Below are 144,179 nucleotides of genomic sequence, written 5' to 3'. Positions count from 1 at the left end.
CTTCTTGCCCTCAAGCCAGTAAGGTGATTTAATTCGGAGTCCAGATATTACCTGCAGGAAGCCAATTTGTGTAAGATAGTTTACTTTCGCAAACCAACTGTAATCACATTGACCAATCCATTTAGTATTTGTTTGGGCAATTCTGTGAACAAGTTGGCTCCCATAATCCTCTATTTAATTAGGTTAACTGCGTCTTTCAGTTATGCAACCCCCCCCCCCCTTCCCCTTTTTTTTTCTGAAGAGTGAAAACAAGCTGTGTAACAATGGAACAGATTTTCAAGATGGATGCATCGATGCATATGATATGTTTTTTTTCTTGTAAAGGTTGATTAAGACAATAAGAAGCTTTCCATAATTATGTATGTATCAGGTAGGTATTTGAACCAGAGCCTAGCACAACTCCTTAACATTTCAACGTCAATTTCTTCAACATCAAACATCAAAAGTTTGTCAAGCAACCTTTTAATATACTTCTTTGCATATGTACACACAAACAGATCACCATTTGTTATACATCTCCATTGATGACCGAAAATCAACATAGTTTCATTCTTCTTTTATGTTTTAAGACTTTCTTCTAAGTTATAAATAATAGCATCTGCCATATAGAAATGGTAAAGATGCTTGTGACAGTGCCATTTTGATCGACAACCTTTTGCTATGTTTCATCCTGTAGAATTGCCACAACCCTCGTCCACCAATACACCCGGCTCCTCGGCGCTGCCTCTGCCTTTGCTTCCCTCCGCGCCCTCCTCCCCATCCATGCCCGTGCTGTTGTGCTCGGCATCTCCGCCAACCCAGCCTTCGCCACCAGCCTCCTTGCTGCTGCTGCCCCCTCTTGCCTCGCCTACGCCCGCAGGGTGTTCGACGTTACACCCAGCCGGGATACCTACATGTGGAACACCCTGCTCCGCGCCCACACCCACTCCCACACGCACTTCACTGAGGACACCCTCATGCTTTACGTGCGGATGCGCGCCGCAGGCGTGGTGCCCGACCACTACACGTACCCCATCGTGCTACCCACATGTGCGGCGACGTGCGCGCGGTGGCTCGGTCGGGCGGCGCACGGGGATGCCGTGCGGTTCGCACTGGTAGGGGATGGGTTCGTGAGCAGCGCCCTTATCGCGATGTACTGCCAGGAGGGCGAGGTGGCCGACGCGGAGTGCGTGTTTGCGGATAGCGGGGATGCCCGCACTGTCTTCTCATGGACGGCCATGGTTGCTGGGTATGTGCAGAATTGCTTCTTTGGCGAGGCGGTGTCATTGTTTGGCACCATGGTTGCTAGAGGCGTGCTTCCGAATGAGATCACTCTGATCAGTTTTCTACCCTGCTTACTAGGGCAAGAATGGCTACCTATTGGGGAGATGCTTCATGGATTCATTGTCAAACTGGGGTTTGATGCAAACATTCCCATGGTGAATGCACTCATTTCGATGTATGGGAAATGTGGAAATGCTCCTGTTGCAAAAGCTCTATTCAATGGGATGAGTATACGCACTCTGGTTTCTTGGAATACTATGGTTGCAATGTATGAGCAGCAAGGTGATGGGGTTCAGGCAATCAAGTTCTTCCGTAGGATGCTTACTGAAAAGGTGGGGTTTGACTGTGTGACTTTGGTTAGTGTACTGTCTGCTTGTGCATGTTCGGGAGCCCTTGAGACTGGGAAGTGGGTGCATGAGCTAGCCAGGAGTCATGGACATGACACTGATGCAAGGATTCACAATGTTCTTGTAGATATGTATGCAAAGTGTGGTGAGATTGATTATGCAAGGGAGGTTTTTGATGGTTTCCGCAGTCGCAGTGTTGTGTCCTGGAGTGCAATGATCAATGCATATGCCAACCATGGGGAGCCAGAAGAGGCTCTCAAGCTTTTCTCCCTGATGAAAGATGAAATGGTGAGGCCTAATTCATTCACATTTACAGCAGTTTTAATGGCATGTTGCCACTCAGGTCTTGTCAATGAAGGACTGAAGTATTTCAACAGCATTGCCACAGACTACCAGATGTCACCGACACTTGAACACTATGCTTGCATGGTTGACATGCTAGGACGTGCTGGTAGACTTGTTGAAGCATATGGAATCATTAGGAGAATGCCAATTCGGCCTGACAAGTGTGTGTGGGGTGCCTTCCTTGGTGGTTGTAGGCTTCACGGTATGGTGGAGCTAGCTGAATATGTTGCCAAGGAGCTTTTGGACTCAGGCTCTAATGATGCAACATTTTATGTTCTGATGGCAAACATGTACTTTGAAGCTGGAATGCTGAAAGATGCTGAGAGGATAAGGGTGGCCATGAAAGAGATGGAGCTAAAGAAGACAGCTGGGCATAGCTTAGTTAGTACTGATAGAGAAAGAATAGCTGTCATAAGCTCCTCTGTGCCTGCTTGAGAAATTTTGTTCCTCGGTTCAGTTTGGTTTGGGGTTCAGGCCATTAAGGAGCAGGGAAATGGGATCTCCCTCCCTCCCTTTTGATGGAGCTCTCGTATCTGGTTTGACCTGATTTTGAATGGGTAGGACTGATCTTATCTTTATTTCTCCTGGTCTGTTGTCACTGTATCGGATCGATTTTACTAATACGTCGTCAAGTCAAATTTGAGATTTAGTATTATCTTGTCAAATATGAAATGGTTAGCGCTGTGGAATCATTTTTGTAGGCCCCGAGCATAAGAATTGACCTGGATTACAATCATTTTCCAAATCAAGCATTGGTTCTTGCCTGTAAACCTGTATGGTGACTTTGTAAGATAGTTTAGTTTCACGAACCAACTGTAATCAATTGAGCAATCCCTTTGGTATTTGTTTGGGTAATGTCAGTGAACAAGTTGCCTCCTACAATCCTCTATCGAATTAGATTAACAGTGTTTTTCAGTTATGCAACCCTTTTGTTCCTGCAGAGTGAATACTAGTTGCGTAACAGTGGAACAAATTTTCAAAATGGATGCATCGATGTGTATAATATGTTTTTTTTCTGTTAAGGTTGATTTAGACAATACGAAGCTTTCCATAATTATGCATGTGTCATGTAGATATTTGAACCAGACTCTAGCACAACTACTTAGCATTTTGATGTCGATTTGTTCAACATCAAACACCAAAAGTTTCTCAGCAACCTTTTTAATATACTTCTTTGCATATGTATACACAAAGAGATCACCATTTGTTATACATCTCCATTCATGATTGCAAATAGCACAGTTTTATATTTCTTTTATGTTTTAAGACTTATAAATAATAGCATCTTCCATATAGAAGTGGTAAAGATGCCTGTGACAGTCCTATTTTGATGTACAACCTTTTGTTATGTTTCATCCTGTAGAATCATAAAGCGTCATACGCTATCAGTTTTTGTTGGGGATGAAAGTGGGATGATTAATCGAATTGCCGGAGTTTTTGCTAGAAGAGGATACAACATTGAGTCATTGGCAGTTGGGCTGAACAAGGATAAGGCATTATTTACAATAGTAGTATCTGGAACTGAGAAAATACTGAAACAAGTTGTAGAGCAACTAAACAAACTTGTTAATGTTATACAGGTCAGTATTACCCCCACCCCCCTCTCCTTCCTTACCATGTTTCTTTAATATATATCTGATCTTCATAGCCTAATGTATGGATGAAAATAGGTTGACGATCTGTCGAAGGAACCACAAGTTGAAAGAGAGCTAATGCTTATAAAACTAAATGTTGAGCCAGATAAGCGACCTGAGGTATGACTGTATAATCTTATGAGAAAACCATCAGATTTATATTTGTGCTGTGCTATTGATTTTACAACTATCAGAATGTATGGATTTCTCTAATCTATCTGCAATTTCTGGACTTGCCTTGAAAATTAGTACTGAATACTGATTGCTGAGTAGGTTCAAACTTTAAAGAATTTAGTTGATAATAGCCGAAGCACAAAATTTTGCATGTTTATAAATTAAAAAAGCCAACCGTTTTTGCAACACTGCAAAGCTACATACTAAACCTTGCTTATATACTTATCTTCTTTTACTTGGAGGTGATGGGTTTGGTTGACATCTTCAGAGCAAAGGTGGTTGATCTTTCTGACCACACACTAACTATTGAGGTAATCCTTTATACTTGTACAGAAGATATTACCTCGCAGATGACATCAGCTATGTTTTTTTTGTTTTTGTTAAATAAAAATATTTTTCTGTTTCTTTTTCATCATGTCGAAGGTAACTGGAGATCCTGGAAAAATTGTTGCTGTACAGAGGAACCTGAGCAAATTTGGAATCAAAGAAATTGCCAGAACTGGCAAGGTTATACTCTCCAGAAGAGGCTAGGAAATATGCTCTTCTCTCTCTAATTTTATCTAATAAAACTTATTAATGCAATAGATAGCTTTGCGGCGTGAGAAAATGGGAGAAAATGCTCCTTTTTGGCGGTTCTCTGCAGCTTCCTATCCTGATCTTGAGGTGGCAATGCTATCAAAATCTCATGTCAGCACTGGAGTGAAAACAGCCAGCCAGAATTCTGAAGAATCTTCACAAGTAAGAAACATCAAATTTCCTCATCTATATCTATACTGGTGGCAGTGAATCTGCCATCTACTCTCATTGTGAACTTTACAGATTACCTCTTAAACTTCTTAATATTAAGAAACAATCAAATCCAAAAGGTTAGCTACATATAAAATCAAGTTAGGTTGAAGATTGCCTAAAGAAAAAAGATGGGTAACACATTTCATGGAAAATATTTTTTTATTTATTTTAGAGAATATTATAATATATTTTCTTTTATCCATAGCAAAACACGGGCATTAAGCTAGTTTAATGTAAATTCGTTGATGTTCCATCTTAGTTCCTCAGAATTGTAAGAATATTGTTTCTAGATATATTGCTTTATGGTGGTGTTGTATCTTTCCCATGCATGCTAAACTGTCCCGTGGTCAACGCTCATAATATCTCCTTGTGTATTTTCTTGTCATATAACTTATTCTTTTTTAAGTTGGTCTTTTTGATTTTTTCTGCTTCTCACTCCATGAAGTTTGCTACTAAAAATCATTTTATTCTTTCCGATGTGTTACTATGAATAAGTGTTATTCACCATCTGCATTTTTTTCTATTTATGCATGTCTGGTTCTCTTTTCTTTTGGAAATCATTTTTGCATGCCTGTTATGAACTCAACTATGATCAGATGAGTTTAGTTAATTTGTAATTCCTGACTAATGTCAGCATTGTGATGAAAATTATTACCTTGATTTAAATATTTAAAGAGTTATGCTATTTTAACATAAGTTCATAGTAGACTGATATTTCAAAATTTGTGTCACTGAATATCTCTGTTTAGGAAATGAATCATGGGTACTCATGCACAAATATAGCCTGTTATCGTGATCATAATACTCATTTTTATTTTGCATGAGTTCATATGTGATTATCTTCTTACTCCTAGGGTGATGTCTATCCAGTGGAGTCTTACAAAAGCTTCACGACAAATCAAATTCTTGATGCTCATTGGGGTGTCATGGCTGATGGTGATGTAAGTTCTTGTGTTCTTGTTATTCTGAGTTGTTACATAAACCTAACCTCTCTAGTTCTTTCTGTACTAATATTTTTCTTTCACACAATTGTTTTCTTAGAATTTAAAAAGAAAGAGTCCCTAAAACCCTAATTGATCACATTATTATTATTATTATTATTATTATTATTATTATTATTAATCCTGACTGACTTGTAATAGTGAATATAAGTATACACCCAATGCTGAACTAAGCTAGGATATTTTTGCTGCTTCAGCCAACAGGTTTTTGTTCACATACTTTGTCCATTTTGGTGAATGATTTCCCTGGAGTTCTCAATGTCGTAACTGGTGTTTTCTCCCGAAGGGGCTACAATATTCAGGTTCTTTTCCCTTTATCTATTTTATGGTGTCTCAGTTAGATAACTGAGGTTTCTAGGTTCCAGTGCATGCTAAACAATATCCATCACCTGACAGAGTCTGGCCGTTGGTCCAGCTGAAAAAGAAGGCACTTCTCGGATCACTACTGTTGTCCCTGGAACTGATGAGTCTATTGCCAAGCTAGTACATCAATTGTACAAGCTCATTGATGTTTATGAGGTCAAATCTATTCATCCTTTGTGTTTTGCATGATTTTTGATGCAGGCGTAAACTAACTCAGATTTTGTTTGTGTTTGCAGGTCCAGGATCTCACTCATTTACCATTTGCTGCTAGAGAGTTAATGATTATAAAGATTGCTGTAAACACCACAGCCCGCAGAGCTATCCTAGATATTGCTGATATTTTCCGGGCCAAAACAGTTGATGTATCAGACCACACAGTAACTCTTCAGGTAATAGTTATTGTGCTGCTTTTACATTCACCTACTTTACTAGCAGTTATATTTAGCTGATTTTTAAAACTCTGATAATTTATCAGCTTTGATAACTTGTACGATGTTGAGGTACACTACAGACTACCACTAGTGTATTTTCCAATCGGCTGACAGTAATATCAATATAGAGCCTTGTACATAAACTTTATTTCATTTGAAATATATGCATTGGGAACCTCTCCCACAGTTTTGATTAAAAAAAAATCAAATAGATACATGCTATTAGGAAATGATGTTATTTGCTGATATTGAGTTAAGATGCACTTTTGCTGACCTTTTCAAGTACAAGTCTGATCTGAACGGTATAAGACTTCATGCTTTTGTACACCAATGAACAAGATACCTGATTGCTGAATCATCTCTTTTTAGTTTGTGCATGATGTAGTTTCGAGGGAAATATATTCATATTATCATCAATTGTTTTTCTGTGAAGTATTTGTTCTTAATAATTTGTTTGCATGCAACAGTTGTTATATTATGCAGAAAACTTTGAAGTTCAAGGCTGACCTGAATGTCATTGTTTTTGCACACTAGTGAACAACGTATCTAATTACTGCATCATCTCTTATTAGTAATTTTTATGAACCAGTTTGAAAAGCTTAGTACTCGTATTGGCACCGATTTCTTTTGAGTCAAATAGTTTTCTTTAATAATCTGCTTGACAAATAACTTTGTTTTGGCATACAGCTTACTGGAGACCTTGACAAAATGGTCGCATTACAAAGAATGCTCGAGCCCTATGGCATTTGTGAGGTTTGTGTTGATCTTCCACTTTGCACCTTACAGCAAGTTTTTCAAATGTACATTAGTTCAGATGCTTGCAATTTATTGTTTCTTCGGGTTAATTTGTTCCTCTTCTTGCGCATGTGTTTTCCAGGTTGCACGAACTGGCAGGGTTGCATTGCGCCGTGAGTCAGGAGTTGATTCCAAGTACTTGCGTGGGTTTTCCCTTCCTCTATAGTTTGTCAGTTGGCAATACATCATCCTCAAAGGGATTTCAGTTCAACCTTCAAGTGATAGAATCAATCGAAAGTCATACAGTAAGAAAATAGGGGTCACATGCAGTTTGTCAGTTGCATTAGCAAAGATTCAATATAAGTGTTCGAGTTGGCTCAGAATTGTTGTATCTGACCATTAAATCTGTATTTTGTTTTGAAAAAAGGTGGTGTTAAATTTATAATTTTGTGATCGCTTTTGTGAAATTTACTTTTTTTTTTCTCTTTTGCATATAGATCTCACACAGGAGGCAACGGGTTCTGAGTCATCAGTGAAAACCTTATCTTTGGTTCTACAAATGTATGATGAAAAGGACTAGCACATATGTGCTGGCAACCAAACAATCCCGCGTAGGCCGGGAAAAGGCTAGGAGGGAGGACTGACTGTCATTGGAGAGGGGGTGGTGAGGATGCTATCGCCACTGGGTCACTGTCGCTGCGTGGTTGCCGTTGTGCTGCGTCACCTCATCGCCGCGTGGGCCGAGTGCCGTCGGCCGACGTCGAGAGGGAGAGTGAGGAAAGGGCGAACGGGGGCGCGCCGGCTAGGTTACTGCTGCGATGCCACTCGATGGCGGCGCGCTTTCCTTGGGAGAATGTGCGCGCCGACGAGGAGCCGTGTGACGGCGCTGCCATGCCGTGCCATAGCTTGCGAAAGAAGCGTGGCTGAGCAGCGTTGTGTCGCCGGCGAACGATGGCCGACAAGAGGAAGGAGGAATGGAAGGGGACGGGCGTGGTCACAGGCCGGCCGCAGCACGCGCGCTGGCGTTGCCGTGCCGTGACGCAGTCACCCGAGGAAGGAGGAGAGAGGAGGGAGCCAAGGCCGGCTAGGGTTAGGGTTAGGGTTTCGGTTGATGGTGGTGGCTGGGTCAGGTTTTGCCACCCTGATCTTGCCGACCAACCGTCGGATCGGTTGCCCTGCAATCAGACTGTGGAGATAACTCCTTCGGTGAGGAGATTGCATGTTGATTATTCCGCACTAAACGATGATAGAAGTATAAGGTATATATACACACGAGACCTAGGATTGCTAGAGTCCTATTTACATGTGATAACAACCTTATCTAGCTAACTACCGGCTTCTTTATGTCATGTGCATATAGTTATAATAGATAACTCTAACACTCCCCCTCAATCTATACCTGTAAGGTTTAGATTGTTTCTAAACATTTCTAACTGTCTGACTGCTAATGTCTTGGTAAAACTATCTGCAACTTGATCTTTAGTAGAAATATACTTTACTTCCAATAATTTCCGCGCAACCCGTTCTCGAATAAAGTGATAATCTACTTCAATGTGTTTTGTGCGAGCATGAAACACATGATTAGATGTTAAATACTTCGTACCAATGTTGTCACACCATATCTTAGCTGCTCTTAGTACTTGAACTCCAATTTTATGAAGCAGTGTTTGTATCCACATAATTTTAGCAGTAGCATTAGCTAAAGCTTTACTCTTCTATGCTGGATCATGACACAATAGCCTGTTTACGTGCACTCCATGATATGAGATTAGGCGCTATGAAGATAGCAAAACCTCATGTGGAACGTCGATCATCTAAGCATCCTGTCCAATCTGCATCAGAGAAAGCACTAAGAAGTAGAGAATTTGATTTACTGATTTTTAAACCAAGCTTAACTATGTACTTTAAATATCTCAAAATTCTCTTGACTGCTGCCCAATGTTCTTTAGTTGGAGCATGTAGATACTGACATACTTTATTTACTGAGAAGGACAGATCCGATCTGGTCAAAGTCATATACTGCAAAGCTCCAACCAAACTTCTGTATTTGGTACTGTCATCTGACCCTAGAGGCGTACCTCCATGTGCACTTAGTTTCTCCCGGATAGACAAAGGGGTGTTAATTGCCTTGCAGTCACTCATATTTACCCTTCTTAACACATCCTTAGCATATTCTCCCGTGTTAAAGATTATACCATCATGTACCTTCTTAGCTTCTATTCCTTGAAAATAATACAATTCACCTAGGTCCTTTCGAGCAAACTCTCGATTAAGGTTCTTTAGCAAAGCATTAGTAGCATCATGGGACGAGCTAGCTACTATAATGTCATCCACATACACTAGTATGAACATCGTGATACCCCCGTTTATTGTAAAAGAATAATGAGGTATCTGACTTTGAGGATGTGAACCCCAACTCATGCAATTTTGTGCTCAATCTGGAGTACCATGCTCTAGGGGCTTGTTTTAACCCATATAAGGCTTTGTCTAGCTTGCACATATACCCATCTTTCTGCTCATATCTTGGTGGTTGTTTCATATAAACATCCTCCTATAGAAACCCATGGAGAAAAGCATTATGAACATCTAATTGACGCAACGACCATCCTTTGGAGACAAAAATAGATAGGATAATTCTAATGGTAGCAGCTTTGACAACTGGACTAAAAAGTATCTTCATAATCTATGCCATACCTTTGTTTAAATCCCTTCGCTACAAGCCTGACCTTGTATCTATTTAGACTACCATTAGATTTTCTTTTAATTTTATAGACCCACTTAAAGTTTATTATATTTAGCCCTTTCCTAGGAGGACCTAGATGCTAGGTATTATTTTTCATGAGAGCCTAATACTCGCTGTGGATACCCCGAGTATTATATCATCCAATGTTCAACGTGACCACCACATATTATTGGAGGAGTGGGATCCATACACGCATAAATAGACACTTATCCTCAATGTATCCATGATCACGGTTGACAACCTTCTGTTATAATAACCGGAATACCGAGTAGTAAGCGTAAGACATAACTGTAATTTGCTAGTCTACTCCGTCATATGCCCATCAAAGGTGGCGATCAAAAGCATACCCCAGTGACTCGATCCAAAGCACTATCCCTGATTATCTCAAGCGATGAAAACCCGTTACTCATGCTTAGCTAGTCCCTAGGAATGCGATTAGCCTCACATGTTTATCGTAAGCAATTAATAGTCATAACAAGTACCATATCATGGATAATAAGTGGCAAGGTACATGACACAACATAGGGTCCGAGGTCCCAATATACAACACATAAATAGCAGCAGAAGTCTCAAAAAATCAGCACACTTTCTTCTTGTCCATACCACTAATAGGATGACTAAATTGGCGGAGTTATACCTCTCGCGCATCGTTTGTCTCCATTGTGTGCCCACAAAATTATTTCAGACCACGGACCACAATTTACCTCTCATTTTTGGAAGTGTCTCCACAAGGCAATGGGAACAAAACTCTCTTTTAGCACCGCATACCACCCAAGAACTGGAGGCCAAACTGAAAGGGTAAATCAAATCTTGAAGGATATGTTGAGAGCTTGTGTGCTAGATTATGGAGCAAAATGGGAGCAATGCCGCCCGTACGCCGAATTCTCCTACAACAATAGCTATCAAGCTAGCCTCCAAATGTCTCCAAATGTCTCCTTTTGAAGCTTTGTATGGAATGAGATGTAGAACACCTCTCAACTGGTCCGAGTCCGATGAAAGACCATTCTTTGGTCTAGACTTAGTCATGGAAGCCGAGGAACAAGTACGGTTAATTCGGAAGCGTTTACAAACCGCTCAATTTAGGCAAAAGAGTTACGCTGACCGTCATCGACGTGAGCTAGCCTTCGATGTTGGTGATCATGTTTACCTCAAAGTCACTCCATTCAAGTCCATAAACCGGTTTGGAGTGAGAGGAAAATTAGCGCCTCGCTATATTGGACCATTCCAAATTCTTGCAAAGCGTGGGACAGTTGCTTACAAGCTGGACCTTCCACCATCACTCTCAGTTTTTTACAATGTTTTCCATGTCTCATAACTGAAGCAATGCCTTCGGGTTCCGACCGAATAAACCAAGTTGGAAAATCTTCATCTCCAACCCGATCTTTCCTACCATGAGTACCCGATTCGCATCCTCGATAGACCAAATGGAGCGTGTCACTCGCAATCGCTCCATATAATTTCTCAAAGTTTAGTGAAGCAACCACACTGAGGATGAAGTGACATAGGAACGTGAGGATCACCTCCGAAGTACCTATTCTTCCCTCTTCACCGACACGCTGCAATCTCAAGAATGAGATTGTTCTTAAAGGGGGGAGAGCTGTAACGACCCTAGCATAATTCCTAGGTATTATAAATGCATTTGATTTCTCTTAGGTGGCATATTTATATTATTGCATATTAATCACATGCGATAACCATTTTAACTTTAATCGGCAAAAATAATGCAACTTCCAAATGAGTATAAACTTGAACAGAAGTATATGCGTTTAATATTTTATTCAAATACTAGTTTATTTATATGTTACAGCCTAGCATAATTCCCAGGTATTATAAATGCATTTGATTTCTCTTAGGTGGCATATTTATATTATTGCATATTGATCACGTGCGATAACCAATTTAACTTTAATCAGTAAAAATAATGCAACTTCCAAATGAGTATCAACTTGAACAGAAGTATATGGTTTAATATTTTATTCAAATACTAGTTTATTTATCATCATCAAATATAAATTTTGTGGAATATTTCTAATCTATTTTGACCATCTAAAAATTCAAACAAACTTTCAGATTAACCAATTTCACTTTTTCGCTAGAATTAATTTACTCAATATTTTTGAGTGGAACTGGTTGGGTTTGAAAACTTGTTCCAAATTCTATCTCTGGTCCAGAGGCCAATTTTTGTTTTCCCTCCTAACCATTTCGAATTAGCAGGTCATGAGTGAGTGAAGGAATAAATATAGTTTTGTCTTTTCTTCTTGTCTCTTCCTCTTCCCCTCTCTCTATGACTTGTGGGTCCCACTAGTGACAAAGGGCCTACATGGCAGTGACTTAACCCTCTCACGCTCCCTGAGCCAGTAGGAAACTCTATGCCACGTTTTGGCCATGCAAGGAAAGGGAGAGGCAAGGTGGCACCCTTCTTCTCTGCCGCTTCACCACATCCACGCCCTTGCCCAGCTTCTTCACTCTCCCCACTACCTCCCAGAGCTGAGAGAACACTAAGAGAGCACCCATTTCCTCCTCAGATCCACTCTCCTTCTCTGCCGGCCGTATGGATCTCGTCGTCGCTGCCATGTTTGTGGTTCTTTTCTTAACCGTCCAACCCACGTTCCCTGCTCTCCTATGCATGCCCTAACTCCCCTCAAATTTTCACTGATTTCCATGCAGTGAATCTCCGGGAACGCACGCCTCTTTTTGGAGCCCCGGAGCGTCACCCAAGCATCCAGCGTTCCCGACGTTCCAGGCCGAGATAGAGGGTCGTGCTGCCCGTGCTAGTTCACCTTCCTCCCAGATGTAACACCACCAAGAGTCAGCCCAAGCCGAGCTCCAGGTGTGGAGAACGCTCGTCTTCTTCCTAAGCCCTGATCTAGACCCGTTGGCTTTGTTCCTCCCTGTCCGGCCAGTGAGCACCAGATTATTTCCCTTGACTAAAAAGACTGTGCAAGCAATGTTCTAGCTCATTCAAACATTTGTTTGGGGTTTTTATGGCCAGATCTAGGCGTTCTTGGGTCGCCACCGCGTTCGTTGTGTTGCCGGGCATCTCCAACGCCGACGCTGCGTCCTGGACCTCTCTAACTCCTTTCAGCTGCACGGTGAGACACTAGGGATCCCTGAACACCTCCTGCTTGCACCCATATAGCCCATTCCGAGCTGTAACTCAACATGCATGCACATCCTGAGAACCACCGCCGTTGTACCTCGTGTTTCGCAAGCTACAGACCACCTTTCACCCCATATTCACCACCCACAGGTCCGTAACGACGAGGGACACCTTTTTCCTTCAGATGTCGACCCAAGTAGCCGCTTGGTTTCTCGCTGGCGAGCCCTAGATCGAGCCAGCCACGGCTGCCCTCTCTCAGCTCGAACCAGGGACTTCCTTGCGAGAATTCGACTAGTTCCAGGGTTTCCTTTGCAAAGCGAGCATGACTCATTTTGCTGTATACTGGACCTACCTGTTAATACAACAAACTTTGAGGACTCTTAATAAAGTTTACTATCCACACGTGCTGATTTGGCTGAAAAATGAGTAAACTTTGAAAAATCATATCTAATTCATTTCTACTCCGTTTTTAGTGAAACAAATTTCTCTAGATCCATACAAATATGATCTACATTTTATAAAATAAAAAGACCAACTTCTGTACTGGAATTACACTTATAGATATAATAGTGACTTTATGTATACTTTTAAGTACCTAGATCTTGTAAAATGCATAAGTAAGTGTTGGAAAATGATAAAAAATATGAAACCACCTCTGTTAATCTTGTAAAATGACCCTCTTCATTTCTGTATAAAATATTTTTGTCAAACATACCTTTTAATATCATGTTTATGAATTTACTTACCCTCTTGCTGTTTAACCTCGTAAAATCTATAAATAATTATTGCCATCACCTCTGGTTGTGTGAAATGAATTTTCTTGGAACCTGAGAGTTGTATACTTCCACCTAAAAATAATCACTTGTATAAAAAAAACTTGCTTAGAAATGCATGTTGCTTGTAATACCTAAAAGAAACTTAATTATTTACAGAATCTGCCATTATAAGATCCTAGAGCTTGTTTATTTTGTATCTCGCAAAACCAAAAGTGATAATCTTATGATTTTTTCACCTAAATTCACTTTAGAACTCTTAGAACCCTCTGTAATTTTTGTTGTGATTTATTGACTATTTTGCATATACACGTTTATTTGGCTCTTATTCACATATTGCTTTTTTTGATAGATTTTGGAGATCCCGGAGTGTGACAGGTCTATTCCAGAGGTTCAGAGTGATCTCCTACAGCAGCAAGGTGAGCACCTAAGCATATAGGACCTACGGTTTACTCAAATACTAAGTTGTAATTTTAGCTTAGTCTACCAAGTACAAGGGTGCTAACTTTTCGATCATGGCTATTCTTTAGTTTTTCATCACTAACTATCATCGATCTTCTTGATCTATAGGATGTCTCGTCCCCACACTCGCTCCCAGGATCCTAACTCTTCGGAGGGTTCTCGGCATAATACCAAAGGGACCCACCACCTCCTCCTCTGACCATGGCCAAAGTTCTCATGGCCGTGGAGCGCAACCGTGAGGCCTAGAACGCGATCCTCCAACAAATCGCCGCTAGTGCAGCTGCTACTGCCGCTCACTTGACTCAAGGTGTGGACGGTAGTGGGCATCATGCCTCCGAGGGGCTTGCTGAATTTCAGTGCACTCAGCCCCTAGTGTTCACTCGCTTCGACGATCTGCTTGACGCCGATGATTGGTTCGTACCGTCAAGCGGAAGCTAAAACTTATCCATTGCCTCGACGTTGAGAAGACCAACTTGGCGGCCGAACAACTCCAAGGCGCAATCAGTGATTAGTGAGATATTTTACTCACCATGCAACCTGCCGGCCGTGCCGTCACTTGGACGGAATTTCGCAATGCTTTTGGGGCTGTCCATGTGCCGAAAGGTATTATGGACCTCAAGCAACGCGAGTTCCTATTTCTCACTCAAGGCAACAAGTTCGTCACAGAGTATCTCAGCGAGTTCAACCACTTGGCTCGCTACGGACGATATCAATACCGATGCCCGTAAGCAAAATCGGTTTATGAATGGGTTGTTGGTGGAGATGCAACTTGAGCTCACTACCCACTTTTTTCTGGACTTCCAGGACCGTCAATAGGTCCGTGGTTGTGGAGAGCAAGATGAAGAACCTTGAGAATGAGAGCAAGCGCAAGCAGGCCACGCAGATTTCAGCCACGGGTGGTTAGCAAAAACCACGTGGTCAGCAGCGGCCTCCTCCGCGCAATCAAGCTCCACCACCTCCTCATCGGTAGGGATTTGTGCTACGCCCACCTCAGTAGCGTGTCGCACTTCCTTTTAGCAGAAATCAACAAGTCGTTCGCCCAACAGTTCGCACCAACAACTGCTACAATTGCGGGCAATATGGGCACTTCCTCAACCAATGCTCGTATCCTCGTCGTGCACAACAACAGGGGCCTAGACCAGCAGCACCGTGTCCCAATCCACCTCCGAGGACAGCACCTCAAGGTCAGCAAACTCAGAAGTGGGGCCATGTGAATCACGTCACCACCGAGGAGTTAAACGAGGCAAGTATTGTGCCACATGGCGATGACGTGATTCACACGGGTCCTCTTCTGAGTTTGCTGACCTTGAAGTGTTGTCATGTGAGGTCGATTGGGGCGCAGTGCTGCTGGTCTAAGCCCCTGTGGTGGTGCATGATGAGGATACATGCATTGGTTGAGGAAATGCCCATATTGCCCGCAATTGTAGCAGTTGTGGGTACGGACTGTCGGGCGAACGACTTACTGATTTCTGCCAACAGGAAGTGCGACACACTGCTGAGGTGGGTGTGCACAAATCCCTGCTGAAGAGGAGGTGGTAGAGCTTGATTGCGTAGAGGGGGCGACAGCCAACCATGTTGTTTTTGTGAACCACCCGCGACTGAAATCTGCGCAACCCGCTTGTGCTTGTGCTCATTCTCAAGGTTCTTCATCTTGCTCTCCACAACCACGGACCTATTGACGAGGTCCTGGAAGTCTAGAAAAGAGTGGGCAGCGAGTTCAAGCTGCATATCCGCAGACAACCTATTCATAAACCGATTTTGCTTGCGGGCATCGGTATTGACATCGTCGTAGCGAGCCAAGTGGTTGAACTCACGGAGATACTCCCTGAAGGACTTTTTGCCTTGAGTGAGAGATAGGAACTCGCATTGCTAGAGGTCCATAATACCTTGTGGCACATGGGCAGCCCAAAAAGCATTGCGAAATTTCGTCCAAGTGACGTCATGGCCGACAGGTCGCATGACGAGGAAAGTATCCTACTAATCACCGGCTACGCCTTGGAGTTATTCAGCCGCCAAGTTGGTCTTCTCAGCGTTGGGGCAGCGGATAAGGTTCAGCTTCCACTTGATGGTACGAAGCCAATCATCGGTGTCAAACGGAGCGAGTGAACAACAGGGGTTGAGTGTGCTGAAATTCAGCAAGTCTCCCGGCGGCATTATGCCCACCACCGCCGGCACCTTGAGTCAAGTGGGCGGCAGTAGCAGCTGCACTAGCGGCGATTTGTTGGAGGACCGTGGTCTGGGCCTCACGGTTGCGCTCCACAACCATGATAACTAAAGCTCGAGTAAAAAGCAATAACCAACTTAGTTTTTCACATGTGACCAACATAGCGGGCTAAAAGTGTATTTAATCTCAAGGAACGGGAAAAATCCAAATAAACCAACAATACAATTTGGCCACTAAAGTTATTTAACACCAAGCTATCGAGCGTCTCTCAGCTGGGAGTACCCCTTATCGATTTATTTGGTCAACTTTGAGTTGGTGAATTTTAAATTCTTCCAAAACACGGTTCTGAAATTTTCCCATGTTGTCGAACAGCATCCACAGCATCCACTTACAGAGTTTTACAGAGAGCTACACAGGAGATAAAATTCTTAAAATTTTTGTGGTGATTCCTAGACTAGTTACCCAGCTCCAAAAAAAATTTTCAAATTAAAACAATAAGTTTTCCTGTAGAATTTTTCGAATACAAATTGTTCTAGAATTCTAGATTTAGCCATTTCGTAGTTTGAGGTTCTAAAACAAGTTTGTAATTTTTCAAAATTTATGGGGAGGCTAGGAATACCATGAGGAACAGCGAGGCACCATTTAAAAGTAATTTTCACATATTTTACTTGAATTTACAACTGAGAGTGAATTTTATTTGACTAAACTTTTCGAGTTGCATAATCGGGCTAGTATTTGAATGGGATAAGTAATAGACTTATTTTCACAACCAACTCGGATATTAGATGAGGAAAATCTGAGAATAAGCTAGGTAAGAGGGAATACTAGAATGAGATGAGAAGTAAAAAGATTCACACATCCTCGAGTTTTCATAAATGACTAAAGTTGAAGTTTTGCAAATAGTTTTCATATCGCCAACTTAGCTCTAGACTACGGTCTGCATTGCTCTGATATCAACCGCTGTGGACACCCCAAGTATTATATCATCCAATGTCCAACGTGACCATCATAAACTATTAGAGGAGTAGGATCCATACACGCATAAATAGCTACTCGTCATCAATGTATCCACAATCATGGTTGACAATCTTCTGTTATAATATCCGGAATACCGAGTAATGAGCCCAAGACATAACCATAAGATAGCTTGCCAGTCTATTCCATCATATGCCATCAACCACTCAAAGATGGTGACCAAAAGCATACCCCAGTAACTCGATCCAAAGCGCTATTTCCGATTATATCAAGCGATCAACACCTGTTACTCATGCTTAGCTAGTCCCCAGGAATGCAACTAGCCTCACACTTTTATCGTAAACAATTAATAGTCATAACAAGTACCATATCATGGATAATAAGTGGCAAGGTACATGACACAACATAGGGCCCGAAGTCCCAACATACAACACATAAATAGCAGCGGAAGTTTCACAAAATAACCATAAGCATAACACAAAACCTAGTGGCGCCAAAATCCACTAGGGCAACCGACTTGGCAAGAGCCAAGCTGTAAGAGAGAGATCACTCACTGCCCTCACCGCCCTTGGCGGAGCAATGACCACACAAAAAACAAAGCTCAACATCGCCGTTCTCGTCTAAAAGCAGCGGAGCCAGATTAAGTACAAGATTGTACTCACGAGTCATACCCAAAATTATATATACATAAGGGGAGAGAGGAGTACGCTTGGTTTGCCTTAACCTAGAGCAATCTAAGTTCATAAATTGCATAAAGCCAATTTTATTGAGCAAATATAACTGAAAATAAGTTGATTAGCATCATTTTAATTTCTGTACAACAAGCATAATAAATGAAATGTATATGTAAAGGAGCCCAAATGGAACTCATATCAACAACCATGGACTACCCAAGTCCAAACCAACATGGCACAATATGCCAATATCACAATTTATCACAAACCCACCATATTAACTCAAATTGGATGTTAACCTAACTGAGGAACACATCAAGCATTGTCCGTAACCGTTGATATGGCTATTCGAATAAATTATACTCTGATCAGAGGTGTATAACTGTACCCACACGAGATGAACAAGGATCAAATGCTATACACCCCGTCGAGTGCGATATGCGAGTGATACACGCTCATCACATGTCCTTTCCTAGCCCCACCCCAACCATTTAAACCACACCGGGGCCCTTGAAAACTTAGTCACGTGCATGTGATCAATGTGACTAAGGCGGGCTCACCACGCGGGAGATACCTCCTGCCACAAACAACTCGGCCAACCGGACACTCCGCGGATCCCAAATCCTCACGCTTCTCCGATGGGCGTAAATGATCACAGTAGGTCTAGTACTCAAACAATTCGGTCCCATATACGACATGTGGTAAGTACGTAGGGTGATTGAATAGACGTCAAAATGTTCAGTCCTTAACGACCTAGACCGGGCTACTGCATCAGGAGAAACATACCTCCCATCATCACCCTACCACCCGTCCAAGTCAATCATATTTTATCATCCATATTTTAGTGTAAGCGGTCAAAATTTTATACCCAACAACCCCAAGTTGTTCATATATCAAAATTAAATGGCATTATCCATCTCTATAGTTGTATTATCACTAAGCATGGCTAAGCATCAATGAATACAACATCCCAACCATTCCCAACCAGTAGGAGAGTAGGTATATGGTAGCTATATGACTAGGGTAAATGAATCAATTAAATATCTACCATATCACCAAAATACCATTATCTAAGCACATGCACATATATATATATATATATAAATAGATTCGCAAACAAAAGGATTTGAGTAAATCGTAGGTGCTATATGCTTAGGTGCTCACCTTGCTGCTGCAGGAGATCACTCTCAACCTCTGGAATAGGCTCGTCACACTCTAGGATCTCCGAATCTATCAAAAAGAAGTAATATGCGAATAAGAGCCAAATAAACGTGCATATGCAAAATGGTCAATAAATCACAACAAAAATTACAGAGGGTTCTACAAGTCCTAAAGTGAATTTAGGTGAAAAAACACAAGATTATCACTTATGGTTTTGCGAGATACATAAACAAGCTCTCGGGTCTTATAATGACAGATTCTGTAAATAATTAAATTTCTTTTAGGTATTACAAGCAATATGCATTTCCAAGCAAGTTTTTTTATACAAGTGATTATTTTTAGGTGGAAGTATACAACTCTAAGTTCTAATTTGTGTATAAGAACCACATATTTAAAATAAAATGAAGCTATAATGCATTAACTTATAAATTATCATACGAATGGTACTCCATATAAATCACAATACTTATAAATCATCTTTTGCGCGGCGTACAACACTGAACACTGAGTATGGCGAGGGGTTCTGCCGGTGGCCAGGTATAGCGGCTGCCATAGCTCGCCATATAGGTGGCTCTGCCACTGCCTGGAACTAGTCGAATTCTGACAAGAAAGTCTCTGGTTCGAGCTGAGAGAGGGCAGCCATAGCTGGCTCAATCTAGGGCTCGCCGGCGAGAAACCAAGCGGCGACTTGGGTCAACATCTGAAGGAAGAATTCCATGGAAAGAAAGTTGAGATCTTTGACACTTAGATCCGTAGGCATACACACAAAAATCAAGATTGTTGCAGATAGCCTTTTATTAAAATAGTCTTTAATGATCCAATAAAAATCGGGGTATTACAACAGTCGTGCACCAATGTTCCTCCTAAATTGCCATGATGTCTTCATAATTATCTTCGTCAGCAACTACATGAACAAAAAAACAGTAGCAATGGCATTATTGGTCGCAAAGCCGGACTTCACCATACCCCCATCAGCTCCACCGCCCGATGAATAAGACCTAGGCCGTGTTCGGCTGGTGGAAGAGAGGGGTTAAGTTATTCGATGCGGAAAACGTAGTAATAGATTAGTACATGATTAATTAATTATTGATTATTAAAAAATATAAAATAAATTAATATAATTTTTAAAGCAACTTTTCTATAGAAAAGTTTTATAAAAAATACACTGTTTAGCAGTTCGGGAAGCGTGCGCACGGTAAATGAGGCGAACTAGATATCTAAGCTGCCTTGCCGAACAGGGCCCTAGTGTTGTACCCAACGGATCAAGCATCCTTGCTGCCTTTCCATTTACACCCATTGTAAGTGGAGAAGAGCTTGGCAAGAGAATGGAGCAATGGAGTCAACGTAGGTGAAGCCGATGCCATTGGCGCACGTAAACTCAACGCTTGTGACATGACCCACAGAGGCGAACAGAGGCGTCAGCACCATCAGAGCAACATCCGCTTCTATCATGTGACCTTATCATGGCTAAGACACACGAAGCCATAGGCCAACGAGAGGTGTGTATCCCAAGCCGCACTCACCATGGCTGCTGCATTCAAACACCAAGGCAGACACCGCAAGCAAAAGACCGGAGTCACCCCCATATTGCTAGTTGCATGCTCTGCCCCTCGCCATCCTCTATTGCTGCTCCGGGAACTAAGGGGGTGTTTGGTTCCTCCCAACTTTTTTTTAAGTCCCTGTCACATCGAATGTTTAGACACTAATTAGAAGTATTAAATATAGACTATTAATAAAACCCACCTCATACTCTAGACTACTTCGCGAGATGAATCTATTGAGCTTAATTAGTCCATGATTAGCGAATATGATGCTACAGTAAACATATGCTAATCATGGCTTAATTAGGTTTTAAAAATTTGTCTAATGAAATAGCATTTATTTATGCAATTATTTTTGTTATCAGTCTATATTTAATACTTGTAATTAACGTCCAAACATCCAATGTGAAAGGGACTTAAAAAAAGTCCATGAATCCAAACAGCCACTAAAATAGTATCATGACAACACTTTCACTAGAAGGAAACCCTTAATCGGTGATGGACCCTATGACAAACTTATAGAATACTTTAATAATTGCCCAATTATAAAGTAGTGCTTATTATTACAACACTTCCACTAGAAGGGAACACTTTGGCCCTGTTTAGTTCCTAAAAACATCACATCAAATCTTTGACACAAAAATAAAGCTTTAGAGCATCTCCAACAGCCTCTCCAAATCTCTCTCCAAACACCTATTTGGCAACTCTCTATTTCATTTATCAAGTCAAATTCATATTTCACTCCAACAGCCTCTCCATTCATCCTCTCTATTCTAAGACAATGACATCGGGGTCCCACTTGTCAGCCTATGTACTCTCTTTTCTCTCCCTCTTCCTCTCTTTCCTCCTCTCTCCCCTTCTCTCTCCCTCTTCCTCTTTCTCCCCCCTTACGCAGATGGAGATGGCGGCGACGGCGACGGCGATAACGGCGGCGACATCCCCGGGCAGCGACGACGGCGGCGGCGTCCCCGGGCGGCGACGGTGACAAATGAGATTTGGAGAGGGGAGGATGGAGATGGCAGCAGCGGCGGTGGTCTCAGCCGGTGGCGACGGTCTCGGCGGCGGTGTCCCCGGGCGACGACAGTGCTGCTCCTCGGTGGAGACTCGGGGGAGAGAACAATATGGTAGGCCTATGTGTGGGGCTCACGTTTGGCAAGTGTAGTGGACTGGACAAATTTCGCCAGTGAGGAGAGGGATTTGGCCATCCAAATGGCTTGGACAATGAGATGGAGAGACTGTCGGAGCATGTTTTTTAGCCAGAATGGCTAAAAAAATTTAGCTTGGAGAGGGGATGAGGCATCTGTTGAAGATGCTCTTAAATATATATTTGCAAGAGTTGTTTTACCTAACCCTCCAAGCCCAAGAATAGACACCACTCTCAAGCCTTGCACCGATGCTCCCTCCTCTTCTGACACCAACTTAGTAACCTCTTCTTTTGGGCTCTCCAAGCCAACGATGCTGGCTGCTTCCATGTAGAGTGCAGTCACCCGTGGGTCGACAGACACAGCGTACCTTTTATGGCGTTCGCTAATTAACCTCTTCCACCCGAGTCTTGAGCTGCTGGATTCGCTGTGCGAACTTATAGCTCGCCCTCAACTCATCGACGTACTGCACCACTAGTGATCCTCTCATTTGTGACGTTCGTTACATGCCTGGGCTATTCGGCCGTCAGAATGAATTCATCTCAATCGGACCTAAAATGAGCCTGTCATAGATATAGTCGCACAACCGAATCTAGGTGCATATGGTTAGGGCCTGTCAGAGATGATACTCATCTGTGACGGGTACAAATGTATGCCCGATTAAGATTGTCTCAATTATCTCAATCGGGCCAAACTATTAAGCCCGTCAGAGATGACACTCATCTCAATCGGGCATAGATTATGGCCCGTCATAGATGACTCTCATCTTTGATGGGCCATGATTATAGCCCGTCACTGATGACCCTCATCTCTGACGGACCTAAATTATGGCCTGTCACTGATGACCCTCATCTCTGATGGGCCTAAATTATGGCCCGTCACAGATGACTATTTTTAAATATAACAACTTCAAATGATATTTTTAAATACTAAATGATTTTAAATAAAAAAATTATTAACAACAAAGTTGTATAACTTTTGAAGATTTATAACTTTTATTTTGGTCATTTTTCTATATAATGTTTTCAGAACAATTTGAATTTGAATTTGAAAATATGACAACTTCAAAAAAACATTTTCAAATACTAAATGATTTCAACTAAAAAAGTTATCAGCAACAAAGTTTTATAACTCATCAAGATCTATAACTTTTATTTTGGTATTTTTTATATATCTTTTTTTAAAACAGTTTGAATTTGAATTTGAAAATACGACAACTTTAAACAACATTTTCAAATACTAAATGATTTCAACTAAAAGGCCATCAACAACAAAGATGTATAACTTATCAAGATCTATAACTTTTATTTTGGTCATTTTTTTATCCGATAAAGTGTTAGTAACATTGTTCATAAAATTGAAATATCTATGTTATAGTTTATAAACCAGATATGTTATAGTTTATAAACCAGATAAGAGATATGTGAATTTTATGAACAATGTCACTATCACTTTAACGGATGAAGAAATGATCAAAATAAAAGTTTTAGATCTTGATGAGTTATACATCTTTGTTGTTGATAACTTTTCAATTAAAATCATTTAGTATTTCAAAATGTTGTTTGAAGTTGTCATATTTTTAAATTCAAATTCAAACTATTCAAAAACATGTTGTATAGAAAAGTAAAAAAATAAGAGTTATATATATTGATGAGTTATACAACTTTGTTGTTGATGACTTTTTTAGTTGAAATCATTTAGTATTTGAAAAATATTGTTTAAAGTTGTCATATTTTTAAATTCAAATTCAAATTATTCAAAAAATGTTATATAGCAAAAATACCAAAGTAAAAGTTGTATATCTTTATGAGTTATACGTCTTTGTTGTTGATGACTTTTTTAGTTGAAATCATTTAGTATTTCAAAATATTGTTTGAAGTTGTCATATTTTTAAATTCAAACTATTCAAAAAAATGTTGTATAGAAAAATGAACAAAATAAAAGTTATAGATAATGATGAGTTATACAACTTTATTGTTGATGACTTTTTCAGTTGAAATCATTAGTATTTGAAAATATTGTTTGAAGTTGTTTTTTTAAAATTCAAATTCAAATTGTTCAAAAAATGTTATCTAGCAAAAATGGCAAAGTAAAATTTGTATGAATGTGGTTGTGTTAAATATATTGATGATTGTGTTTGTCAATGAAAATATACGAATCGGGGAGGATGTGACATCCTGGCCCAGAGGTTAATAGGATTAATAGAATATTCATGCTAACAAATTACAATTGCTTTCTCGGAAAGAGATGACTAGAGAGGCACGCTTGATGGGTGACCTACTAGGAAGACACACGGCTAACCAAATGCCTGTCAGAGATGACCAGAGAGGCACACATATGACAAAGCCCGTTAGAGATGACCACCAAAGAGGCACAGGCACACATGAAAAAAAAATTTTTGGATTATACTCATCTGTGATGGGCCTAGAATCTAGGCCCGTCAGAGAAGAGAGTCATCTGTGATGGGTCTTAATTTTGGCCCGTCAAGATGAGAGTCAATAGTGACGAGCCATAATCTAGACCCGATCGAGATGAGTGTCATCTGTGACAGTTGGATGCCCGATTGAGATATTTTCTCACATAACTGACCTTAGTTTAGTGACGGAAGCCATGTCCGATAGAGATGGCACTTTAAGCCCGTTAAGCCCGTTAGAGATAACCGATTCCGTTCTAGTGCACGATCCTGCTAACAAACCCACCAAGATCACTAGGAACTGAATTTATTCCAATTCGTTGGGTGAATTTGTTGATGCAGTACTTGATATCGAACGCCACGTCCACCATTTGGTTTCTCCACTCCTTTGTCTGAGCGTCGAGCTGTTCGTCTTCCATGCCCAAACAAACTAAAACCATCTAATCTTCACCTTCAGTTGGTGATGATGGCTCCACACCACAGGCATTCTCAACGATAGATTGAACCTCACTTCAACCTTGGAAACAACCTTCTTCAGACTCACACATTGGCTCTTTCTCTGGTGGGGGAAAACTTAAGCAAGACTAAGCACAAACCATCGTACTTAATAAGTAACACCCAAGAGAGCAAGAATAATTAATGCAATAGGACACAAGGATAGGCTAAGGTTAACTTGCATAAAAGCAGCAGTAATTTAGTAAAATAGTAAATACAATAGACAGAATAAAAAGTAAAGTGCTTGAAAAATAACCATTCACTGATCAACGTTACACCACGTTGCAACAGGCCCAAACCACTGTCTAGTGTTACACCACACTGCAACAGGTTCAACCCTCTGTCCAACGTTACACCACGTTGCGACAGACCCAAACCACTGCCAACGTTACACCACATTGCGCAGGGTCAAACCAGTTCCAAAATTACTCAGATTATTAAAGGTTCGACTAATCCCAGCGAACCTATCAGTTCACCCAATAACCGCGGGTTCGGCTATTCGAATAATTTTACTATGATCAGAGATGTACAATTTTATCCACAAGACACAACCCACCGACATGTCACCGAGCCTGCGTAGACACGTCACCATGCCAAGTTGCTGTGATAAGACCCTCCACCTAACCCTCCCTAGACAATCGCACCACACTTCAGATTTTACCCCCTCCTTTACACCAAGTCGGGCAGCCCCCTCTTGTGCCTAGGTGAATCCGGAAGCAGCATAGGCCATCGTTACACCACGACTCCCATCCATACTCGATCACGCTCACCCTTGCCTAGGTACGTCGAATAGGGACAAGCTAGACTACAAGTCTCACCGTTGCAACTTTCAGGGTTTTCTGAGAACCGGTCCTTAATTTTTATGAGCACGACTCTCGAAACCATGCACCCACAGCCCACCATAAGCAATATTTTAGTTCTCATTAATCCACATAAGGAAATTAATAATTATCACAACCATTAAAGGTCTATCAAAGTCTAACAATAATTAAATAATAATTGGTGAGCTAGTTGAACTAAGCATGGCTAAACATTGCTTAAGCCTATTTCTAGTCAAATTAACCCCGGAGTTGTTAATAATAACAAGTGGGAATCAACGGATGTAAAGGTAATTGCCCAATAGATAAATAAAGTAAATAGATCAAAACAATGTATGTTTGAATGTAAATTGGGGGAATTTTGCAATCATCGAATCAATTGTTCAAAGAAGGGTGTCACTTGCCTTGCTCAGACCCACGAGAAACTTCGGTGACGACTTCGAGAACAATCGGCGCTGCAACAGGGTCAAAACCTACGATAAACAAGACAAACAAGCAAAAACAGACAATAAAACTACTGAAACAGAGAAAGAAACTATTTTTAATGGATTCTTGTCATTTTTTGGATTTAATGGAACTTGAATGGACTAAAACGGAGACTAGGTGAATTAGTTACGAATTTTAGAAGGTTAACTGTATTTTTAAACTAAATTGAAAATCTTAATGATTTATTACGCAATTAATCGGGGGCGAAGACGTCAGCATAGGAGAGAGGGAATGCTGACATCTGGGTCCCACTAAACAGTTAAACAAGAGGGGAAAAGGGGCCAACAAGGGGGCCCACAAGGAGAGAGGTGACAAGCTAGTAAGTGGGGTCCACAGGTCATAGACTCAGAAGAGAGAGGGGAGAGGGGACACTGGCGGATGGCTGGGACTCACGGGGAGAGAGAGAAAGTGAGGGGAGATTTGACACACGGGACTCACGGGGAGAGAGAGAAAGTGAGGGGAGATTTGACACACGGGACCCGTGTGACAGAGAGAGAAAACAAAGAGGGAGAGGGGACGGTCGGGCCGAGCGACTGGCGGCGAGCGAGAGGCGGCAGCGGTGGTGCAAAGCGACGGCGGGCGATGACCGGCGATGGACGGTGGCGACCAGCGGCGCTAGGCGGAGGGCGTGCTCGTGCGGCGGCGACTAAGCAACGGGTGAGCGGCACGAAGCGGCGAGGGGCGGCGGCACACGACCGCGAGCCATGGGTAGCTCAGCAAGGCAAGGCGAGGAGCGCGACGACGCGACAAGCGACGCAGACGGACGGCGAAGGCCAACCGGCGAGCGGTGGCGCAAGGTAGTGGCTAAGCGACGCATGCATGCGTGCGGTGGTGGCGTGCTAGCAGCGAGCAGAGCTAGGCAGCGGCAAGCCGCAACTCGGTGACGGACGACCGAACGTTGGAGACGACCGACGGCGTTAGGCGGTGAGCGGCGGCGAAGTTTGGTGGCGACGTAGCAAGCGGCGGTGCTAGGTGCGGCGGCGGCACGGGCGGCACGATGACGACCCGAGAGGGCCGGCTGCGATGATGCAACAGCGGTGGCCAGAGAGCGGCTATGCGGTAGCGAGCGGTGGCGGCATGCGGCGGCTCGGCGTGACGCAGGGAGTGGAGTGGCTTGTAGCCGACGGCTCAACGGCGCGGCGTGCGTGAGGAGGAGGAAGGGGAACGAGGCCGAGGGATAGGCCGAGCGGTGTCACGGCGAGCACCAGTAGAGAGAGAAGGGAGGAAAGGGGGAGGCGCGGCGTGGCGGCGCACGACGGGGACGGGACGACACCATGGCGTCGACAGCCAAGGAGCGGCGACGACGGGCAGCGGAAGCCCGATGGGAAGAAGAGGGAGATGGGATCAGGTGGAGGAAGATGGCCAACGACGAGCGGTGGGACGTGCTTGCGGCGGTAGATGATAATGACAGTGGATCGGCGGCGATGAGAGGTCGACGACGACGGCATGAGATCAGTAAGGGGCGGTGCTCGAAGGAGATTGAACAAGGGACGGCGAGGGACGAGCGCAAGAGAGGCGACAGAGGGCATCGGTGGCTCAAGGGGGCAAAGGGGGAGTAGCAGCAGCCGCGGAGGGGATTTAAAGGGGAGGCGAGTGCGGCGGCGACGTGCTTAGGGCAGAGGAGCGGTTAGCGGTGGCCAGGAAAAGTGGCGCGGCCATTGGGCCGGCGCGGGCGAAGCAGTGGCGATGCGGCACGTGCGTGTAGTGGTGACGCGGGCATGCATGGCGGGCACACGGGTGTAGCAGGCAAGGCGGCACGATGTGGCGCAACGGCATGCTGGCGAGATAGGTGCAGGATGTGACGGTACACCCACGGCGGGACCCGGCACGGCGGAGCGTTTCTGGTGCAACGCGATGGCGAGGGAGGCACGGAGGAGGCGAGCGGCAGCTGTGCACGGCTGCGGCGGAGGTGAGGCGCGACAGCGGCACGGGCCGGGACACGGTGGCGACGCACGGCGGGATGCGCGGCTCAGCGTGAGCACAGACGATGCGGGGGAGGCAGCGAGGCAGCTAGGTCGCGGCGGCGAGCGGACGTGACGCGACCGATGGCACGGCACGACGGCGCGGGCGAGGCACGAACGTGCAGCGCATGCGGGCAAGGTTGTGAGGCGAGGGAGAGGAGACTGGCGGCGCAGCAACGCGTGCACGACGCGACGGCTTTGCAGCGAGGCATGGGCGGGATCTGCGGCACGCGGCCGATGGGAGCGACACACGCGTGCAGAGGTGATGGGGTCTTCAAGCACGGGTTGGGCCGTGGCTCGGAAAATTGCGAATAGAATGTGCACTCGCAAAAAGAACTAAAACGTGCACGAATCAGAGATTTGTATGACGAAAACATGTGCTCGCCAAAAGAACTAAAACGTGCACGAATCAGAGATTTGCACGATGAATAAGATCTAAAACACGAAACCGTGAACTGTTAGCGGAACAACGGCAGAAGCTAACGGCCCGTTAAATTGAGATTTAACGACTCGCTAAACTGGAAACCAAACGATTTTAACGTAAAACCAATCTACGTGTACAAAATTGAACTCCGTACTGTAGATCAATCTCACACTAGCTAATTAGACCAAAATAGAAAATCTAAGCAATTACACGGTAGATCAAAATAGATTGATTCGCATGAGTAAAACATATGCGAACCTGACATTTGGTGGAGAGATCAGTGACGAATTGCTGCTGTTCCTCACTGTTCGGCTAGAAAACCCAAACAATTAGACGATCTATAAATTTAGATTGATTCGCAAGGAAAACAACATGCGAACCTGAAGATCGGCGACAAATTAGATCGGCTTTGGCTGTTGCGAACAGGGATGTAGCAGGGAGACGGCGTGGTGGCGTGGGGAGGACGGGGAAGGCGATGGCCAGCAGCATCACGGCGTGGCTGGCGCGACGGACGCGGTGGGCGTGCTGGCGCAGGCGTGGCACAGGTGGCGCAAGCGCGAGGTTGCACGCGGCGGTGGCGCAGCAGCAACGCTGGGCACATGGGCGAGCGCGAGGGCGATGGCGAGCAGGCGCGGGCAGAGGGGACAGCGGCTAGGACACGGGTGCGGCAGGGTGTGGGCGCTGGGAGACAGAAACGGGAGGGGAAAAGGGGACTGTGGGGGTCTATTTATAGCAGAAAATCTAGAGATAGATCTAGAAATCCATCCACTATAAGAAAGGAATACATAAAGTTTCAAAGGGATAAGAAATAGATTAGGAATTGGTTTTACCATGAGAGTGGTGGAGGTGGGGGCTGACTCACGGCTGATAGGGAGGAGTTGTGCGCACAAAGGGTAGGGGGAAGAGAGGGAGTACGACAAGGGGAGGTGGAGGTGGAGTTCGGCCAGGAGGAGAGGGAGAGGGCACAGGTGGAGAGAGGGGAAGGTGGGCCTGTGGCCTTTTGGGCCCAAAATATGAGCGAAACTCATATTTCGGCCTGAAAACGAAGACCTACGGCGAAACAAAGAATGGAAGGATGATCGGCAAAAGGATGGAAAGGAAAGAAAAAAAGGAAAGAGGAAAAGAAAGAAATTGGCTCCAATTTTGCCGATTTTTATCAAATTCATTTAAGCAAATTTTATTGACTGCAATTCAAATTTAAATCCTGTTAATAATTTAAAATGCTTTTGGGACATTTTAGAACATTCCGAAAAGCTTCCAATTAAATGAATTAATTTATACACTGTTTTTTCCTGAACTTTAAATTTATTTTTAATGCGTTATTTAATTGAGTTTTAGGTTAGGTAAAACTCAGGACGTGACATTGACCGCTTTTGCAGGAGTCATCGGAAATCCCAAATCGTCCACCTCTATTATGGTGTAGACTTCCTTAGGAATCTTATTCTAGCTTCTACGAGCGTTGTCCCTGCCCACTACTAGTTGACGATTCTTGCTGTGTCATTTTCTGTATAACTGTTGTACGACACGAAAGTTAAAAAAACCACTAGACCGTTGTATGAAAAGACATATATCGAACTTAATAGGCCATGTAAATATATGCTTCATGGTAGTTATTACTTATGTACAATCAATTTAATCGAAATAAAGATTGCCTTTCCAAAAATCTTTATTCAATGGTGTTAAGTTGATAGTACGTAAGTAAGTACTAACTCACATGATACACATACACCCTTAATCTAAAGCGATTTGTATACATTGGTTAACACAGCTATTACAGGGTAACTAATGATGTCTCCGGGATAAAAATTTAGACTGTTCGCTACTAAGACGTAAATATCTCATCATGCCTAGGTGGTAGGTTTAGACACGTCATGAGATATGTATTTCCCTCAAGACGTGTGCAAACCTTTCACCTGAGCTTGATGAGATATTTACGTACTACCAGCGAAAGGTCATATTTTCCATCACGAAGTATAGATTAACTAGCCTATAGTAACTGCCTATCCAATAATCTTTATTTCAAATGTCTTATGTGACATAATACGTAAGTACTAACTCACGTGATACACATAAACCCTTAATCTAAAACAATTCTTATACATTGTGTAAGGCAGTTATTACAGAGTAATTAATGATATCTCCATGATAAAAATTTAGACGTAAATATCCCATCCAACCCAGGTGGTAGGTTTGCACACGTATTGAGATATTTCTTTCCCATAAGAGTATGCAAACCTACAACCGGAGCTGGATGAGATATTTACATAGTACCAGTGAAAGGTCATATTTTCCATCACGGAGTGTACAGTAACTAGCCTATAGTAACTGCCGTTACAGTGCTCTCTACTTGACATCTCCACATAAAACTTGTAGTGAGCAAATGTAAGATTTTTCTTCGGCCTTAGCATGCCAGTCAACTTCAGCCTAAGACGTGCCCGTCAAACCGCATGATGGCGGTGACCAAATGTGTTACGCATCTCAAGAGACTAGACAAAATGAGCTAAAGGCCGACCAAAAATCGTGATTGCTCACCACATCATCAATTTGACACTTCTTTTTTATATTTATATAACAACAATCATTCCTATATATATAAATTTGACACAAGCATACCTATATATATCAATTCGACAACAATTCATATATATATATATATATATATATATATATATCAATTTGAGAACAACCATTCATATTTATATCAATTTGACACCAAGTAATATGTATATCAATTCGATTCGGATTCATATATATGAATTTGAGAATAGACGCGGGGAGGGGATCATGTGGGATAGACGCGCGGGGGAAGTCACCGGCGTTGGGGAGGGGAGGGGGTTACCGGTATCGGGCGGGAGGGGGTCGCCAACGTTGAGACAAAGGAGGAGGATGTACTTGGGGAGGAGGTCGTCGGCTCGGGGAGGGCACAGCTTGGGGAGGGTGGCACTGGCTTCGGGCAGGGCCTCACTAGCATCGGGAAGGGTAGCAGCGTCGGGCTCGGGGATGCGGTCGGCGGCTTGGGGAGGGCACACCTCGGGGAGGGCGACGCCGGTGTCTAGGAGGGCCTCGCCAGCGTCGGGAAGGGCGGCGGCGTCAGCCTCGGGGAGGGGCTCGCCGGCATCGGGGAGGGTGGCTGCTTAAAGAAGGGCATCAGCGGTGTGCGGGGGGGTCAGGTCGGGGTTGGGGAGGGCGTGCCTGTGTCGAGAAGGCCGTCAGCGGCCAGGGGAGTGTGTTGGCGGAGTAGATCTGGATCAGGCAGAGTGACAATGAGTGGGAGAGTGCGAGAAAGGAGGGCTGGTACCCTAAACCCTAAACCAGACTATCTCTGACGGGCATATTAGTGAAGCCTGTTAGGAGAATAAAAACCAACGGTAACATGTGGAGCAAGAAAAAAAAAACCAGGAGGCTCTCTTGGTGACGATTTTGGCAATGAATGACGAAGCATAAAGTCAGGCTTAGAAAATACTGTATTCTTTACTTGATTCAAACAAAGTGTCAAAACTTTCTCCTGGACGTTGTCTGAGACTTGAACCCTAGCTTGGAGATCAATCGATAATTTAGTATATTACAGCAAAAAGAAAAGGAGGCTAGGTTTGATGCATTGCAAAGTTAAGTCTTTGTGTTAAGATATAGATGATGTCTCTGTCTATATGTACAAGTGGATAGCCTAGACTTAGGGAATAGGTGCTTTGAGACCACAATAGTTCTAGACTTAGGGAATAGGTGCTTTGGCAACTTGAGATGTCACTGCCAATACCAGCCAGATATCTAAAATCAGTAACAATTCAAACAAATTTCGTCAAACATTTTGAATTTTGGTTCGAACGAAATCAACTAACTTGGCAATTTTTCTTGTGTCGCTGGTTGTGTGAAATGTGAACCTGTTCAGGTACAATTTAGATTTTAATTTTAATTTTAGGAGAACAAAAAACCAACGGTAACATCTGGAGCAAGAAGAAATAAAGCCAGGAGGCCGTCTTGGTGACGATTTTGGCAATCAATGGTGAAGCATAAAGTCAGTTTTAGAAAATACCGTATTCTTTACTTGATTCAAACAAAGTGTCAAAACTTTCTCCTGGACGTTGTCCGAGACTTGAACCCTAGCTTGGAGATCAATCGATAATTTACTATATTACAGCAAAAAGAAACGGAGGCTAGGTTTGACGCACTGCAATGTTAAGTCTTTGTGTTAAGATATAGATGATGTCTCTGTCTATATGTACAAGTGGATAGCCTAGATTTAGGGAATAGGTGCTTTGAGACCACAATAGTTCTAGGCTTAGGGAATAGGTGCTTTGGCAACTGGAGATGTCGCTGCCTATACCAGCAAGATATCTAAAATCAGTAACAATTCAAACAAATTTCGTCAAACATTTTGAATTTTGGTTCGAACGTAATCAAATAACTTAGCCAATTTTCTTTTGTCGCTGGTTATGTGAATTGTGAACCTGTTAAGGTACAATCTAGATTTTAATTTTAGTGTTAGAAGAACAAAAAACCAACGGTAACATGTGAAGCAAGAAGAAATAAAGCCGGGAGGCCCACTTTGTTTTATCAAAAGACAGTGAGTGAGGTCCCACAGTATATTAAAAAAAACATACAAAGTGCAAAGTGTTTACAAAGCGTCAATCCATGATTATATCATACAAGAGCCTTTTTGCCAGGAGGCCCTCATGGACGTTGTATGCGCCTTGAATTATATTACAGCAAAAAGAAAAGGAGGCTAGGTTTGACGCATTGCAAAGTTCAGTTTTTTTGTTAAGATATAGGCCCCGTTCGGCACCCATGTTAGATATCTAAGCGCCCTCATTTTTCGTGCGCACACTTCCCTAATTGCTAAACGGTGTATTTTTTGCGAAAATTTTCTATAGAAAAGTTGTTTCAAAAAATCATATTAATCTATTTTATATTTTTTAATAATTAATAATTAATTAATCATATACTAATTTATTACTACGTTTTCCGCACCGGATAACTTACCCTCTTCCCCCCTCTAGCTGAACACAGCCATAGATGATGTCACTGTAAATATGTGCAAGTGGATAGCCTATCTGACAATAGTTCTAGTCTTTTTTTTTTGAGACCACAATAGTTCTTGTGACAAGTACTAACCAGTGGAAATGGAAATTGTTGTGACAAGTACTAACCACACAACATTGTTGTTTTTAACTTCTAGTTCAGATACAGAGCAATGTAGAACTTCCCTTGATATGCAGCACTCGCACTCTTGGTATATCCAGATTCCAGAACGTTCGCATTTAGAATTCTACATGGTAAATTAATACTAGAGGTGTACAATTTAGATTAATCATGTGAAGAATTATTGTCTTAAGTTTCACCATTATAGTTTCTGAGTTTTGTTTTGTTAACCTATTTCAAATATCTCATGACATCGGGGTTCCCGGGGCAGGGGGTGGATCAATTTTTTCCTGATGTTTCCAAGTTATGTTGTACTCCCTCCATATAAAAATATAAGGTTTTCTTTGTTTATATATTTGAAATGCTTTCATATGATGTTAATTTTGTAGCTGTTGATACTATATCGTAGTGTAATTAATAATTGAAATATACAATACAGACAATGTCAATAACACCCACACATTAGATTTTTGCTTCCGTTTCTTTCCCCAATCTCTCTTTTAACAAATCATTGTATAATCTTATTTTATTGTATTTTTCTTGTGAGACATCGAGGTATTAATTTTAAGCAATCTATATGATTTAATCTTATTCCCTGTAAAATTCGGTAAGTCATGGTATCTAACCCTACGTTTTTCTTAGTCCGATATTTTTGTAAATGTTTTTTTACCATTCTTAAAAAATACCTTCAGATACCAAAAATTTTATTATAAATTAAATTCTAGAATCTTAACTAACGTAAATTGTATCTCAAGGTGCTAAACTTTTACACTGAAAAATATGTTACCTCTAGATACTTTTCAAGAACAGTAAAAAACTATTTTTTTATAATCATGCATTCCAAAGTAGTCAACACTTACTTCCATTTCACATGCATGAAGCCTAATTCGTATTCCATCAAATCAGATCATGGAGTAGTGCTCACTAACAGATGACCCAATAGCCTGTGAGGCCCACCTGAGAGTGATGCAGTACTGCAGAGAATCCTAGTTACATCAAATCCAGCTGCCTGAACACCAAACAGCACGTGAGAAATTAGGCAGGCATAACAAGTTGTACCATTCCCAACCCCCAAACAGTCAACTGGTTGGCTTTACAAGTTGTAAACCATGTACTGTACTAAACCAAGTAGCAATGATTGCCGATCGAGGACAATGTGCCCCGACCGCAGAATTAAGGTGCTGTTTGCATAACTTGAAGAATAAGACTAAAAATTAGTCTTAGGACTAAAACATTAGTCACTTTTAATCCTACCATATTTGTTTGGAGAGACTAAAAGAGACTAAAATCTCATTAAATAACTGACTTAACGGTACACATCACACACACATAGCTATAAGCATAGAGTAGTAGAGTAGGTGTACTATAGGTCTTTAGGGGTGAAAACGGGACGGATATTACCCGTCCGCTCGCCCGACCGAATTAATTCGGGACAAATTTGGGTCACCAAATCAGGTATCCGGAAGATAATATGGTTTCGGAGCCGGGTTCGGGTATTTTTTTCTCGGATACAAGTACGGGTTTAGGAATATGGTATCCAACGGATACGGGTTACCCGGCAAAAAAACGGATATTACCCGGTTAAATATCCGGATATGACCCGGATAGTTATAGTTCATCAAAAGCCCATGTTGTATTCACATACTATTAAAGCCCAGTAACAAAAAAATATTATTCTAAGTGTTCCATATACATGGACATTAACTTTATTTATACTTCTTGTTCATATATACTAACATGCTAATAATATAATTTAATGAATCAATTATGTTTCCTTAGAAGCTTTACTAACGCTAGCTGTTACTTCCATGATATAGATGTATTTAAGATTTATGGAATAGTTGAATAGCTATTATATATGTGGTATATATAGTTGTTTTGATTTGATATCCAAATAATTATTCGTAACCGAGATCATTCGCATCCGTCTTAACATGTATCCTTTCCGTATTTGTGCCGGGTATTATCCGCCTTGTATTCATATTCGACAATATCCGTATTCGACCTGATTCCGAAAAGAAAATATAGATTAGGATTCGGGAAGGATGCTCTTAGACCGTATCAAACCCAGTTTTACCCCTATAGGTCTTTAGTCTTTTTAGCATCTCTCCAAGTGACTTATGGACTTATATAGTTTTAGTCTCTTTTAGACCCTACTGTTTGGTATTTTAGACTAAAAAAGACTAAAGTGGATAAGTCCCTCCAAACAAACAGCCGCTAAGCTCCCAGATTTAGAATGGATAACTATCATTCATATATACAGTTTCATACAGTGATTGAGTTTGTCTATAAAAGGTAAAGATGTCTGTGAGCTCTCGTACTCCACATAACGCTGTTGTTGATGCAAGGGATTTAGTGTTTTTTAAGCCATGAATTGAAGATCAAGGGCGATTTCCATATGATGAATGGGGACAACGAGTTCAGCTATGCCATGAATTCCTTAATACAAGTTTGTACTAACTTTACTGCTCTTCCATTCGCGTGCTTATTAGATATTATTGTTTCTGATTGTTTTTATGAAAATTGCATTCCCGATCAATTCATACGGAACTATTTTACGCGAACAAACTAGTTACCGATATGAAACAATTTACCCTAAAAAAACAAATTGCTTAGACACATGCCGGCATGTATGTATGAAATACTAAATCGATTTTGGTGTATATCAATGGTCTGATTTTTCTTTCACTAAAATCACACGAATATTACACATGTAACTTGCACTAGTTTGACACTAGAGAATATTATCGAATACGTTGATTATGTGCGTGAAGGAGATCAATTCTCTGGCATTACCTACTTGCGCAGAAGCACTGTAACACCCGCATCTTTTCGCTTATTCTTATATTTATAGTCAATATTTGAATTTTTGACTTTAAATTTATAGTTAATTTTTGATCTTTACACCAATGTTTATTTTTTAGCTAGTATTAGCTTCTAGATCGCTAAGAATACATTATAAATTTTTTTATTCACCGATAATTTTTTATGAGAATATGTAATTTGGTTTTTTTATATAAAACATCCAATCAATTAATCACCCTCGTCTTGTGTGCTTTTTGCGTGGGTCACGCCAAACTATACTGGCGCCGATTCGATTCCATCGGATCGATTCACCTCCCAAGAGATTCGGGAGCGCAGCAGCAAGCTAGCGATCTCGCTCATCTTTCCCAACGCATCGATCCATGCAAATATATTATTCGTGGCCATGCCTAGAGAAGGACCACGACACTAAACCTAATAATAGCTGGTACATGTATAAATTAAATATATTATTCGTGGATAGTAATCGGATAAATAGATTCATCCGATAGATATACGGGTATGAAAATATTCTTATGAACCCCGTAACGTTTACCAATGGATAATAACTACTCGTAGGTTTAAATGCATGTTATGACCTAATATCAAATTAGCCTAGCCCAATTAACCAAAACTCTAGGTATTTAAACCATCCATACCCTGTCCATCACACTATATGAACGTGTGATGTATTAAGTATCTAGTGTCTACTGTAATACACTATAAGAAAGCTACACAATTTAGATTGTTTTAAACTGTTGCGGGTATATAGGTGATCTAACGGGTAAGGTTTACCCAAGCGGGTATGGGTCTAGAAAATTTTTTCTATCTGTGATAGGTATGGGTATTTTAATGACACAGAATTTTGTTGGTCGGTATGGGTCTTGGGTATTAATATCCGATGGGTATTTATCTATTACCATCCCTAACCATGCATGTGCGCAGCAACGGCGCCGATCGATCGATCGAGCTCTCTGTCGGAGCGAGGAAGACGAACGAAGCTCCGCTTCGCCTAAGGAGCTATGGCCGCCCGCCGCGCCGGGCCGGCCGTCGCTATAAAAGCCATTTGCATCATCGCGTTCTCGTTAGCCAGCTCAAAACCGACAAAAAACATCGATCGTGTCTCACCTGCCCGGCCGGCCTCTTCTAGAGAGCTAGGTGAGAAACATGCAGCCCAAGATTAATTTACTGCGGTTGCCTGTTCCAAAATATAATTAATTAATTTTAGGATGGTTTAGCAAGGTTGACAAGATGTTATAAAAATTATTTTTAGTTGCTTCATGGTTCATTTTTTGAATTTTAGATTAATTAGATTTTTCTTTTTAAGGATCTTATTAGCTCTGGAATCACGGGATTAATTCTTGAAATCACAGCAATCGTTTTACAAATATTTATATTATGGTACGAATTTTGAATACTACAAACGTTTATATTTTTAAATGAGGAGAGAGAGAGAGTACTTATTAGTCCAATGATATTCTGTATTCAATATACGCAAGTGCTGGCGTTCCCTTTCTCCGTAGTGGACACAGACGTGCCTGGCGCACTTCCTTACCAATTCCTGCGCATTTGTGACGACGATTGGCCAGAAAAATCCTTGCGTGTACGCCTTTCCAACAAGTGTCTTAGCTGAGGCGTCAACTCTTAGCTGAGGCGTGGTTGACGCAGAGACCGGAGTGGATCGACTGGAGGATTTGTTTGCCCTCATCAGCGAACACGCAGCGCATAATGATGCCCGATGCGCTTCGTCAAAGGAGCTCTCTATTCGACACAATGTAGCAGTAGCTTCGTCGACACACGCGCTCGGCTTTTGCCTTATCAGTCGGGAGGACTTCCTCCGTGAGGAACTTGATGAATGGGTTTCTCCAGTCATCGTCGATGACTGCTACCATGCGTTCATCGGGGTTCGGCAGTTCATCATTGCTCTCTTCGTCTGCTACTTTGCTCGGGTCAGCTTGGGTTTGGCCTTTTTGCTGACTGTTGGCTCCGCGAGGTATTCGACGAATATGTCGGTTGGCACCTACAGGCGCTTCGAGCCGAGGTTGGCTAATTCGTCGGTGGCTTCGTTATTGTGCCATAGGACGTGGACTAGCTCGAGCCCGTTGAGCTTGTCTTCAAGCTTGCATAGCTCCTATCGGTAGGCTTCCATGTTTTTGTCAGCATAGGTCCACTCGTTCATGACCTAGTTGACCACTAGCTGGGAATCCCCACGGACGAGCAGCCGCCTAATCCCGAGGGATATAGCCAACAGTAGCCCCTGGAGGAGCGCTTTGTACTCGGCTACGTTATGCAAGGCCGGGAAGTGGATCTGGAGCACGTACTTGAACTTCTCGCCATTGGGCGATATAAGCACCACTCCGGCGCCAACCCCCGACATGCGTAAGGAGTCATCGAAAGACATTGTCCAGTGAGGCAGTTCTTCTTGCGCTATTTTCAGCTGTACGTCGGTCCATACGGCTACGATGTCGGGGAGTGTATGTGACTTGATCGCGGTGCGAGACTTGAAGGGGATGTCGTATGGCATCATCTCCAGTGCCCACTTTGCGTTGCGGCTTTGCACCTCCTTGTTGTGTATGATGTCGCCGGGTGGATAGGACGTAACGACTGAAACCTGGTGGGCTTGGTAGTAGTGAACAAGCTTCCATACCGTGATCAGGACGCCGTAGAGTAGTTTCTGGACTTGGGGGTATTTTAAATTGGACTCCCTGAGTACTTCGCTGATGAAGTAGACTAGTCGCCACACCAATTGGGCGTGTCCATCTTCCCGCTCGACCACAAGGATCGTGTTGATGACTTGTTCTATGGTCGAGACGTAGAGCAGGAGTAGCTCGCTCGGGTTAGGCGAAGCTAGCACAGGGGGAGAGGTCAAGTATTTCTCAAAGTCCTCAAAGGCTTCTTGGGCTTCCGGGGTCCACGTGAAGTGGTCGGTATTCTTTAGTAGCTTGAAGAAGGGCATCCCTCATAGGCCGAGTCTTGAGACGAATCGGCTAAGGACCGCCATGCATTTGGGACAATTTTGGGTCACCAAATCTGGTATCCGGAAGATAATACGGTTTCGGAGCCGGGTTCAGGTATTTTTTTCTCAGATACAAATACGGGTTCAGGAATATGGTATCCGACGGATATGGGTTACCCGGACAAAAAACGGATATTACCCGGTTAAATATCCTATTAAAGTGTTCCATATACATGGACATTAACTTTATTTATACTTCTTATTCATATATACTAACATACTAATGATATAATTTAATGAATCAATTATGTTTCCTTACAAGCTATGCTAACGCTAGCTGTTACTTCCATCATATAGTTGTATTTAAGACTTATGGAATAGTTAAATAGCTATTATATATGGTATATATAGTTGCTTTGATTTGATATCCAAATAAGTATTCATAACCGGGATCATTCGTATCCGTCTTAACATGTATCCTTTCCGTATTTGTGCCAGGTATTATCCGTCTTTATATTCGTATTGGACAATATCCGTATTCGACTTGATTTCGAAAAGAAAATATGGGTTAGGATACGGGAAGGATGCTATCTGACCGTATCCGACCCAGTTTCACCCCAATTGGTCTTTAGTCCCTTTTAGCACCTCCCATAGAGACTTATGGACCTAGACAGTTTTAGTCTCTTTTATACCCTCCTATTTGGTATTTTAGAGGCTAAAAGAGACTAAAGTGGAGGGAGTCCCTCCAAACAAACAACCCCTAAGCTCCTTGATTTAGAATGGATAACTATCATTCATATATACAGTTTCATACAGTGATTCAGTTTGTCGATAAAAGGTAAGAGATCTCTGTGAGCTCTCATACTCCACATAAGTACATAACGCTGTTGTTGATGCAAGGGATTTAGCGTTTTTTAAGCCATGAATTGAAGATCAAGGGCGATTTCCATATGATGAATGGGGACAACGAGTTCAGCTATGCCATGAATTCCTTAATACAAGTTTGTACTGACTTTCACTACTATAGAACCGGTTATCTGTGACGTGCCTAAATCCTTATTCGTGACGGACAATGGTCTGGTCAGTGATGAGCAGTCACTGATGAGAAAAACCTATCATTGATAGGCCAAAGTCCGTCACCGATGAACATCATCTTTAACGAGCCAAAAGTAAAACCCGTCACCGATATGCTCATAGCCCGTCACGGATGGCTCATCTTTGACAGGCTAAAATTACAGATCGTCACGGATGAGTTATCTGTGACGGGCCATGAGATACGGCCGGTCACGGATAACTCATCCGTGACGGGCGTTTATTACGGCCCTTCACAGATTGTGAAATACATAGAAAATAATTTGATTTATTTTGTGGCCTCATGATGTTGGTTGTTGTGCCCAAAAAAATGAATAAAGCAACATATATATTCTCAGAACCCCTACCCATATATATCAATCCATACGTTATTTTAATTTCAACACTAAAATAAAAACTACAGCCAAGTTACACTAAAATAATTTCTACCCCAAGCTGCCATCGGAACACCCGCTCCCGCAACCGGTCGCCCCCCACTCCCACCGCCTACTCCCGCCTACAGATCCGGGCAGGACGAGACCCACATCGCCACCCACTCGTCATCGTCGTCGGGGTCAGCGCTGCCGCCACCACCGGTGTCATCGTCGTCGCCCAGTCGTTGTCGTTGCCGCCCATCGTCGGGATTGGTGCCGCCGCGGAAGGGGCAACCCGAGCGACGGAGGCGACATGCCGAACGCCACGCGCACGCCGCCCACTCGAGCTCGGCGCTGAGAGAGGAAGAGAAAGAGAGGGAGGGGAGAGAAAGAATGAGAGATGAAGAGAACGAGTGAGAAGTAGAGAAATATATCAGTGGGAGGAGGGAGAGAGGGGAAAAGATAAAAATTTTAAAGTGGTGAGGGAAAATTTTCACTGAAAGTCTTCCATGTTATCTTTAACGGGCTATAATTATGGCTCGTCATGGATGAGTCATCCGTGACGGGCACTAATTTTAGCCCTTCACAGAGGACTCATTACATCTTTGACGGGCCATAGTTATGGCCCGTCACGGATGACTCATCCGTGACGTTACTTGATTTTGGCCCTTCACGGATAAGTCGTGCAGGGCATAAATTTTGGCCCGACACAGATGATATGTCATCGGTGATGGGCCAAACTGAATAGAGACATCTACGACGAGCCTTATTTTGGCCCGTCACAGATGAGTGTGAGTGTGATGAGCTGTTAGATTCCATCACGGATGACTCGTTAAATTTGCTAGGTTCTGTAGTAGTGTTTACTGCTCTTCCATTCGCGTGCTTATTAGATATTATTGTTTCTGATTGTTTTTATGGAAATTTTATGTAACCAAAAAATTCCATTCCCGATCAATTCATACGGAACTATTTTACACGAACAAACTAGTTACCGATATGAACCAATTTACCCTAAAAAAACAAATTGCTTAGACACATGCCGGCATGTATGTATGAAATACTAAATCGATTTTGGTGTATATCAATGGTCTGATTTTTCTTTCACTAAAATCACACGAATATTACAAATGTAACTTGCACTAGTTTGATACTAGAGAATATTATCGAATACGTTGATTATGTGCGTGATGGAGATCAATTCCCTGGCATTACCTACTTGCGCACAAGCACTGTAACACCGGCATCTTTTCGCTTATTTTTATGTTTATATGTAAATATTTAAAATTTTGACCTTAAATTTATAGTTGATTTTTAGATCTTTACATTAAAGTTTATTTTGTAGCTAGGGTTAGCTTCTAGATCACTAAGAACACATTATAATTTTTTTATTCACCGATTATTTTTTTGAAAATATGTAATTTGGTTTTTTATATAAAACATCCAATCAATTAATCACCCTCGTCTTGTGTGCTTTTTGCGTGGGTCACGCCAAACTATACTGGCGCCGATTCGATTCCATCGGATCGATTCACCTCCCAAGAGATTCGTGACCGCAGCAGCAAGCTAGCGATCTCGCTTATCCTTCCCAACGCATCGATCCATGCAAATCCGGCGAGCGATCTCTCCCGCGTGGCCATGCATAGAGATGGCAACTACCACGACCCTAAACCAAATGGGTTTTTATTTGTTAAGGTAAGTATATGAATTAAATATATTATTGGTGGATTGTAATCGGATAAATAGATTCACCCGATACGTGTGTATGAAAATGTTCTTATGATCCTTGTAACGTTTACCCATGGGTAATAACTACCCGCAAGTTTAAATACATGTCATCACCTAATATCAAATTAGCCTGGCCCAATTAACCAAAAAACCCTAGGTATTCAAACCATCCATACCCTTTCCACCACACTATATGAATATGTGATGTCTTAAGTATCTACTGTCTACTGTAATACACTATAAGAAAACTATACAATTTAGATTGTTTTAAACTGTTACGGGTATATGGATGATCCGATAGGTATTTACAAAAGCGGATATGGGTCTGGAAAAATTTTCCTACCCGTGAGGGGTATGGTATTTTGATGTCTCACAATTTTGCTGGTGGGTATGAGTCAGTGGTATCAATAACCAATGGGTGAGCATTCCCAACAGCTCATCTAAATTTGGTCATCCATATCTTTATTTGGATGATTATTTAAATTAGTTTTATCATTTATATCTCTTTATACTTCACTAGATCATTCATATATGTCATCCTCTATATCTCTTTGGAGGATGGGAAATCATCTAAATATAAAGGTTATCTCTCGTAATATGTATGACATCTAGAAATAGATGATAGGATAGTCGTTTTATTTGAGCTCAATTTATAGTTTTCATCCTCTATTTTCATAATAAAGGATGGGATAGATGAGTCGTTGGGATGCTCTTACCCATTGCCATCCCATGTGCGCAGCAACGGCGCCGATCGATCGAGCTCTGTCGGAGCGATGTCGACGAACGAAGCTTCGCTTCGCCTGACGAGCTATGGCTGCCCGCCGCGCCGCGCCGGCCGTCGCTATAAAAGCCATTTGCATCATCGCGTTCTCGTTAGCCAGCTCAAAACCGAGAAAAAATTAACCACCTTGCCGGCGCCGGCGCCGGCCGGGAAAGTCTCCAGAGCACATCCGATCGCCGCGCGCAAAGAACATCGATCGGGTCTCAGCTGCCCGGCCGGCCTCTTCTAGCTACCTAGGTGAGAAACATGCATGCAGCCCAACATTTACTGACGTTGCCTCCGTTCCAAAATATAATTAATTAATTTGTTTAGGATGGTTTAGCAAGGCTGACAAGATATTATAAAAATTGTTTTTAGTTGCTTCATGGTTCATTTTTTGAATTTTAGATTAATTAGATTTTTCTTTTTAAGAATCTTATTAGCTCTGGAAGCATCCGAATTAATTCTTGAAATCACAACAATCGTTTTACAAGTATTTATATTATGGTACAAATTTTGAATACTACAAACGTTTATATTTTTAAATGATGAGAGAGAGATTATTTCTTAGTCCAATGATATTCTGTATTCAATATACGCATGTGCTGGAGTTCCCATTCTCCACACTGGACACAGACGTGCCTGGCACATTGACTTTAGAGCAAGTTCAATAGTATAGCTAACTAATAGCTCCAATTCATTTATATTCAATATAATAGTTAATTCATACAATAGTTATATATAAAATATTAGTACATGGTTCCACATATCATACACACTAAGCATCTTGGAGCCCGTGCTGTAGCTAGCTATAAATTAGTAGCTCATTGCTCTCTCTCCTCTCTTTTCTCTTCAAATATGTTTATAGCCTCACTGGAATGGAACCGGTTATCTCTAACGGGCTTAAAGTATCATCTCTATCGGACATCGCCCCCGTCACTAAACAAATGTCAGTGATGTGAGAAAATATCTCAATCGGGCATCCGGCCGTCACAGATGATATTCATCTCAATCGGGCCTGGATTATGGCCCGTCACAGATAACTCTCATCTCTGACGGGCCGTAATGTAGGTCCGTCACAGATGAGTATAATCCAAAAAAATAAATTTTATTATCTGTGATTCTCATCTCTAACGGGCCATAATTATGGCCCGTCACGGATGACTCTCATCTCTAACGGGCCTAGATTATGGCCCGTCAAAAATGAGTATAATCCGAAAAAAATAAATTTTATCATATGCGTGCCTTTGGTCATCTCTGACGTGCATTTGTTGGTCACTCGTTGCCTTCCCTGTAGGTCACTCATCTCTGACGGACATTTTGTTAGCTTTTGTCCTCACTCGTGTGATTTCCTAGTAGGTCACCCATCTAGGAATTGCTCTAGGCTAAGCACGCTCACTCGTGCCTTCCCTGTGGGTCACTCATCTCTGACGGACATTTTATTAGCTTTTGTCCTCACTCGTGTGACTTCCTAGTAGGTCACCCATCTAGAAATTGCTCTATGCTCTAGGCTAAGCACGCTTAACTTCGTAGTTTTTTGAAGATTTATTCTGGAAAAGAAATTGTAATTTGTTGGTATAAGTATCCTTTTAATCCTATTAACCCTTGGGCTAGGATGTCACATCCTATCATCCCCAATTCATATACATTCATTCACAAACACAACCATCAATATATTAAACACAACCACATTCATACAAATTTTACTCTGGTATTTTTGCAATATAACATTTTTGAACAATTTGAATTCGAATTTAAAAATATGACAACTTCAAAAAATATTTTCAAATAATAAATGATTTTAACTGAAAAATTTATCAACAAAAAAGTCGTATAACTCATCAATATCTATAACTTTTATTTTGTGAATTTTTCTATACAGTATTTTTTAAACAGTTTAAATTTGAATTTGAAAATATGACAAATTCAAACGACATTTTGAAATACTAAATGATTTCAACTGAAAAAGTCATGAACAACAAAGACGTATAACTCATCAAGATCTATAATTTTTACTTTGGAATTTTTGCTATATAACATTTTTTGAACAATTTGAATTCAAACTTAAAAATATGGAAACTTCAAACAATATTTTCGAATACTAAATGATTTCATCTGAAAAAGTCATCAACAACAAAGTTGTATAAATTGTATAACTCATCAATATCTATAACTTTTATTTTGTTCAATTCCTATACAACATGTTTTTGAACAGTTTGAATTTTAATTTGAAAATATGACAACTTCAAACAACATTTTGAAATACTAAATGATTTCAATTGAAAAAGTCATCAACAACAAAGATGTATAACTCATTAAGATCTATAACTTTTATTTGGGTCACTTGTTCATCCGATAAAGTGATAGTAACATTATTCATGAAATTCACATAAACTTTGTTGTTGATAATTTTTCCATTTGAAATCATTTAGTATTTAAAAAATATAGTTTGAAGTTGTCATATTTAAAAATAGTCATCAGTGATGGGCTACAATTTAGGCTCGTCAGAGATGAGGGTCATCAGTGACAGGCCATAATTTAGGCCCGTCAGAGATGAGGGTCATCAGGCCCGTCAGAGATAAGAGTCATCCGTGACGGGCCATAATTTAGGCCCGTCAGAGATGAGAGACATCCGTGACGGGCCATAATCTACGCCCGATTAAGGTGAGTGTCATCTTTAACGGGCTTGATAATTCGGTCCGATTGAGATGATTGAGACAATCTCAATCGGGCATACATTTTGTTCCCGTCATAGATGAGTATCATCTCTGACAGGCTCTAAACATATGCACTTGGATTTGGCTGTGCGACTACATCTACAATGAGCTCATTTTAGACCCGATTGAGATGACTTCGTTCTGACGGCCCAATAGCCTAGGCATACAATGAGCCGTCACAGATGAGGGGATCTGTACTAGTGCCTGCTATTGTACCTGCTCTTAGCTTGAGGACGATAGTGAATCCGACTCAGCTTGTCAGTCCTTGACTACTCGTTATAGGATTCAAATCATAATTATCATTAGTGTCACGGGTAACCCCTTAGAGCATAACAACTGTCTATATACATCCACGTCGGATTAATCGTCCTACGTGGTATAATTAACTCAAGATAGTAATCCTACGTGGTATCATTAACTCAAAAAATGATCGTCGTCTCTTCGTTCGTTTACTTGGACACATGCTCCCATGTTGCATGCAACCTTAAGAAATACTTCATGTATTGATTGTATGCAACAAATAGAAAACATAAAAATAAAGTATTAAATATGCTACAGACAACCAAATAGATAACTTATTGTATAAGTTATCTACTTAGCTGTCTATATATATCAGACAACAGTCTATCTATATTGTTGTGCATGCTCTTAACCCTCTGTACTCTAGGGCTGTTCTATCTTCGACGTTCTTAGGTTCAAAATTTAAGGGTGTGCTTGCCTATTGTCCTCTATGTTTTTTCTTACAATCAAAATATATACTTAGTTTTGTGTAGAGCATAACTAAGGGTGTATTTCATGAGTAGGATTTGGGTGGATAGGACATAGCCGTTGTCTTTTTTAGGTTGTTTGGTTGGACAATAAAAGTAGGATTTAGCCACCACCTAGAAAATATTCTCTCTTGATGCTAGATATGAAATGGATGGACAAGGCCGTACATTCATCTCACCTTCTTAGATTTTTTCCTTTTTCACCTTCTCACTACAGAACCGGAGAACACTAACTCCATAAACCCCGGCGGTGGGCGACGGGCAGTCTCTCGCAGTGTAGTGAAGGGCGCGGGGTCAGGCCGGAGAGCTATAGGCAATGTGCTGAGGGCGGCGGCCCATGGAGCTTCGGCCGGAAAGGGTGCAGGTGGCGGCAGGCCAAGGGCCAGTCTTCGTCCGAAGACGGTTAGGAGGGTGGCGGCCGAGCTAGCTGCTACCGTCGTCAGTAGATTTTGGAGTAATTAACTAGATTTTGGAGGAAAAATAAGAACTACCCGGAGGAATATGCTACAGACAACCAAGTAAATAACTTATGATATAAGTTGTCTATTTAGTTGTCTGTATATATCAGACAACATCTCGCCTATACTGTTGTGAATGCTCTTAACCCTTTGTACTCTAGGGCTGCTATGTTCGATGTTTTTAGGTTTTGAATTTGAGAGTGTGCTTGTATATTATCCTCTATTTTTTTTGCAGTCAAAATACGTATTGTTTTAATAAGTGATAGTGGCTCGGTGGACTCCACTCGGCCATACTACCACAGATATTTTTTTCTGCCAAAGTATACGTTGATTAATATATACAATAAGACCTGGTTAGTTTTACAATAGAGGATAACTAAGGATGCTTTTGGTTTATAAGATTTGAATGGATTGGACATAGCAGCCGTCTTTTTCAGGTTGTTCATCTAGAAGATATTCTCTCTTGGGTGGACAAGGCCGTACACTCACCTCAGCTTCTTAGATTTTTCCTTCTTCACCTTGAGAACACTAACCCCATAAACCTGGCGGTGCGCGGCAGGTGGCGGGCCGTCTCCGGTGGCGCAGTGAAGGGCGCGGGGGCGGGCCGGCGAGGTATAGGCGATCTGCTGAGGGCAGCGGCCAGCGGGGCTTCGGCCGGAAAGGGTGCAGGTGGCGGCAGGCCGAAGGCAGGTCGTCGCCCAGAGACGGTGCAGGGGAGCGGCGGCCGGCCGAGCTAGCTGCTGCAGTCGGTCGTAGAGGGTTATTACAGTTGTTTCCAGTTTTAAAAATCCAGCAGATAGTTGTTAGATAATTCAATTCAATCATAAACAATAGATTACGAATTTAAACCCTAATCAGCACATGATCACCGATTAATTCAAATGCGGAAAACTAAATAAACCTGCAGATGAAGCCATCTGATTCCCTTCTTTTCTTTTCTTCAATTCCGTTTTCTCTCCTTCGTCTCCAGCAAGATTAGGTCACCGGTGATCTAATTTGAATCTCCGACCTTCGGATCTCCAACGGCACTGCCCTGGAATCGCCGCACGAAACCCTTCCAGCGCTTCTCTGATCGGGAGAGCTTGATTTCGAATTTCTAGTTTAGAGAATAAGCGACACGAGCGTCCCCGTGGGCTCCTCTTCTTTTATATAGCGCTGGTGGGCCTCGGGGGCTTTTCCTAATCCGATTCTGATCCGTAACCACCGATCGCAGTTACGGCCCATAAGGGTTACGAATTTCAGAGTTAGAGATGGATTACGGATAGGATTACGGTGGTTATATCCTTTCCTAAATATCGGCTAACCGATAAATCAACCAACATTCTCCCCTTGATTTAGAGGTTAATTACGAGTCCATCATACAATACAGCTCCCTAAAGCAATGTGTCTCAACAACATTTCGCATCATTGAGACAACAAGACTTATAGTTCACAATATCATACGAGTAAACCCTTGATTAATTAAGCGGGTGTTGATTGAACTTAATTGCCCCGGTTTCCAGGATCTTTATTCAAGGTCATTACACAATCCCATGTTGGCCACATGTTCTTTGAACAAGTTGGGAGGTAAGCCTTTAGTTAACGGATCCGCAAGCATTGATTTAGTGTTTATGTATTCAATTTTGATTGTTTGATCCTGTACTCTATCTTTCACAACATGGTATTTAATGTCAATGTGTTTGGCAGCTTCACTTGACTTGTTACTCGTATAGAAAACTGCAGCCTCATTGTCGCAGTATATAGTCAGTGGTCTTTCAATGCTGTCAACCACTTGTAATCCCGGGATAAAATTTTTAAGCCATACAGCCTGCCCCGTTGCGTGATAACATGCCACAAATTTTGCCTGCATTGTCGACGATGCAGTCAGTGTTTGTTTAGTACTTTTCCATGAAATGGCTCCCCCCGCAAGAGTGAATATATACCCAGAAGTAGATTTCTTGGTATCTAAACACCCTGCGAAGTCAGCATCCGAATAGCCTATAACTTCAAGCTTATCAGATTTTCTGTATGTGAGCATGTAATGTTTAGTTCCTTGCAAATAACGCAATACTTTCTTTACTGCCTTCCAGTGGTCCATACCTGGTTTAGACAGATATCTGCCAAGCATCCCGGTTACAAACGCCAAGTCTGGTCGCGTACAAACTTGAGCATACATTAAGCTTCCGACAGCTGAAGCATATGGTACCTTAGTCATTTCTTTTTCTTCCAATTCATTTCTCGGACTTTGGAATGAACCAAACTTGTCCCCTTTCATAATTGGAGCAGGTGATGTCGAGCATTTGCTCATATTATATCTTTCCAATACTCTGGAAATATATAATTTCTGTGATAAACCTAGCACCCCTTTGGACCTGTCTCGGTGAATCTCAATACCCAAAACGTATGATGCATCACCGAGATCTTTCATATCAAATTTCGATGACAAAAATTCCTTGGTTTCTCGCAGCAGATTCTTGTCACTGCTTTCTAATAAAATGTCATCTACATAGAGTACTAGTAGAATGAATTTCCCACCTTTAGTTTTGGTATAAATGCAGTTGTCCACCTTATTTTCCTTAAATCTGAATTTCTTGATAATTTCATCGAACTTAAGGTTCCACTGCCTTGACGCCTGTTTAAGTCCATAGATGGATTTCTTAAGTTTGCATCCCATATGGCTCTTTCCTTCCACAACAAAACCTTCCGGTTGAGCCATGTACACATTTTCATTTAAATCGCCATTTAGAAATGTTGTTTTCACATCCATTTGATGGAGTTCTAAATCATAATGTGCCACTAGCGCCATGACAATTCTGAATGAGTCTTTCTTAGAGACAGGAGAGAATGTTTCATTGTAATCAATTCCTTCTCTCTGCGAAAAACCCTTCGCCACAAGCCTTGCTTTGAATCGTTCGATATTTCCTTTGGAGTCCAATTTAGTTTTGTAGACCCATTTGCAGTCTACTGTTTTTACTCCTTTAGGAATTTCTACTAGATCCCACACTTTATTTTGGCTCATCGATTTGAGTTCATCTTCCATGGCTTGAACCCACTTGGATGAATTTTTACTGCTTATGGCTTCTTTAATGAGGGGGGGTCGTCCACCTTCCCAATATCTTCACCCATGTAAATTTCATAATAATCAGGGATGGCAGATCTCCTGTTCCGTTGTGATCGTCTTAATTCTTGATTTTCATTATTGACCACAGACGGTTCAGGATCAGGTTGCGGAATTTCTTCTTCATTATGTATCACAGGACTCTGTTGAGGCTCATTATTTTCATGGGTTTCAATATTTTCCTCAGCAGTAGCCGTAGCGCCAACCGTGGGAACTACAGTTTGTGGTACATTATGAAAAATAGGGACATTATTCTCTTGGATTTCCGGAGGAGAAGAAACACTCACCCGAATTTCCTCAAGATTAATTTCCCTTTCCTGTGAGCTCCCCATTTCATAATTTTCCAAGAAGACAGCGTGTCTGGTTTCTACAAATTTAGTGACACGGTCTGGACAGTAAAATCGATATCCCTTAGAATGTGACGGGTAACCGATAAAATGACAGCTCACAGTCTTGGGGTCTAATTTCTTTAATTGGGGGTTGAATAATTTCGCTTCTGCACGGCAGCCCCACACTTTCAAATAATTTAATGTCGGTTTTCTTCCGGTCCACGGTTCATACGGAGTTTTCGGCACGGACTTGCTTGGAACTCTGTTTAGTATGTGTGCAGCCGTTTTTCATGCCTCAATCCATAATTTATTTGATAAGTTGGAGTGACTAAGCATGCTCCGCACCATCTCCATGAGTGTGCGGTTGCATCTTTCTGCCACTCCATTTTGTTGAGGCTCCCCAGGCATGGAATATTGTGCAATAATCCCATGAATCTGAAGATATTGAGCAAATGGACCAGGACTTTGCCCAAATGGAGCATGTTTCCCATAGTACTCACCACCACGGTCTGATCTCACTATTTTAATTTTCGCGTTGTGCTGGTTTTCAACTTCTGCTTTGAATATTTTGAATTTTTCGAGAGATTCAGAACGATCGCTTATGGGGTAAATATATCCATAACGGGAGTAATCATCCGTAAATGTAATGAATGAATCAAAACCATCTACAGATGTCACTGGGAACGGTCCACAAATATCAGTGTGAATTATTTCTAGTGGACTCGTGCTCCTAGTGGCTCCTTTCTTAATTGATTTAGCAAATTTTCCTTTAACGCAATCTATGCAATGATCAGCGTCAGAAAAGTCTAAGGGGAGTAATAATTCTTCTTTAATGAGACGTTCGATTCTCCCCCTAGAAATGTGGCCTAAGCGACAGTGCCACAATTTCGATAAAGTCTCATTTTTATCATTGCAGGCATTTATGACATTCATCACAGTATAATCCAAAGAGAGCAAGTAGAGTTTGTCTCGCACGAAGGCAAGACCAATTACTTTATTTAGATGCTTAATGTAACAAGTTCTCTTGGAAAAATAACAGTCATATCCTGACTCTGTTAGGACTCTGACTGAAATAAGATTTCTTTTAACGGAAGGAGCAACTAAGACATTATTAAGGATTAAATTGTAGCCACTAGGAAGCTTGAGTGCGAGGTCTCCAACAGCCTCCACTTCAATCTCCGCTCCATCAGCTACTCTTAGGATGTGCTCCCCCTTTCTTAGCGTCTGGACGCCATTCAATCCCTGTAATGAATTAGTGACGTGCACGGTGGCACCTGAGTCAACCCACCAAGAATTCCGGGAAAACTCAACATATAGGGATTCATTAACGTTGGAAATTTTATTAATTTCATTTATACCTTTACGGGCCAACCACTCCTTGAAGCGGGGGCAGTCTTTGTGCCAATGTCTATCACTGTCACAGAAAGTGCAGTGAGGATTCTTGAATTTTGGCCCAGCTGAAGGTTGAGCAGTTGATTGAGCAGCCTTACTCCCTCCTTGTTTCGGAGGGTGAGGTGGCTTGCCCTTTTTCTTTGATCCAGAGGCTTCTCCTTGATGGAACTTCCTCTTGCCCTTAGAGTTGACGAGGTTGAGCTGGTCAATGTGTTTCTGCCTTTTGGCCTTTTGACGCTCTTCCTCTTCCACTGCGTGGGAGATAAGCTCTGAAATGGTCCACTTTTCTCTTTGAGTATTGTAGTGAATTTTGAACGGATCATAATTAGAGTTTAGTGAGTTCAGGATGAAATGGACAAGATAGGCTTCCGAAATTTCCATGTCCATCGTTTTTAGTTGATGAGCCATGTGTGACATTTCCATGATGTGTTGTGGCATAGGTTTTGGTACACGCCTTGTAGTTCGATTCAATGTTTGCCATGTACGTCTTAACATTGTCAGAGTCAGCAATCCCCCCTATAATGGAAGGAGAGATGTTGCTCTTGATGTACATTACGGACACTCTGTTTGATTTCTCCCAAACGGGCCACTTTTCATCGTAAGCCCACTTGAGATTGGTGTATTGCTCATCATTTTCATCCATGAAGTCAGCTAATTTTGGCTCCACGGGTGGATCCTCTCTAAGTGCGAGATCATTTTCCAACAGCCCCAAATTCAGGAGCATGTTGTTTTTCCATTCAGCATAATTAGTCCCATTAAGTGGCTCAATCCTTTTGAGCTGTGACAAAGCTGCAGATAACAATTTATACTATAAAACATTTGATCAAAAATAAAATAATATGTGTATAATACTTCTCCAAATCTAATCACCGTTGGGCAAAAAAGACTTAGAAAAATAAAATAAATCATTAATTATATCACCGTTGGGCAGAAATAATCAAGGAAGAAATAATCAAATTTAAATTGACGTGAAATCATAAATAACGTTGGTCAATAAATGACTTCACATCATAAATTCTTTCTAGCAAACTTCCCGTTGGTTCCATTTGACTAGAAATAATTTTCTGAGCAATAAATTTTTTTTTGCAATTTTAAACAGCCCATAACAAGGTATAAACTAATTTCTGGAATTTTTTTAAAAAATAATTAATCAATTTTTTTTAATTCTGGCCTATCCATTTACCGGGCTGGCCTACAAGAGGTCGGCCCGTTAGGCAGCGCGCGCGCGCGGGGACAACGGCCCACACGGCGCACTCGGCCCAAATAGCGGCGGCGGCCCAGGATTGAACTCAGCCGTCCGATCGCAACATGGGCAAAAGAGCCGGCGGCTCCAAACCCTAACCCTAGCCCCCGATTTTTCCTCTCCTCCCACTTTTCTCCTCTTCTTCGGCGGTGGACGGCGAGCGCCCGGCGCTGGATGGCGGCGGCGTGGCGGTCCGGCGGGGAGGGCGCACGCCCGTCGCCCGTCAGCTGGGGGGCGGACGCGCCCGAAGGCAGCGGCGCCCAAGCCGGCCGTTTCCCGTCGGCACGGAGGTCCGGCGACAGTGACGGCGCACGCGCGGCGGAGCCGGCGTGGCCGGAGGAGGAGAGCGGAAGCGGCGGCGCCCTTGCGCTGGCGCGCGGCAACCACGCACGCGCGCGTGCCACGCACGGGTCGAAGCCCGCTCGGCGGCAGCGGCGGTGGATGGCGGCCGATCCCCGGCACAAATAGCGGCGGCACCGGCGCACGCACGGATGGGCGAAGCCCACCCGACGGCGACGGCGACGACCGGTATTGCTCCAGTGAGCTTTCTTCAATCCGAAGCCGGATCGAATAGTTTGGTTGATTGCAATTCGATCTAGGGTTTGAGATTTTTTTTTTGATTTCTCGGTTTGGAATTCGAATCAATTATAGTGTATGTGACTAATTTGAATCCTTCACCGATTAGATCATCAATAGGCCAAAATAATTGATTAATTCATAATTAATCACTAATGGGATCAAATACGATTAGGATTGGCTCTGATACCACAATGTTAGATAATTCAATTCAATCATAAACAATAGATTACGAATTTAAATCCTAATCAGCATATGATCACCGATTAATTCAAATGCGGAAAACTAAATAAACCTGCAAATGAAGCCATCTGATTCCCTTCTTTTCTTTTCTTCAATTCCGTTTTCTTTCCTTCGTCTCCGGCAAGATTAGGTCGCCGGTGATCTAATTTGAATCTCCGACCTTCGGGTCTCCAACGGCACTGCCCTGGAATCGCCGCACGAAACCCTTCCAGCGCTTCTCTGATCGGGAGAGCTTGATTTCGAATTTCTGGTTTAGAGAATAAGCGACACGAGCGTCCCCGTGGGCTCCTCTTCTTTTATATAGCGCTGGTGGGCCTGGGGGCTTTTCCTAATCCGATTCTAATCCGTAACCACCGATCGCAGTTACGGCCCATAAGGGTTACGAATTTCAGAGTTAGAGATGGATTACGGATAGGATTACGGTGGTTATATCCTTTCCTAAATATCGGCTAACCGATAAATCAACCAACAATAGTAACCTTGTTTGGAGTAATTTACTAGATTTTGGAGGAAAAATAAGAACAAATACCCAGAGGAATAATTCCTATTTAGTCTGTAGGAATTTCATAGGATATGGAGAATTCCGCTACATTTTTAAGAATTGTAATTATTCTATAGTACATTTGATAGTTTTTGGAGAGATTTCCCTTTTGAGAGATGTATAGCTTGTTCTTTTTTTAAAAAAAAAAAAATCTCAGACAAGCACATTCAGATTGTCTGTCATAGGAAGAAGTTATTATGAGCTTATTCCTTAACTCAATATAACAATATTGTTATGTTGTCCTGGGCAGATAGCAACATATATATCTTTCAAAGTCATGAAGATTGAACGCGATTTGCACATGATGAAAGGGGATGGTGAGTACAGCTATGCCAAGAATTCTATGATACAGGTCTCTGTACAACTCTTATCTTTCTTCCATTTCTTTGCTTATTAAATTGTTGTTTCATTACAAGCAAAACATACTGTTCCGCCAAAATTCTTAAGTGCAATTTATCCCACACTGTAGACTGTACTCCGTAGGATAACTACTAATATATAGTGGATTTTTTGTTGTATATATGTGTGTGTGTAGATATTGAATTAATTAACAAATTAAATTCCAATTTGGCAAGTCCACGACACCTTTCTCCCCACTGTCAGTTACAATCAGCCAGCATCAGAGTTGGCACATGACAAATTTGTTTGACCACAATTTTGATAATTGTTTTGCCTCATATCCATCCACAGAGAAGAGCTGTTCTTGCTACCAGGCCAATACTCCAGAAAGCTGTGAGGGAAGTGTGCAGAGATCTTCATCCCCAATTAATGGTCATAGCTGACCTAGGTTGCTCCTCTGGTAAAAACACGCTCCTCTTCGTCTCCGAGGTGCTCAACACAATATGCGAAAGCCCTACCAGCACCCTCAACAAGGAGGAGAGCCCCATGGAGGTCCAGTTCTTTCTCAATGACCTCCATGGCAACGACTTCAACCATGTGTTCCAATCGCTGGAGCAACTCGAGCAGTCGACGAGACAGGAATGCGCCTGCAGAGGGCTGCAGCCTCCTCCATACTATGTGGCAGGTCTGCCTGGCTCCTTCTACGCCAGGCTCTTCCCGTGCAGCAGCGTCCATCTCTTCCATTCCTCCATGAGCGTCACGTGGCTCTCTCAGGTACATCAAGCTTGCTGATCGCTGATCATATAAATGACTCATTGCATAAAATGATTAGGACCTGAATCTAGCTTCTGATCATGCATCTGTATATATGTGTTCTTGGACAAGCAGGTCCCTGAGCATCTCGGCTGCTTGAATGAAGGGAATGTTCACGTAGGGGCAACCACACAGCCAGCAGTGGCAAGGCTCTACCAGGATCAGTTTGAGAAGGACTTCTCCCGGTTCCTGCACATGAGGTGCAGAGAGATTGTGGCTGGAGGCCGGATGGTGCTGACACTTGTTGGGAGGAAGAGGGAAGATGTGTTCGACGCAGGAAGGACAACCAAGATATTCGAGTTACTCTCGCAGGGGCTGCGCACTCTCGTTTCTGAGGTATGCATGTTATTGTTAATTTGAACCACAATGTTATTCTTTGATGTTAAAATTAAAATCCAAGTGCACCTAATTAGCAAAGAGAGCGCTAGCTATAAATAGCTATCTAAAGTTCGAGTTGTGTTTTGGTCCGTACTTTGTTGAATTCTTCATGGAAATACCTAGCACGTGCAAAATATGTTAAAATATGCCTGTACATGGAAAGATAACTATTTTAAAAAAAATAAAGTTGACTTCTTTTCTTAATTTTATACTGGCCTCTTATACCACTAATAGAAATAGTAGTAGAAACAACCTGATCCGTCAGTTTACAAGTCTCTCACTTCATTGAGCAATTATACCATATTGGTTTTACACTACCAATAAACAGGACTTTTTCTTGACACAGATTTGGAACGCGTGACAATGTAAAAGAGACGTATAAAAAGTATGAAGAGCATATTTGTGTATCCAACCAGCATATATTAGCCTTTAATTGTAGTACAATGTTTTTAATCTGAAGCGCATTAATAAAAATCAACTCATACATAGATCGATATAGTCAAACTGATACATGGAAAATTCTGCATTTTGCACAACAGGGACGTCTTGAAAAGGAGAAGCTGGACTCCTTCAACATACCGGTGTACTGCCCTTCGACTGAGGAGCTGAAGCAGCTGGTGCAGCAGAACGGGCTGCTTCACATCACTGACATCCATCTCTTCGAGATGGACGGTAGCCCCACGGATGAGTCGCCGGAGTCGGCCGATGCTGCCGTCGCCGCCGCTCAGGCCGCCGGCGAGAGTATGTCTGCGACCCTAAGGGCATCGACGGAGCCCCTCATCGTGAGCCATTTTGTGGAGTCTATACTTGAAGACCTGTTTGCTTTGTTTGCCCGTAATTTTACTAGCTATATTGAGAGCGAGGATGAGCAGAGCGGCATCTTTGTGATCACAATGTCCTTGGAGGCAAAACACTAGCTAGCAATCTAATAGTAGTGTCACCGTATGTGCTCTCCTTATATTAGAGTGTTTCAATAATAAGCTATTTTATAGTGCACCTTCTTACTTTCTCCTCCGTTTAACAATGTAAGACTTTCTATATTTATATGGATGCTAATAAATTTTGATATATATACAAATCATATATATTTCATCAATATATTGAATGAATCTAGGTAAACTTACAAAGTCTTACCGATAGTACCTCCTAAGAGATAAGAGGTACAGCAAATGTTAGCCACTGGTTATTCCAGCAATTTTTAAATTAAAATATATTTCCTCACTTCAATTACTGTATCATGGCACTGCAAAGATCAAGAGTCATAATTTCCCATTCTAACTTAATGATCCATGCATGCGTTGCATTAATTCAGTGGACACATGCATGTTAATATAATTTCAAATTTGAAATATGTGAAGCTACGCATGCAAATAAATTCAACCACACAGACATCACAAAAATTTCTTCTATGGCTTTAATATTTTTAAAATACACGCAATGTGTATGCATTATTGTCAGATTTGAAATTTTGCATTCTACTGTTCATTTCTAACTCTAAATACAATTCAAATGTGATGAAAGAAATTGCATTCACAGTACTATATAAATGATTATCCCAGGTGACCCTCTAAACATCTCAAGCGGATCATACTAGGTACCATATAAGATGAGCTCTCCTAAAAAAACCTATCACAGGTGGGCCACTAAGAGGCCCATATGAGAAAACTTGTTATTGTACGTGGGCCTCCCAGTGGCCCGTCCACAATACTATGAATTTCAAAATAATATATATTTACACCTAAGCTTTTCATATTAAGTTAGATACAAATGAAAATTTGTAATTTAACTTTTTTATTTGAGATTTTTATAGATCCAAATATTCCTTATAATATCTTATATATTCTTTTACAAAATCTCAGATTTATGTTTCGAATGATCACAATGAAAATATGATCTATATGAAAGTTTTAAAACTCGATTCGATCAGATTTGTAACTTTGTAATTCATTACATTTTTATTTAACATTATTTGTAAAACATTATAAGTTTAGAAGATATAAAGTAAAAATAATAACATCTTGCTATTAAACCAAAATGGATTTATAGTGTAGGAAAAAAGGATGAGTGTGTGTGAATATAAAGTGTTGATTAAAAAAGTATGGCTGGTAAGAGCATTCTAAATTGGACTCGCTAAATATCTATTTAGCCACTCTCCATTTTATTTGGAGAGTCTAATTCAATTTGTACTCTAGCAGCTTCTCCATCCATTGTCTCTATTTTAAGTCTATAAGTGGCGGGACCTATGTGTCAGCCTCTATATTCATTTTCTCCCCCTCTTCCTCATCTCTCCCTCCTCCTCTCCCAGGTCCACGCCGGACGGGGACAGCAGCAGACGGTAGCGGCGACAGTCACGGCGCCGGCGCGGACGGCAGCAGCGGTGGCGTGCGGCGGTAGTGGAGGGCAGAGGACGGCATGGACAGCGGCCGCGCGCGCGGCGGTGTGCTGTGGCGGTCGCGACTGCGTGCGGCGGCGGTGGTCGGCGCGGACGATGCAGCTCGCGTTGGCGTTCTTCCTCACCAGGACAGAGCTGTGCGCCGGCGCGATGAACCTGGCGATGCTAATCGTGGGGCGGATCTGCCTCGGCGTCGGCGTCGGGTTCGGCAACCAGGCGGCGCCGCTGTTACTATCAGAGATCGCGCCGGCGCACATCCGTGGCGCGCTCAACATCCTCTTCCATCTCGACGTCACCATTGGGATCCTCATCGCCAACGTGGTCAACTACTTCACCTCAAACATCCACCCAGTTGGCTGGAGGTACTTGCCCGGTGGTGCTGGCATGCCCGCAGTGCTATTCCTCGGATCACTGGCGATCACCAAGATGCCGACGAGCCTCGTCGAGCAGGGGTGCCGCGAGCGGTGGACGGCAGTGGTGGTCAGTGCGTGTAGTAGTAGTACGTGGGACCCATTGTTCTGCAAGTCTCTAGGGCTGGACAAAGACTGGCCAAATTTAGCTAGCGAGAGAGTGTGATTGGTCATTCTGTTAGAGCTCGTTTTTTGCTTTGAATAGCTAAAATTTGACTTGGAGAGATTAATAGAGAGTCTGTTAAAAATGCTCTAATACATGGGTCTCACAACACAAAAAAGAGCTGGCCATGCCAAATAAGTCAGGTATGAAAATGATTTTTGACTGCCTGTGAAGGTGTTCTCTGTAGTGGTGAATTGTGGGTCTCACCACTGGTAAGTTGATGCATTATATCAACCATTGTGTCAATGTTTAATGTATGATATAGATAAACTTGGATCACGTTAAAAAAACCTTCAATAATATATCCTCTTATGGAGAGAAATTTTAGACAACGATTATTTTTTCAGAGTGAAACTGAAATAAAGTGTAGTCTAATTAATGTAACAAGTTGACAGGATGTCAAGCTTTTGGTATTTAGGAGATGCCATTTGAGAAAAATTTTGGATATGGTTCTGTTTCCCTGTTTTCTCTTGCTTCCATTCAGTAGAGATAGATTGATCCCGCTAACCACTAGAGATACAGCCTAACCAGAGTTAACCAATATATGGACAAATGGAGGTTTCACCGCTAACCATAATGTAATTAAGGCTTGCCAATGACTACGGCATGCATATATATACGTGGTTGAAAATTAGAAAAAAAATATAAAAAATGACTACGCAAAAAATCTCTCGTTTGTTAGTAAATGATAAATTAAGTATATCACGTCTCATTCGGCATGTTGTTATTTTTCTCCATCTCTCTACGTACATCAGTTCTTCACATGTATTGTTAGGCATAAGAGCTATGTGATGAAAAAAATGGGTTTAATTGCCTCTTCATGGCAATTGGCGAAAGTACAACACACATATTCCAGTGCATACACTCCTGATTTGGGATCTCGTTAATGTGGTCGCAATGGAATGTACTACAAGTGTGGTTTGGGAAGTCCCTTGTATATATTCATAAATGGGCTAAGCTGGACCTAGTTTGCCACTTTCGTTGGTGCATGAAACATTGCCCTTTTTTTTTAAGTATCTTTTCGGCTATTTCAAACTTTGCAGTTCGAAAACACGGCAAAATTTCTTGTATTTTGATTACTTTGTCCCATTAGGTCTTATGAATATCATAGTATTTATAGGATTATTTCATTCTCTATATTTAAATTTGAGATTGGCAAGACCGCATTTTTCTAGTGTGAGGTTTCTCGAGCCGAGTTCATCAACTTCATATTATTCAATCCACTGCATATTATTCAACATAACTTGATCACCGTTTCTTTTATCAGAGAATTGATCACCGTTACAAGCTTGATACATATTAACCAACAGAGAAACTACTTGACACCCGACACATACGATAACTGAAAAATAAAATACATACTGAGACGCCACGCACACGGAACAAAGCTTATTGAGACGCCAGAGATCAAGTGGACGCACGCATGCAGTACGTGTTCATCATCTCCTATCGTTTTTGCTTATCGATCACTGTGGTGGCCCTCTAGTTGCCGCACCACAAGGGATCTATGGTGAAGCACTGCCTCTGGCAGACGGCCGGTGCAAGGTTGAGGAAGAAGACGCACCTGGTGAAGCAAACCTTGAAGCAGGGCGCCTCGCATGGCGTACCGCAGCTTGGGAAGGCGAAGCATGGCGCGGCCGCCGGCAGCAGTGGCGCCTGCAGAAGGCTCCTCCTCTTCGCGAGCCCCTGCGGGAGCCGCCCGTCCTCCTCCGCCGCCGCCGCCGGTGACGGCGCCGCCAGCAGGGCCAGCATGAGTACTGCGGCGGCCATGATCGTCGTAAGTGTCGCAGTACTGGAAGCCATTGCTAGCAGGGTAGCACGAGTGGCAGCTGAGCTGAGCTCTGAGACTGAGAGGTCTACACAAGAAGAAGAAGCTTAATTTGCCTTTTTGCACAGCTGCTTAATTGCTGGCTGTGTTGTGACTGAGCTGATGACATTGCCGCTGATGCTAGATCGTATATTTATAGGCCAACAAGCACGTATGATAGGCGATTACAGGTGATGGTAGGATCTTACAGAATTGTTTGGAGAGTTGATTACTATATATTATATTGGTGATGCTCATTCCTCGTGCTCTCGACTCACGTGGTGCGTATCCTGCTAACAACATTGTATACTTCATTATCGATTGATGGAGATCCCAGTTTGATAGTTTACTTAGATGTTAAGTTGAATGTGTTAACTTTATTGGCATCGCTGATATACAAATTACCACTCTGGAAGAAAGAAGACAAATTACGAACAGTTATAATTTGAATAGAGGTACTTAATTAGTGAGACAAGTTATACTCTAAAACGGACACTTATTTAGGGACTAATTTTGAATGGAAAGTGATCCCTTATTTTTTGAGCAGGGCAGACGTATAGTTTGTGGTGTTCAGCTTGCATCCCTTGGTTGACTTAGGGATCTAACCCCAATGCAAGTTAGTAACTCCATTTATCTACTTGATTAAAAATGTTGGTGACATGCACATCATGCGCTTAGTATTAAATGTAGCACTGTATTATTACTATGTGTTGTTGACATTGATAACTTTGACATATAACATGTGAAGTACACTAATGTCAACTGAAAATAGTTCTCATCACCTAGAAAATTTGTAGGTCGTATCAAGTTCTACAACTTTCAGACATAGCATGTCTCCACCCGAGTTCATTTGAAAAACTCAAAAACATTTTCTTCAGAATAGAACTGACAACTTATAACGCATATTCAGATCGAGCTCAATAATTTGGATATATTCTACATCTAACTTCATATGAAAAAGCCATATAAATACAATTGTTTATAACCATATCACCGACGTCCGACGAGGCTTGAGACGGCATCTTTCATGAGGAAGATAAAAACAATCGCTGGTCTAAGCCACTGCCATGAATGAGAAAACCACAAGAGGAATGACATTATAGATGTTTTGTGAAACTGTCTTTGATGATGCACCTGATTCACATGTGTGTTTATTGAAAAAAAATCTATGACTTTTGAACCAAATGATACATATATGCTTCTTTGAACAAATTTGCGATGATTGTCCAGTAAAGGTCAAACAACAACCTTGTTGTGGGCAAGGGTTTTAGGGATAAATAACACTGGGAGGTTTGCAGAGTGACAACAACAGTCACTAGGGATAAAAGACATGAATCAGTAGTATTTACCACTTGGAACTGGGTTGCCAATGGGCCTCAGCCCCACGATAACAGTGGCATATATAGGGGTAGTTCCGCTGAGCCCGTGACTGCTCTTAAAATCAGCCCACATGCATGCCCCTGCCCCTGGTCTACCGGCCTGGCCTAGTGAGATTGACTGAGTGAAAGTTTGGGTTAGTGGATTGGACGGGCAGAGTGGCTGCCGGCGGCACGCATTGCCCATGGCCGAGGCCGATTGCCGCACGCTAGAAGTTGTTGTTGCGCTGCATCCCGCAAGATGCACGTCTCTCTGGACTCTGGATCCGATGGTCGCCTCGCCACCTTGATCCCTCGACGCCTTGTGTATTCAGGCGACCTTGCCGGCTCCCGGCTTGCCCTTGTCCATCAGTCCAACGAGCAACACCGATAGGTGACATCCCGACACACCCTGCGGCGTCCTCACGTGTTGTGTCAGAGCCGCTGTTCGTGGCGTTCTCCCACGTAACCCGCTTAATTAGCTTATAAACGAGTTGGTGGGTCAGCCCACTTACACCCTTACTGGCGCCTGCACCCCCGCGGGCTATGGCATTGCGGCCAACATCCAATGGCCTTGCCTGGCTAGCGGCTAAGTTTGTCGTTCTGCCCTCTAGCTAGTTGCCCGGCTGCTCCAAGCCCCATTAGTGACCAGTGAGAAGTCCATAATCTTCCATGGTGTGCTACTAAGGATGGACATGGGTCGACTCACGCGTAACTTAGGGTCAGCTCTAGTTTAATAAAATGAACTAAATTTCACCATAAAATAAAATTTAGTTCATTTAGTTGAACTAGAGTCGATCCTAAAATACCCACGGGTCAACCCACAGTCATCCCTACGGGCTACTCTATACACCTGCTCATGGGCTGGGTATGTTCGCTGGCAGTTGTGTTACATGCCCACTAATTAAGATTGGTCTTCATTATATTAGCATGCACCTAAGCCTGCCAATGGATTTCAATCTACCAAACCAACCCACTCTAATTATTTTTCATTAGCATCCAATCCAAACTAATCCAATTTCAATTTAATTCTAACTCGTACCAAACCATTTGGTTAAAATGGATCCAACCCACTCTAGTATAATGGATATGTCCATTTGGTACGTATAAACTCGGACCTAAAATTTTAAAACTCGTTCACACTATAAAAAATTATCAAATTTGACTGAAATTTGGTGGGATGATTTATTATGTATAAGAGCAACTTTGCGTAAATTTTGATCAATTTCTACATGTTGATCCCACGTATGCCTATTCTCTTATCTATTAGCTACCCAATTAAAGGATCCATTTGCCTTCCATGGGTTAAATCCATTCAAAACCTAAAATCACCTTACCAAACTCAGTCTATACCAATCCATTTGTCTCCATAACCCAATCCAATCCGTCTCCATAACCCAATCCAATCCAAACTATCTAAAGTAATAATCCATTTGCATCCAACCAAAGATAATCCAAATTAAAACCTAACCTATTTAATCCATTTCCATCCAACCCATTAGCAGACCTTAACAAGAATAGATTGAGTAGTTCTATTTTATAGAGCAGTTAATTTCGGATAAGTAATGTAAGCACACACGATTACTCTCCCTCTCTCTCTCATCAATATCTATCTAGTTTTGTTAAGCAAATGAATCAAAATTATATAACCTCCAATTTTTTTAATGTCATTGGTCAGTAAAAAAATGAACTAACCAATGCACACTACACCGGAACCCGGCATCTGTGACGGGCCAAAAGGCCTTTTGGTGATGGACGCTCGCCTGGTCAGTGTTGAGTTGTCACTGATGAGGCCGATACATTACTAAAGGTGCTACAGCCCGTCACGGATACCATATCAATAACGGGCTTGAAATAGAACCTGTTAAAGATGCTAGTCATCTGTGGTGGACATAATTTACAGCCCGTCACCGGATAGGCATCCAGTAGGACGGGCATGGACTTATCTTTGACGGGCTAAGAATTATAGCCCGTCACCGATAGGTTCTAAGCCCGTCAAGGATAATGCACTCGTGACGGGTTTTTGTTACGGCCCGTCACCGATGATAAAATAAAAAAAAATTGTTTTTCGGCTAACCTCTGGATTGCTAGTCATGTCCTCTCGAATACATGCATATAATCCCAGAAAAGAGAAATTAATAGAACAGATCTATGTATAATGTCACAATAGATGTATTTGGTAAGCAATATAAATATATATAAATATTTGTGAATTGCAAATATCGTACTTGGTCAGCAATCATCTATAAATATATACAACATATGTAGAACATGTTAATTGCAAATATTTGTGAAGAACACAGCTAGCTAGAAGGTATGGAAAAATTGTTTAGCTTTACACCACCGGCTAGAGGGTTCGAAAATTGTTCTACTTTACACCACACACAACTACTCGCAATCTTTAATGAAGTAGCACTACTTCGAAGTGGCATGAAAAGTTCCTTTTGGTGATATAACTTCCGAAAGCAAGAAGGAAGCTAATTCTTCTCTAATATTGCCGAAGTTATGAGGGGAAATATTATTTATATTTGCCTGTAATAGAGATAGCGATGAAACAGTAGAAACTTGCATAACGTGGTTAGAATGCTATAAGTAAACCCGTAATAATGGAACATTACCCAAACCTCAAGATCTGAATTCTTCACCTGCATAATAAGATTTCGTATGTGGTGGCACACGTGGAAACCACACGTGTCGCCAACCTGTTGTTGGATAGGGAAGTCAAGGTGGTGGTGTAGGTTTGTTTTTTCTCCTTGATGCTTGCCCCCTTTTAGGACATACTAGTCCCATACAGAGTCAAAGGTAGAGGTTAGAGGCGAGAAGTTGCACTTGTCACTTTTTTGAGAGTTCAGGTAGTAAACCCTACTCCATTTGGGGACAATGCACACCAAAATCCAACGATATCTGCGTTGTAACGTATTTTTTGGTTAGAATGCAAGGATATATGTTTTGAAATAGTTTCTAAGTATGGATGGATTACTTATTGTTGGTTGTGTGTACATACACGATGAAGTCTTTGTCTTGATGTGCCCACAAGCAATTTTTAATATATTCGACAACTGCTTCCAAAGCGTTGTTTAGTTGCGTGTCATTAATCCGCTGAGGGTCTAGAAAGCTGACTTGGCTGCTTGTCCATTGGGCCTCTTTCCAACACAACCTGTAAATTTATTGAATAATTAAAAAATTATGGAAGAATACAACGTGTGTACATTACGTATCTGAGAATCAGCTTAGGTGACCTAAATAAAGTTTATAGTCACCTTTCTAACACTTTTGGTTTCATTCGATTCCGATAAACGGTTTAGGAGAAACTCCAAAAACAATTTTGCTGCTTGGGTTGGAAACTGGTGCAGCATATTTTTGTTTCCTTTTTATTGAGACTGATAGATGCATCGTTTGATTTTCATTCCAAAATAAAAGTTGTGGAGAATTTTCTGTAGATATCCAGACTTGAATCATTTGCTGCTGTTCGTCATTAGACGGTTTGCGAGTTATGAATAAAACAGTGATGATATCGTTATGGGTAGTTAGTTATGGGTTGATGGAATAAATAGATTTTCTTTTTGTTTCATCGTCAAAAAGTATATAAAGGATTCTAAGTACTGATAGTTAGTCACATGTAGAAGTTATATATATAGTTTTTCTCCATAGGTGTTGAGGGTTCCAACGTAGGAGGTGTTAAACCGGGCTATCAAAAGGGCTAAAGCAAGTACATCATGTGTTGTACTGCCTGTACGTGACGAACTTTTATGATGTTATATGTTTTCCTTTACTGTGTGCATGTAATCACTGTGATTTGATAAATTCTTGGTTGACGTCCATGCTATACTTCATGTTCCATTATATATCTGATTTTTTAACATGTTTTCATTTGTTCAATTGATTCTTCATCCATGATCCTAAAAGTAAGCGCAGGCCCCGCTGACTCAGCTAACCAGCAATGCTAAAGAATGTCCACGTATGCCGGGGAGGGGAGCTACTATTTCTTGACTTGTTTTCTAAAAGAACAAATCTTGATTTGATTCGTTTCTCCTTGTAAATATGATGTTCTACTTTTCTTCCAATTTTCATACTGTACTTGCTGAGTATCTTTCACTTACTCTTATGTTTTCGTTTGGTTTTATGTACAAAATGACAGAGACATGCATGTGTTGGGTGTAGCACCCCTTCATCTTTACTTTTTACAGCACAATTTAAAAGTTAGAGTCGGTTTATAACTTAGCAGCAGTTGTGGTTTGGACTTTTACAAGATGTTTAAAGTTCGTGCTCATGTTAGGTGAGGTTGGGTTGGTGTCCGTGGTGAAATAGGTTACTTGGTGACTATTTCCATGCTATTATCTTATAACTGCTTGGTTGGATGTTTCTACTTATAGGGGAGACTGTTAAATTTCTAAAAAAGAAATTTTTTGTGTTATGATAAATTTATATATAAAATCTAGTAAATGTAAGGTATTATGATCGTAATTTTTTAGGAGAATCTACCTATATCATTTGTATTTGTATTTACACTAAGCATTTAAGAAATTATTGATGGTCGAAATTTTAAAAGTTTCATGAAACCTTGTTGTAAATGACAAATATTTTTTACCAAATGGAGTAATCAGTTGGCGTGCAAAACTTGCATTTCATGGAAATGGATAACTCTGTTGGATTGATAGGGAGGCAAAGTATATTTGTCTGAATTATAAATTGAATTTGAAGTTTATTTTAGGAGTTTTTTTTGTCGTAGATTATTTTTCACCCTTTGTTTTTAGATCGTTAAAACCATATACATAAAAAATTTCCCATAAATATTTTTTCATTACTAATAAGTCGTTTCACTTATGCTTAATTTCAATGAAACATCGAGGCCTTAATAACACCAACCCAGCCAACCCAAGAAAGGGCAAAGGCACCTAACCGAAAACAAACAACACAAGAAGATATTATTACCTGATTCAAGCCGAGATCAATGGAGATGCCATGGAGCCGTGGCAGTGTGGCAACAACTGCCAGCTCACTTGGATGTTTCAGAGTATTTTCAGCAGCAGCCACACTGCTAGCCCAATCCATGAACCAATTTTTGATTATTTGATTCCCAAAGAAGGCATGAATACTGACTTCCACTACACTTGTCGCATTCGGTTTAATTAGGGACCCTTCTCCCCTTATGTTGGATGCTTGATATATACTACCTCCGTCCCTAAATATTTAACGCCGTTGACTTTTTTAAATATGTAAAACTATATATACGCATAAAAGTATATTTAACAATAAATAAAATAATATAAAAATAATTAAAACTTATGTAAATTTTTTGAATAAGACGAATGGTCAAACGTGTATAAAAAAGTCAACGACGTCAAACATTTAGGGACGGCTACCACTCGCTCCTGAATTCCGAGGGGGAGATGGTGGAGGCTGCGAGTTGTCATGGTTGTTGTTTTGGTTTTCTACTGAGTCTGCCGTTATATTGCTCCTAGAGCGGGTAATGTGTATTCTGCACACAAAACACGGAAGTGGAAAAAGTTGTTGAGATTGATAGACTTGGCATATTTAAGCTGAAAGGAAGGACAGAAATATAAAAGTAGTGCTTAAAGGAATTGCAATAAGTTAACCTAATCCAAAAGTACGGAAAGGTATAGGCACTTAAAAGCAAGTATTTAAGCACTAATTTAACTTTGATAACAACAAATCATCAGTTAGAATTTCTGGACAGCAAGCATGAATACTCGAAAATGGTTCATAAATGCGCTTATTATGCGCCATCCATTCCATTAAAGGTTTCATACAAAAGAGCTTACATAAATAGCCACCAAAACACGTTTACAAAACGCGCACCCATCCAAAATGTGGCTAAGGGGAGTACATTAGAGGTCATCATACATCTCATGCTAATGAACTATTTAAGTCACCTAGCTAGAACAAGCCTAGGTGCTGTCAGAAGGTCCGGGAGAACCCGAAGAGCTAGAAGTCATCTCCACACCATCATCAAGAGGTGGAGGTGTCTGCATCACCAAACGGTAACAGCTCCCGCGGTGATATCGTATGTGGTTTGGCCCCTCAACACGGAGGCCGGAAGGGGGTGGAAGATCAGCAAAAACCCGGTGACTACCACCATGCCCTTTGAACATAGGGGACGGTGTAATCAACTGGTAGTATCCTGATGGAGGGGGCAACTCCTCGTCACCTTGTAGCATGGCATCTTTGCCGTACACGACCTCAGGTGGGATGCTCCAAATCCCAGCTCAGGGTTCCACCTCATGGTCGAGAATAGCGATGCGCCGCCTCGCCCGATAGAGCTCATGCATCAGATCCTCGATGATCCTCTCCTGGGATCTAACGAAGTAGCCTAAACGGAGGTGAGGGGAGGGTGGTTCACCTTGAAGAGATTCTAGACCAGGGTAGGTGACAAAGCGACCAGCACCCGGTCTAGAGGGAACAAAGCGGTAATCCACAGCGCACTCCGGGCTCGTGTCACGGAGGAAGCCGGTAGCAGTGTAGGCAGCATCATTCATGGCTCCCACGACAGTCAGCCCAGTGCCATACACCATCGTGTGGTGTCTGTCATTGTCCCTTGATGGAAGGACTAGCTCAACTTGATAGCTCCTTTGAGAGGCGCTATAGTTTCGCGTGAAGACAGTGTACTGGGATTGCCGACTATAGCCGGCGTGCTGCATCATTTCCCAGAGTGTTTGCTGCATGGTGCCTGCCATGAAGCCTCCGGAATAGTAAGAGGGTTTCAAGGAAGCCATCTACAAGGTTAGGACAAGATTATGTAGATTAGAAACCTTAAGTGAAAGGGAGGAACAAGAAAACTTAATTTTCAGGTTATGGACAGCAGCAAACCACAACAACAATAGGGGTAAAAAGCCTATTTAGGTGGTTGCTAAAAAGAAAATTTTTGCACAACTAAGTTTCTGTACAGGTTATCTACCCCCCTCAAACTTTTAAAAATTTTTTAAGCAAGTTTTAAGACCTACAAGAAATTTTAAGCTAAAGGGTACCGTTCTGTTTTTACAGGGTTCAGTGGGTGGCTCGAATTTTTAGACGATGCAAAACTGAAGATAAAATCACACAAAAATTCAAGCAACATCCTACAGGGGTCTTCTAACAACTGGCCAAGATTCATAATTTTCCCACCTACGGTCTATCCTGTACAAAAAGATTAAAACTGCTGACTCCAGATCCTAACAAATAACCGTTAGTTGCTAGATAATTCACTAAGCCATGTTTTAGTTGCCCAAAAATTATGAAAATTTTTCTACATGAAGCTAAGTTGATACTAAGCTAATCTGGTTCAGGGGTGAGTACCGTTGAAAGTTACAGAAAGCAAACAAAATCCTAGATACCCGTCCTGCCCCATTCTACCCATGCTAGGCCAAGACGGTTTTTATTTTGGTATTTAAAATTTTTAGTGAAGGTTCATTGCTGAACCTGAGACAAGCAACCCAGCGTCTCATTCTAGAAGTTTTAGCAAAATTTTATTTGCTCAAGTCATTCAAATACCTATGCTTAACTAATTAACCTAAGCATTTTTGGTAAAAACAAAAGTCTCTCACGGGAGGGTTTTGCATAAGCTTTTAATTTCAGTTTCTAATTTAGTTGACACTCGTTTTAAGTTGATTATATTGAATGAGAGCTATATTTGCAGATGGCAACATATATATGAGATTCTCGTAGCCTATAGCATGAGGAGAGAAAATCGTTTTTCAAAATAAAGTATCACCTAGAAGGAGTAGGAATTCTAGAAATAGGGTTTTCACAAATAATTTTTTCCAAGATAGTTTTGAGAATACCATTCTATGACTATTCTTTCCACGGATTTCCTACAATCGGTCGTGGCTCTGATACCAGGAACTGTGAGGACGTCCCAAAGTCTAGGTGGTGCAACGCTCCAAGGCATGTCAGCGCGAAATATCTAGATGGATGGAGTCTCAAATAAAACCAAAATAGTTACGGTAACCATCCAACCTCATCGCAGACCCCGACATGTCTTGAAGAGGGCACTACAAAGGCTCTAAGCCATCGGATATGAAATAGAAGATGCAACCGTTGGAATAGCCACACCAATCATCTACGTCATACGCCCATCAACCACTCGATGGTGGCAACCAAAAGCGTACCCCAGAGACTCGATCTCAACAAAGGCATACTCCCCGGTTATCTCAACCATTTCAAACCCATTCTCATGTGGGACTAGTCACCCAGGAATGCAACATAGTCTCACATAAATCATCTCGAGCATGATATCCAATAATAAGTGGTTCTAAGCATAAAGCATAAATAGTCTTAATGAGGTTTTAATAGTACTTGGCGACAAGCCATCCATATTGGTTCATGCGGTAAGCGTGCTACCCAAAAGCCCATAGGCAAACCGGCTAGGGTAAATCCCTAGTTAGAACCATCCTGGAAATCACAAGTTGCATCAAACTCCTCATCCAAACAGTCATTACCTGCAGCAGGGTCTGAGCCAAAAACAAGTAAAAGAAAGCAAGAAATCAGTACATTAATCAAATTAATGTACTGGCAAGTCGGTGACAACCCTAGCATGCTACATGTTGGCCATATTCAAGGATAAGCTGTTTATCGGTTAATTTGCATAAACGCCAATTTTTGTTCACAACATATTTCGCAACGGAATTTTATAACAATAGTATAGAGTAAGTAAAACTTGTAATATAAATGAATAAATAACACACATATACCCCTCAAGGTAGATCATCACCACTTACCATCATATCATCACCATTCACCGAACTTTACCCAAGTTCACCAATAAAACATTCCAACCATTTTTCAAGTTCACAAGAGTTTATCAAAATCACAAACTATACTCATGACACTTCACCATGCAGCTCATGACCGTGAGCATGGCTAATCGATTAGTTTTAGACTCTGCAGAGTTTGTACAACTTTTAATCCCACATGATATGGATCGCTCTAGTTTGTCCGATACCCGTCGGTATCACCACGCTCTACACATTGAGTGTGATATAGAGGTCATATCAAAACCGTTACATTGTTTATTGTCTAGCCTTGCACCAGCACGATGTGTGTTTTACCCATGCTACTAGCAAAGTAGCGCCACTAGGTAGCGGGCCCACGCTTTAACCTAGCGCTGTAAGGAACCCTACCCGGAATCCCTCGCGAGGCACGGCACCGTTGTATTGGACAGACTGTCCGCTCAAATCATCACATACCACAAGTCATTAATCAATTTCATCACCAACCATAGGAAGTTCTGATAAGTTACCAAAACCCGGTAACCCATACTCTTCGGCCTACCAAGATGCAAGGCTAAACTCTAAACAACTTAATAGGTTAAGGCCAGACCATACTTATTACATGTGGTTTGTACTGTTTTTATTAGTTGGTGACATAGAGTGAGGTCCTTAATCGACCCGGGCGAACGCTCCCTCTATCGGTGCGCAACTACCACCATATGTACACCACTCGCCGCCCAAGTCTAAAAACAAGCTATCTCCATTTTCAGTTCACAATACTCACACATTTAAAATTCTGTCCAGCAGCATCAAAATAACCTTTTTCACATATAACATTTATCAAAATGAGTAATTTGCAAGGCGGTAACCGAATATAAGCATATAGCGGCAATATAAGCATAGCATAATCCCTAATAACATAATAATTGTATCCAAGAGCACCCTATGGTTACAACCAACAAGGATTCAATATTTCAAGGTGGATTATACAGCAATTAGGTCATATCTACCATTCCCACATTTATATAATTTCTTTTACCAAAATTAATACTAGCTAACGTATGCATGTTTGCAATAGAATCATTTAGCCCAATAAAACATAGGATCAAAGTGGTCAAAGGAGGGGCTGACTTGCCTTCGTTCGCAAACACCTAAACCTGGTCTTCAACAAACTCACCCTCTTCTTCTTCAACGTATTCTTCCTCTATTCAAAATACGTGTATACGATAAATATAAAAATGCATGGAAACCAAAAATGCATGAAAATTCATGAAACTTATGCAGTGAGTGTGTGCTGGTCTCAGATGGTCTCTAGTGAAGGAATTTTTATTTTATCACTTTGTTTTACAGAGATATGCATTTTTCAAAGAAGAAGGTTTTAAAAAGGCTAAGTTTTATTAAGCAACATTTTTGTACAGAAGTGAAGAAAATTAATTTTACAAAGTTACAGAGCATGATTTTAGAAAATTAACAGAAGTGGTTTCACAATTTTTAGAGCTATTTTCAATTTATTATGGATTTAACAAGCTCTAGGAGACATTTAGGGCAAAACAAAAATAAAGGAAAAGTTTGTACAAAAAGTACCTAGTTTTATATGTTTCTAAAATAGTTCACTTCACGGATATAACAAAACTGGTTTCACAATTTTCGGAGTTAAAATAAATTTTCTACAAACTTTTGAAGTTCTGCTCATTCTCAGCTAAAAAAAAATAGAAATCAGTTTTCAAAATTTAATTCCAGCCGGGCCCACATGTCAGTGAATGGCGTTTTCTGAAGTGAGGGGCGTTTTGCAGAAACGCTCTCGGAAGATAGGGAAATCAACCCGCACTCCCTTGCTACAATAATATGTGTCTAGGCAGTTTTTGGATAGGACCCTATCTTTAGTCGAATTCTCCCAAGGAGGTCCCTGGTCGGGCTCACAGGAGCGGCAGCCATGGGTGAGTTGGATTTTTAGCTCACCGGCGACGATCGGTGGCCCGAATCGATTCGAGCATAAAAGAGAAAATGTAGAGGGGGTCCTTGCGCATCCGTGAGTGGTGGTGGTGAAGGAAATGGTGGTCCGTAGCCCTTAGAACGCGAGCTACAGCAGTGGTATGTCTTGGTATGGCCTTACATGTGCTTGTAATGGCTTGGTTAGTGCATGCAAGGGCTCGGTTAGTGCAAAATAATTAGTGCCAGAGCTGTCTCAAGGTACTAGGGTGCTCACCAAGCCAAGAAACGGAGGAAACGAGGTCCACGAGAGTGGTGAAGACGGTGGCCGGCGGCGAGGTCGGTGACGCCCACCACATGTTCGACAGTTTGCTTCTAGGGCAAAAGAGGCACCGGTGAGCTCGGCGTGATACGTAGATCACGTTCCATTTGATGAAAGAGAGAGGGACTCACCGGGGATGGAGAAAGATGACGCCTAAGTTGCCGGTGCCGAAAAAGACGGCTGAACTTCGGGCATTCTGGGCATAGGATGCGTTTGCTCGGGCTTGGAACGCGATGTGGGGAGCATGCCCTTGCTACTGGCGCGCTAGCTTGAGAAATAAGCAAGAGTGTTGTAGGGGGAGTGAGAGAGAGGGGTGGCTGGTGCAATCATGGGGTTTCTGGGGCTCCCATTGGGCATGGAGGGCGGTGGAGGCTATGAGGAGAGAGTGAGAGGCTGCCATGTGGGTCCTGGGGGTGTGGAGCCCACTTGTCACTGAAGAAATTTGAAAACTGGCTTGGAGGCTAAGTCAAGTAGAGTTGGCTGCAAAGGATTTTTTGGAGGGAGAGAAGAAATGGTTAGAGAGCGATCTAGCGTTTGCCACTCCTCGTGTGTTAGAAGAAAGTTAGTATAAGACTTTTGCTGAAACAAAACTTCAAAAAGAGGTTTTGAAATAAATTTTACGGAGAGAGCAGGTTTGAATCTACTAAACAGTTTTTCAAGATTTTGGAGAGATTAAAATAGATCAAAGAGATAGCAAACCCTAAATGAAAAATTTTGAATATTTGAGGGTTGATTTCTGACATATCAAGATATTTTTTAGAATTTTTGTAGAATTTTTGGATGCATATAAATACCAGATTAATTGTTTTTGTGACACTAGGCCTATTATTGCATGTGATGATAAGATGATTAAGATCCAAAAACAATTAAAATCACTCAACAACCACATGATACATTTAAGTTAAATTTAGTTCTGAGGTTTACGGCTTGGGTATGTTACATTATCCCCCGAACTATCGCGGTCGGCCGAATTACCAACATAAACCCGAAACCCAGACATCCTTTACCCTGAACTTTTAACAGTGGACAAATTACCCCCCTCGACCCAATTCAAACTAGTTTTTTCCTACGTGGCATACACGTAGCAGCCCAGTCAACATTTTCTCTTTTTTTAATGGTGGGCCCACATGTCATAACCCTCTCCCTCCTCTCCCTCTCCCTCTCCCACTCCCTCCCTCTCTCTCTCTCAGGTGAACAGGGCGAGGGCGGCGAGCGCTCGGTGGCTCAGCGCCACGCGGGGATGGTAAAACGGCACGCGGGTCCGGCCGTGCGGGCAGCGGACAAACGGCCGCGCCGCGGCGACAAGGTGGAGCAATAGGATGACGGCGGTGGCGAAGCAAAGGAAGCCAGACGAGCGGCGGGCGGGCAAGCAGTCGGCGGGCAGACAACCGCGCCGCAACGACGATCGAGGTGGCGTAAGCGGAGGTGCTGTCGTCTGCCGTCCTCTCTCCCGCACGCCGCCGTCCGCCGTCATCGCCCTCGCCCTCGCCCTCGTCCCCTCGCGCCGAGATTGATGGCGCCGCCTGCCACTACCGTCCTCCGCTTCGCCGCCGCCACCAGTGAGTCCTTCGCTTCGTAGCCGCCGACATCCTTCACTCGCCGTCCGCACGCCCACACCCGCCCGCCGTCCGGCCATCCCCGCGTGCTGTGACCATCTTCCCCCGCTTTGCCGCCGCCGCCATCCTGCTGCTCGTCGCGGCGCAGGCGTCGGCCCGACGTCCGGCCGTCCCCACGCAGCACCGAGCGCCCACCCGCCGTCCGACCGTCCCTGCGTGGCGCCTAGCGCCCGCCGTCCTTGCGGCGTTGCCCTATTCGCCTGAGAGAGAGAGGGAGAGGGAGAGGGAGAGAGAGGGGGGTATGACATGTGGGTCCCACCGTTAAAAAAAAGAAAACATGCTGACTGGGCTGCCACATAGGACAAAATCGCTTTGAATTGGGTCAGGGGGTAATTTGCCCAGTATTGAAAGTTCAGGGTAAAGGATGTCTGGTTTTCAGGTTTAGGGGGGTAATTCGGCCGACTGCGATAGTTCAGGGGGTAATTCATACTTTTCCTATTAATAAAGATATTTGCTAGCTGACGTCCGTGGTTTTTTGTTTTCCTTTCCTGCTTTAGGAGGGTTTTCCATGTTAAATCTTGTGTCTATCTATTGTTGTTCATCGTTTATTTGCCAATCGTTCCCCTCTGCTGCGGATAATGAGACTTACATTGGGGCCTACTCAGCAACAAATTAAATTGAACATGTAGGTATCAAAGCTTGAATCTGAACAGTGTACTAATGGTTGAAACAAAGTTATCTATGTGAATATTACCTGCGGCATACGTATAATTAACACATCAAATTATCCAAAGAAGGGTTGTCTGTGTGAGTATTATCTATTGTCTGTTGGGTAATGATGGATGAATGCTGTGGTCAAAACCATATGAACTATTCGAAAATTTCATAAAGAATATTAGAAAGCTAAGAGGAAATATGTGCATGTAGTATAGTACAGTAGCAGGCTGCTTCTTGGAAACTCTCATATATGAGTTGTGGACTATGGCATCAGCTAGTTAATATTTAATTTACAGAATAGGTCATCAACTATGCAGATTGGTTTGTCTTGAGAAAAGGATGCAAGTAATTTGACACACATACTGATTGAGATTAAATTATACAATATTCTAATTGTCATCAACTGGGCAGTCAGTATTTAGTCAGCATCCCTTTTTTCTAGTATAGAATCTAGTCTTAACTGTATCATTGTCCAGTTGATGACAATGCTTACATACAATCCTGATATAATATTGTATAATTTAATCTCGATCACTATCTGTGCCAACTTACTTGCATTCTCTTAATCAACACAACCAATCTGCATAGTTGATGACATACTCTATAAATATCAACTAGATGATGGCACTGTTCACCAACTCATATCTGAGAGTTTACAGGAAGCAGCCTGATATTGTACTATACTACATGCACACATTTCCTCTTGCCTTCTTATATTTCTTTGTGAAGTTTTCAGATAGTTCATATGGTTTTCACAGCTTTTAAATCCGAGGAGACAACTTCCTATGACAAAAAAAATACATCGGAGCATAATAATCCCACTATTGCATAGCCCTAATTGGTGCTGGCTACATACCCGGCTTATGTGCTAGATACGTAGCCAACACAAACTATGCTACACCAAGGATTCCATGTCATAGATGCCAGAGTGTTTACCTAGCCTACCAACTAATTTTATCGTAAAGGCAGAAGTTGTAGTCGGTGACCGTCGTGGACAACTAAGGCTATATCTAAGTGTGCAAGTGTCGTTTGGATTGTTTAAGTCTTGATGATGTCCTCCTGTCCTAGGAGACCTTGTATATATATCCTGTGGATAACTCTCCTCTAAGTAAAACTTGGGATAGCCTTGTCTTATATGGGGTGGATAATCCTATTCGTACCTAGCTAGATAGACTACCTAATAACCTTTGTTATATATCCGTAGTACCTTTGATCCTTGACCTAATTGTATCAATAAACATCACCTGCATGCGGTATAACATTAGGTATGTGGAATTATTGGTGCTTACTTTCATGATCGTGGACATGCCATATCTAATACTCTTACAATATCCAATGGCAACAACTCTCCATACATCAAAACTCATACCTTCTAGAAAACAAGCTATATGAGCCTTCTATTATGGATAATCTTTTTCATAATGGGTTGGTGCTCTATGTGGATTAAACCCTTCTTTGGTCATCTTTCTCTTTAGGCAGTGAAGGAGACGTGAATCTCGTACCACTCGTAAGGTTCAAATATGTCCTACATGGAGCGTGAATAGGACTTCTAATAAAGAAGATTACATCTAAACTACTTAAAACTTTAAGCTGACATAATTGAGTAGAGTGCGTACCTATAGCATTTTCAATCAATTCTACTAACTCTATGGCAAGAAGTTAAACAACAATAAGTTAAATGTGAGGAAAGTAATAGTAAAACAAAACAAATAGCTAGTTTTTTCCCGTTGTATCGGGTATCAACTATCTCCGCTAATTCTCGTTGGAGCACTTTAAAGAAGAGTTTTGCTCCCTCCTTAATTTAGTCATAAAGTCCAAAGATGCTCTAGTAGGGGTGATTGTTCTCCGCCAAGGAGGGTGAATGCCAAACCCTTCACAATCCTTTCAAATGCCCACAAAGTTTTTGAGAGATCACAAAAGAATCATTTCCAAAGTCTGCTTGGCATGTCGAGATGCCAAAAGTAACAAGAGATGTACCTCACTTAATTAAAGAACTAAGTAGAACGCTCTCGGTGGGTGCAGACTTGGCCGCTATAGACTCTAGAACAAGCACTAGGCTTGAGAAGAATGAGAATTTATAGCTCAAATGTACTCTTGGACTTGCACAACGTTGCACCCGCTAGAAGGTGTTCCAAAAAAAACACCAAATGATCCAAAACATCAAGTGTATATAGAATATATAAGCTGAGCAAACTAGCTGTTTGCGACCGTTGTGCAAAAACAACCAAAATGAATTCTCCCAGCACCTTGAATGGGAATACATACTTAGGCTTCTTACAAATCCCATCTTTTCATCGTAACGATTTTTTACCATAATATGTTTCTAGGATCATCATCGCAACACTTACCTTCTTTAATCAAATTTAGAGAAAATGTTTAGACCACAACTTATGGGGGCTGGATGATTTCAAATAGGTTTTAGGACAAGCCTTATCTTTCGGTGTCTCTTTTTTTTTTTTTTTTGGGACGTGTCATTGGGTTGAGTGAAAATCCAGCGCTCCACACAAAAATCGATTGACTCATTCATTTTTTTCAGGTCATTGATTAATAGTTTGTCCATTTATTATTTTTATCTTTGTGTCAAATGAATATATATAAAGAGCAATTTTATAGTTCAACAAAAAGTATCTCGAGTTACCGGTACCTCACGGAAACAAATCGTTTCTGATCGTTGGATGTAACAACGCACATACTACTCAGCTAGATCCAATAGTAAGAAATGATTTGGTACCTCGAGGCACCAGTACCTCGAGTTACTTTTGTTGGACCGGAGCAAATCTCTATACAAAATGATATATTTTATAATTGATGACATTGTTTCAACACGTTTTGATTTCATGCAAGAGTTTCAGGAGTATCAGTGTACGAGCTAGAGGAAAAACTGGAGGGTTGAGTGAAAATTGTTTTTGTGGCTTTATTTTTGGAAATCTTTCTTAACATTCCTGTGTTTACTTCATTTTGAGTCCAATTCCAAGGTTCAGCTCATAATATTTATGTATTGATTAGGTTTTGTTCATAATGCTACAATTGTGTAGTTTTATTCTACAGTTTACTGCTTTTTAGTCTCTACTTGCACAAGGGTAAGAAATGAATCAACGTAGGATGCCAACAACATGGGTTTTTGTTGAGCACGTTCACAATATTACGCTAAGGTCAAAACATTCAGAATGAGGTCAGCATTGTGCAATTTTTGATGGGTGGATTTTTTTTTAAAAAAAAGAACAACTGAAATCATGCAAATACCTAAAACATATATACACGGGCTACGTAGCAGTCTCTGGTTGATTCAAATAACCCAGAATCGTTGTGCACCATGACCGACGACTAGACCTGCCACTTGGGAGGAGGGTATTGGGTAACCCATATCATATCCAAATTTACCCATACCCGTTTTAAAGAAAATTACTTATACCCAAACTAAATGGGTATTACCAATGGGTATGGGTAACCAACGGATAACTTAAGACATATATGGGTCCCACGTACAGAAATAAATTAAAATTTATAAAAAGTTGCTCCTATACATAATAAATCATTCCACTAAATTTCATTCAAATTTGATAAAAAAATTATAGTGTGAACACGCGTTTGAAAATTTTATGTCTAAGTTTATACCTACTAAATGGGTACAAATAAAACGGGTAAAATGGGTAATACCCTCCCCATTGCCAAAATTATTCTTTACCCATATCCTGCCCAAATGATATAGTATAAGTACGGGGTGGGTAATGAATAACCCGTGGCACGTCTACCGACGACGTCACCAAGGATGTTGCCGAGGAGATTTAATTTTGCTCAAAAGGAAAACAATTAATTAGGTCATGCTAATACCATAGCCACCACGCGTGACACAGCAGCTGGTTAATTTAATTTCATAGCTCAGAATCTCGCCTAGCTATATAATTAAGCTGTAGCTCTACCCAAATTAACGAAGCAGCAAACTCCTGACAAGCTAGTGACGACCTGCTCAGGAATCTGGAGTTAACCAGTCAGAGTCAGGTGGTAGCTTAGCGTGCTTAATTAGCTAACATTTCGAGCTGTGCCGGGAATTAATGGCCGGCGCCGGCGGCGATGGGGAGACGGTGAGGAACAAGAAGGTGGTGCTGAGGAGGTACGTGACGGGGAGCCTCACGGTGGGCGACATGGAGGTCATCACCTCCGCCGTCCGGCCACGCGTGCCGCCGGGGACGCCGGCGCCGGCGGTGATGGTGAAGAACCTCTACCTGTCGTGCGACCCGTGGATGCGCGGCCGCATGACCAAGCACGACGACGGCGACGACGTTGCCCTAGCAACGGACTTTGCGCTAGGAGAGGTATATGGAGTACTGGAAATTACGAATTTCGTACATTTCTTTGATGAGGAGAACCTTTTAATTTAATTGGGACTGGATTTTAAACCCTCGAGGGAATGTCTCCTTGTTTATTGCATGATATCTAAATAGTTATTAAAAAAATTAAAAAAAATTATAAAGATAGAGTAATATAAATTATATCACTACACAAACATACAAGTTTAAATATAATTCTATAATCCATAATAAAAATAATAAATATGACTGTGAGTATACGTATACTATTCAGAGTATACGTTTACGTATACTGTGAGTATACGTATAGAGCTCGTATTTGAAATTGCATGTTTGTGTAGTAATATATCTTATATTAATTTATCTTCATAATTTTTTTTAAAAAATTTAATAACTATTTCCATATCATGCAATAAACGAGTGGACATCCTAGAATACTTTCCCAATTTAATTGTGTACTGATGATGAATGATTTGATTGTGTTTAGGCCATGGTCAATTACACGGTGGGCAAGGTGGTCGACTCGACGCATCCGGGCTTCGCCGCCGGCGACCTCGTGTGGGGAATGAGTGGATGGGAGGAGTACAGTCTCGTCACCCAGCCAGCAGAGACGCTGCACAAGATCAACTATCCCAATCTGCCACTCTCCTACTACACCGGCGTTCTCGGTTCGTCTCAGCTCGCGCTCATCTCACTGAATTTGTTGTCCCGGATTATTTACAAAATTCCTCATGAATTGCGTAGGCATGACGGGTCTGACGGCGTACGCCGGGCTGTTCGAGGTGGGCAAGGCCAAGAGCGGCGACACCGTCTACGTGTCGGCGGCGTCGGGCGCCGTGGGGCAGGTGGTCGGCCAGCTCGCCAAGATCGCCGGCTGCTACGTCGTCGGGAGCGCCGGCTCCGACGAGAAGGTCGCCCTCCTCAAGACCAGGCTCGGCTTCGACGACGCCTTCAACTACAAGGCCGAGGCCGGCGACCTCGCTGGCGCCCTCCGGCGGCGCCTCCCGGGCGGCGGCGGCATCGACGTCTACTTCGACAGCGTGGGCGGCGCGACGCTGGACGCGGCGCTGCTCAACATGCGCCTCGGCGGGCGCGTCGTGGTGTGCGGGATGATCTCGCAGTACAACCTGGAGGAGCCCGAGGGCGTGCGCAACCTCGTCAGCGTCATCGCCAAGCGCGTCCGGATCGAGGGGTTCAGCGTGTTCGACCACTTCGGGGCGTACGCGAGGTTCGAGCGGGAGATGGCCGGCCACCTGGCGGAAGGGAAGGTGGCCGTCGTGGAGGACGTCGTCGAGGGCATCGACGCCGCGCCGGGCGCGCTCGTGGGGATGTTCTCCGGGAGGAACACGGGCAAGCTATCCGTGGCTGTCGCGAAGGAGTGATCGCTAGAGAGAAATCAAAAAAATCGGGGAAGGATCAAAAAAATGTATGAACAGATCATGGCACAAAACCACAAAACGAGTCATGCATGAAATTAGCGTGTGTATGTTTGCAGTCAAATAACATGAGTTAGTCCATGGGATGGATAACTCATTGTAAAAGTCCATCTTGTAGGGGTAAATAAACGATGGTTACCATGGATATTGCTGGCTCTATTTTTTGACCGTTTTTTAATCTTACTTTAAAAGTATCTCAAGACGATATCTTTAAGATATAATCACTTCCATCATTTCGCTTTTTAGAGAAATAAGCGAAAACACGTTTTTGCAAACGAAAAATAGTTTGCAGGTAAAACTTTTATATACGTGTTCATAATGACTCAAAAGCAAAACGTGTAAAACATACCATGATGAAAAAACCACAAAATTAAGTTCTAAAATTCAAATTTTGACTTATAAGAAGTTGCAACTGCGAAATGATAGAGCCCAATGTATCTCAAGATACTAAACTTTTATACTAAAAAGTGTGCACTTTTGCTATTAATCAAACGTTTGATTTTTTTTCTTCGGTCAAACATGCGCCCAATGCATAGGGGCTAGAGGCATGACATGTATGAGTTTTTTTGACTTGCATGCATATTTTTAGATTATCATCTAACGACAGTGACCGATTTAATTGATGAAATTAAAATTTTCAAGCATTTGATCACGGGACGAACCCATCCTTAACCGCTCATAAACAGTTACTGATCCACCTAATGCATAACGTAATTGTAGTACGTAACGGCTCCCATTTATCAACCGTGGTAGACAAGGAGGCATTCAATAAAAAAAAAAAAACCTTCGCCGACCCCGTTGACGCCAGAACCCATTATATTTGCATTTAAGGTTTAGCCGCCTCTTATTATCCAGGAGTTCCTGTCAATGTTGTAGGACCCAGACAACCAAATAACGGAAAGAAATTATACTACTAGATTCTACCACAATCCATCCAAAACCTAATCCTCCATCGAGCTTAACTCGGAAATTTTCTAATCCCGCTCTAATCAATCCTCTAGCCAACTGTGCACATGCACAGCTCGCAACAAGCCAAGTAGCCAACATTTTCGATATATCGTTTTTGTTTCGACGTTACCATTTCTGATTCAATTTCCAAGAAAAATATGGTTGCGGAAATAAATTTTTCAATCTTTTCCGACCATTTTTACCCCTGCCAACAAAAGATCGCAACAGCAACAAGACCCCAAATAAAATAAGGAAAGAAAGAAGCAAGTGCAGCTATCTGCTGATTCAACGTAACACTGGTCTGAGAAAGAGAGTAGAAGTTTGTAGTTATGGACAAATTATATCTCGGTACATAAAATCTAATGGGAGTTTCATAATTGCATTTTATTTTATTTTATTTATATACATGTATTAAACTACCCAATACTGCTCGAGACCTTTAATGTTTCCACAAAAAATTATTTAAGCATTTCAGGTGAAAGAATGCATAGACAAAATAAGTGGGTCCTTCATCGAAATTTTATGCACATACATATATGGATGGGTAAAGTTACGAACACTTCTCAATTATTACAACCGACTACAATGACAAATTGCTTGGATGAGCATCAAAGTTGTCGATATAAGCTGGTTAGATAAATATCGACTACGTACGTTAGCTACACATCAACGAGTTGACTACTGGAGACAAAAAATTCCATTTTAAAATCTCATATCAAATCTTAAATATTGATAAAGAGTGTCAGAATTAAAGTTCAAATCTATCTATGGGCTTTGTTTACCACCATGGCTCAATACCTCAGGCCGCCATCTCCTTAGGCCCAGCCCAAACCTAGCTAGCACCAGCAGTAAAGTAAAGGAATAAGTCCACCAGAGGTCCCTAAACTTGCAGGCGAGTTTGTTTTTCGTCACTTGACCGTAATACCAGAAATATGTACCCCTGAACTCAAAGAATCCATTAAAAAGTGGTCCCTCGGCGGTATTAACCTATTTTCTAACCGATTTTGCTAACGTGGCGGCCGATGATCCCACATGTCAGAATTTTTTATTTTTACCCTCTCCTTCTCTCCCTTCCTCTCCTCTCTTCCTCCTAACTTCCTCCTCCAGAGCGCGTCGGCGGGGGTGGGGGCGGTCAAGCTGGTGGCGACGGGAGGGCGGGGCGGTGGCGGTCGGGCTGGCGATGCGGGAGGGCGGGGGCGGTGACAGCCGGGCGGCGGTGGAGGGCGGCGGCCAGCGCGGGAAGGTGGGCGTGGGAGGCCGAAGCTCTCACCCCCACAGCCTCTAGGGTCACCATGTCAGTCGGTCGGCATGTCGACGGCACCAAGGAGGAGGCACGCCGGCAATGGGCAGCGAGGAGGTGGCGGCACAGAAGTGGTACGAGGGGCTCCTAACGGTGCGGGCCAAGGCGGTCAAGGGCAAGGCCGCCACCGCCAAACTCCACAGCATCGTCGCCTATCCCCATCTCGTCCATTCCGCCATCGTCGCCGCGCAACTCGCACCACCACTCGCAGCCCCAACAGCAGCAGTCGCATCACCACCACCACCACCATCACTCCGGCAGCCGGAAGCGCCACTCGATACCTCCGGCGTACACGGCCGCCGAGCCCATGTCCCACCACCACCTCGTCGTCATCGACCTGTCATCGGTTTACTCCCCGTTGCTCGGAAAATCCATTTGCACATTTTTCTAATGCACAGCAATTTTAACCTCTTAGCTTTGGTTGGCAATACATGGACATCCATGCAGGGCTTCTATCGCCACTTCCATTTCCTGAATACAAGCTTGTGCGTGCTTATAATTATTGCTCCATGTTAATTTTTTCGTTACTGGGAATTCAGTCATGGCTTCAACCTTCAGTGCACTTCTACGGTTGGCCTCATGGCTGCTCCAACCAAGATTGTATCAGACAAGAAGCCATCTTCTCTATCTTCCTGCCTGCTGCCTCCACCGTAGTCGGCGGTGCTCATACTCTTCGGCAGTAAGGAGGATCTCGGCGCGTTGGCCATGCTGGAGGACAGCGTGAAGCAGCTCAAGTCACCCAAGGCGTCGCCAGGGGCGATGCTGCCCAAGCCGCAGGCCGACGCGACGCTTGCCCTGCTCGCTGATTGGTTCGTCGAGTCGTCGGGCGGCGTCTCGCTCTCGTCCGTTGCACACCGAAACTCCGGTCTGTCCTCCGACACGTCGGCCTGCCGGACCTGCAGCAGATGAGCGGACTGACCTCGCAGGGGCTCGGCTCGATGCCCGCTTTGCCGAGGCCCAGGCTGATGCCACCGCACGCGTCCGCGACGCGCTTTTTTCTGACTTGGCAACCCATGAATTTTTTAATATATTTTTTTGCTGACTAGGATGCCATGTCAGCAAAACCACCCTCCAATACTGCCAATGGACCTAATTTGAACGGTTTTCGTAACTTCGAGGGCCAACATTTTCGGTATTGCGATCGAGAGATGATTTTGATAGTTCTGACAACTTAAGGGACCTAAAGTGAACTTATTCCCAGGAGTAAATTAGTTTTTTTTTGTATTATTGATGGGTCTCAAATTCTCGATCACAAGTTCATGACCGGCCCACATTGATTGCATGCGGCCCATCCAAGGGACGGGAGGCATATAATATCACATTGTCGCCTAGTACTTGGTACCTTCCTTTTGCAGATTGTTTACTAGAGATTAAAATTAAAAAGAAAATAATAGTGATTGAGATCGATAATAAAAGAGTATGCTACTCCGATTAAATGGGTTAAATGAGGAATGGATAGAGGTCAAAAGGTATGTGAGGATAAGTGGGAAGAATTTTAGATGGAAAGTTAATGTCATAAGTACTCCAACTGTTTCATATTATAAGACGTTTTTGCTATATCTAGATCCATCTATATATCAATATATCCATGTATATTGTGTATATATATATATGTCTAGATTTATTAGAATCCATATGAATATAGGCAATACTAGAAAGTGTTACATTATGAAACGGAGGTAGAAGTAATATTAATTGTGTAAAAAGTATTTACATTTTGAACGGAGGGAATACTAAAGTTTGCAAAATCGAACTAAAGAAGCCACTTCTATTCATTGGTTTTGCTTTAATGAACTACCTTGTCAGCGTTTATTGATCCTACGAAGCTATTTATCACATCACCTACGCTTATTACCTCGATTTTGTATATTAAGCACTAAACGACCTACTCTACTTTGTACATTTCTGTATTCTGGATACCTTTTGTACAATCCACATATTTAAAACAGACTGAAAAAAGTCTACGGTCAGCCTCTCAAATTATTTGATTTTGGTATTTTAATTAGAAAAGACTAAATTTTTTTTGCCTGCTCAACTCTCAAAACCATTTGTATTTCATCTCTACGTCTAAATTACGGTGAGCGGTGCCACGTAGCATCTGAACTAGCAATTTCTACGGTAGGAAATGAATCTATGGGAGGTTGTGGCCTGCGGATAGATGACAAATAGTCGTTTCAATATAAATAAATGACATTATTTATGTATCCTAACTATATGCTATAACACACTGATGGGGTTATTATTTAAGAAAAATCTTATTTTTCGTATACTAATCCGTTAGATCACACCGCTAATACTGAATTGACGGAGCAGGGCGCTGTAAGTATACGTCAAAATTTTAAAAACCAGATAAGAAAACTATTGAAAACTGTAGATCATTTGATATTTATTGACTAAAAATGATTGTACTGCTACTCTTGTTTGAATATATATATATATATATATATATATATATATATATATATATATATATATATATATATATATATATATATATATATATATATATATATATATATATAGACACACAATGTGTTGCATCAATATACAAGACCTGAAGAACAAAAGAGAGCTGAAAGGAAGGGAACCTGAATATATAATAAAAGGAATTTTGTCTTCCAAGAAGACAAATGTTTCTTTCTCGAGAGTAGTTCCGTAGCAACTTACAGGCACGTAACTGTCAGTTTATGACCGTCCTTGAGAGACTGTACGAAATATATATGCACTTCTCTTTGATAAAATCTATTGAGCCAGTGGATAGAAATATACAGTTTGACGTAGTTTTTTTTTTCTTTTAAGTTTTAAGTATTACTCTCTCTGTTTCATACTGTAATTAAGATGCTTGATTTTTCGCTTGCAATGTTTGACCATTTGTCTTATTTAAAAAATTATAGAAATATCATTTATTTTGCTTATGAATTACTTTATTATCAAAAGAAATTTAAACATGACTTGTAATTTTTTTTATATTTGTACTAAATTTTTAAATAAAATGAATGGTAAAATGTTGTAAAAAAAATAAAATATCTCACGTTATGAATCGGATGTAGTAGCTACTAGCATGCGTTGGAAGCAATCCAATTAGACATTCACAATCCAAATAATTGAAACTATATATATGGAAGTCGTCATGAAAAGTTCTGTTATGCATGCAGGACTCAACGGCATCGCCTGAACAGTGATGTATGCTGACACAGGAACTGTTATGATACAAGCTTGTCAGGGCTCCTTTATGATTTTAATATATTCCAAATCTAAGACATACTTTCTATATGTTACAGATCAATTACATTAGTAAATTTTACTATGTAATCTAGGGCCATTTTTTTCCTTTTGAGCAGTTCCGTTCAACTTCTTTGTTTGTCATTTCTATGAATCACATCCAAACATAATATGATTAAAATTCTTGTGTTTTCAATTGGTGCTGGATTATTGGCCCATACACAATATATCGCCACTTTTCTCTATGAACTTAGTATAAACCCAAAGAGACTTACTCCGGTCTAACAAAAAGTATCTCGAGGTACCGGTACCTCGAGGACCAAATCATTTTTCACCATTGGATCTAACTAAATAGGATATGCACTGTTAGATCCAACGATCAGAAACAATTTAGTACCGCAAGGTACCGGTATGTCGAGATACTTTTCGTTACTTTTTGTTGGACTATAAAATTGCTCAAATCCAAAACAAAACGATACAACGTACATGAAACGGAGGCAGCTCTACAGCAAAGCATAGAAGTTTCCAAAATTCAAATATGCTGTTGCGCCAGCCGCCGGTACAAAAAAGCCCCTTTTCAAAAACAGCCAGCGAGCAACACTTATCCTCTCCTTTCCAAACAGAACCAATGGGAAGAAATCTGACACGACAAACCAATTAATCAAAGATCATTAGGCCACATGCTGGAACATGATCAACCAGATCGATTAATTTAACCTCATTGAGTGCTTTGATCAATCCACCACCAATCATATAACATGCACAAGGTAGCCTCCGCTTTAACTCCTTCCCTTTTCGATTCCGAAACTTATCCGGCCATGCATCATCGTGATCGCCAACCTCCAAAAAGTTGGTCTCTTCCTTCCCGCCATCTCCCTCCTCTCCTCTCTCTCTAGATCTCCCGCCATCTCTGACCTCTCCACGTGCAGAGATCGCATCGCGAGCTTCCACTTCACTGCTCCAATGGAGGAGCTTGCATGCTGCCTCACGCTACACGAGTCTTCTCTGGTCTCGGTCTATATATAGACCTTACGGTTACGATGTGTTTCAGCTCACTGAAGCTTGCTTGCTAGGTTTCGAGGTGAGAAGTGCACAGGATGATGTTGTTGAGGTGTTTGTTGCTGGCGGTGGTGGTGGCGGTGGCGGCGGCGCCGGCGAGGGGCGTCCCGTTCACGGAGAGCGACCTCGCGTCGGAGGAGAGCCTCCGGGCGCTGTACGAGCGGTGGCGGAGCCGGTACACCGTGTCGCGGCGGCCGGGCGGCGGCCTTGCAGGTGGCGCCGAGGGCGACGGTGAGGCTCGCCGGCGGTTCAACGTGTTCGCGGAGAACGCGCGGTACGTCCACGAGGCGAACAAGAGGGACGACCGGCCGTTCAGGCTGGCGCTGAACAAGTTCGCCGACATGACGACGGACGAGTTCCGGCGCACGTACGCGGGGTCCAGGGCGCGCCACCACCGCAGCCTGAGCGGCGGCCGGCGCGGCGAGGGCAGCTCGTTCCGGTACGGCGGCGGCGGCAGCGACAACCTGCCGCCGGCGGTCGACTGGCGGGACCGTGGCGCCGTCACCGGCGTCAAGGACCAAGGCCAATGCGGTACGTACACACTATGCCTGCTTCTTGTTCGGCTCCGGTGAGAGCGACACTGACGATCGCCGCGGTCTGAAAGGGAGCTGCTGGGCGTTCTCGGCGGTGGCGGCGGTGGAGGGCGTGAACAAGATCAGCACGGGGAAGCTGGTGTCGCTGTCGGAGCAGGAGCTTGTGGACTGCGACGCCGGCGACAACCAGGGCTGCAACGGCGGGCTCATGGACTACGCGTTCCAGTTCATCAAGAAGAACGGAGGCATCACCACCGAGTCCAACTATCCCTACCGAGCCGTCCAGGGAAGGTGTAACAGGGCAAAGGTAAAATCACATGCTGAATTATCAAGAAATTTCTACAAGTCTATTAGTGAAAGTACATACTTCAAGATTAAAAATCAATTGATCTGCTATTGTTTACTTGCTGAACTTTCCACCAAAAGAAAATAAATATTGAATCCTGTCAAGATGCAAGTTTTAATTAAGAGATTTGCTCCGGTCCAACAAAAAGTACCATGAGGTACCGGTACTTGGAGGTACCAAATCATTTTCTATCATTGGATCTAACTGAGTAGGAAGTGCACTGTTAGATCAAACGATCAGAAATAATTTGGTACCGCGAGGTACGGTATCTCGAGATACTTTTTGTTGAACCAAAGCAAATCTCTTTAATTAATTTGAACTATGTGTTCTGGGGAAGAGATTTGCTCCGGTCCAACAAAAAGGTATCTCGAGGTATAGGTATCTCGAGGTACCAAATCATTTCCTACCGTTGGATCTAGCTAAGTACGATGGGGACTGTTAGATCCAACGATCAGAAACGATTTGGTACTGCGAGGTATTGGTACCTCAAGATACTTTTTGTTGGACTGGAGCAAATATCTCTGGGAAACATACTACCTCCATTTCCATTTCCAAATGTAAGCTTTAGCATAAATTAAGCAAATATCAAAATATTATCTTTTAGTAACTTCAATATTTAATTTTTAAATTTTGAATTGATTAAATTACCAATCTAAGCATTTTGTTACCTTTGGAATAATTGAAACTATTGAAATAATATAAATCAATATATAAATGGTTATATTTTGATATATAAAATTTAGGTCCTCTAAATATATTTCAGGACGAAGATAGCTTAGTAAATGTTTTGGCCATGACAAAAATATATAGGTGGACAGAAAGCGTGGTTAATATAACTGGAAAACAAACTGTGTCAAACACCTAGGCTCCGTTCGGCTCCCCGTTTTTGGTGCGCACGCTACGTGAACTGCTAAACGGTATATTTTTTACAAAAATTTTCTATAGAAAAGTTGTTTAAAAAATCAAATTAATCGATTTTATATTTTTTAATAATTAATAATTTATTAATTATGTACTAATCTATTACTACGTTTTTCCTGTCGGGATAAGTCGTTAACTTAGCGGCCTTCGAGCGAACGGCCCTAGTGTTAAGATGAAATTAATAAAAGTCACCATAACAAATTCAAACAAACACTATGATGGGATGTTTATGACGCAGGCAAGCTCTCACGACGTCACAATTGATGGGTACGAGGACGTGCCGGCAAACGACGAGTCCGCTCTACAGAAAGCAGTTGCAAACCAGCCTGTGGCTGTTGCAATCGAGGCAAGCGGCCAGGATTTCCAGTTCTACTCCGAGGTAATCAAACAAAACAACCACAAATATTATGTCTCACATATATTTAGTCAATATGATCTTAAAAAAACGACCATCAGGTACTCTCGAAAAAAACAAAATTAACACTGTCAAATATCAAATGAGATCCTGTGTAATACTACATCAGGGTTTGAACTCATCAAATATATATTTGTAATTTCGTATCACTTACCATACACGTTAACTAGGGTGTCTTCACGGGAGAATGTGGCACGGATCTCGACCATGGGGTTGCGGCGGTTGGGTACGGCACAACGCGAGACGGCACCAAGTACTGGATCGTGAAGAACTCATGGGGCGACGAGTGGGGCGAGAGGGGGTACATCAGGATGCAGAGAGGGGCGTCGTCGTCGTCAGGATCGAGTGGGCTGTGTGGCATCGCCATGGAGGCCTCGTACCCTATCAAATCAGGGTCAGCGCAACACGAGGCTGCTGCTGCTGCTGCAAACGAGAGTGTTGTTAGAGACGAGCTCTGATCGATCTCCGATAGATCGATATATATTGTGGTGTTTTTGTGTGTGGTGTTTGTGCTCAATTGCCCTCAATTGCTACAGCTTTGCTGGACAAGGGAGAGGGCTGAATTGAATCTTTTCTGCTGTTCACGGTTGTACGTACTGTTATATGCCACATGTCACTATACATGGGCTAGGCAAAATAAATAAATAGGAGAGCATGGCTGAAATAATTTTCTCAATTGCAACGGTTGAATTGGCTTTATGACATGTGTATGCTTAAATATTAGTTGCTGAAGTACATCGTGAATGCCAATAGTATGATCTGATACGCCTGCAAAATTGCATATGCGATTTTTTTTAATTGATCTATGTATGGATTTGTTTTTGTTGCTCCAAATTAGTTTGGGTCGCCATTTCATCTTGATTCAATGGTCTATTCCCCTTTAGAGCAATCTCATTGATTTCTTTCTATGATACTAGCTTGTTAATCATGAACACTTGCAGTTCTACTACTACTAGGTGTTCCTCTTATTAGTGATAGGTAATATGGTACATCAAACCGAGCCAGTTATATGACCTGTTACTAATAACCACCCTCATCAGTGCTGGGGATTTTGTGCTGGGCCCATATCCATCACAAATATGACGACCTGCCACAAATGTGTTCTTTTGTACTTGTAGTGTAATGAAAAATCATATGTTAGCAGTTTCTTTTTTTTAAAAAAATGGACTGTTTAGAAGCCAAGGAATGTTGCGTTTTTTTTGCAGCATTAGAATGCAAATTATTTCTTGGATTTTATGCGCACGTTTCTCGAACTGTTAAATGGTATGTTATTTTTTAAAAAAAATACTATATAGAAGTTCATCATCTCACCTTTCTTAAGTAGATTTTTAATTTTGTATTAGCTAATTTTATCATTTCACCATTAAATATCTAATATAAAATCAGATAATCTTATATCTTTTATTTTTCAACCATAAAAGAACACAACCGAATTATCCATCATTACATCATTAAACAAGGTAGTGCCTGCATACGACTATACGAGTGTGTAAATAAGCCAAACTCAGGTTGGCTCTGCTTGAAGCTGGAATGCTCGGCTCGGAAAGTGTTGTTTACAAGCTTAGGCAGCTCGTGAGTGGTGAATCTATTGGAAAAAAAAAGTAGTGTGGGATATACAGATTAGGGTTATACATATGTCCTATCATATAGGACAGGGCATACCGGAAGATAGAGATATATGTTAAGATATCAAGTTGTGTGTTATTTGACTAGGTATATGGCAAGGCTTAGTATTCTACTTCAAGATTTCTATAACTAACTAGGCACAACTAGTTCTCTTATGGTAGATGTCGGATCATATTCAGTTAAATATCTATCTCTTTTAATGCCACACACTGGTATAAAAAGGGTAGGAAGGGGACGTCCCTCGAGAACATGGTTTATAGAATTATGCGTTGTACTCATTGCACGTATTTTCTAGTATTTCAACCAATCAATCTATAATCAAGTAGTAGTGTATTATATCAACTTTGAGAGCCTGAACCTAAGTAATCTATATTCCTAGTGTACCATCAATCTTTGAGTCTCACTTACCACCACTTATATTTACCACTGATCTAAAACATACATCAACAATTGGTGCGCCATGGAGGGGTGTGGTGAGAATTTTCGCTGAAGCTTGATGAATCCCAATTCCAAGATAATGAAGACAAAGTTCACGTTGCGCAAACCTTCAAATTCTGTAGGATACGTTTACTAGCTGAGAAGTGCAGAGCACTTTCTTTCACCGACTCAGGCTGCATTTGATTGAGGGGTAGATAAGTTAACTTACCTGGCACGAAAAACATAGTAATAGATTAGTACATAATTAATTAATTATTAATGATTAAAAAATATAAAATAGATTAATATGGTTTTTAAAATAACTTTTTTATAGAAAATTTTTTTAAAAAATATACCATTTAACAGTTCGGGAAACATACGCGCGGAAAACGAGGGGGTTAAAGTTATCTTAACTGGGGGCGAACGCGGCCTCAGAATCAGGCCATTTGAGGGAGGAGGTATCCCATCAATTCTATTCAACATCAGATTAAGCACCGATGCAATCTGGATCTCCATCAACTGAGTAGCTACCTACCAACTCGAGCTTAGAACCGCTTGAACTCATAGACAACGTCTAGTTTCATGCATCGACCACCAGCAGCAACGCAGGAAGCTTTATTCCTCCAAAGCAGAAGATGAATCATCCCTACTGGCAAAGGAGATGTGACAATTGGAGGAATGCGCCCGTTGAGAAGATGAGACCAAAGACATAGTGAGTCCTAGGCTTGCAAAGATATGATGAACTAGGAACACAAAGTGTAGCGCGACATCCTTCGAATGCAAGTTGATGAAATGGATGTGGTAGCTGCACTACTGGTGTTGACACCAAATTTATTGATTTGACGTGCTGAAAGCACGGGAAGGCTCGGGAGATTTGCTTAATTCAAGTGCAGGTGCTAAGTCTTGGACCAATTGAATTTACGCGTGCTAGTTAATTTGATCCTAAAACTAACAAGACAAAGCAAGAAAAAACGTTAAACAAAAAGTAGTCGATCGGCTATTAAGCCGACGGATACTTCAACACCTAGTCGATTGCAGAAATCGGCCATACGGGAATTTGTATGCACTAGTATAATGTGAATAAACTATCATCGGCTAGAGTAAAATATAATTAATTGCAGAGAGTAGTAGTAAAAAACAATCTTAAAAGATCGGATTTAACCAAGACCATATGTTTGATCTTGACACTCCTCGCACTCATCGATCCTCTCCAACCCTCTTTAGCGATCCATGCTTGGAGTAACCATCCGACAATATTATAAAAATGATCAGCTAGTAACCACACAAGCATAAGTTTAAAGCTATGATCATTACTACTTAATGGTGTTTCATTTGTATTTACTGAGTGAAGTATGATCTCAAATATCTCTACTTGTATGCATACACCAGAGAAAAAGGAAACTTGTAGTCGCCAATCAGTTGACATGAGAACTTCTCATAAGTTGCTACTCTAAGATTATTGCCCCAGGTAAACTTTCTTGTCGGCATATGCATCTCGCTTAAGTTTAAACAATAACGACATTAAATAAAAAGGGCACCTATAACCATATTTTGAAATACTTTTTTCACCTATGTTTCTCATAATATTAATATAACTACCCATAAAAATGGTAATTCTTCATGGCTATACAAACAAATAATGTCTGTAGATTCATTTTGCGTAGTACCATAGAGCTTCGTATTGGTAAAAACATGGCAAAACAATGTGAACTGGGCCAATGTCAGTTGGCTGTTGTCCTGAAGATGGAATCCATCGGCCCATCGGGGATTTTGTTTGTATTTCCCTGTGAATTAACTCCAAAAGGCATTCGCCCTGTGTACTATGTATGAGGGTGATACATGAGATCGAAAATAAGACGGTGTGTATGAGGTAATAGGTTACCCATGCTTGGGCTCTCATGGATTAGACAATACCCTGCTTGTGCTCGTCCGCATAATGATTATCTAAAACCGTACAACATACTTAGTAATGATATGCTACGTCATGTTCTTTGAGAGATCCCCTACCTTCCCTGGGGGACAGGGTTACAAGAGCTATAGAGTAAATATGATACGATTAAGCCTAAACCGACTCAAAGACAATAATCTAGAAATAGAATCTAGATCTTACCATATATACTAACTGATCTGACCTAATTAATGTTCTATTTTACATATTTCTTTACAACTTGTGACCATTTCCTATAGATAAGTACGACACACGGGATATCTTATATCCGGGTTCCCACATTTATAATTAAGTGGAGCATTAATTGTTATCTTTACATTTACATGTAGGAAGATTGATTTTGCTTTATCTAAATCCACCTTTCTTCAACAAAACTCCTGGCGTAGCAACGAATTAATCCATGGACATACCGTGCAACTTCTGTACGGCACAGATGTGGAAGCCATTCTTTTTTCCTTTTCGTTTCTCTTACTCAACTGTATAAATTTCTAGAACTTGAAGATTAAAAGTATAAATATTTGAGATAGAATCTAAAAAGACAAGTAACTTAAAACTGAGGAAGTAAACAGTTTGTAAATTATTGAGATAGAGATATATAAAATTTAAAAAAACTTAGTTTCGTCAGTTGTGTGGTTACAACGATGTGTGGCACGACGACATCAACCTTATGATAATCAAAACTGGGGGCGTATTGATCATTGACAGGCACAAGATGAAAAGACAGGAAAGGTCGGCGTTGACTTCAAATCCTCTAAACATGGTCGCCATGGGAGGGACCATTATCCTTTTAGGTTTACTGTACTACCTTCAAGGGCCTTCAGCCGCTGCTCTCTGATTTTGTGCAAGGTGCGACATTTTCAGCGACTTTGTGCTCTTTTTACTTGCTACAATTTTATCATTCTTGCCATCTTCTTGTGAATTTTAGTTTGCTCCGTTCTACCGGCTCTTAGATTGTGTCGATAATCACGTCAGTTTGTTACATTTGATGGCATCCTCCTTTGATTAATACATGGTTAATTTGTGGATTTACATGTGGGAATCGGATTACCAAGGCGCATTTAGTTCGGTTGTTGCAATATGATTCAAGAACAGTTACGGGAGATCATCTGCTTGCGTATATATCAATCGTAGAAAAAACTTGAAGGGGCAAATTTTCAGCCTGTGTGCAACGGCGCCACAACTGATTGACAGTGATTCCAACACCGGCTACGTACTGAAACTGTGAGCAAAATATGGCAACGCTCCTCAGTGGAGAAGTACCACAAACATATATAAAGTTTTTAAAATATCGATTCTATCATACGATTTTATGTTTTTATGATTTTAATTAAAGGGTCTGACTGTACATTTTTAGGAATTTTATGTGTACGATTCGTACTTGGACTCCCAAATTTGATTTCGGATCCTAACATTAACAGCAATTTATCACACAATCCCCACCCAAAGTTTACTTTTTAAAAATGGTATAATTAGTTTGTGACATCAAAAGATGTTGAATCTTTAAATAACCATAAGAAACTTTTGCATTTCAATACCACTCGAAGATCCAAACTTTTAAGTATATAGTTTTTTCTATCCTTGAGAAGTACCCTAAGGCTTCAAAAATTTTAGTAAAAAGATAATTTTTTAAATATGATAAAAAAGCTCTTAAGTATATACCATATATGTTTCATATTATAAGATGGATTGGTCCAGCTTATATTCATTCCTAAATCTATATATATATATATATACACACACAGACGTGTCTATATTCATAGATTTATTCGCTTACGTATGAATCTAAAGATTGCTAAAACATCTTTCAATATAGAACAGAGATAATACTATTCTGCCAGGTTGCGTTACAATATTTGCATATTTGTCTTCTCTCAACAAAATTGTCGAGTAAAATTGTCTAGCATAATCCATTCAAACGTGAGAAAATTAAAAATACGCTCAATAGTGTTGTCATTACCGTTAATGCTATACAATATTAATGGCCTTGAGGGACGGGCTTTGTGTCCGGCAGGCGGCAAAGGTGTGGCTGGCGACGCTATGGACGAGGCTGATCCAATAACCACCGGTCGTCTAAAATTGACAGGTCGTAGCTATATAGGAGCTATTTTTTCGCTTATGTTTATGTTTATAGTATCTCTATTTTTTATACCATGTTGTTGATTTTAATGTTCATGTTTGACCATTCGTTCTATTAAAAAATCATATAGTTATTAATTACTCATTAGTACAGATCCTCTCATTTGTAGCGGCCCGTCACATGCCTGGGCTATTCGGCCGTCAGAATAAATTCATCTTAATCGGACCTAAAATAAGTCCGTCATAGATGTAGTCGCACAGCCAAATCTAGGTTCATATGCTTAGGGCCCATCAGAGATGATACTCATCTGTGGCGGACACAAATGTAAACCTGATTGAGATTGTCTCAATTATCTCAATCGGGCCAAACTATTAAGTCTGTCAGAGATGACACTCATCTCAATCGAGCCTAGATTATGGTCCGTCACTGATGACCCTTATCTCTGATGGGCCTAAATTATGGCCTGTCACATATGACTATTTTTAAATATAATAACTTCAAATAATATTTTTAAATACTAAATGATTTCAAATGGAAAAATTATTAACAACAAAGTTATATAACTTTCGAAGATTCACAACTTTTATTTTGGTCATTTTTCTATATAATATTTTTGAACAATTTGAATTTAAATTTAAAAATATGACAACTTCAAAACAATATTTTCAAATACTAAATGATTTCAACTAAAAAAGTTATCAACACAAGTTTTATAACTCATCAAGATTTATAACTTTTATTTTTGTCATTTTTTATATATCCTTTTTTTAAAACAGTTTGAATTTGAATTTGAAAATATGATAACTTCAAACAACATTTTCAAATACTAAATGTTTTCAACTAAAAATGTCATCAACAACAAAGATATATAGCTCATCAAGATCTATAACTTTTATTTTGGTTATTTATTCATCTGATAAAGTGCTAGTAACATTGGTTAAAAAATTGACATATCTATGTCATAGTTTATAAACCAGATAAGAAATATATGAATTTTATAAACAATGTTACTATTACTTTATCGGATGAAGAAATAACCAAAATAAAAGTTATAGGTCTTGATGAGTAATACATCTTTGTTATTGATGACTTTTTCAATTAAAATCATTTAGTATTTCAAAATGTTATTTGAAGTTGTCATATTTTCAAATTCAAATTCAAACTGTTCAAAAACATGTTCTATAGAAAAGTAAACAAAATAAGAGTTATATATATTGATGAGTTATACAACTTCGTTGTTGATGACTTTTTCAGTTAAAATCATTTAGTATTTGAAAAACATTATTTAAAGTTGTCATATTTTTAAATTCAATTTCAAATTGTTCAAAAAATGTTAGATAGCAAAAATACTAAAGTAAAAGTTATATATCTTTATGAGTTATACGTCTTTGTTGTTGATGACTTTTTTAGTTAAAATCATTTAGTATTTCAAAATATATTTTAATGTTATCGTATTTTCAAATTCAAATTCAAACTGTTCAACCAATGTTGTATAGAAAAATGAACAAAATAAAAGTTATAGATAATGATGATTTATACAACTTTATTGTTGATGACCTTTTCAATTGAAACCATTTAGTATTTGAAAATATTGTTTGAAGTTGTTTTATTTTTAAATTCAATTTCAAATTGTTCAAAAAATGTTATCTAGCAAAAATACCAAAGTAAAATTTTTATGAATGTTGTTGTGTTAAATATATTGATGATTGTGTTTTTGAATGAATATATACGAATTGGAAAGGATGTGACAACCTGGCTCAGGGATTAATAGGATTAATAGAATACTCATACTAACAAATTACAATTTCTTTCTTGGAAGCAATATTCAAAGGAACTATGAGGTTAAGCATGCTTAGCCTAAAGCAATTTCTTGATGGGTGACCTACTGGCAAGATACACGGCTAACCAAATACCTGTTAGAGATGACCAGAGAGGCACGCATATGACAAAGCCTGTCAGAGATGACCACCAAAGAGGCACACATATGAAAAAAATTATTTTTTTTGGATTATACTCATCTGTGACGGGTCTAGAATATACGCCCATCAGAGATGAGAGTCATCAGTGACGGGCCATAATCTAGACCCGATTGAGATGAGTGTCATCTGTGACGTCGGATGCCCGATTGAGATATTTTCTCACATCACTGACCTTAGTTTAGTGACGGGAGCCATGTCCGATAGAGATGACACTTTAAGCCCGTTAGAGATAACCGATTCCGTTCTAGTGATTTTTTTTTGTAATTTTGCGTATTTGGATAAAATTTTTGAATAAGACAAATGGTTAAACGTAAATTGAAAAGTGAACGGCGCCATATAAAAAATAAAGGTGATATAAGCGAGCATTTAAATTTTTAACTATAAATATGGAGTTTATTTTAGGTTTTTTTATTATAATTTATTTTTAGCCTTGACTTTTAGACTGCTAACGACACATATATAAATATTTTATTTGCAAATTATTTTTTTTTGCCAATATACCATTTGGCATTTTTACTAAATAAACCAAACGAACACCCCGTAAACATGATCTTCATTGCCATATCTCTAAAACCAGGAACTTCAAATGTCATGGATCCAATTTCCCCTCCGGAACAGTTTAGAACCTGTACCAATGTTAATAGGGGTGTATATTTATCAATTGATAGAATTTTCATGAATTGTGACTGACCTTTCTTTCAATGCATCTAATGGTGTATCTTCTTTGTTTGTTCACACAAATGTTATTCTTCTTTTGATGGTGCAACACAAGACAATGATGGGTTAAATTTGAATAAACTATACTTTCTCAAGGATTAATCTTTCTGTGATGACAGAAAAAATTCTTTAGATAGGCATCGGAAATCGGAATACATCTAAAATACTCTAGAAACTACAACTAAAATGTAAATTAAAAGTCACACCTTGTCAAGGATTAATATTTTTATATTAAGCAGATTTTACTTGTACATTGTGCAAGAGATTACTGATAAATAAGAAACAAATCAGGTGTCTGACGAATAGAAAAGCTGGTATCAAAATAATGACCTAAAGTCTTCTTTTGTTCAGTTTCGTACAAGAGTTCAAAAAAGCTGGTTGGAGTGTTTCTTCGATGAAACATAAAACAAAGCAGTGACCATTATTTACATCTCCAGTCAATTTGGAAAAGCAAGCTAGTATAAACAACCTGCAGGCTGCACCTAGTTCTTTACTAGATCTATCAGATGAATCCAGGAGAACCATCAAATCATGCACCAGCTGATCATCAGGGGAAACCACTGATGGATAAAAAGCTCCTGAAAGCAGCTACGCTTGGTTCATTTGAAGAATCAGACAGTGCAGTAAAGGTAAAGTGCTCACTAAACAGAAGAATGCTGCTTGGAAGAACTGCACAGGGGAACACCTGCCTTCACATAGCTTCCATGCATGGCCATGAGAGATTCTGCAGCGATGTGCTGGAGATCGACGACTCTCTGCTTGCTGCTGTCAACTCCCATGGGGAGACACCCCTGCTGATCGCCATTACCAGTGGACACCCCTCTCTGGCCTCTTTTTTTCTCGGTCGCTGCAATACTAATCCAGTGTTCAGTGGTTCAGTCTTGATACAGGATTGTGATGGATGTAATGCACTGCACCATGCCATTCGCAGTGGCTACAGGAACCTTGCTTTGGAGTTGATAACAACTCAGCCTGCCTTGTCCCAAGGTGTGAACAAGTTCAACGAGTCCCCCATGTACCTTGCCCTGACGAGAGGTTTTACAGATTTGTTTGAGGAATTGTTTGCAATTCCTGGCTCAGCTCATTCAGGAAGCTACAGCTACAATGTTCTTCATGGTGCTGTGAAGTATGGGAATCCAGGTGAGAACAATGGAATTAATACGGTAGAGAACACATGGATAGTTACGTTTTGGACTCTGAAACTTTAGATTAATTATCTTGAGCATCTCACTGATGAGTCTCTAGTTAATTTCATTTTGCTCCCAATTTGTTTTCAGATATTGTAAAAAAAATTATGAGGTCCCGCCCATGGCTGGCCAGGGAAGAAAACGACTCTGGCCATACTCCCATGCAGAAGGCAGTACACTGGGACAAGGGAGAAATGCTAGGAACAATGTTGGAACATGACTACTCTCTGGGTTATGTAGGGAGCAGCAAAACTGGCAGACCTCTGCTTGTTTCTGCAGCATTTCAAGGCCATGTGAGTGCTGCTCAAGAGCTTCTTAGGCACTGTCCAGATACTCCTTGCTGCCAAGCTGATGGTTGGACATGCCTTCATGAAGCTATAGAGTTTGGCCATGCAAACTTTGTTGAGTTCATCCTAGGGGCACCACAACTTGGAAAGTTAACCAACATGCGAGATGGAAAAGGAAGGACTGCGTTACATCACGCAGTCCGGAAGTGCAATCCCAAAATCGTGGCTGCTCTCCTTCGCAGAGGCTCTCGCATAGACTGCACAATGCTTGACCAAAATCGTGATCCAGCCATTTGGGGATTAGACGAGGCCATTCATCATGCCAAGACTTTAAACTGGGTACGTTATGGCGCCGATGTATTAACCCATCTAAATGATTACACAGTATAAATAGAAAGACAAATTTTGGAGCATTTTTTCTTGAGTAGGTAGAAAACAATGGTATCTCATGCTACCATATCAAGGATGGTTAAATTGGTCTGAACTTTGACTATCTGTTGCTCAAATAATATTACTAATATATTTTTTATAGAATAAGTATATCTGTAATTTGACTAACTGTTGATAAACTAATTTAAATCCACAAAGCCTGAACTTTTCAAAATACATCCTAAAAATCATAGGGGGTGGGGGGGGGCAATCAAGAAAGTGTGTGAGGCTGCTATTTCCAAACACAGTTTAATTATTACCTAATGAGAAAAATGGATTCTCCTTTTTATGTGGTAGTGAAGTTCTAAGTGCATGACTCTGTTTAAATCCTGTTCCATTAGACGTTGTTTGGTTCTTCCCCGAAATTATAAGAGGACCACTGGAGATTTACCTAATCACTTCCTTGTCCTTAAGTTTTGCCCATTCCCTCATATAGCTCCGAATTTCAGTTTGGAACCCTTCCATACCATTTCCGTCAAAAGTTAGCTGACCAATAAATTTTTCTCAAAAGTTCATTTTACCCTTTGGTACGAAGAAACATATAAATATATTGTTGGAGTATAAAAATTTATTACATGAGGCTATTGTATTTATGATTTCGTTCTGCTAGACATATTTATGACAATAATTATTTGTATATATGACACAAAAAGTTAATATTTATTTTTAAGTGATTAAAAGTTTTTTATGACCATATTTATAGATAGCAGTACAGAAAATTCTTATGCCTTATATACATAGATTTATATTGTACTACCAGGAAAAAATGCTACAAATACACTTTTAATAATTTAAATAAATGTTAATTTTTGTGTCATATGAAAAGTAAATTTTGTCATAGAAATAGCTTACATAAACAAACTTATAAATACAATAGTATCTCAAGATACGATGTATCTCAAGGTACCACATATTTTACACTAAAAAGTGTGCTACCTTGAAATACTTTCTCAAGAACGGTAAAAAAAGCTCTTTTTCTTGTCACATGGCACAGCACATCCAAAAACAGGCTCATAACAGACAAGCAGTAAATTTGGATCTATTGGTCGAACTGTTTATAGTAATTGATTTAGAACCGTCGTATTGTGAGATTCACTGTGCCTTTTGATTCATGCAGAGTAAAGTTTCAGTGCTTATGCTGAAAGCTGACCCTGGAAATAAGTCCACAGTCGATAATCTCTACAAGAAAGCCAAACGAAATGTAATCGAGGCATCAAGGAAGGATGCGAAGTGGCTAACTGAAATGTACACGACCAACACCTCGTTGGTGGCCATCCTGATTGCAACAGTCACCTTCGCCGCCGCATTCACCTTGCCCGGAGGATACAACTCTGATTCAGGAAGTGATCAAGGGCTTCCTGTCATGTCAAGAAACGCCGCGTTCCAAGTGTTCTTGGTCTCGGATACCCTAGCCATGCTATCTTCACTTGCTGTTGCCTTCATATGCATCTTGGCGAGACGGGAAGATCTCGAGTTCTTGCTTTACTACAGGTCCCTCACCAAGCAGCTTATGTGGTTCGCATACATGGCAACAGCTACGGCATTTGCTACTGGTTTATACACGGTACTGTCCCCTCGGTTGACATGGTTAGCCGTTGGAATTTGCATTCTGTCAGTTGTAATGCCCATTGTTACCAAGGTGCTCGGGGAATGGCCCATGTTGATGCTCAGAATGCAATTAGGATCATCTACGCCAGAATTCCTTGATATGGTCTGAACTATTTGGTTTTGATTTATATTGTGCTATGTTCTGTTTCACAATAGGGCAACTCTCCGATGCATTTTACTGGTAGTATTATACCACTAGTAGAAAAAGGGTATTTTTGTATTTTATTAATTACTTGATTAGTAGTATTTTGTAATTTTATTTTTTTTTAATAAAGATCACAACAAAAATGACGATATAACTCCTTCAAATTTGTACTACACATAATATCATTAGTGTATAATTTAATCATAGTCGTTTGATAAAAATAGATCAACGGTATAGATTAAATTCTACTTCCAGTAAAATACATCGGAGTCGGTGTCTTCACAACACTATCTATTAATGGATTAATGTGCACTCTTTATTGCTTTAATGATCCTCCTACTCTTAAAACAATCCGTCTGAAAACCTAAATATCTACTAGTAATTCCTAGCTAGTTAATTGGGCAGCTTGGGCATACGCCGTTCGACGTCCTCACGGGCGTCCTCCGGCTGCTCCCTCAACAGTGTTCATAAAAACCGACCTGAAATTATCATTGGAAACCGAATATGGAAGCACACGAGATAAGACCTAAAACTAACTACGTCAGCGAGGCAAGTTACTTGTTAGAAAGAAATTATTTGTTTAAGTAAGCAGACAATTAAGCTAAAATAAAAACATTACATAAAAAGATTAACTGACCAACAATATTTTTCTCGTATCATTTGTGCCAAAAAGCAGGTGCCGCACTTTTATGTAATGTGGACCAGATCATCGCTTTTCCCTATACTAATTGATGGATTATGCCATTCTCATGGTTTTATTGTGATATTTCCAATAGAGTCATGTCGTCAAAACATATTTAAATGGATGAATGAAATATGTGCTCTCAATACAAAATTTCACTTCATCTACGTGAAACTCAACTGATCTCTTTCATTATAAATTTTATGTCACATCTCCATTTTTGCCTATGTGTCTTATCATTTAATAAGATTAAAACCTCCACTGAGACTAGCCTTAGCACAAATTAGGAAAGAACACACTAGCACACATGTAAATGTAGATGTACGGTTGAGATCTCTGGTGCAGGTTATATATATATATATATATATATATATATATATATATATATATATATATATATATATATATATATATATATATATATATATATAGACACACACATATACGTATATATTTTTATACATATATGTACGTATATATGAAAATATGTAATAGAACATACTCTTACTCTTGGTCTACTAGGGTGCACACATATTCAAGCATATATAAAGGGCTAAGATTATGTGTACATGAATATATGTTCTAAAAATCCACTTCATATATATACATACATATATATATGTGTGTGTGATTAGGCCTTGTGGAATTTAGCACTTGCTTTATTTCTTGATCGGAATATGGACATGGAGTTCTACGCAAAGCGAGGTCCTTGCGACTGTTAAATCTCATGCTTCTTAGAGTTCATGTGTGTTCTAGTACGTGTGGCTAGTTATATTCAACCTTTCTGCTACCTTTTGTATTGTCTTCTCTCCTAATTAAAACATCCCAAAAGGGATGTCTGCTAAGCCTTATATACATGGCTTGGCTAATACACATGAACACGCAGTAGCACTCAAATAGGCTTCATTAGTAGTACTATTCCATCTACTTTCATCCATTCTAATTTTGTTGCATTATGTTGTCAAGTAAGTTGGGACACTTGCTTCTTTACATGACCAAGCCCCCGTTCAGTTGGGCAAAATTTTTAGAGGGAGAAGTCACATCGACACATACTATATATTTAAAGTATTAAACGTAGTCTAATTATAAAACCAATTTCATATTCCGCTTAGAAACCGTGAGACGAAACTTTTGAGTCTAATTAATCCATCATTAGCACATATTGGTTACTGTAACACTTATGGCTAATCATGTATTGATTAAGCTCAAAAGATTTGTCTCACGATTTTCCTCGTAATTGTGTGATTAGTTTTAATGTCCATGTATATTTAATGATTTATTTATATGTCCAAAGATTTGATGTGATATTTTTGAGAAATATTTTTGGGAACTAAGCATGGTCCAAATAGGTGTAGGCCACGATGGCGCATAAGTAGACTCAACATGCATTAACTCTTACATTTAATGTGAGGAGACTTATGGTAGGCACATGCATCGAATGTTGAATTTTGGGGTGTCCAATTGCATTTCACATCCTATGCACATGCCTTTGACATGTAATGTGCATTGTTTGACTAGGGACCACCAAAGAGCACAACATGTATGGCAGGGACCACTAGACAGCACAATCTAGGTGAAGCGGACTAGAAATGCAACATAATCTATGTCAAGGGGACCATTGGCCAGAAAGTAATGCATGGATACTAGGGATCACTTATTAGGTGGTGGAGGCTACAAGAGACCACCACCTAGGCATAAATATCAGCTAACTCTCTAAACAGGAACCTACGAGGAACCAGATGGTGGAGGACATGGGAGGATGGCACTACTAGGAACCTGCAGATCACAAAAGAGCATTGTTTTGGTTGATGAAACCCACCAAAGAGCATTGTCCATTTCAATGAAACCCCCCGCCGGATAACACCATCTGAGGCATGGAGACCACTTTAGAGCATATTTTCTGACTAGCTGGGACCTATAGGGAGAACCACTTGGCGCATGGGGACCATCAAAGAGCATCATTTGGGTCTAGGAGGGCACTAACTACTTGATGGAGACTACCAAACAACACTTTCCTGCTAGCAAGAACCAGCTGAGAGCACCATCTAATTGATGGGCACCCTTTGAGAGCACCATCTAGAGCAACTGCTAGTGCCAACGAAGACAAGGTGCTTACTAAATCATGCTAACACTAGGAAGAATAAGAGGAGGATAGGGTTTCTCTATTCTCATCACTCTAACTATTATCATAAGATATTCCTAGTGTATCGCCATGTGGCCCCCCCTCTCTCTTGATATTGAGCTCTCCTCTTTTACTCGAGAAATTAAAAGATAATGACCTTACCTAAATAACAATAAAATTGGAATAACACAGTAGGAAGCACTCCATGCATGCTTCGAAGCTCACATACTAAAATAGTGCAAAGAAACTTTAAGGGTCTCCGATAACAAAGAACCTTACAGGGTTCTCATAATACACTTATTTAGGCCTCGTCGAATTTAATAGCCATGCCCTTACTTTATTTCTTGATTGGGATGTGGAAGTGTTCTACAAGTGAGATCCTTGCGATGGTTGAGTCCTGTGCTCCTTAGAATTGGTGTGTGTTCTAGTGTGGCTATCTATTTCCAACCTTCCTGCTATCCTTTCCATGGCCCTTTATCCCTAAAACATCCTCTCAAAGAGGTGTTTGGCTATGCCTTATATACATGGATAATACATAGGCCAGTTCAAGCCTAGTCCGGCCTAGTCAGTCTGGCCTAAAAAAGCCCCAATCTGGCCATAAACCTAGTAAATAGCATGAACATGCCTGGTAATGTCATGAACACGCAATCCATCTACTTTCAACCATTCTATTTTTCTTGAATCATTTTCTCGAGTCAGATGTGACACTTGCTTCTTTATATGATTGTACATGTGGAGCCCATGATACTTAGCATGAGTAGACCCGACATGTATTAACTATTGCATTTAATGTGGGAAGACTTGTGGTAGGCACGTGCATTGAATGTTCAAGGGCAGGGTGTCTAACTGCATATTACATCCTATGCACATACCTTTAGCATGGACCCCAAACTAGATTCATACTCCATGTACTCTGCATTGTTCGACTTAGTTTTGTCAAAGAAATTAATGAAAAAATGAATCCCGGTGTAATTAAAAATCATAAATGAGTATTTCGGGAAACGAAATTAAAAAATAGCCTATTGCAAGTAATATTTCATAGAAAGATGGTCAAGAATATTTTGTGTTGAGTCATTATTAGTTTGCACTATATACTAGGGTACATAATATTGAAATACAAATATACGACGATGGATATATGGAAAATATGTATAGAGAAAAATTATACGTGCATCTTAGTACATACATAATAGTTTTATTCGTAATAATGGATATTAGATATAGCTGTGACGCAGCAATCAAAATGAAGTTGTTGTTACTTGTTATTGGTACAAATTATTTGGTGAAGGGTGATATGACGGTGTATGTTTGTATGTTGCAATATCAAGAATTTAGAAAAAGGTCATGTGAAAATTTTCTTGTTTTTCCTATAACATGTCCTATTTTTCCTATATTATAAATATAGTCACAAAATATTTTTCTATTTTTCATGTATTTTTTTAGATTTTTAAAGTTTTTTTTGCATTTGACATCACACCTGCGGTCTCCTCGCGGTAACCGCCGTTTCGGTTACAAAAACCGCGCGGGAAACCGCGGTAACCACCGTTCTCATGTGATGTTCCAACAAGTAGTAACCGCGGTTACCGCAGCAAACCGCGCGGTAACCGTGGCAAACCGCGCGGTAAGCCGCGAAAACCGCACGAGTTTAAATACAATTTTTTTGGATTTAAATTCATTACGGTTTTTGCGGTTTTTACGGTTACCGTGCGGGATCCGCGGGAGCGCGGTACCACGGTTTTGGTGGCTTGCGCGGTAAGTGGAACCCTGGGCACAACCCAAAACATGAAGATCAAAAGAGAGCACCGTTTGAATCAAGAACACCACCTAAGAACATGCATGGCATGGAGACCACCTGAGAACATACTTTTTGGACTAGTGAGGAGCACCAGAAAGAATTTTCCAATAATGGGGCCGACTAGAGAGCATCGGTTATTGTCTAGGAGGGCACTAACTGCTAGGTTGGGACTGTCAAATAGTACTTTCCAGCTAGCAAGGATCACCAGAGAGCACTGTTCAGTTGGTGGGCACCACCTGAGAGCACCATCTGGCACATGAAGACCACCGGAGAGCACTGCTAGTGCAAACGGAGACAAGGTGCTTACTAAATCATGCCAACACTAGAAGAATAAGAGGTGGATAGTGTTCCTCGGTAACCATGATTCTAACTATTATCATGATAAGAGATTTCCAATATGTCGCTCCTCTTCTACTCTAGCATATTAAGCGAGAATGACACCCAAGTAACAACAAAATTGGCATAAAAACACTAGGTAACACTTCATCTATTTTTCGAGAGCTTTTTTACCATCTAGTAACTCAAGGTGCTATATTTTTCAGTGTAAAAATTAGCATCTTGAGGTACAATATACCTTAAGTTACTAAAATTTTACATTAAAATTTTTGGTACCTCAAGCTACTTTTTAAAGATGGTAAGAGAACTCACAATTCGAAGCTCACATACCCCCAAAAATCAAAATAGTACAAAGAAACTTTATGGTTCTTCAATAACAATAAACCTCACAGGGTTCTCAACATACACTTCTTTAAATACGGTAGTATCTAGTATCTACTAGTTGAACATTTATTTGGGGACAAATATCTTTGTCTAGATAGTTTTAAGGCATCAATCGAACAATCTTTATTCAACAATCCTCCAATCTGAAGTCATAAGTGCACACTAGCATATGCTCAGAACTTAGAGCATTGGTTAATTACCACCTTCTCCACCACTGTGCTTCTGAACCTATAGGTACCAATAGTATTATCAGAATCAGAAAAATTCAAATATTCGTTCAGGTGATAAATAAGTATATTCATGTTCATCCTATCAATACATGCTAGGTATATAACAAAAAAGTCCATAGTAACAAGGATAAATTATATAATAAAACGATATACAGACCAGTAATAAGTATTTGAACCCCTTATGAAAACAGAAAGATACATATATTTCACAGAACTCAATTGCATCTCTGTATATGCATTTTTGTTCTCAAGAAGGCATGCACACCGGGTTAGCACACATATATAGAACATGGACTCGTAACTATTTAACTAGCTAGGAAATGTAATGCCAAGTAACAATACATAATTGAATATATTTTGGTTATTATCGGACAAGTTTATATTTAAACAGATTTGGATCCTTAGTCGTAAAAACTCTTGATCAATTGCAGATACTTTTCTACAGACCTGTACATATATATTATTATTTTACATATATTAAGAAAAATATAAAGGCTATACAGCTAGTTGATCTGTATTGTATGAACAAATCAATGTTTTTTTTTAGCATAAATCAATGTTTTTGCTATAAGAAAGAATACCTCTGTCCCTTGTTGGTGTTGTTTTGGTGAAAAACCACATCATACCCTCCCCCTAGAGATGCTGTTTAGAAGATTCATTCCCTTAGGGGTGTCGTGTTTCTCTCTCTCGCTTTTTAGGAGCACGCTCTGTCTATAAATGCATGTATGGGTATGAACGTCTTAAACCTTTTTTGGTGGCTATACATAGCCTTTCCCATGAGCATAGACTTGTAACCTTTTTCTGTTCTATCAATATGAAAAACGTTTTTTTTTTGGGTTAATTTGTCGTCAGCAGGATTTCCAGCCATCCGATCGCCCTCTATGATTCATTCAAAACAAAGGTTTGATAGTTCCTCGGACTCCTCCGAGAGTCATCTTGTTCCTGTCCGCCGCCGCTGCGGCCGCGGGGCCATGCACTCCTTGCGGGTCATGTGCTGGACTGCTGGGTGGAGCTCTGTCTGCACACTTATTTTTGTTCTGTTGCTGCTAGCATGTAGTAGTGATCTATATGCTGCTAGCATATAGAAAATGTTAGGGATGTGATTTTTACTTCTTTTTTTTTGTTAGTCTTCTGAACTTTTCTTTTGTTCTGCTACTTTAATTACTTGTTTAGTTTTGTTAGAAATAGTGCAGAGAAATAGGTTTGCTAGTTTTCTCAAAGTGATAATCATGGAAGTAACTAGATTAATTTCTGTAGTATTAACTAGCTTAAGTTGCGTTCGCTTTTTTTCTGAATTCTACTGTAATATGATAAAATCGAGTAGCTCCAACTTTTTTATAAATGTTTTGTTATACAAATTTATTATTTTTTTAGAATTTCCTACTCAACCAAAATAAATAGATTTGTCATCCAAAATAGTTAGTTTTCTCAAGTGCCAACCTTACTAGTTTGGTAGGTTTGTGATCTTGCAAAAGGGAGGGGTGGTGGTTCATCTGATCTTGCATAGGGTTGGCAAGCAGCGGCTGTAGTGACCGGTGCATGCAATGAGTGGTTAACAGAGTTAAGTTCTAATTTAATGGTAGCGTGACTTCTGAACCTGGATTGGTGTTGTCCATCGGAAAGGATGAGAGAGAGCGGTGGAAACCCTAGCTCGGTGTAGTCGATCACGGCTGAGGTAGCGATGGCCTTCGGGTCGCCACATACAACGGATGATTGAATGGCTAGGCGTTGCATTGCATGAGATCGCCTGTAGGTAATGCTGCTTCTCACTCTCTAATTTACTGCATTTTTTCAAGCTTCAACTCGAGTTTGAACCGGAGGGCAACCATTAACCGGGCGGTACCTGCCCATATGCGTCTTAATTTTTCAGTTGATTTTAGGATCTTTTTAATTCTAGTTTACTTATATGATTTACTTATATATATATATATATATATATATAAGTTTTATCTATAAATTATTTTTAGTTTTATAAATATTTTTTATCCAAAACGTCAAATAATAGGAGCCTAGGCAGTACTAGTAGTAATTTTATTTGATCAAAGGCTTCAATACTAGTAGTAAATGGCTAGCTACATATTGTGTTTGGCTCAACTCTTGGTCCGATTTCTGATAGAGCGGGCCCTCCGCGCGAATATAGGAGCACCGGGTTTTCCATATTTATGCAGGCTGTGCCATGTGGCGCGGTTAGCTGCCTGAGAATCGGGCCAAAATTCGGTATATAGAGATAGAGATTTCTTGTGTACAGTCTCATTTTAAAAGCACAAGAAGTTCTGAACATGTAGCATGCAGTGTTCAACTAGTTCATTTCTCTGTCCTTTTTAGTTTTGTTAGCACCAAGTAATTATTCTTGTTACAAAATTTCTAGTTGGATTTTTGTTGCTGATAGTTGGATAGACCTTTTTATCACTGTTAGTACTTAGTAGAGTAGATAAGCTTTGTAACAAGGAAATTCAAATCCTCAGTGTTTAGTTGCTCTAGCAATCTTCTTGGGGGTTTACTTGCAGAAAAGATCCTTCCAGTTAGCTAGAAAGCATGTAGATATATATGTAATCCATAATGAGTAGTTTTCTTCATCTCAGGTATCTTATTTTGCAAATGAATTTATTTCTTCATTGATCAAGAATGGTATTTTTATTTTCAGTTCAGATCATTGATGGATCCAGAGAGACCACGAGGCACCTTGACATGTCACTCGACAACGTTGTTCCTATCATGCTCAAGTAGTTCAGAGCTATCAACCAGTTCAAGAAATTGCTCCAAGGCAGAGTATTTTTTAGTTAGCTTGAAAATAGTTGAAAGAAGGAGTATACTTTATGTGATGAAAAATTCCCAAGGCAGTAGTTTCAGTTCTATTAATTTGGAAACAGTCAGTCAGCAGCTTTGTCATTTGACTATTAAAATAGATTCTGTAAACAATAAGTAACTTGTGAACATGGGAAGGAGAGCCTGGGTGAGCATGGTTACACTATATAGTATAATGCAAGTTCAAGTCTGCCATCTGCAGTATATGAAACTTTTTTTCTGGCACACAATTACATATTTATTGGTATTCCCATAAATTATTTCTGCTCATTTATATATATTTTTACTTTATAACTCCAAATGTTCATTATATTTATTCTGCTAGAACTAACTAAATAACATATATACAAATCTTCTCTATCAGGTTGTTATGACGGAGGAACATCTATCTTCTAAATATTACCACCGTTTCAAAATGTAAAACTTTATAACTTTACCTAGATTCATCCATTAATGAATGTATATATTTTGTATATATGTCTAGATTCATTAGCATCTATATAAATCTAAGCAAGTCTACAAAGTCTTATATTATGAAACGGAGGAAGTAGTTGTTATTCCGCTAATTCAAGGAGCAGGTATAAAAGATGATTTGACCTGTGTGGTACTTAATTGAACAAGGTAGCATTCCGAAGTGAAAAAAAAACGTAGGAGCTTGAATTATGAAATGAACAAAAAAAACAAAAATAGAACGTAGGGCTCATGTATACTTTGTGATTGGCATGGGCTTTTTTTACCATCCTTAAAAGTATCTTGAGGTACTAAAAAATTTTAGTGCAAAATTCTGGTATCTCGAGGTATTTTCTTAATGATTGTAAAAAAAAAACTCAATTGGCACACAACATATGAACTTCAGTAGGAGATTCTGCAGCACAGATTGAAACCAGCATAACAAGATGTTATTGGCTGTACAAGTTGCTGAACCCGAACGATAATTGCTGTTTCAATGAAATGAAATAGGTATCCTTCGTTAGACCACAAGAGATGTTTATGTATGCGCCTAGTTTTCTGTCTGTGTATATCTTATTCATGCGGACACCGAAAGTGGTCTTTGAGTTTAAGTGATTGTATCACCTGGATGTAATCATCTGATATCAATATAAACTTTATTTATCTAAAAAAGTACCAGAATTCGAATTACTTTTTGGGCTTGTCAATCAAAAGCTTACAGCAGAATATAATGGTGCCCTGAGGCTAAACTCGATTTCTATTGGTAACTAATTTATTTACCTTGGGACCACTTAAGATTAACCAGTATCCACCAGAAATTCGGGACTAACCCAACGAATTTGGATAAACAACCAAAATCCCCATTTTTGCTTCCCCTTCTCCCTTGTTTATTTCTCTACACTGTTTTTCCTCGTTTTCTTCTTCTGTTCCCAGACAGGAGCAGATTATCGGCAGAGCATAACAGAATCAGCTAGCTTAGCCGGCCGTCATGTCATGTCATGCGTCGCGCAGAAGGAAGCTAGTGACAAGGACAACAAGTACGTGAGGGTCATTCGTGAAGCGTAGCTGCAGACATGCATGCAGCTTGACAGGCCCAGGCCTGCTGACCTCTCCATCCTTATTCTATACGCCTTGTTTTTTCTAATCGCAAGAATATTAGTGAACATGCATGAATTGTTTAGGCCTCGTGAATTTAATCGCCCTGCCCTTGCTTTATTTCTTAATTGGAATGCGGGCATGGAGTTCTACACAAAGTGAGGTCCTTATGACTGATGAGTCTCGTGCTCCTTATAGAGCCCAAGTGTGTGTCTCACTGTGTGGCTACAACCTTTCCTGGAAAGGAGCTTGACTATGCCTTATAACATGGCTAATACATATGAACATGCAGCAAACACTCGTTGTGACAAGCATTATTAAATTAATAGTACTACTCCATCTACTTTTATCCATTCTACTTTTCTTGCATTATATTGTCGAGTAAGATTAGAAACATGCTTCTTTATATAACTGAATATATAGGTGTAGGCCATAATGTCTACCATAAATAGATTCAACATGCATTAACACTTGCATTTAGTGTGGAAAAAATTGTGGTAAGCACATGCATTGAACGTCAGATGCAGGGTGTCCAACTACATATCACATCTTGTGCACATGTCTTTAACATGTACATTGCATGTTCGACATCTGATAGGGACCACTTAAGAGCACATATGTATTGTGGAGACCACTAGAAAACACAATCTAGGTGAAGCGGACTAGGCATGCAACAAAATCTAGATTGAGAGGACCATCAAAGAGTAATACATGGGTACAAGGGAGCACTACTTAAGTGATAGAGGCTACCAGAGACCACCACCTAGGACATAAAGATGTAATAGAACCATCCAAATTGTGGAGGACACTGGAGGAAGGCATAGCCCAAAACATAGAGATTACAGGAGCATTGTTTGGGTTGACGAAACCCACCATGGGGCACTACCCGAACTGAGGACACCACAGGAGAATACCGTCCGAAACATGGAGACCACTTGAGAGCATATTTTTTGACTAGCGGGGACTACTAGAGAGCACTGCCTAGAGCATGGGCACCACTGGAGAGCATTTTCCAACTATGGGGACCATAAAAGAGCATCAATTGGGTCTAGGTGGGTACTAACTGCTTGGTGGGGATAGCCAAACCACACTTTCCAGCTAGTAAGGACCACCAGAGAGCACCGTCCAGCTAGTGGGCATAGCACCTAAGAGCACCATCTAGCTAGAGGAGACAACACCTGAGACATCTAGAGCATGAATATCACCAGAGAGCACTCCTAGTGTCAACAGAGATGAGGTGCTTACTGTATTATGCCAACACTAGAAAATAAGAGGTGGATATGGTTCCTCCATTCCCAATGTGTCACCATGTGGCTTTTCCCCCTCCTCTTTTTTATGTTGAGCACTCATGTTCTACTATAGCAAATAAATGATAAAATTGGCATAAAAACACTAGGAAGCACTCCATGTATGTTTCGAAGCTCGCATACCCTAAAATAGTGCAAATAAACATTATGGTTCTCCCATAGCAATGAACCTGACATGGTTCTCAGCATACACTTCTTTAAATACGGTAGTATCTTCTACTTGAACATTTGTTTAGGGGCAAATATATTTATCTAGATAGTTTTAAAGCATCAATCCAGCAATATTTATTCAAGAATCCTCCATTCTGAAGTCATAAGTTGCACACTAGCAGAAGCAGATGCTCACAACTCGCGACACTGGTTCCCACCTTCGAACTGCACCACTGTTCTTCTGAACCTGTAGGTACCAAAGTACTATCAGAATCAGAAAATTCGTTCAGGTGATAAATAGGTTTGTTCATGTTGATCCTAGCTATGCATGCTAGGTATGTAATAATAAAAAAATTCATACTATAACAAGGCTGAACGATAATCAAACGATGTACAGACCAGTAATAGGTATTTCAACCCAACATCAAAACAGAAAGATACATATATTTCATAGAACTCAATTGTTCATTGTATATGCATTTTTTTTTTCACAGGAAGCTTAGCACATATATATAGAACATGGACTGGTAAGTAACTATTGAACTAGCTAGGAAATGCAATGCCTCGCAACAATACAGAATTTAATATATGTTGGAACTTATAAAGGGTCTACAACTAGTTAATATGTATTGTATGAACATATCAATGCTTTTGCTATGAAATGTTTTCAATAAAAAAAAAGTTTTACTCTCATCATTTCTCTTGTACCGCGAGTACTAGTACCATGAAGTACTAATATCTCTACTCGTGTTATCCACCACATGACCAAGCTAGTACCTCAAGGTACCATGCAATCATGACCGTTCAATCTATCATCACCAATAATCGGGATTTCAGTACCAACTTGATTGTGAGGTGGATAGCACGAGTGAATATTTTAGTACCTCATAGTACTAGTACCTCGCGGTACAGAAGGAAGGATGAGAGTAAAGCTCAAAAAAGAAATACATTGGAAGAAACTTTAATTAATTAGTAATTAACTAAAAAACATGTAGAAAATTGCAAACAGAAACTTTTGAAACAACAAAAAGTAACTTTGTTTTTTACAATAGCAACGAACCTTGGGATGGCTCAGCAGCTACTGTCCATTACCATCTCCCTTCTTCCCCTCCTTGAGCTTCAGTTCTATGATCTCCTTCATCCTTTCTTTCAGAAGCTTGTCAACCTCAGACTTAGGGAATGCCCTACTTAGCTGACCTCCCTCACGAGCAGCTCTTGCATTCAGGTTGAACGGCACAACCACCACATCAGAAGCTGGAACAAGAGCAGCACTGCTGGACTGCGAGGAGTTCTCAGCGACAGGCGAAGCAGCAACACTTCTAGGTCTAGCCACCTCCACTGCTGTAAATGTTTCAGTGCAGGCAGGGCAGGTGAGCTGAGAGTTCATGTCAGATATGGGGAGCTTCTTCTTCTCCCTGCAGCTGCCACACTCTGTCCAAAACGTGCGACGCTGCCACTTGGCATGCGCTGATGCTGATGCCTCAGCTGCAGTTTGTGCCGCAGCTGGAGGAATTGGTAGAGCAGTGAGAGCACAAATTATGGCTGGCCTGTGTTCATCGTCCTTATCATATCTGGGAATGTAAGCAAGTGCAGGCGGCGTCGACGATGTGCCTTCAGTTTTTCCCTCCATTTTCAGTACCTTCTCCGAATTAACCTGCAGCATTAGAAACAAATTTGAGCGCACAGTAGATCAGTTCGCATTAATTTTTGTGAAAATTTTATGACAGGGGTGCGACAGCAATGGAAAGCAAGCATTATATCAGTTATAATTGATTGATAGTTAAGGACATATGTAGAAGAAGGGGAAATATTTGAATGTAGAACGGCAATAAAATTATATTTATTCATCTTCACCAGGAGACATAGCACAGAAAGCGTGGGAACTTTATGAAGAGAGAGCCCTAGATTTTGCAAAGTTCTGGTTGGGGTGTGTCTCGTAGTTGTTTCCGCCAGGCGTGGAGTTTGTTGTATGAGATTTGCTCCGGTCCACGTTTTCCATCATTGAAAGCAGCTAAGTAGGATTTGCACTGTTAGATCCAACGATCAGAAATGATTTGGTACTGCGAGGTACCGATATCTCGAAATATTTTTTTGTTGGACCGAAGCAAATCTATTGTTGTACACTTTCTATTCTCCTAACTAAATATTGAGCAAAGGGCAAAAGAATACCACGATGGCATGAATCCAGTTTTATCTTTAGTTGAATCACAAAAGAATGGCTGAATCCTTGGATGTTTTAACCCTCCTCTTTATGTATAAATAGTTGTCGTTTTTCTTTCAGGTCTAAGTATATAAAGAGAAAAATATATACAATGTTTCTGTGACTGAAGAAAAATAATTATCTGATCGTTGCACCATGTTTCCGTCCGATTGATCAGAAAGGAAAATTGCAATGCATACAATGTTTTCTTATAGACATGAAACAGGCAATACATCCAGAATTAATTGCAAATTAACAAAGCTAAATGGGCATTTTATATTTTGCTTTCACAGACGGCCACATCCAAATATTAAATTTTCTGCTGCCATTCCACAGCAATCACATACTTCAATCCAAACCTTGCTCCTTTGCCCCAGTACAAACACAATCAGGGAAAAATAGCATAGGACTATATGTAAAACTAACATAACATAGGAGATTGATAATGATTCTTACAATAGAATGATGTGGTCTTAACAAAAATTATTTCCTTGGTGATAAACAATTATATTGAGTCCTAACAACATGCAATGTGCTGAAATAATAATTTTATATCATATTTCATAACAAAAACCAATTTATGACAACGAAATTTAGATAGTGAGTTTCAGACTGTCGTGAAAAAAAAGTGATTATCTGGCGGTTTTACAAAATATATTATGGAGGATAATTTAACTTGTGACCCCAGAATGAACATACGTATTGCACTAATAGTGAAATTCTTTTTTTTTTGGGGGGGGGGGGGGTCTATGGATAGATGTCTCGAAAGAGGGGTTCAAACACTGGCTTTTCGAGTCTAAAACAAATCCTGAATCAAATGGAAATTAAGCTATGAAAGGGATAGTCATCAAGAAGCCAAAAGCAATGAGCGAGGCAGATAATTATCCAGGGTGAATAAATTACTATGACATCCTGTAAAATCTTAATTAATTCTATGTCGTTGTGTTTGGACATAAATTAATCAACATTTTTTTTTCATTATTATCAATCTAAAACTAAAACTCGATGGTCAGTCCCCTTGGCAAGTTTCTGTCCATACCTACAGAATAGCCCCGGTCGTTCCACATAAAACCAAGAAAACACAAAACCAAGGCTAAACCAAGTAACAGCACTATATGAACTGCATGATTCAACATAAGAACCACAGCTACTGGACAGCAAAAACAATATGCAAGCCATCAGGTTGATCTATCATTATCATGAAGAAACTGAAATCTAGCTACACAGTGATTGACCTTTGTGAGAAGGGAGATAATCCCCCCTAGCTAGGCAGCTTGGAAATAACTGCTATTGTGTGAGATTGTAGAACTCAGTTGCAACAGTGCTCATATAGCAGTGACCAGCATACTTTGGAGGAGAGGCATGAAAAGTCCGGAGTTCTTGCTAGGCCAGGGAAGCTTACCAAATCAAAGTTGATGAACTTCCCTAGAGAGCTTTGTTGTTGCAAAACCGCTCCCCACACAAGATCTGACCTGCATATAGTCGCAAGAGTAAGAAATAGATGGGACTAGGGAAAGATAAGGCAAGAACAGGATATTGAAGAAAAACTGACCTCACCAAGCCATCAAGACAAAATTTTGGGGACAGGAGGGAAATCAGAAGTACAAGGTGTATTTATACTACATAACTAGAGCAAAACCCTAGGATAGGCTAGTTGTGGGCCTATGGGCCACAAGGCCCATGCTCAACAAATAGCCTAGTCATTCCACTTGCCCTTGGGGCATGTTTGAAAAATGGGATGAGGAGGGTGGGAAATGAAAAATATTTTGTGGTTGGATGAGATGGGTGAGAAAAGGAACTTTCTAGAATGACCATAATGCCCTTCCACACAATAAAAGCTACAACTAAATTTCCTTTTGATAGATGCGCTGTTTCATAATTTTGCCTAGCAGTCTATCCGTCAGGTAGGATTACACATCCCATCCTATCCTACCCAAATGTTGGAAATCTCAAAATGGGTAATGATTTCTGTTTCGCACCCATCTTATCCTATTTTGTTCTTAATTAGACTTTCAAAAAAGAGCAGTATAAATCTTTAGGTTCCTGAATGACGAGGTTTTTGGGGGCAAAAATAACATTATAAGTGAACTGACAATGCTATAGATACTGTTGTATTTGAATAGGATAAATTAGATTCATCACAAACAGTGTGTCGAGTGCTGAATACTTGGAAAATCTAGGTACTATCTAAGAGTTATTTCTTATGAGATAGATTCATCACAAACAGTGTGTCGAGTGCTGAATACTTGGAAAATCTAGGTACTATCTAAGAGTTATTTCTTATGAGATAGATTCATCACAAACAGTGTGTCGAGTGCTGAATACTTGGAAGATCTAGGTACTATCTAAGAGTTATTTCTTATGAGTACTGTGCAAAATCAGCTCGGATCAGTACGGAATATTTGCCACCAATATCGAAATAGTAATTTGGCAGCCGTGCGTTCAAGAAGACATCTAATTAATCATCACTAGTATGGATCAATGCTGTGTCTCTGTCGGAACTAGACAATTCTTTACTGGACTTGTGTGGCTGCACGGTTAACAACTTATAGCAGAGGCACACTCTTATGTTTGTTGATATCTGGATATAAATTAAGAAAACAAAAGATTATATATATAGAAACAAATTAATGATAAAGGACAGAGTCCATTGAAGATTAACAAACAATGTGTGGGTGGTGAAGAAAGAAGGATTAAATTAACTATCATAGTAGCCCAGCTGTGTTGTAATACTGAATATAATCTAAGCCTGACTAAGCAAAGCATATCTAAAATGGTCCCTAATGATCCTTTTAATGTTTCTTAGGTTTAAGACCGTCCTATTTCATAGGGGAATGTGAGTAGCAGGAGGGCATAAACGATTCTCTGGACATGTTCATCCAAGTAATGTAGAGAAGCAGTGATGGTCTATCAGATGTTTTGAGGATTAAAAATTCATTAGCACCATATTCTTGTATAATTAAGGCAAGAGTTCGAAGGTGTTCGAGAGGGTCATGTGATGAGAACAACAATCCCATGTGCAATCTTTCGCGTTCTTAATTCTTAGAGCAATTCATGGTCAATCTCACTTTATCTTTTTCTCTCATTGTAAAAACTAGCTATCCGATTAAAACGAAGAGTTACGCTTGAGCGAGTGGATTTCCCATCTCCCAGATCTCAAAAAAGAAGAAATATCATCCCTGCTGGCAAGCCTAGTCCATACATACTATATAGTATTTGCTGTCCCGGCCCCAGTTTGCAATTCAAAATCTTACTATATTTTCCAATGCCTCAGTAAAGAATTAAAAATATATTAGTGGAGAAGCACACTCATGACCCACATTGTACCTTCTACTGATAAGTGTACCAGAACCTCAGCAAGATTGACCTAGACCGTTTTGATACCGGTTGGGAGGAGGTCGGCGTGTGCCTTGGCCTGCATAGCATTCAACATTGAGAGTCACTCATGTGCTCATATATATCAAGGTGATTTAGAGGCTAGAGCTGCACTTACTACATGTTCCACCACTGTGACCTGCAACTGTCGTGCCGGTAGGGGTGGTAATGGGCCCAACCATTTTGCCTAGAAAATTTAAGGACCGGGTTCAAAACGGGTTAAAAATAAAATTGTATAGAGTTTTGGACTAAAAAATTTTTAAGAACTAAATAGGATTGTAAAAGAACACACGGGCCTTGGCCCATTCCCACCCCTACGTGCCGGTCGGGTTCCAACTCCTAAGGGGAAGCTGGTTGATCATCACCTACAACATGGGGAAGCTAGCTCCCTAGTTAACATTTTCAATCTACCATATATGTTGTCTAACTTTATAAAATTAAATTGGAGGTGCATCTGCCAAGTAACTCGTAAGTAGAGCTGATAACTCGGTTATCTCGCCCCCGAGTAGTCTTGCGTAATCATATGCACCGTCGTATAAATATCTCTAGTGAGCGATCTAGATCCGCCTTCTTTCCTGATCATCATACCCGTGTTTTTTCTATTTAGTTTTAGTCCTCTTATTTTAGTCCTTGTTCCGTGAGTTTAATTTATTTACGCTACGCAAATATATTACTTCATTTTTAGTGTTGTATCTAGTAATATTAGTAATTCTTTTTCACTTAGATACCAATTCTTGTGAAAAAAAAAACTATATACATGTTCAGTGCAGTGGCAATGATTTATGCGGGAGGTTTCAAAAGAGCCAGGCACTTTAGTCGCAATGTCGCATGAAATCAATCATTAGGCGCATATTTAGCTTGACTGTGATTTGAGTTAGTTTCCCAACTGAGTAAGCTAAAAGATTTAATTTTGACCGATCGTGGAGACACTTCTGCTGCTAGCTGTCCACGTACCATTCGCCAGTCCTTTTTTTGGTAATGCATTAGTAATCATCATTTCCCTCAGTAATTAACCAAATTTTCAATTTTACCGTGGGGGCTTCTTTTTTTTGGATAATTTTATTTACTTCCATTATCCACATATTCAGAGATCGACAATACTGTAAATTTCTTCTGGTTATTGACATATATTTTTCTTATTATCATGTCCATATACATAAATTTTAGAGTATCTTATGTTCTATTAATTGTTTGGTTTCCTATGAATGTTTTTCCATTTGATTTAGTAGATGGTGATATTTTTCCATAATTAATATAGTATTATATGCTCCAAAAGTATGGTCTTTATTTCCCTAGGTTATGGCCATAAAGGACAACTGCATGAACATGATAGATTTTAAAACCCAGTTAGGTTGTTGTGTATTGTTGAACAACAAAGGTTTCTTTCAGAGCAGCTGTTTTTTTCCGTTCAGGCAGTCAACTTCTGTAAATTTCTGAGTGAAAACTCACAAATTTGTGCTGAAAAATATATTTATGGAGTTGATTAAAGACCTTATGATGGCAATAAATGAACAGAAAGCAAATGATACTTCTTCTGAATTGATTCTTTCGTTATGTTAGATCATATCGATCACTACCAGAGATTAGGTAGAGAATTAATTCAGCTCATTTCAGTTGTTTGCTATATACTACTCCACTGTGCTAGGCCCTGATATATGTATGTAGTACAATAATTAATTAAGCATAGGAAACTACATGTATATATGATTCTCAGCTATCTAACTACATGTCATGAAATAGTGTTTCATATGAGACTCTTTGCCATTACTATTTCTTCAAAGGTTCCCTAATTAAATATCAAATATGAAACAAATGTGATTAGATAATCAGCATATGTATTGATTGATGATCATGTCTCATGTCTCATGGTATATATGAAGACAACAAATAAATGGTGATACATATTGAAGAACATGATGCTGGATAGATCTAACACAAGACACTGCAAGAGCTATATGTGATGTGTATCAGTATTCTCATCAAGTATTGATGTGTAATCCTTGGGCTTGATATTACCATGGTTCCCAAAATGTGTATTGGATTGCTTAGGTACTATTAAACACTATTTCATGATTGAGTAGTTATAAAAGTAGTCTTTGGACATACTATGAAACATATAGTGGGATGATAAAATCAAGATGGGTTTTACCCTCATTGGAGAGATATCTTCAGGCCCCTCGGAGTTATAGCTTATAAAAGTGCGTGGCCAAGCCAAAAGTAATTGGGGGAGTCAATCATACGTTAAGCAATCCATTATTGGATCAAATGAATGATTGAGTTATTAAAAAGATATATAGTGCATATATAGCCTTGAGGCAAAGAATGTGCCTTTCCAGCTACCTGGGACGTGGTGCTAGGTGAGCTAGCGGCCAAACAATGACCAAGTGTGATGGTGTCCCTTCGTCGGCTTCGCACGGTGACGGCGCAATTATACCATGTCATAGAGAGCATTGTGATTTTTATGATTAGCCTAACGGAAATATGAAACCCATAATTTATCATGATTGTGATATCAACGACATGCCCTTAAAATGGGTCGATAGCTTGTTTTCTTCCAAAAATGCAGGTGCTAGCTGGACCAATCCTAAGCACTTAAAATGTTGCTAAGTATGTGCCAAAGTTTGAGTAATTCCGAGTTACTCGGGATTTAATTACTCATATTTTAATGATTGTTCTTTAAAAATGTCACGCCCAGAAATTTACATCAATTTCTGAACAATAGCATATATTAAATTTTGGTTTAGGAATCAATTCGAGTACACACTGTGACAAATTAATACACAGTTTCACAACTTAAAAGCAAATAAAAACAATTATCTATCGAAATACAGTGAAAAAAGAAACAAACCAAAAACCATCTAATCTTCAGCTTCAGCTTGACGATGACGGCTCCACACCACAGGCATTCTTGACGGCGCACTAAAACCTCACTTCAATCTTGGGAACTACCTCCTTCTAACATAGGCTCTTGCACTTGCTCTGGAGGGGAAAAAATTAAGCAAGGTTGAGTGCGAGCCACGGTACTCAGCAAGTAACACCCAAGAGAGGAGAATAATGAATGCAATTGGGTATCAAGAATAGGCTAAGGTTAATTTGCACAAAGCTGCAATAATTAGCAAAACCGTAGATAAAATAGACTGAATAAAAAGTAAAGTAAGCATTTAAAATATTCATTCGCTGTCCAACGTTACACCATGCACGTTGCGACAGGCTTAGACCGCTGTCGAACGTTAAACCACGTAGCGACAAGGTCAACCTTCAGCCTAACGTTACACCACGTAGCGACAGACCCAAACCACTGCTAACGTTATAACAGTTACGCAGGGTCAAACCAATTCTAAGTTCATCAATTTATTAAAGATTTGACTAATCCCAGTGAATCTGTCAGTTCGCCCCATACCTTTACTTTGATCAGAGATGTACAACTTTACCCACAAGATACAGTTCCACTACACATGAACGTGTGACGGTGTATCTCCACAATACCACGGAAAGGAATCAGGACCCATCGCATAACCCTCCCTATTCAATCGCACCGCACTTCAGGTTTCACCCCCTTCTTTACACCAAGTCGGGTTTTCCCCTCTTATGCCTTGGTGAATCAGGAAGCAACATAGGCCATCGTTACACCACGACTCCCATCCATACTCCATCACGCCCACCCTTGCCTAGGTACGTCAAATAGTTCAAAGCTACACTTCAAATCCCACCTTACCCATTTCGGCTTGTGGTTAGTATGTGTAAGACTTTTAGGGTTTCCCGAGAACCAGTCCTTAATTGCCATGGGTGCGACTCTCAAAGCCATGCACCCACAGCCCACCATAAGCAATATTTTAGTTGGCATTAACCCTTGACGGGTAATTAACCCTCTAGCATTAACGAAACATTAACCCATGAGCTAGTTGAACTAAGCATGGCTAAGCATTTTCTAACCCTAATTCTAGTCAAATTAACCCTAGAATGGAAATAATAATAATGGGAAATCAACGGATATAAAAGTAATTGCCCAATAAATAAATAAAGTAAATACATTTAAATACAATGCATATTTGAATGTAAAGCGAGTATTTTTTGCAATCATCGGATCAATATGTTCAAGGATAAGGTGCCACTTGCCTTGCTCTGACCCACGAGAAACTTGAGCGATGACTTCAAGAACGAACAACGCTTCGACGGAGTCAAAACCTACGACAAACAAAGCAAACAGGCAAAAACAGGCTATAAAACTACTGAAACAGAGAAAGAAACTATTTTTAATGTATTCTTGACATTTTTTTAGATTTAATGAAATTTGAATAGACTAAAACAAAGACTAGATGAATTAGTTGTGAATTTGAGAAGTGTAACTGTGTTTTTAAACTAAAGAGAAAAACCTTAATTGAATTATTGCGTAATTAATGGAGGCGATGATGTCAGCAAGGAGAGAGGAGGATATGCGGACAAGTGGGCCCCAACTGTTGGCGAGACAGCCGAGGGGAGAGAGATTGATAGGTGGGACCCATGGGCTAGGAAGGCAGGTGGCTAACAGATGGGGCCATGGGCTGGTAACCCCAGCCAAGAAGAGAGAGGGAGGCTGACGCCTAGCAAAGAGGTCCGACTGGTCACTGGGGACGGTCGCTGATAGGTGGGCCCCACTGGCCAGCAGCTCAAGATAGAGGAGGGAGAGGGCTTGACCGAAATAGTGGAGGGGAAGGAGAGCTCGGCCGGCAGGCGGCAGCTAGCTCGGTGACGGCCGGTGGGAGGCGGTAGCGACGACGACCGGCGGCGGCGGACGACGAGTGCCGGTGGTGGCGAGCACTAGCGAGCAGTGGCGATGCATCTACGGAGACGGCGGCTCGGCATGGCGGTGGCAGTGCAGGCGAAGGGAGAGGAGCGAGGCCGGCTCGGTCGAGCGGGCGGTGGGGCTTGCACGGCGGGGCGGCGACGGTGAAGCGGGGAGAGGAAAAGGAAGTGGCCAGGGAGAGAAGAAGGCGACCGAGGAAGGACAAGAAGGAGAGTGCAGGGGGAAGCGGCTACCGCGACGGCAGGTGGTGGCGGAGTACGGCGGAGAACGAGGTTGGCACGCGGCGGCTATGCAGTGGGGCGTCGAGTGGCGCCCACGGTGAGGCTGCGCACGACGATGGCGGTGAATACCGGCGGTGGTACGGCGAGGAACTGGAGGAAAGCGGCGACAGAGGAGAGGCGACACGCGTGACGGCGCGACATGCAACGAGGGTGGCAGGCGGTGCACGACGGCGAGCCAGGGAAGGGGAAGGGAGAGTGAGGAGGGAGGAGAGCGAGCTCACCAGTGGCAGACGACGATGATGGTGGAGGCACGAACGAGCGGCGGCAAGCGGTGCCTGTTGATGGAGATCGGCGGCAGAGGCTTGGCGTCCGGCAGTCGAGGACGAAGGAGATGACGGCGACAAGGCTGGGAGGCGACACGAGAGAGGAGCAAAGGGGAGCGACGATGCTACCGGGGGGATTGGATTTAAAGGGCAAGCGAGAGGGGCGGCGATGCGAGATTTGCAACGATCAGCAATTGTGGTCGCCATTTCGGGCAAGATTGGCGGCGGGGTGTTAACGCCAGATTTTAGCAAATCATCGCTATGGATTAATCTATGGTTAAAGACCGGATCAAACAGGAAACAAGGCAATCGGATAGAAGACCAGGCGGAATATGACTCAGAATCAGCCGATGGAGTATGGATCGGATAAGAAATAGAGTTCGATTGGGACTAGAATGTTACAGATAGATTTGGGAATAATTAGAGTCCGTGTAATTTAATTTTATCTGTTAATTACAGTTAGTTTATATTTTCCCTTTATCTCTAACGTTGTTAGAGTCTAATCGGGACTTGTGTGTTAGAGATAGAATCTATCTAGGAGTTTGTTATTTCTTTTTATCTATTCGGAGTTATATGTCGTGTCCAACATGGCCTAGCCTCAACCCGAGAGTATAAATATGTATGCCCAGGGTCATTGTTTTTCATCTACACATCAATTAGATCAACTTCTTTCGGCGCATCGCCACCCTCTTGTCTGAGGTTTCAACTCCGGCGGAACTTGGCACCTGACGCGGAGCTGCATCGCTTCGATCTCCAGCGGAGGGGTAAGTCCATCGTTCCGCCGGGCCACGGTGATCGTTCGGCTAGATTAAAACTGTCTCGGTTCGGTCTGATCTTCTAATCTAGTTCCGCAATTGCTAGTTATCATATCAGTTTCAACTTGGATCACTTTCGTGTTTTGAGTTGATCTGGTCGACCACTTTGGGCGATCTACGTGGGTTTGATATTTGCTGTTTGACATATTCAATCTAGTACTGTCTCGGTTAGGTCCGATCTAGTAGATTGCGTTTGTCAGATGGTTTATATCAGATGGATGTATTTTGCTCATTGTTTTATCGGAGTACCAGCCGATAAGTTACCAGTCATCGGTTTATTGGCTTGATTGCAATCTAGATCTATTTAGTATCTATCCTGAAATTGCTAGGTTTAATCTTGAACTGTCTCGGTTGGGTCCGATCTTCTATGATTATTCTTAGTAATCTGGGCTAGATATTTTATAGATCTTGATTGTTTGTCCGTCATCTACAACCGATGATTTTTGGCGATCTACATGCTTGTCATATTTACATTAATAGAGTAGTCGATTGCTTTCCTGCATTATTTCTATACCAATCGGCTTGATTTAGTTAGATCGGCAATCAGTTATGTTGCATCGGCTTGTGAGAGTCATACACAAATTGGGTTTAGCCGGTCGTAACGTACGATTCATTGTTTATTTCAAGTAATTCGTCAGTTTATTCATTAGCCTTACCGATCTTCATGTTTTCTATAATCTTATCGTGCTCGACTGCATATTGTCTTGGTTAAGTCCAATCTCTGTACGTCTAGTTCAATCTGGTTATAGGGACTCGTACGATCAACTAATATAATGAGTAACTTGGTGGATTACGTTGGTCTAATATTTAATTCCAGTCTATTTGTATCAAGTTTCTAGCCGATCCAAGCTTTTTACGTCCGATCGCTCATCCTATCAGCTAACCATTGCAGCATCAACATCGATCGGCTGGATATTTAGTCGCCTATTGGCTCGAAAGCCGATCAGCTTGTTTTAGCATTTATCTTGTCAGTTGCAGGATCAAACTGACTGGCACGCCCGCGCATCATACTAAGAATTTAGGTTCTGCACTGGAGCTGTCTAAGATTGACTCCAAGCCTTCATGTGTGACACGTCAGATCATATTTTTAACGTCAACACGGGATCGCGGCCTGATCGTGGGCGCGGGATTGGTGGCGAGGAATCTGGCGGCAATCGTGGGGATTGCGTGGGCAGGATGAGCGGCAATGATTGGCGTGGGATGAGCGGCGACAATTGGCGCGGGATGAGCGCGGCGCAGCTGAGCCGCGACGAGGGGACGACGCGGCAGCGCGGCATCACGGCGCGGCGGCGAGGCGGACACGAGTGACGCGGTGAGGCGCGAGCATACACGGCAGCGCGACGCGACGCGATGAGGCGACGGCCACGGCGAGGCGACGGCGCAGCTCAGAGAGGTGACGACGCAGCTCAGCGGGGCAACGCAGCATCGCGCGGCGTGTCGCGGCACGCGCGAGTAGGGCACTGGCTGGACGTTGGAGGCAATCCCGACAGGTGACTGGGAGGGAGGGAGACGAAGGGGACTTGGGCGCGAGGGAGATGGGCCGCAGCTTCAACTCGGCCCAGAGCGGGAGAAGAGAGAGATACGAGTGGAGCGGAGCGGGCCGGGGGAGCTGGGCTGGCCCAGGAGAGAGGGAGGGGAGGGGAGGCCGGCTGGAGAGGGAGGAGGAGAGCTGGGCTGGAGGAGAGGGCTGTCGGCCCAGCCGAAAGGGAGGGAAAGGAAAAGAGAGGGAAGGGAGAAGGGAAAAAGAGAAAGAAGGAAGGGAAAAAGGAAAAGGAAAAGTGAAAATGGAAGGAGGGGAAAAGGGAAAAGGGAAAAAAAGAAATTGTTTCCAATTTTACCGATTTTTATTAAGTTGATTTCAACAAATTTTATTCTTTAAAATTCAAATTTAAACCCTGTTAGCAATTTAAAATGCTTTCGGGACATTTTAAAATATCTAAAAAGCTTCCATATAATTAAATTAATGTTTTATTTAATTAACACATTATTTTTAATGTTTTACTTAATTAATTTTTGGCTAGGGTAAAACATCTGGATGTGACAAAAGGAATTATATATTCCTAAGCGAAACAATTTTCAATTATCTGTTTGAGATATTATGACATTTTGCATCTACAAACCACTCGGGTTTAAATCGCTCGGAAGAAAGCAATCCGATCCGAGACCGTTCATGTGTGTGAGCAGTCGAAAGAGTGTCGCTTGAGTTGGGATTACTTGGTATTTCAAGGAGGCCACAGGTTAAAGCCCTTATTAGACTATGTTTAATTGTTTCACATTTAAGCATGAGTCAGAGACTACACCTATTAGATGCATCAACTTGATGCACCTAGGTTTTTTTGTATATATAGTCTTTATCACACTCTATGTTTAAATTGTTTTCCTATTTAAGCACGGAGTCTGAGCTACACCTAATATATGCATCTATTTGATAGACCTAGTTTTTTCCTTTATTCAGAGCCCTCCATAGCCTCTACAATCATCTTGGGGAAGTAAACACTCGAGAGATGTTTAACATGATGTGTCAAGATATTCCTGATGATCAAGAATCTGAAAGAGTGATTTGCGTGGCTATGTAGAACTCTAGGGGCTGTTATGGAATACCTAGATATGGGGTATATCGTATATTATACATATCTAAACGAAAAAGTGGGTCTCGAGTAAGGAAGAAAATTGTAAAGATGTAATCTTAGGACGGGTCGGTTAGGCGTATGATAATATCCGAATTGTATCCCTAGATTGCTGATCTGATCTTATCTAGGTCGGATAGGCTTGATCTTATTGGATTACGTTTCTATCTATAAGGCCCAGCCAGTTGGTATATAAGGGGGGCATGCGGTCCCAAGGGGGCACGACTTATTAGATTGACAAACTCATTGTTGCAATCTATTCCACACCATATTCAAACGATCATCTGTATCTGGTGATGGTGTTTGGTCCTATACTATTCCCTACTAGTATTTCTACAAGGGAAAATTCCTTACATGCCGCTGAAAATTTGTTCAATCACTTCTATACACCTGAATTTTATCTCATCCTTTGTATACCCCTGAGTTTTTATTTGGATATCCTCTATACCATTTCCGCTAGTTGACCATTAGCTGACCGTTAAATATTTTTGAAATGACTATATTACCCATCTTATACATATTTGCTATCTTCTCGATAAATTTTTATGTGCAAAAAATAACGCTACGCTAGTAATTTGCTCGTGCTAACGCTACGTCGTTAGAATACGATTTCTACTCTATCAATTGTTAAATTTATTTTATATCAAAATACAATCAAGTTTAAAATTGATTCACGTTATGTATCAACTATAATTAAACATGTATCAAGTATAATTAATGCAAAGTGCAATAGCATGGTCTCTATATATATATATAACCAATAATATTATCATATGATGAATAAAACACATCCAAATAGAAAAATAATATAATGTTATAACATTAATTAACAAGTTGTTGGTATAAAGAAGAACTAGCATTAAGTAACACCATGACCAATACAATATAGCCTATTAATTGAATATATCATTTAGCGATTCACTTAAGGATATCTTGCGGTATGCCAGCAGGTTGAATGTCTCCTTAGCTCATAACCATCCCACACATACATTTATTTAAATTAAAATATTATGCACTATTATAAATAATTAATGAAATATTATGATGTATAAAATAAATTATGTAATATACATATTATCTATAACATATATATACATATGTAAGTACGTACGTACGTCGTACGTACGTATGTATGTATTTTCATATTGATAAATAGGTAACAACGGAGTTTTTTTTTTGACACAGTGGTATTGGTAATACCTGCTCAGTTTTTTATGACACTATTGAACCTCGGATCTATAACCGTTAGTCTTTTTCAAAGTTTTTTTAATGAATATACAATATTATAGGTCATATATATATATATATATATAAACACGAATGATCAAACCTAGGCCCAAAAATAGACGGCGTCGAATAAATAAATTGGGCAGCCATAAAGTAAATTATGATATATATGTATATATAATTATATATATATGGAGGACAGAGATATTGTGAAAATTTGGGCAGCCATAAAGTATATTGAACTTTGTACGTCTGATTGTTCATCTTTTTTATAGTTTTTGTGCAAATATATAATATTATAGATCATCCTAAAAGTCCGTTCAGTGATAAATCAAAGTCATAATAAAATAATTAATATTTTATATATTTAAAAATGAATGATCAAACAAATATCCAAAATCGATAGTAAATAAATAAGTTGGGATAGACATAAATTAAATTATATAATATATATATAATCTAAAATAATTATATAAATTCAGATTGATAAATAGAAAAATAGTGGGTGGTTTTTTTGACACGGTAGTAGTAATAATCCCCTGTGTATTTTTACGACATCTTTGAATTTTGGATCCATGTTTAATCATTCATCTTTCTCAAAGTTTTTGTGCAAATATATAATATTATAAGTCATTCATAAAGTTCCCATAGTAATAATAAATCAAATCCTCCTTTTCATATTAGGATACATGTAGAGATGATAGATGGAAAGTGCGTGTGATTTGGGGAACCAGTAAAAGGAAGGAGGGTAGATGGAACGTGGACCATCCAATTTGATGCAGATGATTTAAGCTGTTAGATTTTTCCAGTGAGTAATACAAGTCTGTGTACTATAGGATTGATAAATCAACTCCTCTTTTTTATATTAGGATATATGTAGAGATGATAGTTTTATATTAGGATACATGTAGAGATGATAGATGAAAAGTGCGCATGATTTGAGGAGCCATATAGGATAGATGAAGTTTGAGGCAAGTTAGATGAAAGTACACAGTATTATAAGATGAAAAAATGGTTTAAAAATATTATAAGCTCTAGGGTATTTTATGCCCCTTATATTTTTAATACAATATATCAACCACCCCCATCTTTCCTCTTCTGTGTATGTTTATAATTCAAAATCTGGTTTTTCAACATTAAATTTGTAGTTGATTTTAGGTTTATTTCACTGAAGTTTATTTTTCAATTTTAACTTTTTAGATCACTAAGAAGTATATAAATATTTTATTCACAAATTATTTTTTATTTGTAAATATGTGGGCGAAACAATCACCCTCGTTGTCTCGTAGACAACAATTGTTATGATTGCATTTCATTATCTGGATATTATTTATTAGCTATTAAAATAAAATATCCAGAAGGAACTTACCACTGACGAGCCCATAGCTAAAACCCGTCAAGTTGGCATTGTCAGCCCGTCATAGGTTAGGCTTCCCCTATTTTATTAATAAAATAACAAGTGTTTCATTCTTGTGGAGTACATAATTTGATTGAATTATTTTTCTAGGGAAAAAGGAAAAGGAGTATTGAAATGCCTTTTTTGTTCGTACATTCTCAAACTCAAAATAGCTCCTTGTGTTGACGCTCTCAGATGAGAATGGAAGAAATTAGACTTTCATATAATAGCTTAATAAAATTCCCTGTAATGATCCATATACAAGATCAAAGCATCGTACTTAATTTTGTTGGGAAAAAATAAGAATAATAACATAGTTCAAACAAAGTTTCTGTACATCGTCCAAACAACACAATAAGCATAACAACATAATTCAAACAAAATGATATAGTTGAAACAAATGAAAATGGGGACAGGTATCAAACATCAGAGGTTCAGAAGCGTTCAACCCTCTCGGGCCGCACCTTTGTTGATCTTATATTAGCGATAATAACCATCGCCATGGGTTACAAGGATTTACGTTGGTGGCTGGATAGATATGGTCCTATTCTGTTACAACAAACTTTATCTAGCGTTAACTGCTCATATCTATCTAGCTAACCAAGCCGTAGATACACACGCAATTGTATTACATGTTTAAAACCCTCCCTCAATCATAATTTTCCTAAGTTAAGATTGTACTTAAAATTTTCTAACTGTCGAACTGGCAAAGCCTTTGTAAAGCCATCTACAACTTGATCTCCTGTAGGCACAAACTCAATCTCCAATAATTTCCTTGAAACTCTTTCTCGAACAAAATGATAATCAACCTCTATATGTTTAGTTCTAACATGAAAAACCGGATTAGCCGAAAGATACTTGGCTCCTAAGTTATCACACCATAATTTTGCCATGGAAGGACTCTCGATTTGTAATTCTGTCAATAAAGTTTGCACCCACATAATCTCTGCTGTAGCATTAGCCAAAGCTTTATATTCTGATTCTGTACTAGATCTAAAAACAGTAGCTTGTTTTCGTGCACTCCATGACACAAGGTTATCTCCTAAAAATATTGCAAAACCTCCTGTAGATCTCCTGTCATCTAGGGAACCAGCCCAGTCTGCATCTGAATAACCACTTACCAACATAGACTTAGACTTACTCAATTTAAGTCCAAGTCTAGTACATTGTTTCAGATATCTTAAAATTCTCTTAACAGCTACCCAGTGATATGTGGTTGGAGCATGTAAAAATTGACAAACCTTATTCACAGGAAAAGCAATATCAGGCCTAGTCAATGTTAAATAATGTAAAGCACCAACTACACTCCTATAATGTGTGGCATCATTTTGTCCTAATGGATCTCCTTCATTTATAGATAATTTCTCACTTGTAGACAGAGGTGTACTAACTGGTTTGCAACCAAACATATTTACCCTTCTCAACAAATCATTGACATATTTATCTTGAGTGAGAATTATACCACTAGGCACTTTGATTACCTCAATACCAAGAAAGTAATGAAGATCTCCAAGGTCCTTCAGAGCAAACTCCTTTTGTAGGTCTTTAAGTAAGGTTGGAATAGCTTCCTGTCTAGAACTGGTGAAAATAATGTCATCAACATAAATGAGTACAAATATAATCAAATCTCCTTTGTTATAAAGAACAACGAAGTATCAGCCTTGGACCCTTGGAATCCTAAAGCATATAGTTTTTTATTAAGCCTAGAGTACCAAGCTCTAGGTGCCTGCTTTAAACCATATAGTGCTTTATCAAGCTTACACACATACCCTGGCAAAGAGCTGTTTTCATAACCTGGAGGTTGTTTCATATAAACTTCTTCTTCAAGAACTCCATGAAGGAAAGCATTCTGAACATCTAGCTGTCTCATACACCATCCTTTAGAAACAGCAACAGAAAGAATGATCCTGATTGTAGCAGCTTTAACAACAGGACTAAAAGTATCTTCATAATCTATGCCATATCTTTGCTTAAATCCTTTTGCAACTAGACGAGCTTTATATCTGTCTAGGCTCCCATCTTGTTTCCTTTTAATTTTATATACCCACTTACAGTCTATAACATTTCTACCCTTCTGAGGTGGAACTAAATGCCAAGTCTTATTATTTTGTAAAGCCATAAACTCTACATCCATAGCCTTTTTCCAATTATCATCTTTTAAAGCATCATCTAAATTTTCAGGCTCTCCGGTAACAGTAAGGAAGGTAGTTTTATATTTAACCGTACCATCCATATAGATTTTCTCCTTACGGATACCACTCTGTAACCGGTTTTCAGGCTCTCCGATAACAGTAAGGAAGGTAGTTTTATATTTAACCGTACCATCCATATAGATTTTCTCCTTACGGATACCACTCTGTGACCGCGTGGCCGGTCTAGATGTTACCTGTTGCTGCTGTTGTGTCGCTGCCTCCCCTGCATCAGTAGCATCAGGAGACGTGGATGGCACCGCTATGTCAATGGATGCATCAGGAGACGTGGCTGAAGACTGCATGCTCACGGGTGAGTGCGCCGGTGAGAAATCGACACGCACGCGATCAGAAGAGAGCTGGCACTGGAGAGTGGGAGAACGTCCTTGCGACGGCTGTCGCTGCGTCAGGAGAGGCTGGAGGGGGATCACGTGTGGCATCTACTGGTGCAGCTGCAGCAGCTGTGTCATCATTTAGTACCGCCGATTTTTCCTGTGAAGGCAGCATATCTCCAAATAATTGATTAGCAGAATTAATAGGAACATTAGCCACAGTGATACTCATTTGTTGCACCCCAGGAATTATAGGAATATCAAGATGGGATGGCAAGGATAAAATGTCAGAACGCAATTTTGCTCCGGCATTGGGGTGGAAGGAAGCAAAGGGAAAAATATTCTCATAAAAAATTACATCACGAGAGATGTAAATGCGACCAGTGGAGGGTCTAGACATTTGAACCCTTTATGCAAAGGACTGTATCCTAGAAAAATGCATTGTTTCGAGCGAAACTGTAATTTGCGAGCATTATACGGTCTGAGATGAGACCAACATGCACACCCAAAGACACGAAGAAGCTTATAGTCAGCTGTTTGTTTAAACAAAACGTTCCAAAGGTGTTGCAAATTTCAAGAGTCTGCTAGGAGTACGATTAATGAGGTAAACAGCAGAAATAAAAGCCTCATCCCAATATTTTAATGGCATAGACGAATGGGCAAGGAGAGCAAGTCCCACTTCTACAATATGTCTATGTTTTCTTTCAGCTAAGCCATTTTGCTAGTGCGTGTGGGGACAGGACACATGATGGGTAATACCTATTTTTTTATGAAGGAATTAAGTTTTTCATATTCTCCTCCCCAGTCAGATTGCATTGCTATGATTTTTCTGTTAAACAATCGTTCAACAAGAGCTTGAAACTCATGAAACCTTTGGATAACTTCAGATCTAGATTGAATTAAATAAATCCAAATAAACTTGCTAAAATCATCAATGAAACTCACATAATAATGTTTGCCCCCAACAGAAGTGGGAGCAGGACCCCAGACATCAGAATAAATAAGTTCTAAAGGATGACCAGATATACTAGATGATATAGAATAAGGTAACTGGTGACTCTTTGCCTTTTGACAGGCATCACACACGGACTGTTTATTAGACTCAACTAAACATGGGAGATTATTCTTACTAATAACCTTCTCTACAATAGGAGAGGAGGGATGACCGAGACGACTGTGCCACCGTTCAAAGGATGGCTTGGAGACTCCATAAACTTCTTTGGTTGAGTGTGCATGAGGCGGTGTAGATGGAAGAGCATAGAGACGACCACGGCAAGACCCCCTAAGCAGAAGTTTCTTCGTGGCCAGATCCTTAAGATTGAAATATTTAGAATACAGTTCCATAAAGGCAGAGTTATCAGAAACAAGGCGTTGAGCAGAAACTAAATTTGTGTTAGCCTTAGGAACATGCAAAATATTACGTAAATGAATGTCACGACTGGGGGTTTTAACAAAAGAGTGACCAATATGGCTAATTTCCATACCTACACCACTAGCAGTGTGCACTTGATCGTGTCCTTTGTAGCGATCACGAACGGTGAGCTTCTCCAACTCTCCAGTTACGTGATCACTCGCCCCGGTATCCACATACCAGTTGGAATCAGTACCATAGGAGGTGGCAGAACCTGCATATTTCTCATCTGGAACAAAGTCCTCATCATAGCGATACCAACAGTTTATTACCGTATGTCCTCGCTTGTAACATAGCTGACACTTGGGCCTAGTGTCAACGCCTCCTTGACGACCTCCATTGAAGCCGCCATGCCTGCGGCCACCCCTGCCGCGATTGGCGCCGTTGTTGCCTCCATTGTTGCCGCGTCCACGATTGTTACTGCCGCGTCCGCGTTGGCCTCCATTGCCATTGCTGGTGCCGCGCCCTCGGTTCGCCAGATTTGCTGACGAGTCGCCGTTCTGATGAAGATTGTTGCGCTGCTCAAAACTGAGCAGTTGAGAGAAAGCCTCCCCAAAAGACATCGGCTCAGACTTGCCAACGATGGAAGAGATCACCGGCTCATATGTATCGTCGAGGCCAGCAATGATGTAGGAGATGAGATCTTCGTCATCGACGACCTTGCCGGCCGCCGTCATGTCATCACCGAGCGCCCTCATCTTGGCGACATATTCGGTGATAGACAGATCGCCCTTTTTCGTGGTGGAGAGAGCAATCCGGGTGTTGATGAAGCGTGCCTTGTCATGGAGGTATACATCTCCTCCAGCATGCTCCATGCAGTAGCTGCAGTGCTGCATGTGGCCACCTGCGCCAGAACATCCCTGGACAGGGTGCTCAGCAGGAGCCCTAGGATCTGCTGATCCGTAGCCACCCATTCATCATAGGCGGGATTTGCCGCCCTGGTGGCCTTGTCGCCTTCTTTCTCTCCTGGCACAGAGATGGTGATGGCCGGAGCCGCCGTCGTGCCGGTGAGATGTCCTTCAAGTCGAGCTCCTTGCACCGATGCAAGAACTTGTGCTTTCCATAGCGCATAATTGTTCTTGGCTAATTTCTCTGAGATTGTGTTTCCTCCGAAAGGATTGATGGCTGTCATCTTGGACGAACTAGCCATAGATTGGATCGGGATTGTTTAGTGGAAAGGCTCTGATACCATATCAAACATCAGAGGTTCAGAAGCGTTCAACCCTCTCGGGCCGCACCTTTGTTGATCTTATATTAGCGATAATAACCATCGCCATGGGTTACAAGGATTTACGTTGGTGGCTGGATAGATATGGTCCTATTCTGTTACAACAAACTTTATCTAGCGTTAACTGCTCATATCTATCCAGCTAACCAAGCCGTATATACACACGTAAGCGTATTACATGTTTAACAACAGGAACAAGTAAACAAGCTGTATCGCACTAACTAAACTAAACGGCCCAGCATTGCCATCACCGGAGCTTCCCGCGGTCCTGCCTTCCCGGTGCCATTGGAGCTGGCCAGGGGCACAGGCCTGGAACTTGGAGTACGGTACAGCGCCACTGAAGCGGAGACATCGGCCGGCTGAGGAATGTCGAGAAGCCGGACATGATCTACCCTCTATGCTGACCAAAACCGCTCCTACCCACGCCGCACCACTACGCCACAGTCCCGTTTCCACAACGCGTTGAGGTCGATTGCACGATGCACATGCCGACAAGGCCAGAGTCACCGTAGCTCACGCCGCCCGGGCCATGGCTTCCATCTCGGATGAGTATCCTCCACCACTCCGAAGTCGACGCATCGTGGAAGCGCAAAGAAGAGTGACAAGCAGTGGAGAGGTAGAGCAAGTACAATAAGACGACGTGGCCGAGGGAGTCGGTTATATAAGCAATATTTATACAAATCCAAAAAACAAAAACAATTTATAACCTTAAACATTAGAGTAATATAACGAGTCCCTTTTTCTCGATGGTGATATTTTATTCAAATTCCACCGAGTCTGTCCTGCACTAAAGTTTATCATTGTAAAAAATAGAGGTAAAAGCTTAAATCCAAATAAATCAATGATTCACTCAATTCTATATTGCGTTACTCAACATTCGTGTAACTCTCCAACCATCCATTATAGCCATACATTTTTTTAATATATTTAGCTTAGAGATATCAGTCCAACTAGAATGGACAAATCTAGTTGCGATGACTTGTACTGCAGAACAAATCCTATCATGCACACATGTGTTTGTAGTTGTAAAGTAAAGGCCTCGTTTAGTTCAAAAAAATTTTTATTTATAAACATTGTATCGAATGTTTCGATATCTAAATAGAGCATTAATGAAACGAAAAACTAATTGCACGGTTATGTAGGAAATCATGAGACAAATCTTTTGAGCCTAATTAGTCGATGATTAGTCATAAGTTTACACTAACCCACCTACACTAACGACGGATTAATTAGACTCAAAAGATTCGTCTCGCGGTTTTTAGTCAAACCGTGAAATTCGATTTTTCATTTACGTCGAAAACCTTATCTGATAGTGATCAACATCTAATGTGACATTTATAAATTTCCATTTTTCGGGCTAAACATCCCCTATGGACGTAAAAGGTTGAGCCAAACTAAAGCTACAGGTTCGGTGGCCAAAATGGGGACGATAGCGCTACCGGCAGTAGCGGCCGCCGCTCCAACCCCAGCGCGGCCGCCGTTCACCGTCCGCACCGCCGCCGCAGCAAGGTCTCCCACCCCGGCCCCGTACCCTCTACCGGACGAGCTCCGCCTCGTCGCCGACATCCGCTCCCCGTACAACCACATCCGCGTCGCCGACGTCTCTCTCCACGCCGCCGCCGGCCACCCGCTCGCCGGTGCGCGCCTCCTCCTCCTCGACGGGCCGGGCAACATCCACTCCCTCTCCTTCCCCCGCCGCTGCCCGCTCACCTCCGCCTACTTCGACGTCTTCGCCACGCTCCCGCCCCTCCTCCCGCGCGCCGCCCTCTCCCTCGCCGTCCTGGGCTTCGGCGCGGGCTCCGCCGCGCGCGCCGTGCTCCACTTCTTCCCGGACGTCTCCGTCCACGGCTGGGAGATCGACCCCGCCGTGGTCTCCGTCTCCCGCGACTTCTTCGGCCTCACGGCGCTCGAGGAGCAGCACGCCGGCCGCCTCTTCGTCCGCGTCGGGGACGCGCTCCGGGCCGAGGCGCTGCCCGGCGGCTTCGGCGGCGTGCTGGTCGACCTGTTCGCGAACGGGAGCGTGCTCCCGGAGCTCCAAGAGGCGGACACGTGGAGGCGGATTGGCGGGATGGTGGCGCCGGGAGGGAGGGTCATGGTGAACTGCGGCGGGCCATGCGTGGAGGCTGAGGAGGAGGGGAGGGACGGCGAGGCCGTCAAGGACGCCACGCTGCGCGCTCTGACGGCGGCGTTCGGGTGTGAGATGGTGTCTGTGATGGATGAGGACGAGAGCTGGGTGGCCATGACTGGGCCGGCGGTGTCGGCGCCGGTGGAGGTGGCGGCGTGGAAGGCTGCGTTGCCACCGGAGCTCCGGAGATATGTTGATTTGTGGAGGCCATGCTTGCCATGAATTCTCTGAAAACAAGAACGCCGCGTGATATCTGTAAGTAAGCACATTGCTCTGGTTGGATGCTGATATCTTCTTGTTCCATATACATTTTGAATGTGTAAAATACAAATGAAATTGTTGTCAAAGAACTGAAAAGCTAATCTTAGCAAAGAGATTGAAATTGGTGGTTCTATATGGGACTGTGGGTCACTGCCCAGATGATGAATTGATCTATGTGCAAGACATATATAGAGGCATATTAGCCAGAACGTTTCATTGCAATAGCTCACCTCTGCTACGCTATGTGCTGCGAGTTGTTTAGATCTTCTGAATTCATCTATGGATTTTTCTAAACTTTGTAAAAAAGCAATTTATTTTGACATTACAAGTGGCTGATCTAGATTATGATCTGTGACACGCCAGGAACTAGCCATGCTAGAAAATTATCACTTGTCCACTTTGACTATATAGGCTTGCACATGAGTGGGTCATGACCTGTATGGGAGAAATTCTGTTTTTCACATAACCAATCTATGGAGAAAGTTATTCAACTTTGTCATTAATATTTTGCACAACTCCAATTGTAGGATTACGTTCTCATCTCCAAAATATGAATTTAATGGACATGTAAAAGCTGACGTTATTACTCTAGAGCAGTATGTGACCATCACATAAATGGATTTATGTTTTAAGATCCATAACATTATATTTGGTCCATGCTCAGTATATATATCACATAAATAGAATCTTTATAGTTAGGCACTAATAGTGGAGTCCTTTAACATATTTGCATTCAAGGGGATAATATGCAACTATGCAAGTACAAGAAGGGTAATGTAGAAATCGTCACTGAAGACCAATAGAAATCAAAATATGGCTTGAAGATAGGCATTAGAAGTTTGTCACTATATTTACCTCTATTCAAATGTACAGAGTAACTTATTTGAATAAGCGGTGCCAATTAGCCACGAAGAGATCACTATAGTTGTTAGATTGACTGCACCATCCTAATTCTAGACATGCCAACATGCCAGAACTAATATTTTGATAAAGGATATACACCATGAAATGAAGTTTTTGCTTTGTAGATCATGCGACTAGATGACCAATCCAGGAGTTTTATTGTTTTCTCATTCAAAAAGAGATTTAGTCTAAGTTTGCTTTGCAATACAGAAATGATCATTATCATGCTTGTCAATTCCATTCCTGGGGTGATGTGGTTTACCTATGTGTCCATACCAGCCTGTCAAATCAGGGTCAGTTTATCCAAAGGCTTGCCAATTCAATCACTTGGGCTGTTTGAGCTGCATGTTGACCACTTGGTTCAACAAACTCATTAGCGTTTCATGACCAAGATAGCAACTTGAGTGAATCGTTGGCACCACAGCTCATGTGGGCACAGTTTCAGTCTGAGCTCTGTCCTGGTGCTTTCTTGGGGTATCAGTTAGCAGGTCAGTTACAGATTATATCATCCTGTCTAGTCTCCATATGATAGAAAATTCATTGTACTCTTGTGGCCTGAAATGTCTTTCATAATAGTCGGTGGTGCACCCTTTTAATTGGATATCCCCGGTAATGATCCTACTTGCTCTAAATGGAATATATATGCTGCATATGTTTCTCACTGACAACTAACTGAAAGTTGCTAGTATTGCTATCTTCATGAAGAATGTTAAAAACCTTTTGATCTCCAATACCATTTACTTGCTTCTCCCCTTAACAAATGAACTAACCTCAGTTGCCTCTCGTTCGAGTAATACCTCATCTTTTCTTTCTGTAGTTTATCAATGATTTATACGATCTTTGTTTCCCTTTTGATAAAATCCACTTGCTTCATGCTTGCTTTGCCCAGCACTGCATATGCCTTACCCTAATCTCTGAAGATACTAACATCTGGCATCGTATCTGAAACTGCCACTCTTCCATGACTGTAGTACCCCTATGCTCATTCAGCCCAATATTTGACCAAAATGTTATCCCTGGATAGGCAACCTAGTTAATTTGAACAAGGTTCATTTCCTTTACGGAAAGCTAAACCAGTATTTGCCGGGCCATGATTTTGTTTAGCACATGAATCTTCCTAAAATACAAATTATGTCATTGGAACATCGTTTATACACTGGACACATGCCAATGAGTATATGTTAGTGATGAGTTGGAGTGGCCAAACTGACGCATTTTCACGACCTAGTTTACTTACTATTCTTTCATTATTTGTCCTGTAAAGATGAGTTGGTTGTAAAAATGACATTTTGTACTGACATAACTGTGGATTGTATATAGTTTGTGCACCATATATGTTAAATCTCATGATGCTTTGGAGAGTAAGCCATTGATAACTGCTATGAGCGGTGACAAAATTATGAATTGACCATTGTCCAGCCGATATATAGCAGGTGCTACCTTATACAGGTGGATGGCGTTGACGGTTGATCACAGTGGTACAAACTACAAAGTGCATCTGGAGTTCTGGACGAACCTTCATATCCATTTCCATTTGAATAGGATTGATATTGGAGGATCAAGATTCACAGCAGTGCCGGTAGGGGCAGTGTTGGCATTGGTCTCATTGCAATCCTCGAGCAGGCTGTGGAGTGTAGCAAGGACATCTGCGCATAACGCATGAGCAGTCTTCTCCAGGGCTTTGGCCGTGTTGCTTGCTCTCGGCGTCTTGAGTCTTGGTGCCCACCGATGGTGTCGTCGTGGTCATTGGACATTTGGCGCAGCCAGGATGACCAAAAAAACTATAACATTTGGCGCAGCCAGGATGACCAAAAAAACTATGTGATATTGTAGCTGGGATGGTTGTGCATATGATAAGATATATACCACATCTCTCAATAGAGATTGGCTTTGATAGAACACCTTTCTTTAGAATGGAATCATTAAATGCTACTGGATAGGTTCCCATACTCTTGGGACTTAAGGACAGTTTTTTTTCTCCCATTTTTCTTTTGGACAGATTTGTCATGCAAGTTAATTCTTTGTATGTAACTTTAGTCTATATAAAGAGAAGAAAACGATGTGAGCCAGTGGCCGCATCAAACAAAAGCATGTGCGATAAACACATAGAGAGTGAAGGAGAGATTCCTAACAACTGTGACCTGGGGACGGAGCCCAACCCAGTACCCACAACTTAACCACCGCTCTGCATGCATACGAGGAGTAGAATAGACAAGGTGAGCCAACAAGAAAGCAAAAGGAGGACATCTTACGGAATGGTCGTCTTAATTTTGTAACTTGGTTCTATCAGCAAGTAATTTTTCAGTCCCATAGTTCAACATTCACACCATTTTTTACACTTTTTTTATAACTATAACGCACTATAATTGTTTTAGTTTTTCACTTGTAGAATCTTATAGACATGACTATGAATGATGAGCTGAAGGATGTCATACTAGAGTGAAGACATATATTATTTATAATGTAAATGGATTTCATTTCCGTATAGAGAAATATGAGAAGAGGCCAAATACAACCACCATAAATAGTGGCATGGTCACAATTGGAGGAGATAATAGTGATGCAAGCGAGTATTATGGCTACATCAAACAAATAGTGGAATTTAGTTTTCAAGGTAGTACAGAACTTAATCTTGTGCTTTTTAATTGCTATTGGTTTGACCCTGCCCAAGTGAGGTATACCCCACAGTATGGTTTACTAGAAGTTGCCTATGCATCAACCCTTCCAGTGTGTGAGCCATTTGTTGTAGCTCATCAAACCATGTATGTTTATTACATGCCATACCCATGCAAATTTGTGAGTGACATGATTGATTGGTGGCTAGTATACAAGGCGCAACCAATTGGAAAAGTAGCAATCCCTACTGATAATGATTATGAATTTATGTCCAACGGTGATGTTGTCCATTATTTCCAAGAAGATGTCCTCCTAGGCACTTTTATAGTCGATCTTATGGGAGAACTCCATAATAATGTTTCTGAAGTAACTACTAAGGATGCTAAAGCCATTGTCAATGAGAAGGACTTAACAGCTTCTAAATGGATCCAGGGTGTTGCCACAAGATGAATTTGATACTTATGACTATGGTGAAGATGACTACGAGAACCCCTTCATTGATGAATATTTCTAAGTATGCTTCAAAAAATACTATTGATTTTTCATCTTTCTTCTACAACTCACAAAGATGACTTATTTTTACATTCCTACATTTTTCCTGTTTGAATAGAGCTTATGAAGATGGCAACACCGATGAGCTCTTCTTTGTGGACTTTCTAATTTGGCATGTGTTTTACTGAGCTCTATATGTGCAAGAGATTGTGGGTATGTGCCTGAGTCCATTGCTTCATCTAGGAATCCCATTTTGATATCAATAGTGGCTGTTTGGATCCCGGGACTTTTCTTATTCACTTGTCACATCGGATGTTTGGACGTTAATTGGGACTATTAGATATAGACTAATAACAAAACTAATTGCATAAATGAAGGCTATTTCATTTGACAAATTTTTTAAGCCTAATTAATCCACGATTAACAAATGTTTACTGTAGCATCACATTCGCTAATCATGGACTAATTAGGCTCAATAGATTCGTCTCACAAAATAGTCCAAGATTATGGGGTGAGATTTATTAGTAGTCTATATTTAATACTTCTAATTAGTGTCTAAACATTCGATGTGATAGGGACTTAAAAAAACTTGGAGGGAAACAAACGCCCTCTCAGCTTCAATCTTTCAACCTTTTGTAGTACATGGGCTTCCTATTACTAATAGGTTCATCACAATTGCAGGTATCGACTCCATGTTCATTGGTTATCTATTACTAAATAGTATCTTAAAAATGTTTTGAATATTGGTTGTAATTGGCGTGCACTTATGGATCATAAACTTCTTGTATCCCTAGTAATTGGCATGAACCATAAACTTCTTGAATGCTGAATAACTTTTTGAAATAGTCAAAGGATGTGATGTACTTGTGATCTCCTATATGATTGGCCTTTGATTTCATCGTGATAGAGGAAGGTACTGATGTGGGTACTCTTCTGTGATTGCTACTAATTTGTATTTGATGGATGACTGCTAAATTAAATGCAAAATAAAAAAAATAATATACTGTGTGCCTGTTGACGCTGAAAATAATAACAACGGTCACACACGTAGGCCTAGAAGTTAATCTTAGACCACTCCAGTGTAGAACCTAATTCTTAGAATTGTTGGACGTGTCAGTCAATTTGATCTTGTAACTTACAAGATATAACATGAAAAACAGTTAACCCCGAAATAGCTATCGGTCAGATAGCCGATACCGTCTCAGGACCCTAGCCGATGAACTAGACGATCGGCTTCATAGGAATTTCATAATAATAGGTGTAAATTTGCTCAATCGGCAGAGTGAGAGGTAGGATAAGCGCCAAACAAACTAACCAACCAATTAATCTTAAAAGATCGGACCCAACCAAGACATTTTCAAGATTAATCAGCCGATCGGAAGCGTTGTATCAATTACTAGCATAAAACAATAATAATTAACTACACACATGCTCGTACCAGATCTAGAAAATCGAACCTAACCGAGACAATACAGACCTAGGTATAACCATATGTTAAATCAATTAAGCATTGTAACATGCGAGTAATAGGATAGCAAACCAGCGTAATCAATCAACTTATTCATTAATCCCAGCTGATCGGACAGACTTCTATAAGCGGATCGAATTAAACACACATAGATTGAACCTAACCAAAACAGTACGCGATCTTGTACGATATGATCTTAGAAACATGAAGATCGATGGATTTAACAGATAGATCAACATATTACTTAAGATAATGTTGGCTGGAATTTCAGTGATAAACCCTCACGAACACTTGATCTAATCTGATAACATGAACCTGGCCAACCAGATGATCAGATCGAACCGAGACATAATCAAGTTGATTGGAATCATGCTCGCAGATCAAACAAAGGAACTCACGAGGATTTGATCGAGAACTACTACTACTTCAAGCTAGAA

General features: G+C 41.0%; 8 protein-coding genes and 1 non-coding gene across 21 annotated transcripts in view; 7 read left to right on the top strand and 2 right to left on the bottom strand.

Annotated features, from left to right (window-relative positions):
- Nucleotides 1–7,537, top strand: part of LOC102710449 (acetolactate synthase small subunit 2, chloroplastic-like) — an 8,061-nt gene extending 524 nt beyond the window's left edge. Inside the window, exons 1-12 of one of the 2 annotated variants that reach the window (XM_040529047.1) lie at nucleotides 2,416–2,512; nucleotides 3,319–3,535; nucleotides 3,626–3,709; nucleotides 4,006–4,074; nucleotides 4,187–4,270; nucleotides 4,349–4,501; nucleotides 5,407–5,493; nucleotides 5,751–5,855; nucleotides 5,950–6,072; nucleotides 6,153–6,305; nucleotides 7,035–7,100; nucleotides 7,225–7,537. In XM_040529047.1, coding sequence (XP_040384981.1) covers nucleotides 3,368–3,535; nucleotides 3,626–3,709; nucleotides 4,006–4,074; nucleotides 4,187–4,270; nucleotides 4,349–4,501; nucleotides 5,407–5,493; nucleotides 5,751–5,855; nucleotides 5,950–6,072; nucleotides 6,153–6,305; nucleotides 7,035–7,100; nucleotides 7,225–7,308 — 1,176 coding nt within the window. In that variant the 5' untranslated portion in view covers nucleotides 2,416–2,512; nucleotides 3,319–3,367 and the 3' untranslated portion in view covers nucleotides 7,309–7,537. Of the gene's footprint in view, nucleotides 1–2,415; nucleotides 2,513–3,318; nucleotides 3,536–3,625; nucleotides 3,710–4,005; nucleotides 4,075–4,186; nucleotides 4,271–4,348; nucleotides 4,502–5,406; nucleotides 5,494–5,750; nucleotides 5,856–5,949; nucleotides 6,073–6,152; nucleotides 6,306–7,034; nucleotides 7,101–7,224 lie in introns of those variants that run through there. The other variant, XM_006663282.3, reaches the window with a different exon arrangement.
- Nucleotides 7,538–35,884: 28,347 nt separating this feature from the next.
- On the top strand, nucleotides 35,885–57,178 carry LOC102708188 (anthranilate O-methyltransferase 1-like). Of its 7 annotated transcripts, none has more exons than XM_006662854.3 (7): nucleotides 35,885–35,999; nucleotides 37,298–37,510; nucleotides 39,807–40,309; nucleotides 54,852–54,953; nucleotides 55,292–55,714; nucleotides 55,829–56,089; nucleotides 56,671–57,178. In XM_006662854.3, exons 3-7 carry the CDS (start codon nucleotides 40,259–40,261, stop codon nucleotides 57,046–57,048), a joined length of 1,215 nt encoding a protein of 404 aa, XP_006662917.3. In that variant the 5' UTR covers nucleotides 35,885–35,999; nucleotides 37,298–37,510; nucleotides 39,807–40,258; the 3' UTR covers nucleotides 57,049–57,178. The 7 variants fall into 7 exon arrangements, 6 of the variants coding, with proteins under 6 accessions (XP_006662917.3, XP_040384611.1, XP_040384610.1 ...); XM_040528677.1 differs by lacking the exon at nucleotides 35,885–35,999 and adding an exon at nucleotides 37,121–37,136; XM_040528676.1 differs by lacking the exon at nucleotides 35,885–35,999 and having other exon boundaries at nucleotides 37,206–37,510.
- Nucleotides 57,179–58,619: 1,441 nt separating this feature from the next.
- LOC102709884 (putative metabolite transport protein YwtG) lies at nucleotides 58,620–60,975 on the top strand. Its single transcript, XM_006663281.2, has 2 exons — nucleotides 58,620–59,003; nucleotides 60,583–60,975. The coding sequence occupies exons 1-2, from the start codon at nucleotides 58,620–58,622 to the stop codon at nucleotides 60,973–60,975; spliced, it is 777 nt and encodes a 258-aa protein (XP_006663344.2).
- Nucleotides 60,976–79,539: 18,564 nt separating this feature from the next.
- Nucleotides 79,540–81,377, top strand: LOC102708473 (2-alkenal reductase (NADP(+)-dependent)-like). The gene is made up of 3 exons (XM_006662855.2): nucleotides 79,540–79,800; nucleotides 80,282–80,462; nucleotides 80,539–81,377. Exons 1-3 carry the CDS (start codon nucleotides 79,540–79,542, stop codon nucleotides 81,174–81,176), a joined length of 1,080 nt encoding a protein of 359 aa, XP_006662918.2. The 3' UTR covers nucleotides 81,177–81,377.
- A 6,363-nt stretch (nucleotides 81,378–87,740) lies between these two features.
- LOC102709605 (vignain-like) lies at nucleotides 87,741–90,656 on the top strand. The gene is made up of 4 exons (XM_040528828.1): nucleotides 87,741–88,290; nucleotides 88,364–88,599; nucleotides 89,798–89,938; nucleotides 90,145–90,656. Exons 1-4 carry the CDS (start codon nucleotides 87,798–87,800, stop codon nucleotides 90,430–90,432), a joined length of 1,158 nt encoding a protein of 385 aa, XP_040384762.1. The 5' UTR covers nucleotides 87,741–87,797; the 3' UTR covers nucleotides 90,433–90,656.
- Nucleotides 90,657–99,301: 8,645 nt separating this feature from the next.
- Nucleotides 99,302–102,358, top strand: LOC102708750 (ankyrin repeat-containing protein At5g02620-like). The gene is made up of 3 exons (XM_006662856.1): nucleotides 99,302–99,878; nucleotides 100,016–100,551; nucleotides 101,759–102,358. Exons 1-3 carry the CDS (start codon nucleotides 99,302–99,304, stop codon nucleotides 102,356–102,358), a joined length of 1,713 nt encoding a protein of 570 aa, XP_006662919.1.
- Nucleotides 102,359–113,720: 11,362 nt separating this feature from the next.
- Nucleotides 113,721–117,515, bottom strand: LOC121055749. Its single transcript, XM_040528799.1, has 4 exons — nucleotides 117,508–117,515; nucleotides 117,353–117,422; nucleotides 114,811–115,404; nucleotides 113,721–113,997 (listed from the first exon to the last, which is right to left on the bottom strand). Exons 1-3 carry the CDS (start codon nucleotides 117,513–117,515, stop codon nucleotides 114,829–114,831), a joined length of 654 nt encoding a protein of 217 aa, XP_040384733.1. The 3' UTR covers nucleotides 113,721–113,997; nucleotides 114,811–114,828.
- Nucleotides 117,516–135,169: 17,654 nt separating this feature from the next.
- LOC121055861 lies at nucleotides 135,170–135,308 on the bottom strand. The gene has a single exon (XR_005812846.1). It is a non-coding gene; the product is annotated as a small nucleolar RNA Z247 (small nucleolar RNA).
- Nucleotides 135,309–137,265: 1,957 nt separating this feature from the next.
- Nucleotides 137,266–143,070, top strand: LOC102708754. Of its 6 annotated transcripts, XR_005812803.1 has the most exons (4): nucleotides 137,266–138,257; nucleotides 142,215–142,296; nucleotides 142,393–142,487; nucleotides 142,956–143,070. XR_005812803.1 is itself a non-coding variant. In XM_040529141.1 (2 exons), exon 1 carries the CDS (start codon nucleotides 137,298–137,300, stop codon nucleotides 138,222–138,224), a length of 927 nt encoding a protein of 308 aa, XP_040385075.1. In that variant the 5' UTR covers nucleotides 137,266–137,297; the 3' UTR covers nucleotides 138,225–138,257; nucleotides 140,600–141,520. The 6 variants fall into 6 exon arrangements, 4 of the variants coding, with proteins under 4 accessions (XP_040385075.1, XP_040385073.1, XP_040385072.1 ...); XR_005812804.1 differs by lacking the exons at nucleotides 142,215–142,296; nucleotides 142,393–142,487; nucleotides 142,956–143,070 and adding exons at nucleotides 139,446–139,654; nucleotides 140,600–141,520; XM_040529141.1 differs by lacking the exons at nucleotides 142,215–142,296; nucleotides 142,393–142,487; nucleotides 142,956–143,070 and adding an exon at nucleotides 140,600–141,520.
- The last annotated feature ends 1,109 nt before the right edge of the window (nucleotides 143,071–144,179 follow it).

Source organism: Oryza brachyantha, chromosome 11 (genome assembly GCF_000231095.2).
Source record: "Oryza brachyantha chromosome 11, ObraRS2, whole genome shotgun sequence".
Classification (NCBI taxonomy): Eukaryota; Viridiplantae; Streptophyta; class Magnoliopsida; order Poales; family Poaceae; genus Oryza; species Oryza brachyantha.
The sequence above is the reverse complement of the archived record's forward strand: the minus strand, read 5'-3'. Positions and strand labels throughout refer to the sequence as shown.

Bases quoted from the DNA above. Each gene is read 5' to 3' on its own strand.
- LOC102708188 (XM_006662854.3), top strand. From the start codon at position 40,259: ATGATGAATGGGGACAACGAGTTCAGCTATGCCATGAATTCCTTAATA. The intron at 54,954-55,291 runs GTCTCTGTACAA...ATCCATCCACAG, and splicing joins CCAAGAATTCTATGATACAG to AGAAGAGCTGTTCTTGCTAC. The intron at 55,715-55,828 runs GTACATCAAGCT...TTGGACAAGCAG, and splicing joins GCGTCACGTGGCTCTCTCAG to GTCCCTGAGCATCTCGGCTG.
- LOC102709884 (XM_006663281.2), top strand. From the start codon at position 58,620: ATGCAGCTCGCGTTGGCGTTCTTCCTCACCAGGACAGAGCTGTGCGCC. The intron at 59,004-60,582 runs GTCAGTGCGTGT...GTGGCCCTCTAG, and splicing joins AGCGGTGGACGGCAGTGGTG to TTGCCGCACCACAAGGGATC.
- LOC102708473 (XM_006662855.2), top strand. From the start codon at position 79,540: ATGGCCGGCGCCGGCGGCGATGGGGAGACGGTGAGGAACAAGAAGGTG. The intron at 79,801-80,281 runs GTATATGGAGTA...GATTGTGTTTAG, and splicing joins CGGACTTTGCGCTAGGAGAG to GCCATGGTCAATTACACGGT. The intron at 80,463-80,538 runs GTTCGTCTCAGC...TGAATTGCGTAG, and splicing joins CTACTACACCGGCGTTCTCG to GCATGACGGGTCTGACGGCG.
- LOC102709605 (XM_040528828.1), top strand. From the start codon at position 87,798: ATGATGTTGTTGAGGTGTTTGTTGCTGGCGGTGGTGGTGGCGGTGGCG. The intron at 88,291-88,363 runs GTACGTACACAC...GCGGTCTGAAAG, and splicing joins CAAGGACCAAGGCCAATGCG to GGAGCTGCTGGGCGTTCTCG. The intron at 89,939-90,144 runs GTAATCAAACAA...CACGTTAACTAG, and splicing joins ATTTCCAGTTCTACTCCGAG to GGTGTCTTCACGGGAGAATG.
- LOC102708750 (XM_006662856.1), top strand. From the start codon at position 99,302: ATGGATAAAAAGCTCCTGAAAGCAGCTACGCTTGGTTCATTTGAAGAA. The intron at 99,879-100,015 runs GTGAGAACAATG...ATTTGTTTTCAG, and splicing joins TGTGAAGTATGGGAATCCAG to ATATTGTAAAAAAAATTATG. The intron at 100,552-101,758 runs GTACGTTATGGC...TGATTCATGCAG, and splicing joins ATGCCAAGACTTTAAACTGG to AGTAAAGTTTCAGTGCTTAT.
- LOC121055749 (XM_040528799.1), bottom strand. The intron at 115,405-117,352 runs GTAAGCTTCCCT...CTAATGCTGCAG, and splicing joins AGTTCATCAACTTTGATTTG to GTTAATTCGGAGAAGGTACT.
- LOC102708754 (XM_040529141.1), top strand. From the start codon at position 137,298: ATGGGGACGATAGCGCTACCGGCAGTAGCGGCCGCCGCTCCAACCCCA.